The sequence below is a fragment of the Arachis hypogaea genome, chromosome 19 (assembly GCF_003086295.3).
Source record: "Arachis hypogaea cultivar Tifrunner chromosome 19, arahy.Tifrunner.gnm2.J5K5, whole genome shotgun sequence".
NCBI classification, from domain to species: Eukaryota; Viridiplantae; Streptophyta; class Magnoliopsida; order Fabales; family Fabaceae; genus Arachis; species Arachis hypogaea.
Window position 1 is genome coordinate 120,994,377 of NC_092054.1, and position 144,179 is coordinate 121,138,555.

The 144,179-nt window shown below is 35.6% G+C and overlaps 2 protein-coding genes and 3 non-coding genes across 45 annotated transcripts; 1 reads left to right on the forward strand and 4 right to left on the reverse strand.

Annotated features, from left to right (window-relative positions):
- Positions 1 to 1,499: 1,499 nt before the first annotated feature.
- LOC112775651 (AUGMIN subunit 1-like) lies at positions 1,500 to 6,771 on the reverse strand. Of its 35 annotated transcripts, none has more exons than XM_072226733.1 (10): positions 6,164 to 6,771; positions 5,600 to 5,723; positions 5,466 to 5,515; positions 5,168 to 5,361; positions 4,959 to 5,021; positions 4,799 to 4,871; positions 3,672 to 4,582; positions 3,422 to 3,521; positions 3,207 to 3,257; positions 1,500 to 2,118 (listed from the first exon to the last, which is right to left on the reverse strand). In XM_072226733.1, the coding sequence occupies exons 1-2, from the start codon at positions 6,411 to 6,413 to the stop codon at positions 5,683 to 5,685; spliced, it is 291 nt and encodes a 96-aa protein (XP_072082834.1). In that variant the 5' UTR covers positions 6,414 to 6,771; the 3' UTR covers positions 1,500 to 2,118; positions 3,207 to 3,257; positions 3,422 to 3,521; positions 3,672 to 4,582; positions 4,799 to 4,871; positions 4,959 to 5,021; positions 5,168 to 5,361; positions 5,466 to 5,515; positions 5,600 to 5,682. The 35 variants fall into 35 exon arrangements, with proteins under 35 accessions (XP_072082834.1, XP_072082829.1, XP_072082831.1 ...); XM_072226728.1 differs by having other exon boundaries at positions 3,202 to 3,257; XM_072226730.1 differs by having other exon boundaries at positions 3,202 to 3,276.
- A 25,875-nt stretch (positions 6,772 to 32,646) lies between these two features.
- On the reverse strand, positions 32,647 to 32,749 carry LOC112782123 (small nucleolar RNA R71). Its single transcript, XR_003192861.1, has one exon. It is a non-coding gene; the product is annotated as a small nucleolar RNA R71 (small nucleolar RNA).
- A 24,774-nt stretch (positions 32,750 to 57,523) lies between these two features.
- On the forward strand, positions 57,524 to 85,083 carry LOC112780104 (protein SIEVE ELEMENT OCCLUSION B). Of its 6 annotated transcripts, none has more exons than XR_011877750.1 (9): positions 57,524 to 57,925; positions 58,030 to 58,116; positions 61,101 to 61,519; positions 61,620 to 61,696; positions 62,084 to 62,226; positions 62,347 to 62,811; positions 67,144 to 67,308; positions 78,434 to 78,509; positions 84,755 to 84,806. XR_011877750.1 is itself a non-coding variant. In XM_072227904.1 (8 exons), exons 1-8 carry the CDS (start codon positions 57,626 to 57,628, stop codon positions 84,949 to 84,951), a joined length of 1,764 nt encoding a protein of 587 aa, XP_072084005.1. In that variant the 5' UTR covers positions 57,524 to 57,625; the 3' UTR covers positions 84,952 to 85,083. The 6 variants fall into 6 exon arrangements, 4 of the variants coding, with proteins under 4 accessions (XP_072084005.1, XP_072084004.1, XP_072084006.1 ...); XR_011877749.1 differs by lacking the exons at positions 78,434 to 78,509; positions 84,755 to 84,806 and adding exons at positions 67,429 to 67,482; positions 67,573 to 68,671; XM_072227904.1 differs by lacking the exon at positions 67,144 to 67,308 and having other exon boundaries at positions 84,755 to 85,083.
- Positions 85,084 to 86,670: 1,587 nt separating this feature from the next.
- LOC112778667 (uncharacterized) lies at positions 86,671 to 88,403 on the reverse strand. Of its 2 annotated transcripts, none has more exons than XR_011877844.1 (5): positions 88,216 to 88,403; positions 87,770 to 87,899; positions 87,621 to 87,669; positions 87,327 to 87,509; positions 86,671 to 87,099 (listed from the first exon to the last, which is right to left on the reverse strand). It is a non-coding gene; the product is annotated as an uncharacterized protein (transcript). The 2 variants fall into 2 exon arrangements; XR_011877843.1 differs by lacking the exon at positions 88,216 to 88,403 and adding an exon at positions 87,980 to 88,133.
- An 11,340-nt stretch (positions 88,404 to 99,743) lies between these two features.
- On the reverse strand, positions 99,744 to 99,851 carry LOC112780543 (small nucleolar RNA R71). The gene has a single exon (XR_003191372.1). It is a non-coding gene; the product is annotated as a small nucleolar RNA R71 (small nucleolar RNA).
- Between the last annotated feature and the right edge of the window lie 44,328 nt (positions 99,852 to 144,179).

Here is a 144,179-nt window from a genome sequence, read left to right on the forward strand (position 1 = left end):
GATTATTAATAAAAAATATATATTAATTATTTAGAAGAATATAAAATAAGATTTATAATTTTTAAAAATTAATAAATACATACACTATGTAAAAAATTTTAATTTTTGAAACAAAATAAAATTATTTTGAAAAAAATATATACACACTTTTTTTTACTCTTAAAGTGTTTAACATTTTGAAAAAAGAATTTGTTATAAAATATACTTATATTTTGTGACAAATAATTAACTTGTTACAAACAATATTGAATTTTGTGACAAATTAATTTTTTGTTACAAAACAATTGGAGTTTCTGAAACAAAAAAAAATGTTACAAAATATTTTAAATTTTTGCAACTTGTTTTTTTTTTGTTATAAAATATTACAATATTTTGTAACAAAACACTATATCGTTACAAAAACTAACATAATTTGTAACAAAATAAAACAGATTGTTACAAAATATTATCATGTTTTGTAACAACTTGTAATGTTGTTACAAAACATTATTCTTTTGTAACAATCAAAATTTTTTATTACAAAATACTATTTTTTTGTAATAATTTTAAATTTGATACAAATTTTTTGTTACAAATGTTCTATTTTCTTGTAGTGTAACCCTATATTACGTTATTTTTTAAAAGCCTAAAATGCGATCAAGTACATTTTGAACGAGATTTGGATTCTCTAAATTTTAGATTTCACTTGAGAGGGTAAAGTGTGATGATCTCTTACCATTTATTTTATAGGTGGGTGGTGCACGAATTGTAAATCACACTTTTTACAACTCGTACCACTAACCAGCAAGTGCACTGGGTCGTCCAAGTAATACCTTACATGAGTAAGGGTCGATCCCACGGAGATTGTTGGCTTGAAGCAATCTATGGTTACCTTGTAACTCTTAGTCAGGAAAACAATAAAATAATTCACTTATCAAATTTGACTGCAAGGAATAAAAGGGCAGAACACAAATTATACTTGTATGCAATGATGGAGAATATGTTGGAGTTTTGGAGATGCTTTGTCTTCTGAAATTCTGCTTTCCTCTGTTTTCTAATTCACGCACGCACGTCCTCCTATGGCAAGCTGTGTGTTGGTGGATCACCGTTGTCAATGGCTACCATCCATCCTTCCAGTGAAAATGGTCCAGATGCGCTGTCACCGCACGGCTAATCATCTGCAGGTTCTCAATCGTACCGGAATAGGATTTACTATCCTTTTGCGTCTGTCACTACGCCCAGCACTCGCGAGTTTGAAGCTCGTCACAGTCATTCAATCCCTGAATCCTACTCGGAATACCACAGACAAGGTTTAGACTTTCCGGATTCTCTTGAATGCTACCATCAATCTAGCTTATACCACGAAGATTCCAATTAAGAGATCTAAGAGATATTCATTCATTCTATGGTGGAACGTAAGTGGTTGTCAGGCACGCGTTCGTGGAGGAATGATGATGATTGTCACGTTCATCACATTCATATTGAAGTGCGAATGGATATCTTAGATAGGAACACGCATGTTTGAATGGAAAACAGAAATACTTGCATTAATTCATCGGGACACAGCAGAGCTCCTCACCCCCAACAATGGAGTTTAGAGACTCATGCCGTCAAAAGGTACAAAGTTCAGATCTAAAATGTCATGAGATCCAAAATAAATCTCTAAAAGTTGTTTAAATACTAAACTAGTAACTTAGGTTTACAGAAAATGAGTAAACTATGATAGATGGTGCAGAAATCCACTTCTGGGGCCCACTTGGTGTGTGCTGGGGCTGAGACTTAAGCTATTCACGTGCATAGGGCTGTTTTGGGCGTTCAACGCCAGCTTTGGATCCTTTTCTGGCGTTGAACTCCAACTTGTAACTTGTTTCTGGCGCTGGACGCCAGACTGTAGCATAGAACTGGCGTTAAACGCCAGTTTACGTCATCTATCCTTGAGCAAAGTATGGACTATTATATATTGATGGAAAGCCCTAGATGTCTACTTTCCAACGCAATTAGAAGCGCGCAATTTGGAGTCCTGTAGCTCCAGAAAATCCATTCCGAGTGCAGAGAGGTCAGAATCCAACAGTATCAGCAGTCATTTTTCAGCCTGAATCAGATTTTCGCTCAGCTCCCTCAATTTCAGCCAGAAAATACCTGAAATCACAGAAAAATACACAAACTCATAGTAAAGTCCAGAAATATGAATTTTTCCTAGAAACTAATGAAGATAAACTAAAAACTAACTAAAACATACTAAAAACTATATGAAATTAACCCCAAAAAGCGTATAAAATATCCGCTCATCAGTGGGAATACATACACTACAAGAAAAATTACTTTTAGCGGCCATTTATTTTTCTTTTAGCGACAATAAAAATAACCGCCAATACATTTACCGGCAATTAGACATTAGGCGTTTTATGCTTTGTCGCTAAAAGGTTTTAGCCTCAATTATAACATTTGCCGGTAAAGACCTTTTTAATGGCTGCAAAAAGTATATAACTATTAGTGGCCACTTTTTTGGCAATTTATATGGCCACTAAAAGTAATTCTAAAATTGCAATGTTATTCATTTTTAGCAGCCATTACTATTGCCGCCAAAACTCATTTTACCTGTAATTTATATGGCCATTAAAAATAATTCTAAAATTATAATGTTATTTATTTTTAGTTGCCATTACTTTTGCCGCTAAAATTTTAAGACTTTTTTTTAGTTATATTATCCTCATTTTTTTAGAAACAACGAAATTCCTATTTTTTTTTAGAATTTCAATTATTTGTGCCAATAATTATTATTATTATTATGCATAATATAAATATACTGAAATTAATTACAAAATGAGACATTTCATTAAACTTAAAATATTGATACACAAATTTCTCTTAAAAAAAATAATAAATTATGTTACAAATTTAAATAACAAAAAATGTTACAAGCCTATAATTATGTTACATCAAGTTAGGGTATAATAGTAGCAAGGGAGAAAATAAAGGAATGAACATAAGTTATATATAAGTAATAAGTTGAAGTCATTGTCTGCAGTAACAATTCAAAACAAACAAAATAAATAAATGAATAAAAAGAGAAATCAAGAAGCCATCATTGGCAATAACAATTAAAATTAACAAAACTTAAGTCAATAAATTAGCCTATGCTCGTACATGAAGCCACTTAAAGTGTTAATTATCTATGTGTAATGAATCAAAAAAATTTAGTTAATTAAAATGAAAACAAACCATACGAATGTTCTTCAAATTTTTTCTTCCATCTCTCTTCATAGTTCATACACCTCCTGAAATATATCTTTAAATCTGTAACACTATCAAACTGTAAATAAGTTTAAATATCAACAAAATAGAGAGTAAGTCAATAAGTCTAAATTACTAAGAAATTTGGCATACAACAGTGACAGTTGACACTATAAATTAAATCAGAAATATGAGAATAATCACCTACTATCATATTTCTTGAAAATTGTATTCTTAGTACTCAAGTAAAGTGGCCACCTCTTTGAAAATGCCAGGGACATTGATGATTCAGCAAACGCTCAAATAGACTATAAAATTATCAAAAGCAAGCATGTTTACACACAACAATAAAAACAAAAAAAGGGTTTATACATTTAACTAAAACATAATGGTATATGCTTGTAGAAACTATAAAATGAATCAAATCTCATCAACATTATACATAGCAAGTGTTATACCTAGGACTTTGAAATTGAAAACATCTAGCTCCATTGGACTCTCACTATCTTCAAGGACTATATAGACATAGATATAATTTGATAAAAAAAAAAGTCAATGATGCTTAAAATGTCAAATACATGTCCAATCACAAAATAGCATGGAAATAGAAAAATTGATTGCATTATGCAAAAAGGCACACAAGAAATATTATCATATAATTGGGGGATTAATTAGGATACCATTTGTACAAGAGTCCCGATACTTCTATAATTAACTTTGAGATTTGATCACAATTTGGAATTAATTTTAAAAGCTAATAACTTTTGCTGATAAGACACGTTATTTTCAAGTCTTCTTTGCGTGAGTTTGGTCCCCATTTCTCTTTTCATGCTTTTTTATTTTCAACATCAAATTTAAGTCCTCCCCCCAAATTTAAAAAAAAAAAACTCAGTTTCTTGCAACTTGCTAAGTTACTTTTTAATCACACAAAACCCGAATATACCAACAAGACTCAAACTATTTCCAGAAATAATTAGCTCAAATAAAATTAAGCTAGCATGCAATATTATCCTATAGTGCTACCCTATGCTAATTAAATATATACTCATCACAATATTTACCTAAATTCTATTCCACAACTTGGCCATATATATAGACACAGCACACACATTCAACTTGAAGAAATTAGGAGTACAGATAATTAACTAATTATTATAAAGTAATAATAATGTAACTCTTATATGTAGTTGATTACAGACAAGCTGCAACAAAGTAACATTGACCATTTGATCCCAAATACTTTTGCTCGAAAATCAACACATTGAATTAAAACTAAAGCAACAATTATTTGCCAATAACAATAAATTAAAACTTTCCTTGAGATAGTTATTCATTATTGATGAACATAATTGCAGTGCATCCCATTTATCTGCAGCATAAGCAAAAACCAATTTAACTTTATTTGGGATCCCCTCGTTTGCTTCCACGTAATCATCTTATCAACATAATAGTTGAAGCAGTGAGCTAAACCAGCTTATGCTATGAGACCTCATTTTCCACTCACAGTAAGCCACAAAATACTTGCCAAGTTCCAGTAAAGCAGAATGCTTAAAGAGAATAAAATCATTCGACTAGTTAAACTTACAAGAATTAAGAAGTCATTAGTCAGCCTATTCTCACGATCAATGTCCTTATCCTGATTGTTTCCATGATTTTTACTGCAAAATTGTTTATAAGCCATAAGAATCACAATTGGATCCAACATGCCCCCTCGTCCCAAAAAAATTAAAAGTAGGAATTTAAACCTTCTCCCAATAACAAATCCTGCAACAATGCCCTTCCATCCTCCAGTTTCTTCAAAGCTGCACCTGAAAAGAAAGAACTCTTAATGTTAAAACCACCTCTAATCCACAATCTCAGTGAGCAAACCATGCAATATTAATCATGACAGAGTAATTTACAATGTCAGTGATTTCTAATTAAGCAAGAGAAAGAACAAAACATATATAATTACCACTTCCCATCCAAGCATTGTGAATGGCGTCCCTATTCTTCTGGCAGCCAAATGTTGTGAGTACACCTATCATGACCAAAAGCTTTCCCTCAGAGTAAATCCCATTGGTCTCAAGCAGTTGCTTCAAAACAAAACCCTCATTCCTAATAGCAGCAAGTTCCATCTCAAGGGAATAGAGCTTCTTGTGTTGTTTCCTAAACAATCACACGATGAAACAAGTACTGAACAAGTTCCAAGCACGAAATGATCATCATTAACAAATATCCAAACAAGAATTAAGAGATCAAGTTGAGTGAACCTGCAGATTATGATCTTCAAGGTATCTTCTACTGATATCACAAATTGTCCCTATAACAGTTAACAGAACGAAACCCTAAGCATGATTAGACTAAAATGAATAAAAATCAGATAGTTAGGAACTTAAAGAATTACCTGGCCAGTGATCCTGTCGAGCTGTTTGATTGCAACTCTGGTAAAGATACCAAATACCAACTTCAGCTTCCCAGCTCCATTAATTACAGTATCAGTGGCCCGATACTGATCACCAAAAGCATGCCTACCAATACAAATGGCCCGATTTAAATTCCATTATCTAAAAGCAATTTAAAAGTGCATTACTATTGCATCTTAGAAGGTTCAACACACATTCATGTTCAAAAACATGGATATGTCCCTAAAATAATGTGTCCTTGATGTAAAATTAGCATAAGTAACTTGATCAAAGTATTGTCCTTCAAACAATCATCATCATCGTCATCTCAGATCACAAACCAAGAAAGAAATAATAATTAAGATTAGAAAAACAGAATTCATCAAATCTGGACTTACGAATTCCAGTAATCAATCCCTAATAGAAAAAAGATAAAAGTAAAAATTAAAAAGAAAATTGGTAACGCGAAAATTGAGGCCCCAGTCAACAATTTAATATATAACTTCCATGATGCAGGAGTCTCAGTAACTTGAATTAACTTGAATCACAGTTAATTAGAATCGTACCTTGGGATCGGTACTCAGAGGCCTTCTGGCGGAAATCGCGAGCGACGAGACGCGCAGCTTCATCTTTGGCTTTGGAGACGATTAAGAGGCCGTGCAAATGCGAGACGTTGCGAGGCGTGTACTCAAACTCTGGGACGGGTTTGCCGGTGGCTTCGAATGTCTTCGCCAACCACTCACTCACTTTCTCGATCCGAGAAGACGCATCGGAGCCGCTCTTCGGTTCTGGCTCCGCAGGATTCTGATCGGCCATTCGTAATTTGAGCCGGGAAAGACAGAGTGCGAAATGAGAGGTGAGTTTGGGATTTGTATTGACGTCACAGCTTTTTGCTGAAGATCGGCGGTGCTAGAGAAAGGCGTAGATGTTAGAGGTTTGGGCGTTGCTACCAGATCTAGAGATGAGTTAGTGGAGGAGGCACCTTTGCTCGACGGCGGTGGCGATGGCGGCAGCGACGGCCACGATGAGATTAGGGTTTTGGCGATGAAACCATTCTTCACCTTCAACATAAGCTAGATCCCTTTCTCTCTAAATATCTGAATCAACATTTTTTAGGGTGAACTATCAACACGGCTCCTGTCCATTTCTCAAAATGACAAGGCGACCCCTCACCATAAAAACGTTCCACTTCGGTCCTGTCCTTTACTTCTGTGACCCACGCGGTTTTTCCGTCAACTCTAAACGGAAAATGCTGACGTGTCAGGTTCAAAAATGGACAGAGGCCTAATTGTCTCTAAATTTAAATTGGTTAGGGATTTATTTGTCCCTATTCTTTAAATAATATTTTTTTAAAATTTTTTATTCATTATATTAATATTCTTTTTTTAATAAATTATTGAAGATATGGTATAATAAGTACAAACTAATTAATAAATTATTTAAATTTAAAAATATCATTTATTATGAATAATTCTTAAATATAATTTTTAAATATATATAAATAATAAATATTAATATTCAGTTAATACAGTAATAATAATATACTATTAGTATTATGATCTAAATAATTTTCACAAAAACATAAAAATTAATGAACACATTATTTGATATATAGTAAAATTTTTTTGAGTAATAACAAATTTAATTTTTTTATCTCTTTAAACTAAATTAATAATTTTATTTGATATCTTGGCACCTAAATACACTATGAGTAGGCTACTAATAGTCTAATACTAAATGAAATAAAACATAATATATATTATGGAGACCATTTATAAACTCAACAAACTCAAAACATCAATAATATTATTAATCTATGAATAATATTTTGAGTAAAATATATGTAACATTTAATTAAATTTGAATATACATAAAATTTTAGTTAATCCACATTATTCTTATATTGATAAATCTTCATGGATCTGTACCTTATGAAAATATATATTATTGATAGATTAATAATATTATTGATGTTTTGAGTTTGTTGAGTTTATAAATGGTCTTTATAGTGTGTGTGTGTGTGTGTGTATATATATATATATATATATTATGTTTTATTTTATTTAGTATTAGTAGCCTACTCATGGTGTATTTTAGTGCAAAGATATCAAATAGAATTATTAATTTAGTTTAGAGAGAGAAAAACTAAAAAAAAGTATTATATATCAAATAATGTGTTTATTATTTTTTATTTTATTGTAAAAATTATCTAGATTATAATACTAATATTATATCATAGGATTATTAATGCATTAACCATATTTTAATATTTATTATTTATATATCTAAAAATTATATTTGAAAATTATTTATTTAGTTTCACAATAAATAATATTTTTAAATTTGAATAATTTATTAATTAATTTGTACTTATTATACCATATATTCAATAATTTATTAAAAAAAGAATATTAATATAATGAATAAGATTTTTTTAAAAAATATCATTTAAAGAATAGCGACAAATAAACCCCTAACCAATTTAAATTTAGAGACAATTAGGTCCCTGTCCATTTTTAAACATGACACATCAGTATTTTCCGTTAAGAGCTGACGAAAAAACACCCACAGGGACCGCATTGGGTCACGGAAATAAAGGACAGGGACCAAAGTGGGTCGTTTTTATGGTGAGGGGTCGCGTTGTCATTCTGAGAAATGGACAGGGGTCGGGTTGGTAGTTCACTCACATTTTTTACGCCAAAGTTCTAAGAAGCACAAGCAATAACTCATTAAAAAAATATTTTAATGATAATAATACTGGCCATAACTCTATGGCCACTAAAAATTTTTTACAAACAAAATTTTTTTTTGTATTTATTAGTGGCAATAAAAATAACTATCATTATAATATATAGTAATAAAGGCGAATATATAATTGTCGCAAAAACATAACTTAAATTAAAGAATTAGTGACCATTGTATTATTGCCGTTAAAAGTTTGTCGCTAAAACATATTTTTTTTGTAGTGATAAAAGAAAATATGAAAGAAAAAATATACCTTATCAAATAAATATCCAACATTTAAAGGATCCAAATTCTCCAAAATGATGATAACACGAGAGTGAAGTATACGAGATAAAATAATAAGGTCATAATAAAGCTATAGATTAAACTTGACAACAAAACTAAAGGAATTTTCATATATATAATTTCTTTTCATATTAAAAAATTTCTTAAAATAATTATTAAGAAAGAACTTTATTTTTCCCAATAAATTTTAGAATATTAAATTATTTTTAGAATTATCAATAACGTAATAAAAAATTAGTTTAGATTAGTTTTAAAAAATACTTATTTTTATTTTTTTAAAAAATATATTTTTAAGAAGCTCTATTTCATAGTTTTGAAAAATATATTCACTTATCAAAAATACTTAATTTTATTTGGATAAAAAATTTAATTATTTTAAATTTATTTAATAGTTATAGTTTTATAAAAATTAAAAGCAATAGATATAAATTTAATGACTATAAATGCATTCACACATGAATTTAATGGCTATAATAAATACATTATTTGTATATTATTTATTAACTAAATAGACATTTCTGACCATGAAAAATTTGAACGCTGATCACAAAACTGACCATGAAAAATTGAAATAAAAGTTATATACATACAAGATAAATTTTGTTCGACAAAAATAACTTATTTACAAATTTTTATTGATAATTCCGTAAAAAACCCTCCCTTATCCTAAATTGATTCATCCCTTTTCTCTCCCCTTTCTCTCCCCTATTGCAGCTGCCACTGCAAATTTTACTCCCACGTTAGTGTGCACGTCCCAATTAGAAAGGGGATGAATCGATTTAGGATAGAAAAAAGGTATTTACGGAATTATCAATAAAAGTTTAATGACTAGTTATTTTTGTCGAACAAAACTAATCTTATATGGATATAACTTTAGTTTTAATTTTTAATGGTCAATTTTGTCAACGTTCAAATCTTTCATGGTTAGAAATGACTATTTACTCTTATTGTTAGGTATATTTAATCTTAATAATTAAAATCAATCAAAAAATTATAAATGCATTTTCATGTAAAAAACTCATTCTCATTAAATACATCATATATATATATATATATATATATATATATATATATATATATATAACATGTAACTTATATGTAAATTTCAGTTTAGCCCCCTTAAAATTTTCTTTTAATCTTATTTTATTGTGTAAATATTTTTTTGTAAAATCCGGTCAAATCGTAATTAATTAGATAATAAATTAAATAGGAGCGAATATGGTTAGAAAATTTAGCAATCAAAATTTGATAATTTAAATGTAATATTTGGATTTAGTGAATTTTTCGGAGTCAGAAAAGATAATTTTCTACGTAAAAACGCGTACTGAAATTTTAACCAGCAGTACCGGCTGAGATCTGTTTGGTACTGCAGCTGAAAAAAGTGATTATAAGTAAATAAGGTTAAGAAGTTAGGATTTATAATTAGGGATGGTAGAAATATTTAAAATGCGAGTTAAAGCGCTAATCTTAAAGGTTTTGGCCCAAAGTTGGGCCAACGGACTAAACCAAGTGAATTGGGCCCAAGTGGATCCAAGCCCAGCATATATAAGCCTTAACATAAAGCCATTCAGCCACCACAACCCTCTTTTAGTGTGGTTGTTGCTGAAATGAAAAGAGAAAGATGAAAAAAGAGAAACCCTAACTCTCTTTGATCTTCAAATCATCATAACTTTCTCTCTAGAGCTCCGACTGACGAGTCGTTTGCAGCCACGCGTCACTCTTCTCCTCCTTTTTGATTCTATCTAAGTTTTGTGATGAGTATCTAACTCTCCTCTGCCCTGTTTTGATTTTCCTCTTATATTTCAAATTTGGTTTGGATTTTGAGGAAATCTTGTGATTTTGGTTGTTTATGAGTGCTCTAGTATGAGCCATTGGTGATATTCATCACAAAGGGTTAAGTTAAGGAACCCTCTAACCCTTATGATTTATCATTTTTATGAACCCTAGGTTGATGTATGTATGTGAAATTGATTATGTTAGTGTATTTGGTGATTTTGGTGCATAATTGGGAGGTTGGTGTTGCTTGTGGAGCCTTGGTGAGGCTTGAAGCTAAAGGTTGGTGGAGAATCTCGAGAAGAAGCTCAATTATTTTGGCTACAAGAGGTACGGTTTAAGTTTCATTTAAGTACCGTGTGGTGTGATGAGAATTCCTAGGTTAGATGCCCCTAGGATTAAGTTTGGATTGTATAAATGGTTGGTGCTAATATGCATAGTTGATATGTAATGTGAATTAATGATTGAGTTGAGAATTGTGTGGATTTTTATGTTTGATGTGTTGAGAATTTGATGAATTGGATAATGAATATTGGTTTGTGGAATATGCGATTAAATTGTGAATTTGGGCCGGAGACCGTGGATTTTGGGCCGGAGGCCAGAAAGAGCTAAGGAAGGTAAGTTGATGTGTGTATTGTGTGATGATATAAGAGATTGGATGGATTTTAGATATTGAATGTTTGAATAATTGGTTTGATTATTGAATAATAAGGTTTGAGAAATTTGATAGTTTTGGGTGAAATTGTGTAGATGAGGTAGGTTTGGTTTTAGTTGAGTGTAATTATGTGAATGTGGTTGGGTCGTGGTTATTTGGATGAGTGGAAATGAATTTGGCTTGTGAACACTGGAAAAATTGGTGATTTCTAGTTTTGGGTAAAAACTAATTTTTGACCAACTTTAGCAGTTTGTAACTCGGTCCACGGAGTTTGGAATTCTTCAAAATTGAATTTTTATGGAAGTTTATTCAACGATCTTCCCAACGATTCAGAAATGGTTGAAAAAGGAATTTCGTAGAAGTTATGTGTGTTGGAAGTTTGGAGTTTGAAAATGTAATTCTGCAGCTCTTTAACTTAGTAAAAATTTTAGAAAATTGTGCTTCCATGTGCACGCGTCAGTCTCGATTTTTAATCACCTACGCGTGCACCTGGCCAACACGTACGCGTCGCTTCACAGATGCGAATGCCTGGTAGAAAATCCAGAGAGTTGTGCGGTATTGTGCTGGTTTTGTGCGAGACGTACAAAACGCACCCACGCGTACGCATGGCTGACGTGCACGCGTCACTCTGCTTTTCTGGCTCCCATGCGTGCACATGGGCGACGCTCACGCATCACTCTACTTTTCAGCCATCCACACGTGCGCGTGGTCGATGCGCACGCGTGACCCTGTTTCTAGCAAAGGTTGGTTTTTGAGTCTTTAAAGCCAAATTTCAGACTTTTAACCCTCCATTCTCATCCTCGAACTCTTAAATCTTTATAATATGACTAGTGATGAAAAGAAGCTAGGATATATGGTAACTTGTGGATGAAGTAAAGTGAGAATCAATGATGAATGATGAGTAATGCTGATTGTATGAGTTACTGAGGGTGATGATGAAAGTGCGGCATATGCCGTGAGCCAAAGGGCTGTATTTAATAATAATTATTGGCTAGTTATGGGTTATGTTATGAGCGAGATGGTAATGATAAATATTGATTTATGGCTGGATATGAAAATATGTCTTTGAATGATTATTTTATCTTGAGATCTCTTTCTCAAAAGTGCAACCTCAGAGAGACGAACGAAGGTGAGGATCCCCTTCCCTGTTCCTCCTGGTGTTGTAAAATCACCCCCAGTGAGATGGTGGGTGGTTAGGATCCCCTCCTTGGTTCCTCCTAGGCATATGAGAATGTACCTCTTGGGTAGATGCAAGGGCTGTGGTTGCGCCCCACTTGCTCCAGGTTGGTTAGTACAGAGGCTCCTCGGGTAGACGCAAGGGTTATGGTTTCGCTCCACTTGCTCCAGGATGTTGTGATATATACCTGCCTGGGTAGATGCAGTGGCATTGATCCACTTGCTCTGGGATGTGGTGAGACATACCTGCCTGGGTAGATGCAGTGGAGTGATTCCACTTGCTCCGGATTTGGTTTTGAGACTCCTGGGATAGATGCATTGGTTGGCCCCCACTTGCTCCCAGTCGAGTATGATTTGAGATTGAAACTATCTGAGTCTTAAATTTTCTTGGTTAGATGCAGTGGGTCAGCTCTAGTTGCTTGATAAACCACTATTTTATAATTTATATTGTGTTTAATTGAGTGGCTTTATCAAGTCTTTACCCACTTATTCATATGATTAGCATGATATTACAATCCCTTTCTAATATTGTTTTATGATTGAAAACTTGCTTCCTAAATATCTTTAATTAGTATATTTTAATTCTCCTTTATACCATTCGATGCCGTGATCCATGTGTTAAGTATTTTCAGAGATTACAGGGCAGGAATGGCTCAGAGGATGGAGAGAAAGTATGCAAAAGTGGAAGGAATACAAGAAATTGAAGGAATTGCTAAAGCTGTCAGCCTGACCTATTCGCATTCAATCGATCATAACTTGAGCTACAGAAGTCCAAATGAGGCGGTTCTAGTTGCGTTGGAAAGCTAACGTCCGGGGCTTTGCAACGATATATAATTTCTCATAGTTGCCTCGAAGCCAGGTGACGCGCATGCGTGGATCACGCGGACGCGTGACCTGGCAAAAAACTCAATCCGCGCGAACGCGTGGACGACGCTTCCGCGTGACTTTGCAGCGACCTGTACGTACCAAAAATCGCTGGAGATGATTTATGGGCTGTTTTTGACCCAGTTTTTGGCCGAAAAAATACAGAATAAAGGCTATAAATTGGGAGAATTGATCCATTCATTCATAGAATAGAATACAACACTCATAATTCATAATTTTAGGTTTTAGATGTAGTTTTAGAGAGAGAGATGTTCTCTCTCCTCTCTCTTAGGTTTTAGAATTATGATTTCTTTTGCTTTATGGTTATTACTCCACTCCAGGTTCAATATTTACTTTAATTTATATTTCTCTTCTACTTTTAGATACTCTAATGCTTTTATTTGTTAATTACTTATGTTGCCAAATTGGCTTATGAATTCTTCATGTTAAGATTTGAATATTCTATTTAATATATTTTGAGGTATTTCAGATTTATGATTGTCTCACTCTATTTATAATGCTTCCAATTTAATTTATGATTTATTTTTCCTTTTGGCTTTGGTTAAGTAATTGGTAACACTTGAGTTGTTAAACTCAGCAGTAGATTGAGATTAGGGGATTGCTGATTGATTTGGATCGCTCCAAAGCTAGTCTTTCCACAGGAGTTGACTAGGAATTGAGGATCAAATTAATTAGTCCACTTGACTTTCCTTTATTTAGTAAGGGTTAACTAAGTGGGAGCAATAACAATTCTCATCACACCTGATAAGGATAACTAGGATAGGATTTTCAATTCTTATACCTTGCCAAGAGATTTTCTAATTATTAATTTATTTTTCTTGCCATTTAAATTACTTGTTCTTTATTTCAAAAACCAAAAACAAAAATACACTTTTTCTCATAACAATAATAAATCATACTTCCCTGCAATTCCTTGAGAGACGACCCGAGGTTTAAATACTTCGGTTTATAAATTTTATTGGGTTTGCTTAAATGACAACCAAACTTTTGTACGAAAGGATTCTCTGTTGGTTTAGAAACTATATTTACAACGCAATAATATTTGTGAATTTCTTTACTAGCAGAAATCCGATCGCCAAAAATGGCGCCATTGCCGGGGAATTGCAAACGTGTGCCTTATTATTGGTTATTGTAAATATTTTATTTTGCTTGTTTATTTGTTTTTATTTATTTTTGTTTTTAATTTATATTAGTTACTATGAGTTCTCACCTCCGTCCCTTTGAGTTTGGTTCTAATGTTGTTGAAAGGAATGGAAGCTAGAACAGGAACATGCATCAAGGTCGAAACAATCAAAGATGGAAGGAGCCACGAGGATCTGATCAACCCTTTCGGCAACAACACCTTCCAAGATACCATGGACAACGACCATCCTACAATGCATGCCAAGACAATAGTTATGGTGGACCCTTTCGTGACAAACCATCTCCACCAAATTACTATGGTCAAGAGCCATTCCGAGGTGCATACCAAGATGATAGATATGGTGGACCCCCTTGTAGTTACCAATAAGCCCCACCATATGCTTATGAACCACCTCCCCAACATACCTTTGAACCACCATACTCACAAGCCAACCACAACCATTCACCTCCACATGACCCTAACCCTTACCACCCCAATTGCAATCCAATTACCCCCAAGAACCACCACTTCCATATGCACCATGTCCATATCCATCGACCCAAGAATCACAGGCTCGCCTCAAGGAAACAGTAGATCAATTTCATGCAACCTTCATCAACTAGAGCAAGCAATAAATCGATTACCTTCCAGACGTTCGGACACTCAAGGAACTCCCATGGCTTCATGTGGAGAATCTAATGAAGAACGTAGTATGAAGGAGACACTAGAAACTCCGGTGGACAGTAAGGAGCATGACTTTGTATTGGAACAATTGGAGGAAGCCGTAATCATTAAAGAGGAAGAAGTGGTCAAAGACTTAGGAAATGCGGAACGTCCATGGGAAAGCCCAGTCATAGAACCCCCTTCTAAGGAGTTTGAATTTGATGTTGAGGAGGGTGTACAACCTCCAAGGAATATCATGGTTGAAGACTTTGAAGGGGATGATCAAGAGATGGATTCAATCATTGATGAATTCTTATCTACATTTGAATCCTCCCTCATTGGACTTGACATGGAGATTAAAGAAGAAGAAGCACAACCTCCCATGCCCTTGGTGAACAATGACGAAGAGATCAAATTAGAAGAAAGCTACCAAGATGAAGAGGTTGATATTGAAGAAGCTTGCAAAGAGGTGCAAGTTGTTAACGAAGAGCTCAAGGGAATGGAGCTAGAAATCACCTTGCCAAGGTTGTTGGAGACCTCTCCCCCAAAGCCATCACCATCCATCCCTTCATTCAAATGGGTAAATCTCTCATCTCTAAGCTTAATTAGCTCACTTGAATATGCTTTGCTTGAGACGGATGGGCAACTTAGAGCTCTTTGTGGCTATAAGAGTGAGAGGGAGATGTTTAGTGGTAAGAATTGTCATGCAAGGTTCAATGTGGTTGCATACTCCAAATTGAAGTATAAGGGTTAGTATAATTCTCAATTGAATGGGTCTAGAAAACTGTTTGGATGCCCTTGTGAGAATTCCGACTGTTCACCACCCAAGTGGAAAAATGATGATCAACAAGAAGACGGGTGCAAAAGCAAGGTTTGGGACCCCGGAATTCAGTCTAGCAATCAACACTCTTGGGGCCTTGTCACTTGCTTTGACTTGCTTGAAGGCTTTATGCGTCTAATTTGGGACCCCGGAGGTTACTGAAAGTACAAACACTGGTGGAGATTCCTGGATGAGTTCAAGCATAAGCCACCATGACAGGGAGCTAACCAAATGTCCAACTTAAGGACTTTAACTAAAAGTGCTAGGTGGTAGACAACCCACCATGGTATAATCATTCTTTTTTTTATTCTTAATCTTATTTTATTTTATTTTTACTAGTTTTTATTCATAATTTCTGCATATTCACCTGCATTCTGCATTTGCATCTGCATACTGCATAAAAAAAAACAAGAGAGAAGCACGCGACGCGACAGCGTCGCTGATGCGTCCACGTCATAGGTGCGTTCTGAAGAAAAGAGAATTGAACAGAGAGTCATGCGAAAGTGTGGCTGGAGGCGTGCCTTAGGCACAAATATGCCCACGCGACCGCGTCGCTGACGCGTTCGCGTCGTTTGCGAAATAGCCTCCCCATGTGTCCGCGTCAACCACACGAACACGTGGCCCTGTGAAATCGACGTAAAGAGGTGTATGGCAGAGAGTTATGATGGAGCTGCGCTGGAATAATGCTAGAAGCACAAGCCCTATCACGCGATCGCGTCAACCTCGCGAACGCGTCACCTATATTTTTGGCAAAATGCATTTAAAACAGAGAATTGCGCGAACGCGAGGCTGCACTCGCGCCAACAGCACAAATCACGTCACGGGATCGTGTGACCCACGCGTCTGCGTCCCCTGATAATTATCACACACCATGCGATCGCGTGACCCACACGTCCGCGTCATATGCAGCACACAGCTTCTTCAGATCAGCCAAATATCATATCTTTTCTTTCCCAAATCCTAATTTTTCTTATCCTTTCTTATTTCTTTCTTCTCCCTTCTTCCTTCTTTATTCTTTCTCACTTTTTACTTTCTCCCTTCCTTATTTTTCACATCCATGATCAAGGATGGCCACCAAGAAGGGTAAAGAGAAAGCTACTCCTAAACCACCAGCAAGGAAAGGAACAAAAAAGACACTAACAACAGAGCCATCTTCAACAGCAGTAAAGCCCTCAACAAAACGAATCAAGAGGATCATCGAGGTCGATGAAAAAGAAAAAGCTTTTCCAGCGAAGGACACTGCGCAGTTCCCTAACCGCTACTGTGAGCAGATGTTCCCCATCCTAGCAAAGAGGAATTATAACAATGAGTACCTTCTTATCCTCCCGAACAATATTGCTAAATTTGTTGAGCCCCGCATTGAGCAAAGACAATGGGAATTCCTACGGAGACAGCCACGGCAGGTTAACCTTTCATGGGTAGTTGAATTCTACTCTAACTTTCACATGCCAACCATGCAGTCTGTCTATGTCCGTCAGAAGCAAGTTCCCATAACAGAAGAGGCCATTCAACGAGCTTTAGATCTTCCCCCTGCTCTAGAAGGATTGGACGCATTCCAAGAAGCCTCATTCAAGTGCCAGACATACCAATTTGACTGGGACACCGTTCTCAGAGTTATAGCACAACCTGGCAGCTTATGGATCTACGGATACCATTGATCCCAACCTAAGGGCATACTGGCTTCAGCACTCACCTTGGAGGCTCGATTATGGGCACAGATCATGTCCCATTATGTCTTTTCGAGCACTCATGAGTCCTCCTTCACTGCAGACATGGCTGTTCTACTCTGGTGTATCCTTACAGACCAGCACCTCAATTTACCAACACACATTCAGCATGCTATGGGACACGTATAGATTACGGGCAACTTACCTTTCCCCGCCTTGGTTTCAGATCTAGTCTCAGCAGCTGGAGTCTCCTACAGAGCTGGAGACACCAAGGCCATGATTCCACGAGATGATCAATATGTCCCTAACGGGAAGTATATCAGACCTCCAGCAGCCACTATCAATCGGCGCACAGAACCAGCAGAAGACATTCCTTCTTCTTCCACACCACAAGCACATTCAACAAACCAACTGCTCCATCAGATACATGAGCGGCTAGACCGGCTTGACCAAAAAGGAAAGCAAAGAGAGCGTCGTAACAAGCGCAGATTTACAAACCTCAAGGAGCTGATTGTTGGTAACCACCCACCTAAAGAAGACCCAGACACCCTGGACTCCACTTCATTTACCAGCACAGGGAGCTATAACGGTCCCGATGGTGGAGATGCTGCTACCAGCCCCCCTTTGTTCCTGACAGATGGCACCGAGGACGGTGCATAGCTTTAAGTGTGGGGACGTCGGTCAGTACCTGACTTCCGGAGGTAATTTCTTTTCCTTAAACACCAATAAAATAGGATATTTAGCTAATTTTTCTTTTGTTTAGGATAGGATAAATTGCATAGTAATAGATTAATTGCATGCATGTTCTATTTGGTTAGAAATAATAAGTTTCTTTTTAAGACCCTATTTTTGGAAAATTTCACTAATTTAAACCAAAATTTTTGTGTTAAAAATTGTTAGAAGTTGTAATTGGAACATAGTTAAAGGCTAAGAACACACAATATGTGAGATTTGAGCCTAATTATATGGTTACATTATTTAACCATAAATTTTATTCTTGTGTGTTTACTTCTCTATGATTGTACTCTTTATTTTGTTCCATCCTATATGTCCAATGTTTAATGTGTTATATGCATGCATATGATTGAGGCCATTACTTGTTTAGCTCACTTACCCCAAATAAGCCTACCCTTTCAATTACCTTTGTTAGCCACTTTGAGCCTTTTAAATCTCATTTGTTCTATATTTTACCACATTACTAGCCTTAAGCGGAAAAACAATTAAATATCCCAATTGAATCTTTGGTTAGCTTAAGATAGAAATTGTGTGCCAATTGAGTATGAAAAAATTGTGGGAACATGGGTTAATAAGGGAATATGCCATGATAAAATAATGGGAATTTGGGTACCTACTCATGTGAAACTAGAAAAATTGAAAATCCATGTGCATTGATAATGTTATGTTTACTTTTACTTTTACTTTTAAAAAAAATATGTTCAAGTAATTAAGTAATTAAATAAGGGGACAAAAATTACCCCAATGCTAAGTTAAGTTAATAAAAAAGATCAATGCATATGTGATACAAGTTAAGAGAAAAGTTGATGCATGAGTATGTAATACAAAAGTGGGAAAATTTTGGGTATCTAGGCATGATTTTAGAAGTACATAGAGTGTGTATATAGGTAAGAGCTTAGGTTAATTAAAGATTCAATTTATAGCTCACTTAGCCATATATATACCCTCACCTTTACCTTGGCCCCATTACAACCTTGAAAAGACCTCATGATATTTGCATTGGTGCATTAAATATTTGTTGATTGGTTAGGTGAAGAACAAGGTTTAGAAAGCATGATTAGAGAAGAATAGAGTGATTACCCTATACACTAGAGAGACTAGAGTGCATATACACCATCAGTGAGGGTTCAATGCTTAATTCTGTGTTCCCTGCTTTTATGAGCTGTCTTCTTACAAGTTTACTTGTCTTTACTGTATAGTTTGAATTAGTGAAGTTTGATTTATTTTTGTCTTGAAGAACTTTTTTATTTTAACCAAGTAGATAGAATCATATAGTTGCATTCATATACATAGGTTGCATTGCATTGCATGAGTCTTACATTTCCCTACTCATTTGTTTTAACTCCTTAAGCTAAGCATGAGGACATGCTAATGTTTAAGTGTGGGGAGGTTGATAAACCGCTATGTTATGATTTATATTGTGTTTAATTGAGTGGTTTTATCAAGACTTTACCCACTTATTCATATGATTAGCATGATATTACAATCCCTTCCTAATATTGTTTTATGATTGAAAACTTGCTTCCTAAAGATCTTTAATTAGTATATTTTAATTCTCCTTTATATCATTCGATGCCATGATCTGTGTGTTAAGTGTTTTCAGAGATTATAGGGCAGGAATGGCTCAGAGGATGGAGAGAAAGCATGCAAAAGTAGAAGGAATACAAGAAATTGAAGGAATTGCTAAAGTTGTCAGCCTGACCTCTTCGCATTCAATCGATCATAACTTGAGCTACAGAGCTCCAAATGAGACGGCTCTAGTTGCGTTGGAAAGCTAACGTCCGGGGCTTCACAACAATATATAATTTGCCATAGCTGTCTCGAAGCCAGGCAACGCGCACGCGTGGATCACGTGGACGCGTGACCTGGCAAAAAACTCAATCCGCGCGAACGCGTGGATGACGGTTCCACGTGACTTTGCAGTGACCTGTACGTACCAGAAATCGCTCGGGTCAATTTCTGGGTTGTTTTTGACCCAGTTTTCGGCCCAGAAAACACATATTAGAGACTATAAAGTGGGGAAATTGATCCATTCATTCATAGAATAGAATACAATACTCATAATTCATAATTTTAGGTTTTAGATGTAGTTTTAGATAGAGAGCGGTTCTCTCTCCTATCTCTTAGGTTTTAGAATTAGGATTTCTTTTGCTTTATGGTTATTACTCCACTCCAGGTTCAATATTTACTTTAATTTATATTTTTCTTCTACTTTTAGATACTCTAATGCATTTACTTGTTAATTACTTATGTTGCCAAATTGGCTTATGAATTCTTCATGTTAAGATTTGAATATTCTATTTAATATATTTTGAGGTATTTCAAATTTATGATTGTTTCACTCTATTTATAATGCTTTCAATTTAATTTATGATTTATTTTCCCTTTTGGCTTTGGTTAAGTAATTGGTAACACTTGAGTTGTCAAACTCAACAGTAGATTGAGATTAGGGGATTGCTGATTGATTTGGATCGCTCCAAAGCTAGTCTTTCCACAGGAGTTGACTAGGACTTGAGGATCAAATTAATTAGTCCACTTGACTTTCCTTTATTTAGTAAGGGTTAACTAAGTGGGAGCAATAACAATTCTCATCACACCCGATAAGGATAACTGGGATAGGATTTCCAATTCTTATACCCTGCCAAGAGATTTTCTAATTATTAATTATTTTTCTTGCCATTTAAATTACTTGTTCTTTATTTTAAAAACCCAAAACAAAAATATGCTTTTTCTCATAACCAATACTAAATCATACTTTCCTGCAATTCCTTGAGAGACGACCCGAGGTTTAAATACTTCGGTTTATAAATTTTATTGGGTTTGCTTAAGTGACAACCAAACTTTTGTACGAAAGGATTCTCTGTTGGTTTAGAAACTATACTTACAATGCGATAATATTTGTGAATTTCTTTACTAGCAGAAATCCAATCGCCATTGCTCCAGGTTGAGATTCGAGATTCTGTTGACCCTATGTCGTAAGTGTTGGCCGGACATTGTGAAAGTTCCGGATGAGCTTGCCACCGTGAATAAACACCAGTGTGGGTGTTGTGTGATTATGATTATGATTGTGAATAACCCAAGTCGGGGATTCACGATAGAGGGACAGTCCAGTGGTTAGCTACCTGGACTTGTCGGGTTGGCTTTATAACCGATAGATGAGAGTCATCAGTCATAAGGTAGGCATACATCATTTGCATATGTTTGAATTGTTTAGGTTTGCCTATTTGTTTGGATTGCTATATCATATATGCAATGTTACATGACTATATGCTATCTATTCTAGTTGTACCTTAATTGTGTATTACTTGTCTGTATTGATTGTGTTTGTACAACTGAGAGGTCCCTCATGCTGGTGTCGGTGGATGCTGATGGCTGTTCTTATTGAAATGGAATAATGATATGATTAATTTAAAATGATGGTTATTGAATGAGATAAATTGAGTTCCCTGGGTAGATGCAGTGAAGTGATTTCACTTGCTCCAGGTTGATAATGAGATCATATGAGTTCCCTGGGTAGACACAGTGAAGTGATTTCACTTGCTCCAGGTGAGAGTATGAAGTGTTGATATAGAATTGCTGAGACAAAAATAACTGGTGATGGTTTGGCTTATGATTCTGATCCTGTTTTATCGGAGAGTCAAAAAGTTGGGAAGCATGAGGAATATGAATTAGATTTAGCATTCCTTTATGACAGTTGCCTGCTTATGATTTAGTGAGAACATAGGGTGAAAATTTGGTGAAAGGAAGTTTAGGATGCTTAGTGAGTTTTTATTGCAATGCATTGTATTTATTTGGCACTTTTACCGTATTGGAAACCCATGGGTTGGGGGTTCTCATTCTGTATATATCTCTTCCTTTTCAGATACAGGTCCAGGTTCTCAGAAGTGAGCTGTGGTTCATCTGAGAGATGGCGAAGATCTTCATATTCTCTACTTTATATTTTGCTTAGAATTCTCTCCACCTTTATTTTGAAAAGCTTACATTATGTATTGAACTCTTTTAAACTTGCCTATAGAGGCTCTTATGTTTCTTTTGGGAGAGATTAGGAGATATTGTTGCCAACTACTATTATACTGTAACCTAGCCGGCCTAAACTTCGCGGGACGCGACTAGTGGCTATTTACTTATGTTATGTATATATCTATATACTGTCCTTATTTTGTTCTCCTTTATGGCTTATTCCTTATATCGCTTTCAACTTCACGCTTTATCTTTATGTTATCGATACATGAGCTATATGACTTCGCGATTTTAGTTTTACTCTTTTCAGGCTTCTCGACTAATACTCCTTTCAATTATACTTATAATTATGTAATAAAAATCCAACTTGAGGGTTGTACCACCGTAATATCATGGACTTATGACTCGAGAATAAGGATTTGAATATTAGGGTGTTACATTATGGTATCAGAGCAGTTCGTCCTTGTGAGCCTGAGGGATGGAACTGCTTATGCTTCAATGCATTCTCTGAGTCTGTGTTTGTGCTAGTTAGGGTATCTAACTGATACGTTTAGCATGAAGTTCATGAGTGTACCTTTGGTAATTTGAAGCACTTGACTTGAGATATTGATACTAATCACCTTGATATCGCTTGTTTTGTGTGAACAGGAACCAAATGGCGCCTCGTAGAGGCGGTCGAGGTCGTGGGGGAGATCGTACTAGTGCTCAGGGACCAGGAATCAACCTAAATGAACTTTATGGTGGCATTGGAGAACATGGCTGCTACTATGCAGGCCACTGCAAAGGCTCTTGGGCAACAGATAAACAATAATGGCAATGGCAGAAATGGAGCTCAGGGCCCAATGACACTGGCAACCTTCTTAAAGGTTAATCCACCAAAGTTCAAGGGAACCACTAACCCGACTGAAGCTAATACTTGGTTTCAGGCTATGGAGTGAGCACTACAAGTGCAATTGGTACCTGAAGAGTAGTGTGTTGAATTTGTTACCTATCTGCTCACTGGGGAAGCATCGCATTGGTGGCAAGGAGCCCGACGTCTCCTGTAATAGAGTGATGACCCTATCACTTGGGATGCCTTCCAGGTGGAATTCTATAAGAAGTACTTTCTGAATTCTGCCAGGACAGCCAAGGAATTGGAGTTACTACAACTGAAGCAGGGTGCTATATTCGTATCGGAGTATACAGACAAATTTGAGGAGCTATTCAGGTTTTTCCGCATGTGTTAGGGAGCTCCGGGAGACTTCGAGGAATGGAAGTGCATTAAGTATGAAGGAGGGATCCGGAGCGATATCTTAAGTTCAGTGGGACCAATGGAGATTAGAACTTTCTCAGAGTTGGTGAATAAGAGCAGGGTTGCTAAAGAGTGTGTGAAGAAGGCGGCTGCAGAGAGAGGAAGTCATAGGGGACCTTTTCAACTGAACCGAGGAAGGGACTTTGCTCTAAGGGGTCAAAATTTTAAGAGAGCAGGTTATAGTCCACAGCCTTAACAAGCCCAAGACAACTCTCGAAGGAACAACAACAACAATCATCAAGGGAGGAGGTATGGAAAGCAACCTCAGAATGACATGACTTGTAGGCGGTGTGGAAGCTATCATCAGTGAACTCTGTGTCGAGCTGGATTGGGACTTTGCTATAGCTGTGGAGGAGCTGGACACATGTCTTGGAACCGTCCTGAGAAGGCCACTCGGAATGCTACTAAGGCCCAATAGTCGGGTTGTGTGTTCACCATGACGACGGAGGATACCGCTAGATCCGACGGTTCGGGAAAAGGTAAGTGAAAGATTGGTAACAATGTGTTAAAAGTACGATTAAGTTGGTATTTAATTTTGACTATCATAGATAGAAATCTAGTGAATGTCGGTCATGCTAAGTTGTGGCTTAGTACTTGAGGAAATAAGTGATAGGATTAGCACTAGATGAGAAATCAGAGTAGCACAGCGAAAGCAGTAACACAGGATAGTTACGTATGGGAGGTGTAAAGTTGACTAGAATGTCTTAAGCTTGAAATACTTGAAGGGTCTAGTTGGTTAATGCGAGTAATGATTCTCAGGTACTTGAATTGAATGTGGCTGTGAACTTTGACTAATTCCAGAGTGGATACGGAAATGATTGTCCGTGTGTAATTATAGGGGCGAGCACGGGTAGCGGGTACCCGATTACCCATCCGAATCCGAACCGAACCAATTAAATTGGTTTTGGAATCAACGGTTAATTGGGTTCAACCCGAACTAAACCGATGGTCTTTGTCAGCGATTGGTTCGGGTATCGGTTCTGGGGGTGCGAAACCCGAACCAACCCGCGAACCCGATCATATATTAATTAAATAAAAAAATAAAAAATATATATGACTTTTCCATTAGACAATAACTATTCACTATTAATATGTTTGGATTTTAATGAGTTTAGTTTTTAATGTATTTGGTGTTTAACATGTTTGGATTATTTCTATTGATGTTACATGTTTATTGTACTTCTTGAATTTTTAAGATAAAAATTTGATTTTTTTTTATGAATTTCAAAGTCATCGGGTACCCAATTACCCGAACCGAACCAATCTGTTCTTAATCAATTTGGTTTAGTTCGGGTACATGTACAAAAAAATACAAATTCGAACCAAACAGAACCAATTATATTTTGATCGGTTCGGTTCTAATTTTACCATAAACCCGAACCAAACCGACCCGTGCTCACCCCTATGTAATTAGAATTAGGCGATAAGTGAGTACCAATCGTCATGTTTGAGAGATAAGTATTACGATATGATCATGATGACCTTGGATTTAGATTGAAATGTATAATGATTGGATTCAAAGACGAATTTGGTAAACATTAACTTGAAATGCTGATGTTGTAATTGTAACACCCAAACTATCAAAGCTCACGCTTTCGGCTGCGCTACTCTGATAGCTCGGACATTACGACGACTCTTATACTATTTAATACTAAAATATGAGCCTGTTTAAAATTTTAAACCGCAATACCGATCCAAGGATACTTTCGCTCGATAATGTACATCCATATATATACATATACATATATAATATTATAAGCATTAATCAATACAATTCCTATCCCTCTTACAGAATATATTGAGATAAAGGCGATGGTATAACAAATAATAATCTAAAGCAATACAGAGGATTTCAACAACAACTAAATAAACTCTTCATGACTTCTGCGCCCATATCGTGAAAGGGGAAAAATGTAGGGGGGTGAGAACATCATCCTCGAAAGGGTTCTCAGTAGAGGGTTTTTAGAAATTACTGTAATAGGATACGTGAAGGTAAACCGTACCAGTGATTAATAACCGTCTCATGCCTCTTTTCAAAAACAACGGTTTACAATAAAAGAGAAATCGGATATCTTTTCTGAAAGAAGAACCGTTCAATTCTCAAAAACTCAAAAGCCTTTCAAAAGGTTTATCTATGCTGAACCAAAATAGCCTTTCATATTTTATTCCAAACCAGAAACACAAAACCGAAATCAACCATCGGTTCACTTCATTCCAACCACGACCCTAGGCCCAAACAATCCAACTATCAACCAATCACCACGATCCAACAGAGTCCCAGTTGCAAACACAGATAGGAAGTTCAAGCACAAACAAACAGTTACAGCAAGTAGAACAAATAGCAGTTAATTACAAGTAGTCACAAAGGCAAACCAAGTACAATATGCACACCCAAACAATGTCCCATAGATGCATATGATGCATGCCTGTCCTACTGGCTGATAATATCATCTGTCGGTTATAAAGCCAACCTGACAAGTCCTGGTAGCTAACCATTGGACTGTCCCTCTGTCGTGCATCTCCAACTCGAGTTATACTCAACATAATCGTGATCATAATCATGATCCATATTCAACACCCACACTGGTGTATATTCACGGGGGCGAGCTCATCTGGGGCTTTCACAGTGCCCGGCCACCCTTACGACATAGGGTCAACAGAGTATCAAGTCTCAACCCAGAGCACGTGGTGGCTAGCCACTGCTACTACCCAGAGAAACTCGTATCTCAGATAGTGGAAATGCAAAATCACAATTATCAATATCTCAGCATATATGCATTCATTCTCAGCCATGGATCAACATCCATCTCAGCCATCCGGCTCACGGTTCAATCCAGAACCAGCCAATATTCATAATCATACACAGCCATTTCGGCCCATAATAAAACAGCACTTCCACCATTCAACATCATTAAATTCATAAAATCGGCATTTAAGCCATAAATCACTTTTCTCAATTCATTTCACTTTGAAATCAAGTTTCAACTCTTTTCAGCCTTGGCTTTAAAGATCTCATTTCTCAAATCATCTCAGGCTCATAAGCCACTTTTACTCAAGGTAAATTCCCCTTTGAAAACAATACCACTCTCGGCATCCTCTTTCCAAAACTTCCATAACCATGACAAGTTAAAGATTTATTTTGAAACATTCAAAATCATCCATCCAACAATGGGATTTTATAACAAAAGTTTCTTGGTAGAGTCTCAAGTCTTTAGGGGAGAATAACATAACTCATTTCACCGAATCCACTTAAAATCATTAAAACCTTGGCTTCCTGATTTGAGTAATAAAATAGGATCTAGGTCAAATCGAGTCACGTAATCATTTACTTCTTTCAAAGCCGTTTCCTTTACTTAGGCAAAACCAACTTCAACCCCCATGATAAATTCTAAAGCATTTCAACTGTTCAAAATTGTTTTAGTCCTGCAAGAATTCAGAATTCAAAGAGTACTTAAAACCTTTCCCAAAACATTTCAAAATGAAACTTGTCAACAGGCATTCAGGTTCTTTCAAAGTCATTGAAACTCCTCTAATTAAGGCCCTCAAGTCAAATTCAAAGGCATTGCCCTTGTCACATTTAAAACAGGTTTAAAACATAAATTTCATCTAAATAACTTTCTCCTGAAAGAGATACAATGCCTTTCTTAAGAAGCAAGACTAAATCACAATTTCCTCTTTAATAATTCATTTCAAAAGCATGAATCATCCTTTTCTTGATAAATCAAATAAATAGTAGAAGTCTTTAATTCATCATTTTTCCAGACAATATTTCAATAAAGACTCAGATTTTATAGAAATTTTGGCAACACCTCCCCTAAAACTTGGACTTTGCCACCCGGTCCGGGTCCCAACAAAACCATTCCACAATCCTTTTCAACAGCCCAAAATCCAAAATCAATTCAAAGGCAAGCCAAAATCCAACAGTCAATCTCAATACCATATTTCAAGAAAACCATTTCAAAAATCAAGTCATTATCAGCCAAATAAACTCATTTCGAAAGTTTCAAGAAAACGGTTCAGTAACAACCATTTATCAAAAACCAAATCATTTAACGCAAGCCAGACTGAATTCAAGAGTGTATTCTATTTTTCACCTTCTTAAGAAAATCCACTCAACTCAAATCAATTTCCAACGGATTAAACTCGATCTCAAAGCTTTAAAAGAATCAACTTCAAAAGCATTTCGTTTCACAAAGCCACACAACAATCCAATCAAACAAATATTCATAATCATTCGAGACAATCAATAATACATAAGGCTGCTACAACCACCAAATACACATTGCCTCACATCAGTATCCATATGTAATAATTCCATACATAAAATATAGTTTTCGGAAAGCACCCCTACCTCAAAACACAAATTCCATAATCCAAACGCCTCATAAGTTCTTTTCGCCTCAACTCGAAATCAAAGGTAGATTCAAAGCACAGCCCCACACATTTTCGCAGCAGCATAAACAGCTCTAAATTACAACAAGCAACCTCAGTTACTAAACTCTAGGAACATTAATACTGTAAAGGCTTTAATACAAGTACGGGACACTAACGTAAGGCTTTCGAAACATAATTTCTTACCGGAATAACAACACGACGTAGCTGCGATTTCGAACCGGCCCCGGCAACAGCTCCAGCGGCGGCCAGAAGCTCCGGTGGATCAACTATTAAAACCGTGCAACATTAAAACCTTCTCGAAATCCAAAAAGGCAGAAACCTCAAATAAAACCCTTGCCGGCAACTTTTCCGGCGACGGCAGAAATAGCCAAAAGCTCCGGCGGTGGTTCCGGTGGCCTCAAAACTTCGGTGACAGTATTAGAAGTGCCAGCCAAGCACCGCGAAGCAGCAGGCCAGTAGAGGCGGAGGTAGGTGGCAGTGAAAGGCAGTGGCAAAGGTGGGCTTCTCATCCATCGCGTTCTGGCCCTCCGGCGATGAGGTGTACGGTGCCGGCGTGCAAGGCGATGGCAACGACTCCCCACTCACGGCAACGGCGGTGACAGCGGCGGCTTCACCCTCCCGCGTGCGTCTTCCTCTCTCCCAGTGGCACTCAATCCGAGCCTTTCTCTCCGACGCGATGTGGCGACGACTGGCGCAGCTCGTGGCTCCTGATGAGCGGATAATTTATACGCCTTTTGGCATTGTTTTTAGTATGTTTTTAGTATAATTTAGTTAGTTTTTAGTATATTTTTATTAGTTTTTAAATAAAAATCACATTTTTGGACTTTACTATGAGTTTGTGTGTTTTTCTGTGATTTCAGATAATTTCTGGCTGAAATTGAGGGACTTGAGCAAAAATCAGATTCAGAGGCTGTAGAAGGACTGCAAATGCTGTTGGATTCTGACCTCCCTGCACTCGAAATGAATTTTCTGGATGTACAAAATTCCAAATGGCGCGCTCTTAATTGCGTTGGAAAGTAGACATCCAGGGCTTTCCAGCAATATATAATAGTTCATACTTTGTCCGAGTTTAGATGACACAAACTGGCGTTCAACGCCAGCTCTGTGCCCTTTTCTGGAGTTAAACGCCGGAAACAGGTTGCAAAGCAGAGTTAAATGCCAGAAACACGTTACAAACTGGAGTTTAACTCCAAGGAAGACCTCTACACGTGAAAGCTTCAATGCTCAGCCCAAGCATACACCAAGTGGGCCTGGAAGTGGATTTCTGCATCATTTACTTATTTTTGTAACCCTAGTAACTAGTTTAGTTTAAATAGTACTTTTTACTATTGTATTTACATCTTTAGTTTTATCTTTGGATCACGTTTTGGAGGCTGGCCATTTGGCCATGCCTAGACCTTGTTCTTATGTATTTTCAATGGTGGAGTTTCTACACCCCATAGATTAAGGTGTGGAGCTCTGCTGTTCCTCGAGAATTAATGCAAAGTACTATTGCTTTTCTATTCAATTCAAGCTTATTCCCATTCTAAGATATTCATTCGCATCCAAGAACATGATGAATGTGATGATTATGTGACGCTCATCACTATTCTCACCTATGAACGCGTGCCTGACAACCACTTCCGTTCTACATGAAGATGAGATAGAATGAATATCTCTTAGATATCTAATATAAGGGACCGAGTCCGAGATATTAGAGTCTTCGTGGTATAAGTTAGAACCCATGGATGGCCATTCCCAAGATCCGGAAAGTCTAAACCTTGTCTGTGGTATTCCGAGTAGGATCTGGGAAGGGATGGCTGTGACGAGCTTCAAACTCGCGAGTGCTGGGCGTAGTGACAGACGCAAAAGGATAGTAAATCCTATTCCAGTATGATCGAGAACCAACAGCTGATTAGCCATGCAGTGACAGCGCATTGGACCATTTTCACTGAGAGGACGGGATGTAGCCATTGACAACGGTGATGCCCAACATACAGCTTGCCATGGAAAGGAGTATGAAGGATTGGATGAAAGCAGTAGGAAATCAGAGATTCAGAAGGAACTAAGCATCTCCATACGCTTATCTGAAATTCCCACCAATGAATTGCATAAGTATCTCTATCTTTATTTTACGTTTTATTTATATTTTAATTATTAAAACTCTATAACCATTTGAATCTTCCTGACTGAGATTTACAAGGGGACTATAGCTTGCTTCAAGCCGACAATCTCCGTGGGATCGACCCTTACTCACGTAAGGTTTATTACTTGGACGACCCAGTGCACTTGCTGGTTAGTTGTGCGAAGTTGTGACAAAGAATTAAGATTATGAATGTGCGTATTAAGTTTTTAGCGCCGTTACCAAGGAATGAACGATCACGATTTTGCATACCAAGTTTTTAGCGCCATTGCCGGGGATTGTTCGAGTTTGAACAACTGACAGTTCATCTTGTTGCTCAGATTAGGTAATTTTATTTTATTTTTAAAGCCTTTTATTTTCGAAAAATTTTCAAAAAAAAAATATTTCCATTTAGTTTTCAAAAATTTAAAAAAAAAAAATTTTCAAAAAAATAAATTATTCTATGTTCTTCAGAATTTTTAAGAAGGAATGCTAGAGTTTCAAGATAACATGTTGAAGCCTGGCTTGCTGTAAAGCCATGTCTAATTCTTTTTGGACCGAGGCTTCCAATTATCAGCACAGAAGCATCTTGAATGAAGTATCAGCTGTTATATGTCTGATTTATATGCTGAAGCTTGGCTGGCCATTGGCCATGTCTAGTGTTTTAGACCGGAGCTTTCATTGAAAGCTTGGCTGGCTAGTGAGCCATGTCTAATTCCTGGACCGAAGCTTCAGACTAACATTGCATGATTCCTGGAATTCTCATTAAAAATTTTGAAATCTTTATTTTTCTTTTTCCAAATAATTTTCGAAAAATCCAAAAAAAAAATTTAATAAAATCATAAAATCAAAAATATTTTTGTGTTTCTTGTTTGAGTCTTGAGTCAAATTTTAAGTTTGGTGTCAATTTCATGTTTTTAAAATTTGTGCATTTTTCAAAAACTCATGCATATGTTCTTCATGATCTTCAAGTTGTTCTTGATGAATTACTTTGTTTGATCTTTGCATTTTTATGTTTTGTGTCTTTTCTTGTTTTCCAAATGCATTTTTAATTTGCTAGTATCTAATTATTGAAAATTTCTAAGTTTGGTGTCTTGCATATTTTTCTTTTCTTAAAAATTTTCAAAAATAAGTTCTTAGTGTTCATCTTGACATTCAAAGTGTTCTTGATGTTCATCTTGACATTCAAAGTGTTCTTGCATATTTTCCTTGTTTTGATTCATAATTTTTATGTCTTGCGTCTTTTTTGTGTTTTTCTCTTTCTTCATTAAAAATTATAAAATCAAAAAAATATATTTCCCTTTTTCACTCATAAATTTTCGAAAATTTGAGTTGACTTTTTCAAAACTTTTTAAAATTTAGTTGTTTCTTATGAGTCAAATCAAATTTTCAAATTAAAAATTCTATCTTTTTCAAATCTTTTTCAAAAATCAAATCTTTTTCATTTTTTTTCTTTCATATTTTCGAAAATTTCAAATTTTGATTTTCAAAATCTTTTTCTTAATTTCATAATCTCAAAATCTTTACAAACAATTAATGTGATTGATTCAAAAATTTTAAAGTTTGTTACTTGCCTATTAAGAAAGGTTCAATCTTTAAACTCTAGAATCATATCTTTTGAGTTTCTTGTTAGTCAAGTAATCAAATTTAATTTCAAAAATCAAATATTTTTAATTTCCAATTCAAATCTTTTTCAAAATGATTTTCAATCATATCTTTTTCAATTTCAATTACATCTTTTTCAAAATCAATTTCAAAAACTTCTTTTCTAACTTCTTATCTTTTTCAAATTGATTTTCAAATCTTTTTCAATTAATCTTATCTTTTTGTTTGATTCTTATCTTTTTCAAAACTACCTAACTAATTCTCTCGCTAATTTTCGAAAATCACCTTCCTCTATTTCAAAACTCCTTCTTAATTAACTAATTGATTTAAATTTTCATTTAATTTATTTTTCTTTTTTTTTAAATTTTTGAATTTTAACTCTAATTTTATATTAAAAATAAAAATATTTTTATTTTATTTTATTTAATTTTCGAGTTCTTCTCTCTCTCATCTCTTTCTAATTATTTTATTTATTTACTAACACTTCTCTTCTTCTTAAAAATTCGAACCCTCCCCCTCTTTCTGTGTTCGAATTTTTATCTTTTCTTTCTTCCATCATTCTCTTCTTATACTAAAATAAGGAATCTCTATACTGTGACATAGAGAATTCCATATTTTCTTTTGTGTTCTCTTCTTTTTCATATGAGCAGGAACAAGGATAAAAACATTCTTGTTGAAGCTGATCTTGAACCTAAAAAGACTCTGAAGAGGAAGCTAAGGGAAGCTAAAGCACAACTCTCTGGAGAAAATCTAACAGAAATTTTCGAAAAAGAAGATATGGCCGAAAATAATAACAATGCAAGAAAGATGTTTGGTGACTTTACTACACCAAATTCCAATTTATATGGAAGAAGCATCTCAATTCCTTCCATTGGAGCAAACAATTTTAAGCTTAAGCCTCAATTAGTTTCTCTGATGCAACAGAATTGCAAGTTTCATGGTCTTCCATCCGAAGATCCTTTTCAGTTCTTAACTAAATTCTTGCAAATCTGTGATACTTTTAAGACCAATGGGGTTGATCCCGAGGTCTACAGGCTTATGCTTTTCCCATTTGATGTAAGAGACAGAGCTAGAATATGGTTGGACTCTCAACCTAAAGATAGCCTGAACTCTTGGGATAAGATGGTCACGGCTTTCTTAGCCAAGTTCTTTCCTCCTCAAAAGCTTAGCAAGCTTAGAGTGGATGTTCAAACCTTCAAACAGAAAGAAGGTGAATCCCTCTATGAAGCTTGGGAGAGATACAAGGAACTGACCAAAAGGTGTCTTATGACATGCTTTCAGAATGGACCATCCTGGATATATTCTATGATGGTTTGTCTGAATTATCAAAGATGTCATTGGACTATTCTGCAGGTGGATCCATTCACCTAAAGAAAACGCCTGCAGAAGCTCCAGAACTCATTGACATGGTTGCAAATAACCAGTTCATGTACACTTCTGAAAGGAATCCTGTGAGTAATGGGACACCTCAGAGGAAGGGAGTTCTTGAAATTGATACTCTGAATGCCATATTGGCTCAGAAGAAAATATTGACTCAGCAAGTCAATATGATTTCTCAGAGTCTGAATGAATTGCAAGCTGCATCCAACAGTACTAAAGAAGCATCTTCTGAAGAAGAAGCTTATAATCCTGAGAACCCTGTAATAGCAGAGGTAAATTACATGGGTGAACCCTATGGAAACACCTATAATCCCTCATGGAGAAATCACCCAAATTTCTCATGGAAGGATCAACAAAAGCCTCAATAAGGCTTTAATAATGGTGGAAGAAACAGGTTTAGCAATAGCAAGCCTTTTCCATCATCCACTCAGGAACAGACAGAGAATTCTGAGCAGAATCCATCTAGCTTAGCAAACATAGTCTCTGATCTATCTAAGGCCACTCTGAGTTTCATGAATGAAACATGGTCATCCATTCGAAATTTGGAGGCACAAGTGGGCCAGCTGAGTAAAAGGGTCACTGAAACTCCTCCCAGTACTCTCCCAAGCAATACAGAAGAAAATCCAAAAAGAGAGTGCAAGGCCATTACCTTACTTGGTGTGGCCGAACCCAAAGAAGAGGAGGAGGACATGAATCCTAGTGAGGAAGACCTCCTGGGACGTCCAGTGACCAATAAGGAGTTCCCCTTTGAGGAACCAAAGGAATCTGAGGCTCATACAGAGACCATAGAGATTCCATTCAACTTACTTCTGCCCTTCATGAGCTCTGATGAGTATTCTTCCTCTGAAGAGAATGAAGACATTACTGAAGATCAAGTTGCTAAGTACCTTGGTGCAATCATGAAGCTGAATGCCAAATTATTTGGTAATGAGACTTGGGAAGATGAACCTCCCTTGCTCACCAATGAACTGAATGCATTGGATAGGCAGAAATTACCTCAAAAGAAACAGGATCCTGGTAAATTCTTAATTCCCTGTACCATAGGCACCATGTCCTTTGAGAAGGCTCTGTGTGACCTGGGGTCAGGCATAAACTTAATGTCACTCTCTTTAATGGAGAAACTGGAATCTTTAAGGTACAAGCTGCCAGAATCTCATTAGAGATGGCAGACAACTCAAGAAAAGAGGCTTATGGACAAGTAGAGGACGTGTTAGTAAAGGTTGAAGGCCTTTACATCCCTGCTGATTTCATAATCATAGACACTGGGAAGGATAAGGATAAATCTATCATCCTTGGAAGACCCTTCCTAGCCATAGCAAAAGCTGTGATTGATGTGGACAGAGGAGAGTTGGTCCTTCAACTGAATGAGGACAACCTTATGTTTAAAACTCCAGGATCTCCTTCTGTAACCATGGAGAGGAAGCATGAAAAGCTTCTCTCACTGCAGAGTCAACCAAAGCCCCCACAGTCAAACTTTAAGTTTGGTGTTGGGAGGCCACAACCAAACTCTAAGTTTGGTGTTGAACCCCCACATTCAAACTCTAAGTTTGGTGTTGGGAGGTCCCAACAATGCTCTGATTATCTGTGAGGCTCCATGAGAGCTCACTGTCAAGCTAGTGACAATAAAGAAGCGCTTGTTGGGAGGCAACCCAATGTTATTTAATTATATCTATTTTATTTTTATTATTATTTCGTGTTTTATCAGGTTGATGATCATGTGAAGTCACAAAAACTACTGAAAAATCAAAAACAGAATGAAAAATAGCATTAAAAATAGCACACCCTAGAGGAAGAGCAGTCTGGCATTTAAACGCCAAAAACAAGCATATGTCTGGCGTTTAACGCCAGAAACAAGCACCAAGCTGGCGTTAAACGCCAAAAACTGGCTACATTTGGACGTTTAACGCCAGAAACAGGCACCATTCTGGCGTTAAATGCCAGTATTGCATACAAGGGGTGTTTTGCACGCCTAATTGGAGCAGGGATGCTAAGTCCTTGGCCCCTCTGGATCTGTGGACCCCACAGGATCCCCACCTACCCCACCTCTTCTTCTCTCTCTCCCACCTTTTCATAACACTCTTCTCCAAATACCCTTCACCAATCACCTCCATTTCTCCTCCAAAACCATCATACAACCCACCTGCACCCACCCACTCAAATTCAAACCATCACTCCTTCCTTTTCACACATCATAACCACCTAAAACCCCCCTTGGCTGAACCATTCACACACCTCCATCTCCTCCATTTCTTCTTCTTCTACTACTTCCTTTCTTCTTTTGCTCAGGGACGAGCAAACCCTTTAAGTTTGGAGTGGTAAAAGCATTGCTTTTTGTTTTTCCATAACCATCAATGGCACCTAAGGCCAGAGAAACCTCAAGAAAGAGGAAAGGGAAGGCAATTGCTTCCACCTCTGAGTCATGGGAGATGGAGAGATTCATCTCAAAAGTCCATCAAGACCACTTCTGTGAAGTTGTGGCCAAGAAGACATCCTCATTGAAGAGGAGCCCATCACTAAGAAAAAGATGGAGCAAACAAGAAATCATGGACCTCAACAAGAGCATGAGGAAATTCCTCACCATGAAATCCCTGAGATGCCTCATGGGATGCACTTTCCTCCACAGAACTATTGGGAGCAAATCAACACCTCCCTAGGAGAATTAAGTTCCAACATGGGACAACTAAGGATGGAGCACCAAGAACACTCCATCATCCTCCATGAGATTAGAGAAGATCAAAGAGCTATGAGGGAAGAGACATAGAGGAGCTCAAGAGCACCATTGGTTCTTCAAGAAGAGGGAGACACCACCCTCACTAAGGTGGACCCGTTCCTTAATCTCCTTGTTCTTATTTTCCTATTTTTCGTTTACTATGCTTTATGTTTATGTTTGTGTCTTATTACATGATCATTAGTATTTAAGTGTCTATGTCTTAAAGCTATGAATGTCCTATGAATCCATCACCTTTCTTAAATGAAAAACGTTTTAATCACAAAAGAACAAGAAGTACATGATTTCAAATTCATCCTTGAAACTAGTTTAATTATTTTGATGTGGTGACAATACTTTTGTTTTCTGAATGAATGCTTGAACAGTGCATATGTCTTTTGAATTTGTTGTTTATGAATGTTAAATATGTTGGCGCTTGAAAGAATGATGAAAAGGAGAAATGTTATTGATAATCTGAAAAATCATAAAAATGATTCTTGAAGCAAGAAAAAGCAGTGAATACAAAAGCTTGCAAAAAAAAAGAGAAAAGAAAAATGGCAAAAAAAAAGAGAAAAAAAAAAAGAAAAAGCAAGCAGAAAAAGCCAAAAGCTCTTTAAACCAAAAGGCAAGAGCAAAAAGCCAATAGCCCTTAAAACCAAAAGGCAAGGGTAAAATAAAAAGGATCCAAGGCTTTGAGCATCAGTGGATAGGAGCGCCTAAAGGAATAAAATCCTGGCCTAAGCGACTAAACCAAGCTGTCCCTAACCATGTACTTGTGGCGTGAAGGTGTCAAGTGAAAACTTGAGACTGAGCGGTTAAAGTCGAGGTCCAAAGCAAAAAGAAGAGTGTGCTTAAGAACCCTGGACACCTCTAATTGGGGACTCTAGCAAAGCTGAGTCACAATCTGAAAAGGTTCACCCAGTTATGTGTCTGTGGCATTTATGTATCCGGTGGTAATATTGGAAAACAAAGTGCTTAGGGCCACGACCAAGACTCATAAAGTAGTTGTGTTCAAGAATCAACATACTGAACTAGGAGAATCAATAACACTATCTGAATTCTGAGTTCGTATAGATGCCAATCATTCTGAACTTCAAGGGATAAAGTGAGATGCCAAAACTGTTCAGAAGCAAAAAGCTACTAGTCCCGCTCATCTAATTGGAGCTAAATTTCATTGATATTTTAGAGTTTATAGTATATTCTCTTCTTTTTATCCTATTTGATTTTCAGTTTCTTGGGGACAAGCAACAATGTAAGTTTGGTGTTGTGATGAGCGGATAATTTATACACTTTTTGGCATTGTTTTTAGTATGTTTTTAGTATAATTTAGTTAGTTTTTAGTATATTTTTATTAGTTTTTAAATAAAAATTACATTTCTGGACTTTACTATGAGTTTGTGTGTTTTTCTGTGATTTTAGGTAATTTCTGGCTGAAATTGAGGGACTTGAGCAAAAATCATATTCAGAGGCTGAAGAAGGACTGCAGATGCTGTTGGATTCTGACCTCCCTGCACTCGAAATGGATTTTCTGCAGCTACATAACTCCAAATGGCGCGCTCTCAATTGCGTTGGAAAGTAGACATTCAGGGCTTTCCAGCAATATATAATAGTTCATACTTTGTCTGAGTTTAGATGACGCAAATTGGCGTTCAACACCAGCTCTCTGCTCTTTTCTGGAGTTAAAAGCCAGAAACAGGTTGCAAAGCAGAGTTAAACGCCAGAAACACGTTACAAACTGGTGTTTAACTCCAAGGAAGACCTCTACACGTGAAAGCTTCAATGCTCAACCCAAGCACACACCAAGTGGGCCCGGAAGTGGATTTCTGCATCATTTACTTATTTCTGTAACCCTAGTAATTAGTTTAGTTTAAAAAGGACTTTTTACTATTGTATTTACATCTTTAGTTTTATCTTTGGACTATGTTTTAGAGGCTGGCCATTCGGCCATGCCTAGACCTTGTTCTTATGTATTTTCAACGGTGGAGTTTCTACACCCCATAGATTAAGGTGTGGAGCTCTACTGTTCCTCGAGAATTATTGCAAAGTACTATTGTTTTTCTATTCAATTCAAGCTTATTCCCATTCTAAGATATTCATTCGCACCCAAGAACAAGATGAATGTGATGATTATGTGACGTTCATCACCATTCTCACCTATGAACGCGTGCCTGACAACCACTTCCGTTCTACATGAAGATGAGATAGAATGAGTATCTCTTAGATATCTAATACAGGGGACCGAGTCCGAGATATTAGAGTCTTCGTGGTATAAGTTAGAACCCATGGATGGCCATTCCCGAGATCTGGAAAGACTAAACCTTGTCTGTGGTATTCCGAGTAGGATCTGGGAAGGGATGGCTGTGACAAGCTTCAAACTCCCGAGTGCTGGGCATAGTGACAGACGCAAAAGGATAGTAAATCCTATTCCAGCATGATCGAGAACCAACAGCTGATTATCCATGCAGTGACAGCGCATTGGACCATTTTCACTGAGAGGACGGGATGTAGCCATTGACAATGGTGATGCCCAACATACAGCTTGCCATGGAAAGGAGTATGAAGGATTGGATGAAAGCAGTAGGAAAGCAGAGATTCAAAAGGAACTAAGCATCTCCATACGCTTATCTGAAATTTCCACCAATGAATTACATAAGTATCTCTATCTTTATTTTACGTTTTATTTATCTTTTAATTATTAAAACTCTATAACCATTTGAATCCGCCTGACTGAGATTTACAAGGTGACCATAGCTTGCTTCAAGCCAACAATCTCCGTGGGATCGACCCTTACTCACGTAAGGTTTATTACTTGGACGACCCAGTGCACTAGCTGGTTAGTTGTGCGAAGTTGTGACACAGAATTAAGATTATGAACGTGCGTATTAAGTTTTTAGTGCCGTTACCAAGGAATGAACGATCACGATTTTGCATACCAGCTCCACAGCAACTCCCTCTCTCTCCCAACGTCGCTCACTCATAGCAGACCAGGGAAGCAGAAACGGAGCTCCATCGTGCTTCTCGTTCGAAGCTGGCAAGGACGATGGCGCGGTGACCCCGACGGCAACTGGGCGTAACTCGCAGCTCCGTGGGTGAAGACGACGTGGTGAGTTCCTCTTCTCTTCTCCTCTGCGCGACACGACTCTAACTGCAAACTCCAAGGCGGCACGACGGCGGTGGTAAAGCCCGACGCACCGGCGACGCTCCTCCCTCCCCTCTTCCTTCCTTCCTTCTCCGTGCATCCCTCACCCCACTTCCCTTTCTGTCTTGTTCTTTCCCTCTTCAGGTGGCTGGGTGTGTGTTTAGAGTAGAGAGGGGCAGCAACTGCGGCTGCTAGGGTTTGAGGGAGCTAGGGTTTCATTTTTGAAACTTAGGGTTAGGGGTACTTTTGTAATTTCAAATAAAAGTAGGGGTAACATAGTAATTAGGAACAAATTTTAATCCAACAAAATTAATGTATAGAAATACTATTTGCTCCTCAATTTTACAAATTATTTTCAATAAAATGTTCCAACCAAATAATTAGAAGTAATATATTTAATTTCTTCATTTTCCAAAATAGCAGTACTAATATTTAAAAATATCAATCATTCAATCCAAATCATATAAAATTCTTATTATTTCATAACTAACAACTTTATAATTCAAATATAGAAAATAATCCAATAATTGTAAAATTGGATAATAATCATAACTCATCTCAAATTCAATAAATCAAAACTTGCCTTAATTATCTTTAATAAAATAATTTCTGAAATTAAGGTTATAAATAACTATATGATCTGAGACTTGATCATAATAAGACTTTTCAAAGGTTCTGGGTCTTACATTCTACCCACCTTACAAAATTTTTCGTCCTCGAAAATTGATACAAAACGAAAGAAATTTCATAACAGTTCACCCTTGAACACGTTTAAGGAAGAAGCAAAAATATCTCAACATATAAACATATATACGGTTTTTTAAATACTTGGATGGTCATATGCATAAAGATACAATGGTAGGAGTGTGATTGCAAAGCAAACGTTACAAGTTAGGCTCAACGCAAAAGGTGACATGGTTCAAACATGTGATAGTAAAGCAAGGCATCGAAGGCTATAAAACAGGATGGGGTTAGGACGACGTGCGCAACATCCGCGCACTAATCTCATATCGACCTCAAAGCTTCAACTTTCCGACTCCATCAAGCACTTTTCAATCCCCATATTCGATCATAAGCCTAACAACCGCAAACCCGTTCGCAAGGGACAAAACAACCATAACTCATAACGTTGCACACTTACCGCTTCACCTTCCATATACACATATCACGTCTTAAAGAGCTAACGCGTCGCGTTACTATGTCTACAAGTCGCACGTGATATCAAAACAATTCTCGAGTCTACTCAGAAGGATACAAGATTTAGAAAGGAGAGACAATTGTCAGATAATACTCATAGATTTGAGAGAATGTATCCAATCCCAGACAAGCAAGGATGATCAAGCAAATGAAGTTTGCTAGAAGCCATCCAATTGACAATTTCAAAAATAACCCTTGGATCAAAGAAATTCAATAGGACCAGTAAGTAGAAAATCAGTGCATTAGTTTGAACAAATTTCAAGCTGAGTCGAAGAAGTATGAGGTTTGCAGAAGAGAAGATTTCAAACCCAAGACAAAGCTCACAGAACTCAAGAGCACGATTAGAAATACTCCCGAATACATTGTTCATAAAAGAATCGAAAACATGCGGAAAAATCGTTTCACAGTCTAAAAGAAAGTCAAGTAATAAACATTCTTCAAGAGAGTAACAGAAGCATAAACGTGGCTTTGCTGTAATACAACTTCATGTTAAAACAGATCATGTAGAATCTTAAAAACAAACTGTACACTGGTTTGGCCAAGAGCCCAAAATATTTCCTCAACTATGTTAGAAAGATAATTAGGTGCGCAACCTAACCAAAAGCAACCATAAAAACTCAGAAGAAAATCAAATGCTTGTTCAAAAATTCTCAAGGTTCATATTCAAACAAGCGTGTATAAAAATTATAGCAAGGATGAAAGAGTAAGTTAAACTCTATTTAGAAAAGAAAATCCGAGGCAAAAAAAAAAGAATCTGTTGGTAATTTGGTAAAGGAAATAAGTGATGCGTTACCAACGAACCAGTTTCCACTAAACAAGGAAGCTTTTCAAAACCTCATTTAAAATAGCACATGCCAACTTTAAATTAACTTCATCAAAATTGAACAATGGTTTCAATCTCAATCAAGCAACAGAAAAATAAATTCAATTTAGAACTTCTTCAAGGAGAATTCAAAACTTCAAAAAGTTCGAAAAAAGAATTTAAAGTATACTTGAAATCACCATCTCAGAAAGATATTCAAGAAAATTAGGATGTACTTAAAAAGGAGTCAAGTCATACAAGAAAGAACTTTAAACCAAGATAGTTCAAACAAGATCCACTAGGCATGAGACATCAAACAAACTTTCAATTGATCCAAAAGAATACAAAGTCATAGGAAGAGACAATTCAATCATTAGTAATTTCTCAAGGATAAATCTTTGACTAAAAACTCTTGTAGAGATAATGAGAGAATAAACGATGCACTAATTTGAAACGAATCAAACTGACTCACATAAGAATGACATCCATGAGAGAGGAAAAACCAAGATCAATGGTAATGTTCACAAGATGTAGAAGATTATTTAAAAACATAGTCAAGTGTGACATTCATGGAGATGGAAGGCTTAAGAGAAAATCTAGTCTGCTCATAAGAAGAAGGCTATGAGTCCAACATTTTCAAAGGAATAACAATGGCATAAACAATGTGGTATGCTAAATCAAACTCAAATCAAGATAAATTAAGTGAAGTTTATCAAACGAAACCCAATCGGAATAAAAGCGAAAAAATCCTTCCTTTTTAGAATTTTGAAAAATACCCAAATACATAGTCAAATGAAGATGTGCATTGGAACTATAGTAAAATTACTAGAAGATCAAATTGTAATTTAAAGTAAATGCAGTCCCGCAAACCAGTAAAAGTACAGGCGAAGTATTAGAAATAAATAGTTGGTAAACTGTATAAGAAATCTTCAAAGTTCCACATATAGATAAGTGTATATCTAGTCAACAGCAATATTTATAAAAATCTCAAAATTGGCCGTGATCACTGTCAAATAAGAGAAAAACTGAATCAACAAGTTCTCCAAGAATGGACTCGGAATCCGGAGTTAAAATGCACAACGCAATAGGACAAGTTTAAAGCTATAGCAAGGAATACATGAATCAAGAAGAACTCAAACAGAGAAAGATAGATGCAACAAGGATTTTTAACAAGCATATGCACTTAAGATCAAACAAGAATGCATATGAATAGAGAAATAGAGTGGAAACATCAAATTACTTTTCAAGAGGAGTAGCAAATAAGAACTTCAAGTTAGGATATGAAAGAACAGGTCGACTCGAATAGAATTTCAAGACACACAACTGAATAGCCTCGAGAAATAGTTTCCAACGTTCCCAAAACCCGCGATTCGCTTTACTCAAAACTCGCATATCATTTATGACAACCCATTAGTGCTCTCATATACACAATTCACTAGTATTAAGCCGGCCAAACTTAATACCAAGAATTATGCAATGCAAGACTAACAGCGTTAATCAATAGATCGTTATGTGCATAAAGCTTTAATTCTAATCATTCGACAAGACCTAATACATGACAAACGCTCAGAGTATGCAACTGAAGCATAGTCGGTCCATTCCTCAGGCTCTACAGGAAAGACCACTCTGATACCATAATGTAACACCCTAACTATCAAAGCTCACGCTTCCGACTGTGCTACTCTGATAGCTCGGACATTACGACGACTCTTATACTATTTAATACTAAAATATGAGCCTGTTTAAAATTTTAAACCGCAATACCGATCCAAGGATACTTTCGCTCGATAATGTACATCCATATATATACATATACATATATAATATTACAAGCATTAATCAATACAATTCCTATCCCTCTTACAGAATATATTGAGATAAAGGCGAGGGTATAACAAATAATAATCTAAAGCAATACAGAGGATTTCAACAACAACTAAATAAACTCTTCGTGACTTCTGCGCCCATATCCTGAAAGGGGAAAAATGTAGGGGGGTGAGAACATCATCCTCGAAAGGGTTCTCAGTAGAGGGTTTTTAGGAATTACTGTAATAGGATACGTGAAGGTAAACCGTACCATTGATTAATAACCGTCTCATTACTCTTTTCAAAAACAACGGTTTACAATAAAAGAGAAATCAGATATCTTTTCTAAAAGAAGAACCGTTCAATTCTCAAAAACTCAAAAGCCTTTCAAAAGGTTTATCTATGCTGAACCAAAATAGCCTTTCATATTTTATTCCAAACCAGAAACATAAAACCGAAATCAACCATTGGTTCACTTCATTCCAACCACGGCCCTAGGCCCAAACAATCCAACCATCAACCAATCACCACGATCCAACAGAGTCCCAGTTGCAAACACAGATAGGAAGTTCAAGCACAAACAAACAGTTACAGCAAGTAGAACAAATAGCAGTTAATTACAAGTAGTCACAAAGGCAAACCAAGTACAATATGCACACCCAAACAATGTCCCATAGATGCATATGATGCATGCCTGTCCTAGTGGCTGATAATATCATCTGTCGGTTATAAAGCCAACCTGACAAGTCTTGGTAGCTAACCATTGGACTGTCCCTCTGTCATGCATCTCCAACTCGAGTTATACTCAACATAATCGTGATCATAATCATGATCCATATTCAACACCCTCACTGGTGTATATTCACAGGGGCGAGCTCATCTGGGGCTTTCACAGTGCCCGGCCACCCTTACGACATAGGGTCAACAGAGTATCAAGTCTCAACCCGGAGCACGTGGTGGCTAGCCACTACTACTACCCAGGGAAACTCGTATCTCAGATAGTGGAAGTGTAAAATCACAATTATCAATATCTCAGCATATATGCATTCATTCTCAGCCATGGATCAACATCCATCTCAGCCATCCGGCTCACGGTTCAATCCAGAACCAGCCAATATTCATAATCATACACAGCCATTTCGGCCCATAATAAAATAGCACTTCCACCATTCAACATCATTAAATTCATAAAATCGGTATTTAAGCCATAAATCACTTTTCTCAATTCATTTCACTTTGAAATCAAGTTTCAACTCTTTTCAGCCTTGGCTTTAAAGATCTCATTTCTCAAATCATCTCAGGCTCATAAGCCACTTTTACTCAAGGTAAATTCCCCTTTGAAAACAATGCCACTCTCGGCATCCTCTTTCCAAAACTTCCATAACCATGGCAAGTTAAAGATTTATTTTGAAACATTCAAAATTATCCATCCAACAATGGGATTTTATAACAAAAGTTCCTTGGCAGAGTCCCAAGTCTTTAGGGGAGAATAACATAACTCATTTCGCCAAATCCACTTAAAATCATTAAAACCTTGGCTTCCTGATTTAAGTAATAAAATAGGATCTAGGTCAAACCGAGTCACGTAATCATTTACTTCTTTCAAAGCCGTTTCCTTTACTTAGGCAAAACCAACTTCAACCCCCATGATAAATTCTAAAGCATTTCAACTATTCAAAATTGTTTTAGTCTTGTAAGAATTCAAAATTCAAAGAGTACTTAAAACCTTTCCCAAAACATTTCAAAATGAAACTTGTCAATAGGCATTCAGGTTCTTTCAAAGTCATTCAAACTCCTCTAATTGAGGCGCTCAAGTCAAATTCAAAGGCATTGCCCTTGTCACATTTAAAACAGGTTTAAAACATAAATTTCATCTAAATAACTTTCTCCTGAAAGAGATACAATGCCTTTCTTAAGAAGCAAGACTAAATCACAATTTCCTCTTTAATAATTCATTTCAAAAGCATGAATCATCCTTTTCTTGATAAATCAAATAAATAGTAGAAGTCTTTAATTCATCATTTTTCCAGACAATATTTCAATAAAGACTCGGATTTTATAGAAATTTCGACAACACCTCCCCTAAAACTTGGACTTTGCCACCCAGTTCGGGTCCCAACAAAACCATTCCACAATCCTTTTCAACAGTCCAAAATCCAAAATCATTTCAAAGGCAAGCCAAAATCCAACAGTCAATCTCAATACCATATTTCAAGAAAACCATTTCAAAAATCAAGTCATTATCAGCCGAATAAACTCATTTCTAAAGTTTCAAGGAAACGGTTCAGTAACAACCATTTATCAAAAACCAGATCATTTAAAGCAAGCCAGACTGAATTCAAGAGTGTATTCTATTTTTCACCTTCTTAAGAAAATCCATTCAACTCAAATCAATTTCCAACGGATTAAACTCGATCTCAAAGGTTTAAAAGAATCAACTTCAAAAGCATTTCGTTTCACAAAGCCACACAACAATCCAATCAAACAAATATTCATAATCATTCGAGACAATCAATAATACATAAGGCTGCTACTACCACCAAATACACATTGCCTCACATCAGTATCCATATGTAATAATTTCATACATAAAATATAGTTTTCGGAAAGCACCCCTACCTCAAAACGCAAATTCCATAATCCAAACGCCTCATAAGTTCTTTTCGCCTCAACTCGAAATCAAAGGAAGATTCAAAGCACAGCCCCACACATTTTCGCAGCAGCATAAATAGCTCTAAATTACAACAAGCAACCTCAGTTACTAAACTCTAGGAACATTAATACTGTAAAGGCTTTAATACAGGTACGGGACACTAACGTAAGGCTTTCGAAACATAATTTCTTACCGGAATAACAACACGAAGCAGCTGCGATTTCGAACCGGCCCCGGCAACAGCTCCGGCGGCGGCCGAAAGCTCTGGTGGATCAACTATAAAAACTGCGCAACATTAAAACCTTCTCGAAATCCAAAAAGGCAGAAACCTCAAATAAAATCCTTGCTGGCAACTTTTCCAGCGATGGTAGAAGTAGCCAGAAGCTCCGGCGGTGGTTTCGGTGGCCTCAGAACTCTGGCGACAGTATTAGAAGTGCCAGCCAAGCACTGTAGAGCAACAGGTCAGTAGACGCGGAGGTAACCGGTAGTGAAAGGCAGTGGCGAAGGTGGGCTTCTCCTCCATCGCGTTCTGGCCCTCCGGCGATGAGGTGTATGGCGCCGACGTGCAGGGCGATGGCAACGACCCCCCACTCACGGCAACGGCGGTGATAGCGGCGGCTTCACCCTCCCGTGCGTGTCTTCCTCTCTCCCAGCGGCGCTCAATCTGAGCCTTCCTCTCCGACGCGATGCGGCGGCGACCGGCGCAGCTCGTGGCTCCACAGCGACTCCCTCTCTCTCCCAACATCGCTCACTCATGGCAGACCAGGGAAGAAGAAACGGAGCTCCATCGTGCTTCTCGTTCGGAGCTGGCAAGGACGACGGCGCGGTGACCCCGACGGCAACTGGGCGCAACTCGCAGCTCTGTGGGTGACGGCGACATGATGAGTTCCTCTTCTCCTCTCCTCTGCGTGACACGACTCTGACTGCGGACTCCAAGGCGGCGCGACGGCGGTGGTGAAGCCCGACGCACCGGCGACACTCCTCCCTCCCCTCTTCCTTCCTTCCTTCTCCGTGTATCCCTCACCCCACTTCCCATTCTTTCTCGTTCTTTCCCTGTTCAGGTGGCTGGGTGTGTGTTTAGAGTAGAGAGGGGTAGCAGCTGCGGCTGCTTGGGTTTGAGGGAGCTAGGGTTTCATTTTTGAAACTTAGGGTTAGGGGTACTTTTGTAATTTCAAATAAAAGTAAGGGTAACATAGTAATTAGGAACAAATTTTAATCCAACAAAATTAATGTATAGAAATATTATTTGCTCCTCAATTTTACAAATTATTTTCAATAAAATGTTCCAACCAAATAATTAGAAGTAATATATTTAATTTCTTCATTTTCCAAAATAGCAGTACTAATATTTAAAAATATCAATCATTCAATCCAAATCATATAAAATTCTTATTATTTCATAACTAACAACTTTATAATTCAAATATAGAAAATAATCCAATAATTGAAAAATTGGATAATAATCATAACTCATCTCAAATTCAATAAATCAAAACTTGCCTTAATTATCTTTAATAAAATAATTTCTGAAATTAAGGCTATAAATAACTATATGATCTGAGACTTGATCATAATAAGACTTTTCAAAGGTTCTGGGTCTTACATTCTACCCACCTTACAAAATTTTTCGTCCTCGAAAATTGATACAAAACGAAAGAAATTTCATAACAGTTCACCCTTGAACACATTTAAGGAAGAAGCAAAAATATCTCAACATATAAACATATATACGGTTTTTTAAATACTTGGATGGTCATATGCATAAAGATACAATGGTAGGAGTGTGATTGCAAAGCAAACGTTACAAGTTAGGCTCAACGCAAAAGGTGACATGGTTCAAACATGTGATAGTAAAGCAAGGCATCGAAGGCTATAAAACAGGATGGGGTTAAGACGACGTGCGCAACATCCGCGCACTAATCTCATATCAACCTCAAAGCTTCAACTTTCCAACTCCATCAAGCACTTTTCAATCCCCATATTCGATCATAAGCCTAACAACCGCAAACCCGTTCGCAAGGGACAAAACAACCATAACTCATAACGTTGCACACTTACCGCTTCACATTCCATATACACATATCACGTCTTAAAGAGCTAACGCGTCGCGTTACTATGTCTACAAGTCGCACGTGATATCAAAACAATTCTCGAGTCTACTCAGAAGGATACAAGATTTAGAAAGGAGAGACAATTGTCAGATAATACTCATAGATTTGAGAGAATGTATCCAATCCCAGACAAGCAAGGATGATCAAGCAAATGAAGTTTGCTAGAATCCATCCAATTGACAATTTCAAAAATAACCCTTGGATCAAAGAAATTCAATAGGACCAGTAAGTAGAAAATCAGTGCATTAGTTTGAACAAATTTCAAGCTGAGTCAAAGAAGTATGAGGTTTGCAGAAGAGAAGATTTCAAACCCAAGACAAAGCTCACAGAACTCAAGAGCACGATTAGAAATACTCCCGAATACATTATTCATAAAAGAATCGAAAATTTGCGGAAAAATCATTTCACATTCTAAAAGAAAGTCAAGTAATAAACATTCTTCAAGAGAGTAACAGATTATGATTATGATTGTGAATAACCCGAGTCGGGGATGCACGACAGAGGGACAGTCCAATGGTTAGCTACCAGGACTTGTCGGGTTGGCTTTATAACCGACAGATGAGACTCATCAGCCATAGGGCAAGCATACATCATTTGCATATGTATGAATTGTTTGGGTTTGCCTATTTGTTTGGAGTGCTATATCATATATGCTATGTTACCTGACTATATGCTATCTATTCTACTTATACCTTAATTGTGTATTACTTGTCTGCATTGATTGTGTTTGTACAACTGAGAGGTCCCTTATGTTGGTGTCGGTGGATGCTGAGGGCTATTCTTGTTGAAATGGAATAATGATATGATTAATTTAAAATGATGGTTATTGAATAAGATAAATTGAGTTCCCTGGGTAGATGCAGTGAAGTGATTTCACTTGCTCCAGGTTGATAATGAGATCATATGAGTTCCCTGGGTAGACGCAGTGAAGTGATTTCACTTGCTCCAGGTGAGAGTATGAAGTGTTGATATAGAATTGCTAAGACAAAAATAACTGGTGATGTTTTGGCTTATGATTCTGATCCTGTTTTGTGAGAGAGTCAGAAAGTTGAGAAGCATGAGGAATATGAATTAGATTTAGCATTCCCTTATGACAGTTGCTTGTTTATGGATTAGCAAGAACATAGGGTGAATATTTGGTGAAAGGAAGTTTAGGATGCTTAGTGAGATTTTATTGCAATGCATTTTATTTATTTTGCACTTTTCCCGTACTGGAAATCCATGGGTCGGGAGTTCTCATTCCGTATATATCTCTTGCTTTTCAGATACAGGTCCAGGTGCTCAGAAGTGAGCTGTGGTTCATCTGAGAGATGGCGAAGATTTTCATATTCTCTACTTTATATTTTGCTTAGAATTCTCTCCACCTTTATTTTGAAAAGCTCACATTATGTATTGAACTCTTTTAAACTTGCCTATAGAGGCTCTTATGTTTCTTTTGGGAGAGATTAAAAGATACTGTTGCCAACTACTATTATACTATAACCTAGCCGGCCTAAACTTTGCGGGTCGCGACTAATGGCTATTTACTTATGTTATATATATATAAACTGTCCTTCTCTTGTTCTCCTTTATGGCTTATTCCTTATATTGCTTTCGACTTCACGCTTTATGTTTTAGTTTTCGATACGTGAGCGATACGACTTCGCGATTTTATTTTTACTCTTTTCAAGCTTTTCAACTAATACTCCTTTCAATTATACTTATAATTATCTAATAAAAATTCACCTTGAGAGTCGTACCACCATAATATCATTGACTTATGACTCGAATATAAGAATTTGAATATTAGGGTGTTACATTTTTAACCCCTCTAATATTTTATCTAACTTTATCCCTATATATATATATATATATGAAATAACTCATAAGTTAATGAACTAATGAACTAAATTACCCAAAATTAAACTCAACTCGGTTGATAAATTCAAATTCAACTCAAGTATAATTTTTAAAATTTACAAGCCAAATTTATAAAAGAGTCAAATTAAATAGTCCACGAATTGGCTTCATTCATTCTAGACATAGCTTCCATATATATAAAACAGAAATATTTGATAAGTAAAGAAAATTAGCCAAAAATAATCATAATTTGTCTTATTTAGTATTCATTAATTATTACTGTAATAATTAGTGAATGTTAAATAAAATAAATTTTGACTTTTTTTTTATCTCTCTAACATTACTAAATTTCGACAATAAATTTATTGCAGGTAAAAGACATACGTCAAGTAAAATATTAACGTAATAATTTTTATGATAATTTGTTCTCTTCAAAAATACTTTTAATATTTTTTTACTATTATTTAACGTTAACATGTAAATAATAAATACTTGCTTTATCAATTAATGGCCTCAAAAGATATTCTATTAGAATAGTATTTTTTATATGGTAGGTAAAGGATTAATGAATATATAGTGACAACTTGTCCACATGTCCTGTAACTTTTTACTTATTTAATTGTGACTTTTAGTGTATGATCCGTTTATTTATTCAGTCAACTAATAAAAGTATTTTTTACAAATCTTAAAATAATGAAAAATTTTAATATCCCAAACGAAAAAAAAAAAAAAAAAAAAACACTAGTACATACTCTACTTATATGCTATAGAAGGATGGTTAGGAACAGTTTAACATTTAAAGAATCACCAAAACATTTATCTTCCTCTCCCCCCTCTCTTTTTTTTTTTTTTTCTTTTACCTTCCATTTCTTTTCCTTGGCGTTTTTTTCCTCCCTTCTTTCTTCTTTTTCATGAAAAATTAAAAGTATATTATCGAAGGAGAATTGCAAGCCAAAAATTAAATCTGAGATTGGAAGAAATTAAAAGCAATGAGTCCAGATCAACATGTATGTTGGAGGTAGAATAAAAAAGGCACATAAGACGGTTTTGGATTTGAGGCTTAGTTGGGATTTGAAAGAAAAATAAAACTTGTTCACATAGCAGCAATTTTTTATTAGTTTGATAAATATAAACTAATATGTTTAGTATTTAAATTATTAAGATGTTATACAACAAAAATATATTATTATGGAGGGAAAGTAGTACGATGCATGGGTGATGTCAATGTATTGCGTCACATAACATGTCCAGAATGCAAGCAATACGTAACCTTAATCTGCAAATTAAATAATAAACAAAAGGTTAAATGTATCGGATCATGGATCTCTTTATGTTCTGTAGCCTCAAGTAGCAGTTAATCAAATAATAATATGATGATGAAATGCTTTTCCCAAGCTAGTTGAATAAGAAAAAGAAAAGGTTGAATGCATGCAAAATAAGCTACAAGAATCTGTGATCCACTTCTGTCGCCATTAGACGCGCCATCAATTACTTCTGTATTCTTTCATTTTTCTGCATATGCAATTAAAACAAATATAATACAACCACTTCATTTCAAGTCTATATCTAGAGAGAGGAACGCTGGAATTTATTATTTTAAGAGGAATGCTAGGGTCAATAACTTTTGTGATTTATAGTCATCAAATAGTCATCAATGATGGTTTTAATGATGTGATATTGATGTGAGATTTCATCCAATGACTCACTTTTCTTTGCTGGTTACATGCTGGCCAGAATTTAACAAAATTGTTGGCTCTCTAGACTTTTTTTTATTTTTAGTTATTAGTTAGTTATTAATATTTAAAAGTAGGTAAATTTTATCTAATTTTTTTTAAAATAAAAGTTAAATTATCTATTGTAATATGTATAATAATTATTATATAAAATTGATTAGTTTATTAGGATTAATTTTAACTCTTAACTTAATTTAAATTTTGATAATCTAACTAATTAATTATGGAATAATTTTTTTGAAAATTATAAAAATCACTAGATAGTTAGATTGAATGTTAATATTCATCATTTTGATTAATATTCATAAAATTATGCATTTAACTTTTTCTTTTCTCATTACATAGTTGGGTTTAATATTTGATGTTGATTGATATGTGGAAAAACTTATTATGATAATATTTATTTAAAAAATATATATTATCAAATAAAAAATATATATTTAAATAGAATATTTAAAACTGCTACACTTTATTCTATTAACTAAAAAAAAAACTTACCAATTAAAACTGCTACATGTTTGTTGACTATTAAATATTTTTATTTCTATTTTTTTTAAATTTATCCTATTTCTTATTTATTTTTTTATGATTACATAATAAACTAAATAGTTTTATCCAATCATAAGGAGTAACTTATCATTTATTTTAGAGAAAATTGAATAAAAGTTAGACTAAAATATATTATTAGATTATTATACTAAAAAAATTAAGTTAACAATTAAAAATAATAATAAAAAATAATAAATTCTAATGAGCTTATAATATTTTTTACACACAATATATATATATATATATATATATATATATATATATATATATATATATATATATATATATATCTTAGTTGTTACTAGTATATATTATCCACTTAAAAAAAATACTAGAGGGTAAGAGAATTCATTATATATTTTTTGTTAACAATTTATCATTAATATTTAAAAATATAAACTAAAAATATGTCAATAAATTACTATACTAAAAAAATTAGGTTAATAATTAAAAATACTAACAAAATATAATAAATTCTGCCTACCTTTTATTTATTGTGATAAGAAGCTGAGTTGGATGCCCATTAATATATGGGCGGCTCAGTTTCTCAATGAAGAAATTATTTTGTTCTTCAATAAATGAGTTGTGGAAAAAAGGTGTTCCATCCTCTGAAGACACACAACAGCAATAATAAAACAAAAGCAAATGCAATTCTCTCTCTCTTTACTTTTAATACTTCTTTCTATCTTTATATATATACACATTACAACATATAATATTATTATATATATATAAATCATTATTGAGCTAATTATATTAATGCTAGAGTCTTTTATTTATACATCTTTATTTTATATTTAATATATCTTTTATTTATTTTACAACACATTATCAGCACGAAACTCTAACGAAATTTTAGGAAGACTCCAGGTAACAAATTTTTATTATGTTGAAGCTCTCTCATCTTGAATTTAATACTCTTGATATATCTGGAAATAATTATTTATCATGGATACTAGATGTTAAAATCCATCTTGATTTAATGGATCTTGAAAATACCATTAAGGCTGAAAATAATGCATCCCAAAAGGATAAAGGCAAAGCCATGATTTTTCTTCGTCGTCATGTTGACGTATGATTGAAAAATGAATATCCCACATTAAAAGATCCTGCAGATCTGTGGAAAGGTCTTGAAGAAAGATACAATCATCAAAAGACGGTGATACTTCCTCAAGCCCGATATGTTGGAGAAAATTTTCTCAACCTTCCATGCCTCGAACGTGCTCCTGCAGCAGCAGTATCGAGAAAAAGGGTTTAAAAAATATTCTGAGTTAATTTCTTGCCTTCTTGTTGCTGAACGCAACAATGAGTTACTCTTGAAAAATCATGAAGCGCGCCCAGCTGGCGCCACCCCATTTCCTGAAGTAAATGCGGCAATTAACCCCAGAAGAGGTAAATGGCAAGATTTTGATAACAAGAAAAATTATGGAAGGAAAAGAAATGATGTTCACAAGAAAGGATCTCACCAGAAGTGGGATAAAGAAAGAAATATTGGGCAAAGTAAATCAATTGAGGATAAAGGCTTGCGTTGTGGTGGAAAGGGCCATTGTCACGTACCTGTCGTACCCCAAGGCACCTAGTTGATATTTATTAAGCATCCTTGAAAAAGGATGACAAAGAAAAGGAAACAATGTTTGTTACAAATGATGAAAATTCCACCACTCATTATGATGTATCTAATTTCTTTAAGGATTCTGAAGAAAATATTGACTATTTGATCAATGATGGAATAGTTTGATATATGTATGTGTTTGTTAAGTATTTATGTGAATAATTTTACTGTGCATGTACTTCTACTCATCTTATTATTATTATCATTTGTTTTTGAAGAAAAATGGCAAGGACATATTCTGAAGATATTTGCCTTGCGGATAGTGCGAGTTCACACACTATTCTTAAAAGTAATATATATTTTACCCATCTTGTGCCAAAAGATGAATATGTTAATATTATTATTGGCTCGGACAATGTGATAGAAGGCTCTGGAAGAGCTATAATTTTGTTTCCTGGAGGAACAAAATTTATAATAAATAATGCACTATTATCTACCAAGTCCCTGAGGAACTTGTTGAGTTTCAAAGATATTCGCCGAAATGGATATCATATTGAAACGATGAATGAGGAAAATCATGAGTATTTATGTATCACAACTCATGATTCAAATAAGAAAGTTATATTAGAAAAATTACCCTCACTTTCATCTGGGTTGTATTATACCAAGATTAGTGCAATTGAATCACATGCCACTGTAAACCAGAAGTTTACTAGCCCAAATGAATTCATAACTTGGCATGATAGATTGGGTCATCCGGGAACAACCATGATGAGGAGAATTATTAAAAATTCTCATGGACATTCACTAAAGAACCAGAAGATTCTTAAAACTAGTGAATTTTGTTGTGCTACATGTTCTCAAGGGAAGTTAATTTTAAGGCCATCATCAGTAAAGATTGGATTTGAGTCCCCTGAATTCCTAGAAAGAATTCAAGGTGATATATGTGGACCTTTTCATCCACCATGTGGATCTTTTAGATATTTTGTGGTCCTGATAGACGCATCTTCGAGATGGTCACATGTGTGCTTATTATCTTCTTGTAACCTGGTGTTTGCGAGATTACTGGCTCAAATTATTCGATTAAAAGCACAATTTCCAGAAAATCCAATCAAAGCAATTCACTTTGATAATGCTGGTGAATTTACTTCCCAAGCTTTTGATGCTTATTGTATGGCTAATGGAATAAGTGTTGAACATCAAGTAGCTTATGTTCACACACAAAATGGGTTAGCAGAATCACTTATTAAGCGCCTCCAATTAATTGCTAGACCCTTGCTTATATGAGAACAAATCTCCCAACCTCGGTTTGGGGGCATGCAGTTTTACATGTCGTAGCACTTATTCATTTGAGGCCAACGAGTTACCATCAGTTCTCTCCTATGCAATTAGCTTTTGGCCAACAGCCAAATGTTTCCCATTTAAGAATATTTGGCTGTGCGATATATGTTCTCATTGCACCACCTAATCGCACCAAAATGGGACCCCAAAGAAAATTGGGGATATATGTTGGATATGATTCTCCCTCTATAGTGAGGTATCTTGAGATACAAACGGGAGATGTATTTAAAGCCCGGTTTGCGGATTGTCATTTTGATGAATCAAAATTTCTAACATTAGGGGGAGAGAATAAGCTTCCTGAAAAGGAACTTAATTGGAATGCATCATCGTTGATGCATTTAGATCCTCGGTCAGGGCAATATGAACTAGAAGTTCAAAAGATTATACATTTGCAAGAATAGCAAATGAATTGCCTGATGCATTTTCTGATACAAAGAGGATAACCAAATCTTATATACCAGCGGAAAATGCTCCAATTCGAATTGATGTCCCAGTAAGACAAGTAGCCACTGAAGTAAATTCACGCCAGAAGCGTGGCAGGGCAGAAAATGCCCCAATTCGAATTGATGTCCCAGTAGGACAAATAACCACGGAAGCAAATACACGCCAGAAGCGTGGCAGGCCTGTTGGTTCCAAAGATAAAAATCCTCGAAAAAGAAAAGAGGTAAATACGATTCCTGTTGAAAAAGACATAGTAGAGACACCTGCAGTTGTCCAAAATTCTGATATAACGCCAGAAGACGTTTAGGTACCTGAAAATTGTGAAAATGACGAGATCTCGATAAATTATGTCTTTACAAGAGAGAAATAGGACCGAAATAAGACAATTGTTAATGAAATATTTGCATATAATGTGGCATTAAATATCATGCATGAAAGTAAGGATCTTGAGCCAAGATCAGTCGAAGAATGTCGATAAAGGAATGATTGGCCAAAATGAAAAGAAGCCATGAAGGCTGAATTAGACTCACTTGCAAAACGTGAAGTCTTTGGACCTGTAGTCCGTACACCTGAAGATGTAAAACCTGTTGGATACCGATGGGTATTTGTGAGAAAACGAAATAAGAAAAATGAAGTTGTGCGCTATAAAGCCCGACTTGTGGCACAAAGTTTTTCACAAAGGCCCGGTATAGATTATGAAGAAACGTATTCCTCTGTAGTGGATGCGATAACATTGCGTTATTTGGTCAGTTTATCTGCATATTATAAATTGCATATGCATTTAATGGATGTGGTAACAGCCTATTTATACGGCTCATTAGATCGGGATATCTATATGAAAGTCCCTGAAGGACTAAAGATATCTAAACCATCCAGTGAATATTCGCAAGGGTTATACTCAGTCAGATTGCAAAGATCTTTATATGGTCTGAAACAATCTGGACGAATGTGGTATAATCGTCTTACTGAGTATCTAGCCAAAAACGGATTCAAGAATGATGATATCTGTCCATGTGTTTTCATAAAGAAAACTGCATCAGGATTCATTATTATTGCTGTGTACGTTGATGAGTTAAATATCATTGGAACTCCTGAAGAGATTTCAACAATGATAAAAACTCTAAAAGAAGAGTTTGAGATAAAAGATCTTGGAAAGACTAAATTTTGTCTCTGCCTGCAGATCGAGCATACAAAAAATGGGATCTTTATTCATCAAACAACATACACAGAAAAGATCTTGAAGAGATTTTATATGGATAAGTCACATCCCTTGAGTACCCCAATGATCGTAAGATCTTTGAATGTGGAAAAGGATCAATTCCATCCTAAAGAAGAAAATGAAGATATCCTTGGTCCTGAAGTACCATATCTTAGTGCCATTGGAGCGCTAATGTATCTTGCTAATAATACACGACCTGATATATCATTCGCGGTGAATTTACTAGCGAGGTATAGTTCCTCTCCAACCAGAAGACATTGGAGTGGAATCAAGCAAATCTTTCGATATCTTCATGGAACAGTTGATATGGGATTGTTTTATCCCTATGGATCCAAGTCACAACTAGTTGGCTATGCAGATGCCGGATACTTGTCTGATCCACATAAAGGGAGATCTCAAACAGGATACCTGTTCACATATGGTGGTACAGCTATATCTTGGAGGTCCACGAAACAGACGATTGCTGCAACATCCTCTAATCATGCTGAAATACTGGCGATTCATGAAGCTAGTCGCGAGTGTTTTTGGCTGAGGAGTCTGATTCAATATATTCTATCATCATATGGACTGATTGATCATAAGATAGCTCCAACTGTCCTGTTTGAAGACAATACAGCATGCATTGCTCAACTTAAGGGTGGATACATCAAAGGTGATAGAACAAAACATATTTCTCCCAAATTCTTCTTCACTCAAGGGACAATTGATGTCCAACAAATCCGCTCAAGTGACAATATGGCAGATTTATTTACAAAGTCACTCCCAAAATCCTCCTTTGAAAGATTAGTACATGAGATTGGAATGCGCTGATTTCGAGACATTAAATGATGTCAGCAAAAGGGGGAGACTGTACTCTTTTTTCCTTGGTCAGGTTTTTTTCCCATTGGGTTTTTCTTGACAAGGTTTTTAATGAGGCAGTCTCCATCACAAAGGATATTGTACTCTTTTTCCTTCACTAAGGTTTTTCCCACAGGGTTTTCCTTTAGTAAGGTTTTAATGGGGCAATAATTCTAAATGGGCATCCAAGGGAAAGTATTGTAATAAGAAGCTGAGTTGGATGCCCAATAATAAAACAAAAGCAAATGCAATTCTCTCTCTCTTTAATTTTAATACTTCTTTCTATCTTTATATATATACACATTACAACATATAATATTATTATATATATATATATAAATCATTATTGAGCTAATTATATTAATATTAAAGTCTTCTATTTATACATCTTTATTTTATATTTAATATATCTTTTATTTATTTTACAACACCTTTAAACTTTTCTCACTTAAAAATAAACAATTGATCATAGATGAGTACATTTCATACCAAAGTACGTAGACTTCAAATTCCAACCTTTTAATTATTAAAACATCAAGTGATAAGATGCTGGCCGACAATCAATTAGCTAGTTAGAGTAATCGATTAATGCTAGGTTTTTTAACTGGATCTGCGAGTGTGAACACGGAACACTTGTTATTAATTATATTAAGACCGTACAAATTAAAGAAAATTAAAAGAGTGTGTAAAAGTGTGACCCCTTGAGAATTATAAATAGGGATAAGGTATGCAGCTAGGAGAGGCACACCAAAACCGCACAAGTAGAAGAGTTGGTTTTTTTCTGGTTCTTTAATTAATCTGAGAGCGCTAAGTAACTCTTGTTTTCTTTTGAGTTTTTTGATAATGTCAAACACAATCGGAAGCCCTCAATTCCCTGGAATAAAGGAGAAGCCAGGAGAGTCTCATGCAGGAGTTCCACTCGTATCCACTTCCACCCCTCATCCTGCAATTCCACTGCTCCCAGCCAATTGTGCTCCTCCAATAATGCCGCTGAACCCATTCAATGTGCCTAATGATGATTTCATCTCTTGCAACATCAGCCCCTTCCACGACGTTCAAGCAATCAGACATGATGTCGATTCTCTTTTCAATGTTCTGTCTGACATTGTTATTAGCACCTCAACCGACTCTCTTGACTTCCAGGTCCTCATAACTAACTAACTAACTAACTATTATAACATTGTAATGCATTTTAATGTGACTATATTTATATTATTGTTTATTTCTGAATATTATTATTATTTCAGCAAGTGACCATCGATCTTGGGCAACACAAGGTTCCTCAAGTTGCTCTCCAGCCAGCTTACAGCCTTCTCAACGAGATTGCTTGTCAGGTCAACTCATTAATTACCTACTTTTACAATAACTTAGCTCATTTTATGGTGCCAATAAAAATTATTACATATTTAAGGGGATCTCTGGTGGCATGAACTGTGGTGGTTAAAAAGGTTTTTATTAACCTACAAATATTTTGTGACACCTGACACTTTGATCATTGTAAGGAGAAGCATAAAGTATAAAGTATTTGTTCAAAAGCAGTTTTTTGTTCATGTGGGTCATTAATTCATTATTAAATCATGGTCCTGTTTCAATAAATTTTGTTTATTTTTTTAAATTGTATAATTAATTTTTTATTTTATTACTTTATTATTAACTTTTTTTTAGAAGATATTGATAAATAAGAAAAAAAATCCTCTTATCATTTGTTTCCATCGTACTTTACAAACAATAAGTCTTAAGTTAATTTATAAAGATAGATGTAAAAATCAAACCATTTTAGTAGCATTTTTTATAATTAAAATGTAACAATAATGTTAAAAATTTATTTTGTAATTCACTTTTTTTTTTAATTTTAAAAAGTGCAAATTCTGCAACAATTTATGGTTAAATTAAAATTGTAAAATTGATACAGTATTTAAAAGTGCCACGTGTTCCTTTCAGATTGGACATTTATTCTTGACCACCTCAGTCATTGTTTTGTTCTAGCCACTACAGAAGTCATCTATAAAAATGATTGATGATTAAATTTAAGTATCTTTATGTTTATAGTGATCACAGAAGTTATAAAATATTATTAAAATTAAAATTATATTTTTTTTAATTTGGTGATTTTTTTAGTAATATTTTTAAAAAATATTGTTAAATAATAAAAAACGTTATTTTTATTTTAATAATAATTTTTAGAGTAAAGTATCGTTTTTGTCCCAAACGTTTGGGGTAAATCCTATTTATGTTCCTAACGTTTAAATCGTCCTATTTGTATCCATAACGTTTGTAAAAGTGATTCAATATTATCATGCCGTCAATTACTCATCATGAACGCTTTAGTTTGAGTTTTAAAAATCTCTTCTTGAAGTTAGAATACAAATGTCTGTGATAGAATTGATGATCCACTCCGAAAAATAGCTCATCAAAAGTTGAAATTAATTCCTACAACATTTACATAATTTATTTTTTTAGGGACATAATTGAATCTAAATACAAATAGTGGGTATAATATTAAAATCGAACACATTCAAGTGAGATCTAATTGAGAATGAATACATCCAAGTGAGAATAATTGAAAAATATAATCTGATTTGTTAGTATAATTGATAGTAGAATAACATTGAATCACTTTTATAAACGTTAAAAATACAAATAGAACAATTTAAACGTTAGAAACACAAATAGGACTTACCCCAAACGTTCGGACAAAAACAATACTTTACTCTAATTTTTTAAAACATCATAACTATTATAACAATGATGTTATTTGTCCTTTAAAAATTATTCTTTAATCAGCTTTTAAATTTAATTATTTTATTATATTATTTTTTTTAATTTTTATTTAATCATATTTCCTAAATTTTAAGAACCAGTAACACTTTTATTTAATTTAAATTTTGAAAATACAAATACTTAGTACTGATAAATAACTACTTTTCTATATACGTTTTTTAATAAATTAGTCATTCAAGTTACTCCATTCATATTATTTTACTTTTATGTGTGACTTCTAGTGTTTGTCACTGTGTTTTAATTTTTTTTTTATTATTATGTGGTTTATGATTACGATTCTTTATTCTTTTGACAAGATAAATAATAATTCATTTACAACTTTAGTTTTTTTCATTTACTATTTTAATTTTTTTATTTTTTTTCTTCATTTACTATTTTAATTTTTTTACTTTTTATTATTCACAAAAGTTTATTGTCATTTTTAATTCACAAATTCTGCAACTTCAATTTTTTTATTCCATAGTTTCATGAAGAATATGTATCATCATAGGCATTAGTAGAAGTTGATATTCAACGTTATATTAACATTTCAAAACGTTAATGATATGTCTCGTGTGATTTTTTGTTTATGTTTTTTTATTATTTTATATATATTCATAACACATTTAAAGTAATAAAGCAACACATAAAATATATATTTTTTGTCACATCTAAAATTCATTTAAATCTGTGTTTATATTTTTTTTTTACATAAATAATTTTTAACACATCCTAAATAATAAAATAACATATAAAATACTTTTAGTATACATCTGAAATTCATCAAATTTGTGCTTATATTTTCTTAATATAAATATTTTTTTGAACACAAATAATAACAAAAAATTGATTATCTTTTGCTACTTTGGTTTTGAGAACAACTCAATATATATAGCACTTCTTCTACAATAAAATCCAAGAACGAAGTTGTTAAACAAGTTTTTTGAGCCACACATACAAAATTAATAAAATAGAAATCTCCATATACTCAAAAGAAAAGAAAACGGTATTTGTCATAAAGCAAATGTGGTCATCACTATTGTTATGTGGTACTAATATTTAACCATGTTGTTGTACACATTAATGAACACATTTAAAATTACAAAATTGTTGTATACTAAATAATTTTTTAACATATTCAAAACTCATCCAAAAATAATTGTATTTATTATTTTTGTTAATTAAAATAAAAAAATCATATATACCGGTCTTAAAACCAAAAAAAAATGATTTTGATAGAATTATTTTAATTTTAGTTTGGTTAGAGTTTAATTTTGATTTCTTATTTTTATTTTGTTTTGTTTAAATTTAAATTTAAATATTTTAACTTTAAGAAAGTATAATTTTAAATTTTAAATATATAAAAAAAATTAAGACATAACATCTAAAAATAATTATTACAATAAATAATGACTAATTAAAAAATAAATTATAATAAATACTTAGTTGCACCTTCTATAATCATCTTAATATATGTATATAATATTTTTTAAAATATGGTAGCCATCCTGGTTACATTTGGATACGATACTAGAATGACATTCGATAATTATTACAGATGACATGCCACTCGTTCAACACATCAAATGTGCACGAGTCGGTGGTGGGAATTCTTCAGAAACTGAGGAGTTACGCATGGGATGCTAAAACAGTGATAGCACTCTCTGCTTTTGCTTTGAACTATGGAAAGCCATTGCGACTGACAGTGGCAGAGGAAGCGAGCCAGAAGGAGAACGCGCTTGAGCTGCATGTGCTCACGCTTGCAAAAGAGGAGAACAAGCCCGCTCAATCGGGTTCAAATCTTACAAGTAATTTGGTTAAAATTACACTGGAACTCATAAAGAAGATCATCACATTGGAGAAGCTCTTTGCAAACAAATCATACACTATAAAGCATTTTCCAACTCTCTGCAAAGATCATCGTGCTGTTTATGCTTATTGGGCAATTTTCTCCCTTTTTGCTTGTGCTAATCAAACGTATGTCCGAATTTTAACATCGAAGATGCTCTCTCATTATATTTTTTATATTGGTTAAAATCAAATCTATATTACCACAATTGTTGGATTGACTCATCAGGAAAAGGGAGGAGATCCAGTACTTGGTTCTTCTTGAGAAACTCAACGTTATTCTGGAGGAAATCAGAATCCAACAAGGTTACGTTATCTTCACACATACTATATAAATAAATAAAGAGGATTGCTAGAGTCTAGCAAAATTTGTGATGTGTAGTCATCAATTAGTCATTATTAATATTTTAATGGTGTGAGATAACATCTAATGATATAAGATTATTCATTTTTCTTTTAATAGTTAAATATTAACTAGATTTTAATAAAAATATTGACCTTCTAGACTTTCTCATAAATAAATGCCACTAGCACAACTTTTACACTTTACTACTTTATTAGTTAACTCGGGAAAAATTAATTAAGAAATTTAACATTTATTTTTTAAATTATAAAAATAAAAAAATTAAATCATTTCTCGTTATTTAAATCTATACTTACTAACTCTAAGGTTTATCTTCTATTCTATTGCAGGGGCATTGGAAGATCTAATTTGGCGTTTAGAGGCCTTCCAAAATCCTTCACCAGGAATTTGGCAACTTCTCAAAGCTCTAATCTATCCCAACAACGTTGACAAACCTGATAATATAATTGCCAACAATGCTACCAAAGAACTGGTAATTAGTGCGACAGTAATAATAAAATTTCAACACCATGACATGCCGTGTGTTTATATATAGATTTGCAAATTTATGTTTTTCTCGTTTCTAATTGTAATTTGGTTCGCCAATGGACAGCTTAACCTGGATGAACTAATAACAACAGAGAAGTTGTTTTTGTTCATTTCTGGTCTTGACATTGACCTTGAGATAATAACGTCTCTAACATGGATTCACGATTATAAGATAGGTAAGATTGTGTGGGTGCCTGTTGTGGAAGATTGGACCCTTGAAATCAATAAGGAAAGGTTTCAGTATTTGAAGTCTAGGATGCCATCATGGTATGTGGTGGAATATTTATCACTCATAGAAGGTTACGAACCATTGCAACAAGTGTGGAATTACCGAGGTAAACCTATTGTGGTGGTGGCTGATGCTTATGGAAATGTTTTGAACCAAAATGCACTGCGCCCGATCATTCTGTGGGGCATAGAAGTCTTCCCATTCGATTATGCTACCATCTCATATTTTGTTTCTCAACAATGGAAATGGTTTTGGCCCGCAGCATTTAAAATTCATCCTCCTATTCAAACATGGGTCACGGTAAGAACTACTACTTTTCAATCCTTGCTACTTTTATTTGCGTAGAGTATGTACAGATCATTGATACATGAGAACACTACAAATATGCTCAAGTAAAATGACCACGACGACGACAACAATAATAATAATACTACTACTACGATGAAGAATACTAGAGAATTAGCAATATAGTATTAGCTAACACTATAGTAAGTTATCAAACGAGTTTAGCATAAAGTCCACTAAAAATAAATTTTTGTTAGTTTTTAATTTAAGATGTTTTGAATTGAGTTTCCAACATTTTTATATTTAAGGGTTTTAGATATCTTTTTTTATGTTAAATGTTGGCTGTATTGTTATTTGTGCAATATTAGTTTCCTAGATTTTTTTCTGATATTCTTTATATTCACACGAGTAGGGATGTTAAAAATCGAACCAGACCAAATAAAACTGACGGACCAAACTAAAAAAACTGAAAATTGAATAAATTGAAAATCGAAAAAACCGAAAAATTAAATTTTTGCTATTTTTACTTTGGTTCGGTTTGATTTTCAGTTCTAGTGTAGAAAACCTGAACCAAACCGCAACTATAAGTTAAAGATCCAAAATATCCATAAATTAAACCTAACCCTAATAACCCAATACACTAACACCCTCACTCACACTTTCCTTCCCATCTCCTATGCTGCACAATCTTCTCCAATCCTCAACCATCACTCAGACTCAATCCCTCTCTATTCCCCTCCTCATAGAGTCGGTTAGCTTCTCTACCGTTGCCGTCACAGCCTTTCCCTTTCCCTCGTCGCAGTCGTAGCCTCTCCATTTCTCTCCCTTGCTCCCTCGCCATCGTTCACTCAGAGCGCTGCATACGCACAACGTCGTTGCCGTCGCACACAGTGCTGCTGCTACTGCCATCGCGCACAGAGAGCAACTAAGCGAGCCCCTCTTCCTACGCCTTCCATCTCTAACAATCGTAGCACCGTCGTGCTCTAGCCATCTGGGCATTCTTCTCTGGCTTTTTGTTGTTCGTCATTGAAGCCGTGTTGTTTGTCCTCCACTTTGCCTCCGACGTTGAATCCGTAATGTCCCTCTAGCGTAGCCACTCCCTTGTGGCCACTGACGCACCGTCATCTCACCATCATCTCACCATCTTCGATTCTTTTTCCGATATTTGGTTCTTTTTATTTTTTTTTTGATGTTTGCTTATGATTATTCCATTTATTGTTGGTTCTACTTTTTATTTCAGGATTTTGATTTTAATTTTTTTTAAATTTGTTGTTATGATTATTAGTTTTGGGTTGTGATTATTTCTTTCTAATAATTTGATTTTTTACCTTTCATTATCTAGGCTCTGATAAAACTGTACATAAATTATTTAGTCATTTGGTTTTTTTGTTATGATTGTTAGTTTTGGGTTACAATTATTTAGTCATCTGGGTTACAATTATGCACATAATTTCTTTATTGGTGTGGAATTTTGTTTTTATGACTCTGACTAAATTGGACATGTTTTTTCTTTGAATTAATCCAAAAACCAAAAAAACCGAATCAAACCAAACCGATTTTAATTGGTTTGGTTTGATTTGGATGATCTTGACAAAATAACCGAACCAAACTGAACTGCAATTTTAATAAACGAACGAATCGGATGATTTTTTTTAAATAACCAAACCAAACTGCACCGCAAACACTCCTGCACACGAGTCCGAGCTAAGAGAAATACGTCTTAGCTCTTTAAATACAAACACTGAAATATTAAAGGAAATCAATAAATTTGTAGAAAATGGAAAAGTTACAGAAAGCTTAAAAAGAAAATTAAAGACATGGAAAGAATTCTAAATAAAAAAAAACTCTTTGCAGACTCAGAAATTCGCTGAGGATATGAGTGTGCAAGGGTGTTTTCTAAAACTGAATTTCAACCTCTTTTCCTTCTTTTCTTTAACTATTTATAAGACTCTTCAACCAATCTAGATCCAACATATTTCCTATGTGTGTGAATTCTTGAGTAACTGTTTCCGCGCCTTGAATGATGTTATACCTGCCATCGTTTGTCTTTATTTGTCAACTTCCTCACCATTTCAATTATCTCACTTTTCTTTGATGAGCCCTGTCGATCGATCTCGTCTCTCTTGTCGATATGTTCTTTCTAATAAGCTTCATTGTCTTCAAAGATACCAAATGAGTTCCTACCTCGATATTCTAAACTTGTTTTATTTTGACTAACAAATTACCCTCTTAGAATTGACACGTCTATCGAGATTAAACTGGAGCTAAAACGTTCAATCCTATCTTGCAAATTTAAAATCCGTAAACAATTAATTAATTCAAACAAGGCCCACTATAGCACGTTTTCTCATTAATTATCGTTTTCTCTCTCCTTAACATTTACCTTCTCAAGGAAGTCTTCAAATTTTGAAAAAGTTCGAAACCTTCATCTTCAAAAAATCTCATTTCACTTTGCCGTTCTTCTCTAGTAATATTCTTGCATTAACGCCATAGTGATTTCATCTAATCTTCTATGCTCCAACTCCAAAGTTCATCCATTTTCCTTTCTGTAAGTAATTGCTTTCATCTAAAACTCTAGAAACTACATCACCCAAAGACAAAGGGAAACAAATTGCAACTAAAACCTTCGAACAATCCGATTTGTGCATCCTATCTCGAGCTGCATACATTGTTATTGAGGACCCAATCAATACTACAAATGACAAGAAAATCCTCTTCCCCTTCTCTGTTGAGGATGACATGCATTGTTTTGTCAGTACTTTGAAATCCCCTGACCAAGCCAAGAAAGTCTTCCACCATTTTCCTACTGCTAAAGGGGAAGACTTACTTATTAAACAAGATCTTCTTGTATCACCCTTCATCGATAGTAAACAACCTTTCCGGAAGAACGCCAAAATTTCTTTTAAAAATGCCAATTTCCTTATTTGGTACCAAAGGGTTGAATTTGTGAAAGGTGAAGCTTGAAAATTACATGGGATTCATGATCTCCTTTGACTCTCCCATTTTCCACCGATCACGCATCATTAGATGATTGGTGCTGCGCTATATTTTTGGAACAAAACTATAAACAACTTTTATCTTCCATGCGGGATGGTTGGCCCTGCACTCTTCGATGTGGTAGCTATTATTGGGCTTCTGATGGGCAATCCTATAGCTATGTTCGATATGAAGCCCAATCGAACATACAATATCATTAAGAAAAACTCTTATGGGGAGTTTATTAAGCACAATATGGGAAAGGCAGGCACTCTTGTTACTGAAGACGAATGTGTGGCCTTTTTTATTATTGGCTAAATGCTGTTGTTTTCTGTTCGAGGAGTATCTCAATGCAAAAATTGTTCATTCATTAGTTACTTTGCTTCATGAAGGGCACAAATTCAATTTATTCAAATTGCTTTTGGAAAATATTTATGACGAGTTAGTGCAAATGCTCGATAGTCTTCGGAAGAAGACTTCAATCAGCACAGAGGGCCCCTTTTGGTTATTACAACTTTGGCTCAATGCCATCTTAAAAAAATACATGAAACAAGGGTGAATCACAACTTTTGATAAACAAAACATTGAAAGCCTTTGATTGATCACTTTACAACCAGATTTCAAAAATGCACATTCGATCGATGAACTTTTTTGGAAAGAATTTTTGAAATTCCACTCATGCAAAAGTTTTTGAAATGAAGACCTAGTGCTTGCCCCTTTTGCGGATTGAAGATGTGGACCATCATGGTTTCAACGCCATATCCTTTCAGACGATGATAGTCATGGTTCGAACAACAATAACCTGGTCCAACTTTCTTGCCATTGAAATATTCCCAACGGGAATTCCTCAATACTAAAAAGGAACAATTCAATGTAAACCTTCATGCCCTACATTATGTTTCCAGACAAATGAGTTTTTCACAAGCAATTCCAGCTCCCTTTCCAAGGAAATCCGCAGCTCTCTGTCATGTTACCTTCAAATCGAAAGAAGATATTAAGAAATATCTTGATGTCAGCGAGAAAAATCGAAGCCACTATTCTCCTCTATCTTTTGTTTATAGCGACTTTGTTACCAAGTCTTTCATCGAATGGTGGGATAATTATTACTCTCAATATGATTGTTCATTTGACGATATTATGAAGAGGTCGATAAAAACATATCCTGGTACCTCTAAAGAACCCCCACAAAAAGCTCTAAAGAGAAAAGTAGAGATATCGAGATAACAAAAACAAAAGGTACAAAAAACTTCAACTAAGACTATGACAGAAAAAAGGTAAAATTTGGTTAAGTCTTCTGCCTTCCTCTTTTTTATATTTAACAGTCTTCTATTTTAAAGTTCTTGTCTTGAACCTTTTTCTTCTTTATCACAGAAGCAATCTTCCAGTGAAGACTCTTCCGATAAAAGTGCTAAACCCTCACCAAAACAAGATTACTCTCATTCGAGTGATTCCTCTTCTGCTTCAAGTAGTTCTGAATCGAGTAGCACCTAAACAAATACTCGTTCACACCATTCTGAGCCAAGAATAACCACGAAGGTAGATTCCATAATTATTATAGCAATAAAGTTATCGATTAGCTCTTTAATAACTTTCTTCCTTTCTTTGATATGAAAAAGTTTGATATACTTCTTTAACAACCTCCTTCCACTTCACCAGCAAAGGTTATTCTTGATCAAGGGAGGGATCACCTTTCGAGATCATCATCTAGTGGTAATGTAATCTCTCAATATCTATCGACTAATAGGAACACACAATAATCTGACAAACGAGTAACCAAAGAAGTTGTTTCCCCTATTATAGATGTCGATCGTCCAACCATCGAAGACCACACCTCAAAGAAATCGAGCCAAGAAAAATTCCCACAAGTTCAATTTATTAATGATATATCCTCTTCTCCAAAGATCAATGTCGATCTCACTTTTAACTGATCTCCTTCAAAAGAAAATATCCCTTTTGCAAAAAATATTGAAAAAGGGGCACATCTCTTTCATGCTAATCCAGAAAGTCAAAATTTTTTCTTATTCGATCAATCAACTTGGGCAGCCTTTGAAACAAACCCCTGAAACTCAATAAATTCCTCCAACCACTATTTCTAGTCCACCAGAGACTGACTTAGCTGAGCTCCTTGCTGCCATGTCCCATATTTCTCATAACTCCGATTCCGACCATGGAAGGAATATTAGAACACGAGCTTCCAAAAGAACTTACTCCTTATGCTATCAAAAGGTTTTCTACTCTTCTTACCTTCCTGACACATACCATCGATGTGTGGATAAATTGGGATGACTTGAATGCAACTTTTTCGGATATTCTGAGTTCTACTCTCGAGTAACAAGTTCCAATCAACTTTTCAAAAGTGGTGAAGAAATTCGAAAAAATTGCCGATAACCTTTCTATCTCTCATAACAAATTGGTTGAAGTAAAGAAAGCAATGACAGACATTGAAAAAAAATCAACAAAGGTTGACACTTTTCATAAATCAGCATAAAAGACTTATAAAGAATATGAAATCAATGTTGCTCATGCTGCCAGCACTCGAGCTCGATTTGCTCAGCGCATAGAAGAACTCGAAAAAAACTTGCCCAAATATGTGAAGAAGAGGCTTTACTAGAGGGGCCTTACTTGAAAGCTCAAAAAAGGAAGACAGATCTTTTTTGAGATATTTGTGAGATGAAAAATGATTTGGCTGACCTCAGGAGAAAATATGAGAGACTGTGGCTTGAAGAACACGATGAGATCACTGTCTATAGTTCTTATGACGAAGAAAGAGTACGCCTTTGATTTGAATTGGAAGATCTATTAGAGCCTTATCTTTGAAGACTTGGGATGCCAAGTTTTTATTTTGTTGTTTTTCTTTTTGAATACTTCCGAAACTCTTCACTTGTTATTCATTGCTTTCTTATATATATTAAACATTATTCTCCCAACAACATTGATACCGCTTTAAATACTTTCCATTAACTGATTTGACCTCGATGCCGGAATCGATATTTTTAACGTGATATGTATTTCCAAAATATAAGTCAATAACCTGAAAAGGGCCTTCCTAATTTTGGGACCATTTACCATAAAATTTTGATTTTTTCTTTATTAGTAAAATAACCTTAAGGACCAATTCACCAACTTGAAAACACTTTTCTTTTACTTGTCGATTATAATTGTGGGCAACATTCTCCTTTTGATGGATAAGATTTTTGAGTGCTAAAATACGTTCACTATCCAAATCATTTAATTCATCAAACATCGCATTCCAATAATCCTCAATCGGCAACTCATTTTGTCTCATCATCCTTATAGTATTCAAATTAAAATCCAAGGGTAACATCGCATCATGGCCATACACTAATTAATAAAGCGACATGCTCGTCGAGCCTCTTGGTGAGTTTCGATAAGCCCATAGAACTTGACTCAGAGTTTCATGCCAAGAACGAGGTCTCTGACTAATTTGTTTTTTAATCAAATTTATTATAATTTTATTTGCAGCTTCAACCTGGCCATTTGCTTGCGCATAATATGGGGTTGAAGTTTACCATAGTTATACCCCCTTGATGCTACAAAATTCATAATACATTGACTAGTAAACATGGTACCTTTATCAGTACATAAAGTTTGAAAAATTCCAAATCGATGAATTATATACTCTTCCACGGCTTCAACCTACTTTGTGAAATAATCGATAGCCACCATAATTAACTTATGATTTTTGATTATGGAAGATGAATCATTCCAATTAAATCTAAAGCCTAACCTCTAAATGGCCAAGGTTTTATAATCGAATGCAATTCAGAAGCATGAATTTGTTGTATTACACCATGTTTTTGACATTCCTGACATGCTTTAGCATACTCGATGCAATCTTTGATTATTGATGGCCAATACACTTGATCACGTCGAAGCATCCATTTTATTTTTTCACCAGGCTAATGACACCACATATACCTTCATGAACCTCTCCAAAGGCAATCATTCTCTCAGATTGGCTTAAACATCTCATTAGACTCCCTTTGACACATTTTTTATATAATTTGTCCCCTAATACCATAAAATTCATCAACTTTATTTTATCCTTCCTATCAATTCTTATATTAGGATTTTTCAAGTATTTAGCTATTGGTTTTCTCCAATCATCATCATCCCAATCATCAATAGCCAACACTTCCCTCTTTCCAACGGGTACGAAGACTTGTTGGATTTCTATCAACCTTTCTAAAGTCTCAGGAAGTACTTTGTATCGCGATGCAATTTGAGCTAGTTCATTAGCCACTTCATTTTAAATTCTTGGAATATGAACCAAAGACAGCTTTCGTAAGGATGCTAATAATTCCCATGCTGTCGACAAGTATTTATGTAATTTTTCATTATGGCACTTAAATTATTTTGATGGCTGTTGTAAAACTAACTAAGAATCTCCTAGAATTAAGACTTCTAATGCCCCTTTGTTAATTAAAATCTCTAGTCCCAATATCAAAGCTTCATATTCAGCTACGTTATTAGAGCATGGATATTTTAATTCAAACAAAAATTTTGATGGTATCCCCTTTGAGGATATAATCAGAATGCCAACACCAGCAGCATTTTTATGTTTTGATCCATCAAAATACAATCTCCAAGGTTCAATTTCAATGTCGATGATGTTTACCACCTGGTCATTGAGATTATTCGGCTGCTCGACTAGAAAATCTGCTATGACATGATCTTTAGTAGCCTTAGTTGGGACATCTTGTAAATCGAATTCTGTCAATCCAAGCATCCATTTCACCAATCGTCCTCTCAACATTGGATAAGACAACATGTATTTTACCAAATCGGTATGTGCAATCACTCTTACAGTTTTTACAACCATGTAACATTTTAACTTCATACAAGCATGGTAAAGAGAGAGACATAACTTTTTAATTGGAGAATATCTTGTTTCGATATCGGACAAGACTTGACTCAAATAATAAATTACCCTTTCGCATCCTTCTTCATCAGCTTGCACTAACATCTATCCAATGGTGTTTGTCAAAGCTACAACATAGAATTTTAATCGTTCAAAAGGACGAACAGTTGCCATTACTGGGGCTTTTGAAGAAGTCCTTTATTGATTCAAATGCCCTTTGATGTTTATCTATCCACACATATTGGGACTCATCTTTGAGTTTGACTTAGGGTGAAAAAACACAAGTTCAACTAGACAAATTGAAAATAAAATGTCGTAGAAAACTTATCTTCTCGAAGAAAGACTGCACTTCTTTTTTCGACGTTGGTGGAGGCAACTCTAAAATTACTTTAGTTTTATTTTGATCGATAGCAATCCCCTTCTTTTGTACCACAAATCCTAAAAATTTTCTGCAGAAGCTCTAAATGCATACTTTAAAGAATTCATTTTTAAACATTTCTGTCTCATTGTTTTGAATGCTTGACAAAAATAATTGAGATGTTGATCCATCGAATTTGACTTTACTATTACGTCATTAATATACACCTCCATAAATTTTCCTATAAATTTATGGCTCGTTGATATGTTGCCCAGCATTTTTTAAACCAAAAGGCATCACTATCCACTCATAAGTTCTTAAAGCTCCATGGCACCAAAAAGCAGTTTTCGATACATCATGCTTGGATAAGAAGATTTGATTATAACCAGAATAACCACCCATGAAACTTAAATTTTCATTACGTGCTGCTGAATCGATTAACATGTGTACTACAAGCATAAAATATTCATCTTTGGGAGTGGCATTCTTCAAATTTCAAAAATCAATACAAACACGTAATTTCCATTCTTTTTCATTATTGGGACAATATTCGATACCTAATCAACATAACGAGTTGTTCGAATAAATTTTGCCTTAATCAATCTTTCAATCTCTTCTTTAATCTTAAGATTGATCTCAGGAGCAAATCGCCAAGGTGCCTGTTTTACTGATCAAGAGAATGGCTTTAAAGCCAATCGATGTTCTACCAAGGACCGGTCAAGCCCAGGCATCTCATCATAATCCCAAACAAAACTATCTTTATATTCGATCAAGACATTAATCAAATTTCCTCAAAATTCCTCATCAATATTTTTGCAAATATAAGTGGGTTTGACATCACCATTAAACCCCAAATTGATCTCCTCAAAAGGATTTTGAGACTCAAAGCCTCTTTCAACATGATCATCATTAATTGAGATTTTTCCAAAATTCAAAGGTTCCAAATCATAAATCCATTCGAAAGAAAGATCTATTGAATCATGTGAATAAAAATAAGTTTTATTATCAACTGAATCAGCAATCAAGTTATTTACCACACAGAGATCTTGAGATACATCGACATGAGATTGGTCAATAATATTAGACCTAGGAATGGAAATATATGTAGCATCTAAAGTAGAACTATATTCGGTTGTAGGAATCGAATCTGCACTAGGAATTGAAGATGTTGAATTGAAATCCCTATTCAATTCAACTTTATCAGAAAAATCATATCTAGAAAAAGAAATATTTCGTGCAGAATTAAAACTACTTAGATAATTCTCTAAAGAAACTAAATAGTTTGAAACATCTTGTTCTTTGGCCATGACGAGATGGTTTTGAGCTATTATACTTCAAGATCAACTACTCCCACCCTGTAGGAGTATAATTGAGCTTTGGCTGAGGAAGCTTAAAGTTCATCTATTGATAAGAAACAACCTTTGCAGTTGTAGTAGTTGAGCACCCTGTCGACATTGAGGGGTACTAGTTTGTAATTAAATACCTTAAAATCGACATGCATTTGCTTCATATAAAGACTCGAATATGCTTTTATCACTTCAGAATTTCCTTCATCAGTCCAAAGAAGAATACTCTAGTGCACGGTCGAAGGTACAATCCCAACACCATGAATCCAATCTCGACCAAGCAAGAGATTATAACTAGCCTTAGAGGATACCACCACAAAAATAGTGTTACGAGATGATGACCCTACTTGCACTTGAAGAGTTACTAAACCCTTTGCAGGGGTTGACACTCCGCTGTAATCAGTTACTAAAATATTGGTAGGAATCAAATCATCGAAATATTTTTCCACCTTGATCAACATCCGTTCTGACAAAAAACTAATTGCTGCTCCACCATCGACCAAAACCTTGTTAATACAAATACCACTTATGTGGGCAGTAATGTGCAAAGGTCGAAGGTGCGACTTTTTCTTTTCAGTTGGTTTTTTGAAACAACCCAACTCTTCATTTTCACAGATGAAAGTAAAAGCTTCCTTACTTTCCACATCATAATCTTCATCCAGGTTCCCTTCATATTCTCCCAGATATTTTGTAGGGATAATGGAGATGGTACACACCATTCCTCATCTCCCTCATTGAAATACTCCTCGTCAAGATCAGCATCCTTGTCATTAGTTTTAATCGGGGTAACTTCGATAGACTTCCCTTTCTCGTTTTTAGATAAAGTAATCCCTTTAGGATTAGTTTCTCCATCAACAGGAAAAATTATTCATGAATGAACGGAAGGAGTTGCCCCCTTGTCTGTCAAGGTCGATGGCCTTTCTGGCACAATTGGACATGCAATTCGATGGCCTCTCTGGCGCAATTGGACGTGAAATTCTTTCACCTTGATTACCTCTCGCCCTTCCTCGGGAGTATGGATACCAACCTTGATTAGAACCCATATAACCCCTTTGGAATTGGCGTTGTCGATATTGGAACGTCTCACGATCTCAAAACTCTTAAAAATTCTTAATCCATTGGACTCCCAAAGCTTGTGAATGATTAAGTGGAGGAACTAAATTTTCTCGAGAACTTTGAGAACTCTGACCAACTTGTCATCGAGGGGGATGACTCTGAGGAATCTGTTCTTCATTATGAGCTAGCTTCTTTTTCATTCTTTCTTTTTCAAATATTGCTGCAGCCTTAGCATCAAATACAACATTACACTAAGGGCATCGGGACACATCCTGATCCTTTAATTTCGGCTACATTAGAAACTCTAACAGTCCCTCACTAACACCAGGATACACTAATCAAACATTAGCTTCAAAATCTACTAAAGCAGTGTCAAATTCATAAGTGAAGCCAGCCATGTTGATCCCTAAGAAAATAGGCTCAACAAAATTTGCTCCAGCATCGAAAGGATCAGTATCAAGTTTCATATTTTTTTTGCCATCATCGAACTTCAATATTCTCTCCATAATTGCTTCTTAGATCAAGTCCCTGAAACTGATACAATTATTAGTCAAATGGCTAGTTGATTGATGAAACTTATAATAAGGTTTCCCTTTTAAATCTTTTATCGAAAGCAACATCTTGCCTTTTGGCAAAACCAATATCGAAACACATCAAATAATTGCCTTCTAAATCCTCTGGATTTACTTCAACATTTTGTCAATCACCCTCGTCATAATCAACAATTCGAGCAATCCGCTCGACTTGTCTAGCGAGATGTTCAAACTTTGTCTCATGATCAGCCATCATAGGGTGCAAAATAGTAGTCATTTGCTGAGTCAATAAATTAACTAAATCGTAATGACTTTCATTGACATGTTATTGAAACACTACCATCGAACCAGGGCCATTTGATGTTGAACCCGTTTGATAATCACGGGTAAACTCAGGATGCTATAAAGGCAGTTGATTGTTAACCGCTCCTGATGCATTTTCAAATCGAATTGGAGGCCCATAACCACTCATAGGTGGAGTGTAACCTAGAGGAAGGCCAAAAGGAGGCCAACCTGCAGTTACTGGCAGTTGTGTTTGTGTTGGAGCAATTCGTGGGCATAGGTTACGCCCATAATTCCCAACAGGGGGTTGTTAACTATCGCATTTTCTCCCAATGTACTACCTTCCATGTGCGACATTAACTCTGCAGAAGTTTGTGCAACTATAGAAGCATTATCATTATTCACTGATCCACCATTGGTATTAGAAATTTCGTCCGCCATGTGTATAATTCTTCCACTTCTAAGCTGCATAAACTAAACCATTACAAAGAACTTTTGACACACTTTTTTTTCAAAACAGTCCCACTGAACGTGCCAATTTATTTTGCAAATTTTTAATAAATCTGGATTGGTTCGATATCTAATAATCTGGGAGTAAAACCTACTTCTCTCATCAGTACTAATTTTCGAAAGTGTACCAAAGATTCTATTACATGATCAAAATGACGAAGGGAAAATTTGAAATATTAAAGAAAATTACTTGAAAAAGAACAAAACGAAATTGCTAAAATGAAGGAAATAACTTCGAATTTAAAAGAAAGCAATAAAATGCCTTCGATAAAGTCAAAGGGCTTTGAATTCAAATACAAACACTAAAATCTTAAAGAAAAGCAACAAATTTGCAAAAAAATGGAAAAGTTACAGAAAGCTTAAAAAAAATTTAAAGACATGAAAGGAATCCAACAGAAAAGAAAGCTCTTTGAAGACTCAGAAATTCGCCGGAGACATGAGTGTGTGAAAATATTTTTTGAAACTGAATTCCAACCTCTTTTCCTTCCATTCTTCAACTATTTATAAGACTCTTCAACCAATCAAGATCCAACATATTTTTCATGTGCGTGAATTCTTGAGTAACTGTTCTAGCGCCTTGAATGATGTTATAACTGCCATTGTTTGTCTTTTTTTGTCAATTTCTTCATCATTTCGATTATCTCACTTTTCTTTGATGAGCCCTGTCGATCGAACTTGTCTTTCTTGTCGATATGTCCTTTCCGATAAGTTTCATTGCCTTTAAAAATACCAAACGAGTTCCTCCTTTAGATATTCTAAATTTGTTTTATTTTGACTAACACCAATATATTGGGTTTAGGCCTTAACACCACTTACAATTACTATTCCCAACTCCACAAGCCAAAAGATCCGCCTTGCATGAAGTTCTGATTGCATAACATTCCTTCTAGTGGGCTGATCATCTATAGGTGCCCCGATCCGACATGCCTCGGAAGATGGATATCAAATCTGTGACCTTCAAGTGCTGCCAATGGAAATATACATTTTGATGATGATGATAATGATTTTTCATTTGAAAATGGTAAAGGACCAATAATACCCCATCCGCCTTCAAGCCGTATGGTCCTCTGATCGAGTTTACTCGTTGATCGCGTCTTCAACCATAACTTCATTAAGTTTAAAATTCAGCTGGCTTTGCTTTCATTTAGCATTGAATAAAATATATTATATATCTATCATCATCAATTATGCATGCTTTTGAGATTTATAGTTTATGTAAGTCTGTGTTAGCTAGTGACACGCTATGCCTTGTGCCTTGTTGCGTACCACACTATTTGTATTCTCTTGTCTCTGTAATTTGGATTCATTCAAATAAAATAAAGCCATTGGGCTTGTGCACAGTTAGGATTTTTTTCATATATAAAATAAAATAATTAATTATTTTTCCAGAAAATATTTTCCAGTTTTATTTTCAAGGATACGATTTTTTTTTTTGGAATAAGAGAAAGTTTGCCGCACCCCCCGGCAAACTCTATAATTTATATAGAGTTTTCCGTACCTCCCGACGAACTCTATAATTTATATAGAGTTCGCCGCACCCCTCGGCGAACTCTATGATGAGTTCGGAAATAAAAGCAGGCCTATTGGAGAGAAAGATCAAGTAGCCACAATTTCTTTGTTTACCTTCTTTCTCACTATTAACATTGTCGCTACGATGTCAGAAAATATATTGTTATCCATTCATTACGATGGTGAAATAGTGTATGATGAAGAAGGTTCAATTGTCTTTAGATCGGGTCAACCGATAATTACCTATATGACACTGGAAGTCAACAGTTTAACAGGTTTGAAGGATGTGATATTGCATTTCATCGGACAACAAGAATCTAAAAGGGTGAAAAAAATTTACTACAGATATCCGACCGAGTTAGATGGCAATTTGTTTTATAAAAGGTATATATTACTGTTGTGTTGTCTTTGTCTCTGTTACTAGTATATTTATCAGACCATCATTGTGAGCGATGTTTCTATTGTTTTCAATTAGGTACCAGTTGTGCAACGACGAGGACGTATGGCTTATAAGGTCGTGGCACAATCGATGGACCAATTTTTATCTGTTGGAATTATACGTGTTTCTTGTTAACTTTGGTGGCCGAGGATCATCTGCAGATACTGTTGATGATAGTCCGACGAGTGGAGTTGTTAGACGAACTATCAGAAGGAAGATGGTAGATCTAAATATGCCACCTGAGGATAGTCAGGAGGGGTCTAATGTTGAAGTTCGTAACGTTGACTTAATGGATGACGGTCATGAAAGTCATGACGGTTCTCTTATCAGAGATCTGATGATGGAGGTGTATGAAGTCAACCTCGATGATGGAGATGATGCTGACGAAGAACCACCCGAAATCCCTGATGATGGTGACGAGGAAGAGGAGATGAACTACTACGGTGACACACAGATTGCTCTGACACAGCCTGCTATTTCTCGATCATATGACCGGCTGGATCATTTCACGAGGTTGAATCTCGATGCAATGACTTCGGATTGGTCATTTACCCAAGGAGGTTCTGAAGAAGATCCAAGCAACGAGTTTGAGGTTGGACAATAATTTGGGAACAAGGAAGAAGTCATGTTGGCAGTTAAGCAGTACAGCATCAGGAGGGCTGCGGAGTACAAAATAGTAGAGAGTGACCATTAGAGGTACAATGCACGATGTATCCAGTTCGGACCTGGTTGTAATTGGAGCATACTCATATCATATCACCGAAAGCAAGAAAGGTGGGAGGTTAGGAGATACATTGGTCATCATACTTGCATGCAAACTTCGATGGGGAAAGATCATCATAGGTTGGATTCGAAAGTGACTATACAACACATTTTCACGATGGTCAAGGCCGATTCAACAATCAGCATCAGGGTTCTACAAGGAGGTGTGGAGAATTACTTTGGTACTGAACCCACCTATAAAGTTCGCCGGGGGTGCGGTGAACTTCCTCTAATTCCAAAAAAAAAAAAAAGAAATCGTATCATTGAAAATAAAGCTGGAAATTCTTTTCTAGAGAAATAATTAATTATTTTATTTTATATACAAAAAAAATCCTGCACAGTTAAAGTCTTTACTAGCTAGGTCATTCTTTTCTTTTTACAGAAAAAACATTTTCATTTATAAAAATAGACAAACATACTTATAGATAGTATAGAAAAGTAGCAATCCCATATCCACGCACCCACGAACCTAAACGGTGTCACTTCCTCCCTCATACACCCACTAAAATGCGGAACTAACAATGTTCCTCCCTTCCTAGTTATGTCCTTTCTTTAGCTTGGAGTTTACTTGAATTTCTTTTTTAGTTTAATTTTAAAGTTTGAACAACGTAAAGAATTTTGTACGATCATCTAACCATGCACACCAAAAATCAGTACTATATATTTTTATATAAGTATATATATTTTTTAATATGTATTTTTTATTTTAATATATATTTATATGAATGACTGATTACTCATTTAAATGATCTTATAAATAATGTATGAAACTCTTTAACACGTATAAAAGTTAAATTGTCAACTGAAATTTAAAATTCTCTTTTTAGAATTGCAACCCTCGTATTTGGTGCAATATTTTAACTAGAATTCTTGTTGATTTTATAATTTTTCACATTTTTGTGTAGTTACAAACTTGTAATTTTAGAGTTATATTTTGAAAAAGTAGTTCTCTTATGTGGCAATGTTTGGTTTTTTTCCTTGCAGAGATTGAAGCAATTGTTTAGGTATTATTATTTTCATTTCTCCATCGGATTATTTCTCATCACGCTCTTTTACAAAGGTATACCCTTTTTTACTCTTACATACAATTCTCTCTTATTTTTAAAATAATATTTAAAAAAATTAATTAAAATAATTTAAAATTATTTTATTTAATATTTATTAATTATTATTAAATTAATTATATAATTTTAAATATAACAAATATATAATTTTAAATATTCTATATATTATAAATATCATATTAATGATTTTAGTTATCATCAACCTAGCATTATCGTAGTTTTATTTATTCTGTTAAGAGAATAATTAGAATCAAATTAGATCCATTAGTATTATTTGTATTTATATAGCGTATTTGTATATTAATTGTAGAATTCTATGTTTTTATTACTTTAATTCTTCTAGCAGCTATATATACCCCTTGTACATTGTACTTTTCCTCAGACTGAATAATACACAAAACACTTTTTTTTAGATTGTTCTCTTATTTCTAACATGGTATCAAGAGCTTAGCTTATTTTTTTCCAGTAACAATTGGTTTCTAGCTCTTTTATTTTGTCACCTCTGGCAGTATTTTGTCCTCACTTTTCGACTCCTTTCCGATGCATTGGTTCCTCACCGCTGCCACCATCACCTTCTTCTCGTCATAACGTTTCCAACGCCTCCAGAATCACCGCTAGACGCGCTACTTGAAGTTTCCTGTCCGCTTGAAGAAGTTCTCCGATCCTTCCAGACGCCTCCGATCGGCGTCCCAGATCAACGGCTCCGTGTCACGCCACGTGTCAGCAGAGCTCCACGGACCCGTGCTCGACCCACGCGCCTGACCGATCTGCTTCGTAACCCGCGTGCCACCCCACGCCCCATCAGCGCTGACGTGTTCTCCGCCTCTAATCACGCTGCACCACGTGTCCTTTCCTGCTGACGTGTCATCCAACGTGGCAGACAGTGGGACCCTCCTTAAGATTTTTTGGTGAGCTCTTTTCGATTTTGCCATTCGTTTTCTCATTTTCTCCCCTAAATTTGCAATTTCTTCTCTTTTTTGCCTTTGTTTCTGTTATTATGGAGAAACCAGATGTTTTTCAACCTATTCCTGTTGTCCTTAATGGCTCCAACTATGCTCATTGGGTTGAAGCTATGCGAGGATTTCATAAAGGGCGAAAATTATGATGATATGTAACTAGTGATATTGTTTATCCTGCTAAGCCAACTGTGATTGACAAATCCAAAGATGGGACTTCCAAATCCAAGGAGGTTGCTGAGGAGGACTTTGCAGAGAAATTGGAATATTGGAATTGTAAAAATTACTAGATTATCACTTAGTTCTGCAACACTTCTACTCCTGGCATTCATTTACAGTTTGGGCGTTTTGAAACTGCTAAAGAGGTATGGGATCATTTGGCAAAGCTTTACACTATTTCTGATCTCTCTCATCAGTACCAACTACTAAAGGAGCTTCATAGCCTTAAGAAAGAACGTGACCAAACAGTTTTTGATTTTCTTGCTCAAATAAAAATTATTTGGGATCAATTGACCTCTTGTGAGCCTGTTCTTAAAGATCCGACCGATGCTAAGGCATATGAGGATTATTAGAACCAAACACGTCTCATCCAATTTCTTATGTCACTTACTGATGACTATGAGTTGGTCAGGGCTTCTCTTCTTCATCATAATTCCTTGCCTAGTCTTGAAGATGCTCTTTCTCGTCTTAAGTCTAAAGAAAAGTGCTTGAGATTGACTCGTTCTAAGAGTGAAACTGTCTTTGCTGCCACCGACAAAAAGGGCAAAATCTGTCGAAACTGTAACCGTCATGGGCATTCCTTCTTCGACTGTTCCTCTATTGAATGTCATAAGTGCAAACAAAATGGTCACATTGGCCCCAACTGTCCGAAACTATTCTGCCATTATTGTAAGCTCTCGGATCACTTGATTACTGCCTATCCTACTAGACCACCACGTTCAGATCAGAACAAGTATCAAACTCGTCCCAACAACTCTCCACATGTGCCTGCTTCTACTGCTGCTGGTGCTACTGAGTCCACCCCTTTTACCTCTCTGAACACACCTTCTGTCTCTCCATCAGACATTAAATCTCTTCTTAAGCAACTTCTCTCTTTTTCTGGTAAATACCCCTGGTACTCTTTCCACCCTTCTAGGTAATAAATGATATTTTGATTCTGGTTATTTTAATCATATGTCTCCTTTATGTCATCTTTTCTCGCCATTGTCTACCACTACAAATGCACCATCTATCGACACTGCTAATGGTTCCCTCCTGCATGCAACATATCAAGGATTTATTTCACAGTCCAATATTCATCTTCCTGATAAGTATTTTATTCCAAAATTGAATTTTAATTTTATCTCTGTCGGTCAACTTGTTAAACTCGATTTTGATGTCACTTTCTCTATTTCTGGTTGTCGTGTGCAGGATCGTCGGAAGAGAAAGATCATCAGGACTGGTTGTAAGGTCAGACATTTGTTTGAGCTCGAAAATCTTCATGTTCCCTTTACATAAAATCTCTGTGCTATTTCCTCTCCACCTACTCTTCACATGTGGCACCGTCGTCTTGCCCACGGCTTCTTAGGAATATTGCGTCCTCTTATGTCTACGGGTGTTTTAGGTCAAGTTTAAAATGAGTCGTTTGATTGCATTTCTTGTCAAATTGTAAAACAACCTACCTTATCCTTTTATAATAATTTCTCTATTGCTTGCTCTCCTTTTGATCTTATTCATTCTGATGTTTGGGGTCCCGCTCCCACCGTTTCTATGGGAGGGGCTCGATACTTTATAGTCATTATTGATGATTATTCACGGTTTACTTGGATTTATTTGATGACTGATCATCATGAGCTGTCTCAGATTTATATTAACTTTGCCACTATGATTCAGACTCAGTTTTCAAAGGTCATTAAAATCTTCAGACGGAATAATGCTATGGAGTATCGTGACTCCAAACATTTAAATTTTCTCGCTGAACAGGGTCCTTTGTCTGAGTTTTCTTGTCCTGAAACTTCTCAACAAAATGGCAGAGTTGAGCGTAAACAACGTCATATTCTTGACTCTGTTCGTGCGATACTTATTTCCTCTTCCTGTCCTGAGCGTGCTTGGGGTGAATTTGTTCTCACTGATGTTCATGTTATCAATAGACTCCCTTCTTCTATTCTTGGTAACAATACTCACTTTGAGCGTCTTTATCAAACTTCTCCTGATTACACTTCTCTCCGTATTTTTTGTTATGTCTGTTTTGTCCTTCTTCAGCCTCATGAACACAATAAGCTGGAACCTCGGGCTCGCATATGTTGTTTTCTTGGTTATGGTTCTAAACATAAGGGTTATTGTTTTTGGGATCCTATCTCTCGACGCATTCGTATATCTCGTCATGTTGTCTTTTGGGAGCATTACATGTTCTCTAGTTTTTCCTCTTTTGAGTCCATTCCTTCTACTCTGTCACCGTTTTTTACTAAACCCCAATGTTGATCTCTTTTCTAGTGATGATACTACAGGGTCTACCTCCAGTGCAACCCTCGAGGCCCCTTCTCTTCCATCTTCTCCATCTCTCGATGATTCCAGACTGGACGATGCTTCTGTTCCTGCTGTCATGCCTCCTTCCTTCACTTGTTCTTCTAGGGTAAGAAATCCACCTCCTCATCTTTTTTATTATCACTGTTTTTCTACTATTCTTCATCATCATGAACCTCGGTCATTCCAAGAAGCCTCTACCAATCCAAATTGGCAGCAAGCATTGTAGGAAGAAATTAAAGCACTTGAAAAAGCACACATTTCGGATTTGGTTGATCCTCCTTCTGATCAAGAAGTTGTGGGTAGTAGATGGGTATACAAGATCAAGACTCGCTCTGATGGTTCTATTGATTGTTATAAGGCATGATTGGTTACTCAAAGTTGTACACAAGAGTATGGTATTGATTATGAAGAGACTTTTGCTCTTGTTGCTCATCTCACGTCTGTTCGAGCTCTCCTTGCCATTGCTACGATTAAAAAATGGTCTCTGAGTTAGATAGATGTGAAGAATGCATTTCTTAACGGGAATTTGAAAAAGAAAGTCTATATGAAACCACCTCCGGGATATCCTTGTCCTTCTAGTAAGGTCTGTTTCCTTCGCAAGGAACTTTATGGATCGAAGCAAGCTCCTCGTGAATGGTTTGATAAGTTCAGTACTACCATACGTAATCTTGGTTTCACTTGCAACCCTCATGAGAATACTCTCTTCATTTGTAAAAGCGAACATGGAGTTGTTCTTCTACTTTTGTATGTTGATGATATGATCATTACTGGAGATGATGTTGATGGTATCTCTGATCTCAAGGCGTCCCTTTACTTTACTTTTGAGATGAAAGATCTTGGTTCTCTCAGCTATTTTCTTGGTCTAGAAGTCATATCCATCGATGATCTATCTCTCTCAAGCTAAATATGCTTCAGATCTTCTTGCTCAAGCCAGACTTACAGATAGTGGCACTGAGTCTACTCCTCTTGAGCCTAATGTTCGATTTACTCCTATGGATGGCACTGTTTTGGATAATCCTACTCTTTATCAACAATTAGTTGGAGGACTCGTCTACTTAACTATCACCCGACCAGACATCGCTTATCCGATTCATGTTCTTATCTAGTTATTGTCAGCTCCTCGTACTACTCACTATGCGGCAGTTCTTTGAATTTGCTATATCAAAGGCACCCTATTCCATGGCCTTTATTTTTCTCCCTATTCATCTTTATCCCTTCAGGCGTACTCAGATGTTGATTGGGCTGGTGATCCCACTAATCGTCATTTCACTACTGGTTATTATTTGTTTCTTGGAGACTCTCTCATTTTCTGGCGAGCTAAGAAGCAAACATTCACTACTCGATCAAGCACAGAAGCTGAATACTGTGCTCCCGTTGACACCACTACTGAAATTATCTCAATTTGTTGGCTTCTTGAAGACTTGGGTGCTCCTCAGTCATCCCCAACTAATATTTTTTGTGACAACCGCAATGCTATTCAGATTGCCCATAATGATGTGTTTCATGAACACACTAAACACATTGAGATCGATTGTCACTTTGTTCGGCAACATATTCTTATTGATGCTGTTTGTCTCATCGTTGTTGGAATACTGGATCATACTACTGATATCTTCATGAAGGCTCATCATTCGACTCATTTTTGGACTCTGTTATCCAAACTTAAAATAGTATCCTTAACTCCCACTTGAGTTTGAGGGGGGATGTTAAGAGAATAATTAGAATCAAATTGGATCAATTAGTATCATTTGTATTTATATAATGTATCTGTACATTAATTATAGGATTTTATGCTTTTATTATTTTGATTCTTCTAGCAGTTATATATACCTAAAATCGAATAATACACAAAATACTTTCTTTAGATTACTCTCTTATTTCTAACATATTCGAAATTCCGCACGGGACGACGGACCAATTAGTTATCTTAGCTTCTGTTGCCTAAGTGCATTGGTAACATTAGAAGAACTCAACGAGTTAGTGATAATAATTTTGGCTAAAAATTGAATGTAAGATATTAGAGTTTTGTACCTACTATGGTGAGTAGATAATCACTTCATTCAAATGATTCAAGGCCTGATGCATATATGTAATGCTCAATAATGTAAATACTTTTTCAAAAAAAAAATATCATATGTATCTTAAAAGGTTAAATACGATTTTGGTTCTTAAGGTATAGGCCTAAATTTTTTTTTAAATTTTTTTTATACAAAATCATTTCTAAGATTTAAAACCAAGTTTTAAAATTGTCATTTTTACATAAATCTTAAAATTTTGGACCGAATTATCCATAACAAAAAAATTATAAAATAAAATAAAATAAAAGAGAGTGTTTCTACTCCTGCAAAAGAGGAATGGAAGAAGAAGAAGGAGAAGAAGAAAAGAAGAAGAAACCGTACACGATCCACCTTTGCTTCCGCTTCCGCTTCCGCCGCCAAAAATTTAGAACCAAGTTAAACTTTAGGGACGATTTTAAAACAAAGTTAAATCTTAAGAAAAATTTTGTATGCAAAAAAAGGTTAAGGATGAAAAAATTTTCGCCCTATACAAAAACTGAAATCATACTTAACCCATCTTAAAATCAATTACTAAAATTAATTATTAAGTATTTATTTATAAATTTATATATTATTATTTAATTTATTTTAATATAATTTTTTAATATATATTTTATATTAATGATTAATTTTACTAATTAATTTTTAGTGTATATTTCATATATAATTGTATTTTATATATATTCGTATACTTATGTTATCGGTCTTTTTTAACCTTTTTAGACAGAATCCCTACACCTTTCTTCCATTGCCCTGCGGTCCTCTACATTGCTGCAGCATCGTCACTCATTCTGCTTTGTGTTATCACTCATCACTCACTTCCCTGGTCTTCTGTTTTGCTGGTTGCAGTCGCCATCGCCATATCTGTCGCCTTCACAGGAACAGGTGGCTTCACTATCCCTGGTGTATATTCACGATGAGGATTAGGAGATCAGTAAATTTTGTGATTTGTAACTATCAATTAGTTATTATTAGTGTTTTTAATGGTGTGAGATTTTATCCAATAGTGTGAGATTACTTACTTTTCTTTTGCTGGTTAAGTGATGGTTAAATTTTAATAAAAGTGCCGATCCCCTAAATTTTCTCGTATATTCACTTCTACCGATTCTTTTATTTTACTAATGTGATATTTTTTCCAAAACTTATTATAAATGTTTTTATTTTGAAACTATTATCTAAATACTATTTTTTAGTTAGGATGACATTTAATATGCTATTTTATATTATAATTAATTATAATAATGTAAAAGAAACATTTAAATAATTAATTTTAAAAGAGTGATATTTTGATAGTAAATTTTAAAAAGGCGATACATTAATAGAAAAAGTTTACTTCTCCTCTTTTTAAAAGGCTTTTAATTAGTTTTTTTGTTATTAATTTTTTAATAACAATATTATATTTAATTTATGAGATAAATGATTGTGATGTAATAGATAAATAATCTAAGAGTTCTGCCTAAATTGGAAATCAAAGTATTGCTATACAAAAAATCTCTTGTATAATTGGTTGAATGCTAAATAAGATAATTTATGGCTGTTTTTGGCTGATTTTCTTTGGTTATCAGACATTTTCGTTCTTTTATTATTATTATTAGGCTAGAGACTCTTGTTTCATGGAGAGCCAAATGTTACAAATAATATGATAATGCTGCACTGCTCAATAGTAAACACACATAATCATACATACATTTATGTATTATACATAACAACATCGCAGTCATATAGCACAACATAACCAATAATATTACAATGCAGAAAAAAGGGTCCGAAATACAATAGAGTTGTTGAGATTCAGCCTTATTTATATATAAATCTCATTAATCATAAATTATGAATGATATTAATGTAATTAGAGTAAATTATCATAATAAGTTTACCAATAATAATATAAAAAATCTATTAGAATTTCTCAACTTAATTAATAAATCATCTTAAGAAGTCGACCATTAATAACGTGTAAAGATAATTAAAGTCACATGTTAATTATATTAATTCAACTGCTCTAATTCATTAATCATTAAGTAGGTTAGAAATATAATTATTTATGTTATTTTATTCTATTAATTTATGTTTAAAATGTGTAGAGTTTGATCTCACAATTAAAAAATTGCTTAATACAGAAAGATTTATAAACAGATTTAGTTTTTATTACAAACGGATTTTTGGTTACCGACAGATTTTATCCTTCTGTAAAAGCTTCGTCAAAAATTATTTACTGACGGATTTTTTTCGTCGAAAAATTACCGACGGATTTTTACCAGTTATCGACAAATTTTTCCTCGGTAAATTCTCCCCTCCATTTCCCTGAAACGGTAAACTTTTCGACGGATTTTTCGTCAGTAATTATAGACGGATTTTCCGTCGTTAATTGGCAACAGATTTTTCGACAGATTTTTCGTCTGTAATTTGAACCTTGGAAAATCATCCCACACTCTGAATACAGACAGAAAATCCGTCCGTAAATCTGTCAGTAAGGTAAAATAGAATTTTTTTAGATTTTTTTATTGCAAAATAAACTTGTTTTCATACAAAATAAATATAAATTTAATGCAAATTTTTATCTAATTTGTATTTGAATATTTATAATATTTCAAAAATAATTAAATTCATTGTACTATCAAACTAAAAGAAAAGTACTATAAACAAGCAAGTCAATATAATTCAAAATATAAACAAAGTGTATTGATACATCAACTATAATAATAAGTAACAAACATACATCAACAAAGTGTATTGAATAAATTAAAAGTTGTTAATGGGTATCCAAAGGGCTCTAAATGATTTTTCTCATACTAGTAAATTGAAAGACCTATGTTGCAAGCAACTCTTATTCAATTTCCTAACTTATTTGAACAATTTTTGCTGCTCTAATAATTAATAGATGAAGTTGGTGAAGGAGGTCTTGTGTTAATTCCACTTATCTTATCTGCAAAATTCACTTCACTTGCTCTTACTGCTGCTTCTTTTTCTTCATCATCACTGCTTTCCTCACAAGAAAACTTTGCCTTTTTGTTCCTTCTCTTATCCTTTTTCAGATATATTTTGTAACCAGTCCATAATGACATTATCTGTTTCGAAAATCACATGTTATGAAATACCATATAATGATTTAATGACAAATTGACCAAAGGTCGATAAGCAATGTCGCCGCCTCTAATTATCAGTATCATCTCACCTCGTGAACAAGACACATAAAAAAGGGTGGCAGCTGTCTACTATTTCTACATTTCTGACATCGTAGTAGTCATGGTAATATAAATTGTGATCATTATTCTAAGATAAAGAACAGAATTACCTGAGAGGGGTTGAAAGTTGTGGTGGGGACAACCAACAAAATTTTGAGATAAAGAACAGAATTTTCACACACCATGTTCTTGCTTGACCCAACCAACATAATGTCCCGAATCAGCACTTCTACCCTTGTGGGTCAATACGGCAACCAAATCATATATTCCAGTCATATGCGTTACTTTTTCACCTATGGACACAGATAATGAGTGTCAGAAGCAGCAAGAGGATTGATAATAGGGAAAAAGAAACAAAAAGGAAACGAAGAAGATAGCAGAAAGAGGAATTTGGTCAATTTTACCCTCTTCCATTGGAGCTACAGATGGCTCGCCTCCTCCATTTGAAGATCCCTGAATTAATGAAAAAAATTAAGGGTATGGCTTATAGCTAGTTATGCACAATAAGGTATGTGTGTCATATGGTATGGAATGGGAGTCTAAGTTTCCTTACCTCTGCATCTGCCATTTTTTCATTGTTATCTTTTTGAACTGAGCTTTTCTCACTGCCTTTCAGACCAAGATTTTTTCCTTCCTCATCTCTTAGGAGCTAAAGTAAAATGCCCAGAGTGAGAACATAGACCCTATCATTAACAAACTCAGATTAGTGATCAACAAAATAAAAATTGATATCTTTAAATTAATAATATGCAAAATAGTGAACCATATCAAGATTAGCTGCTGGCTGAGCAAATAGTAATTAGCAATGAAGAAATGAAGCTCAACCAAGAGATGCACTATCGTATACCAAGGGAAAATACAACTACACCCTAATACAATGGAGGCTACATCATGCTACATTAAAATGTACTCATTCTGAGATCACATTCATGTGGTGTAGACTAAAGTAAACAAAAAGCCAAAATCTAAAAAATATCATATCCAAAACTGAATGCCAACCTTGGCAAGGCATTGATGCGTGATTCTTTCAAGTAGATAGCACTATGGCCCAAAGCAGGGGAAGCTTTCTCCAATTCTGATTTTAATCCCTACATAAGTCAGCTGGGTTAACAAATAGAGGAATCATTCATCATAAAGAAAAATTGTATAGAATCCACTACATTCAAATAGTTTAAAATTTTTAATCCCTACATAAGTCAGCTGGGTTAACAAATAGAGGAATCATTCATCATAAAGAAAAATTGTATAGAATCCACTACATTCAAATAGTTTAAAATTTGAACATACGAATTATGTTGTTCTAACTATAACATTTCTAATTCTAATCAGTTGACACCCAGGGACAGACATTAGGGGGGGGGGGGGAAGTGGAGGCCTCGGCCCCCCAGCTTTTTTAAAAAAAGATTAATAGTAATAAGTTATTAAGTATGATTTAATTTTTTAAAAAATTATTTAGTATTTAGTTTAATATAAATAAAAGTCTAATCTAACTTAAATATTAATGATTTCTAATATCTAAAAAGTAAGTAACAATATTAAAAAAATCTGAAAAGATAGTATTACTAATATTTTTAAATTAAATAACATTTTTCAAATCTCATAAAATGAATTTTTTCCTTCTTGTAAGCGTCCTTCTTGATTCATTTGGTATTAATTCTCTATGTTTCAACTACTACAACTGAGAGATCTTTTTCAGCTATGAATATTGTGAAGAATATAACTCAGAAACAAAATGAAAGATGAATTTCTTGCTAATTGTCTTTTAATTATGTTAAAAAGAAAATTGCTAAAAAATTTGACACAAATTCTATTATCGATAAATTTTATGATACGAAAAATCGACCACTTCGTTAATAAAAAGTACATACATATTTTTTGTATTTTAAAATATATTCTCGGTATATTTTTGTAATACATTTTATATTATATAATTTTTGCATAATTTTTTAATATTATATATGTTATTGGCCCCCATGATAATATTTCTGGATCTATCCTTGTTGACACCACGGTCATTGTTTGGGTTATTCTTGACCAAGAAATATTTTTACTAGAAATCTCTTGGTGCAAGTTTACTGTTAATTTTGGCATGAATGTCTACATTTGAAGTTACTTGTTTTGCTTAATAAGCAAAAATCAAAGGATTCTCCAAGGCAGCAACAACTCTCTCTTTATCATTTAACTACTTATTCACTGCAACAACAGAAAATTAGTAAAATCCAAAACTTGTGTTATGATTAGGATTGAGCATAGTTTTTAACAGAGAAAACATGGAACATAAAGTATTCATATTAAAATTCAAGGTGGAGTAGTAACCCCAGAATCCTCATGCTAAACGCTGAAAAACAAAGGGAAATGGTAGCTTCACCTAATATTTCATCAGCATGAGATCCTGGAGACACTTTGATATCTACCTGCAAAAAGAAAATTCAGAGAGTCATATGCTACATGCAATTAACAAAATAATCAAGAGTATAAATGTTACATTCTTAATGCACAGAAATGAACTTTTATAACTTTAAAATGATAAAAAAACTTATTAGTTATATTAATTCCTACTATTGCTGCAGAGAAAATTATGAGCATCTGTTAATACTTATTAGTTCGCAATTGCTTGAATCAGTACAAAAAAATTTATAGTACATGGAAATGCTATTTTGACATAACAATAATAATGTTACTCCAACACGGTCCACAAGTATTTTTCATTGTCCAACACAAAACATATATTTGATGAGAGTATATAATAATATTCAATTCTTGGATATATATATATATATATATATATATATATATATATATATATATATATATATATATATATAGCTTAAAAGTCAAAACTTCAAGTTCCGGTCTCCTATTCATGATGTCTACTATTACTAAATACTAAACTCACTATAAGTTTCACTCAAGATGGTAAATATAAATTGGGAAAAAAAGTTACTTAACTCATACTTGTAAATAAATGAACTTGCAGTGTCATTATCATGAATCTATTTCAATAGTATGGTTGAGATTCCATTTGATTTATTGTTGTATTGAAACAAAATATTCCAATTAATTTTCGGCCATAAGTTATGACTCCTTCTCCTTCCCAAACCTGTTTCATGAATTTAAGGGAAAATCAGACTAGTCTAGAAACAATAACATATTGTTTTGTATTTTGTGTTTGATTCCAAAAGTAAGAAATAGGAAGAGTCAGTTATAAATTGTAAGGTGTAAGCTGTAACCATTGCAATAACAGGGCTAGAGCTTAGGAAGTCACAGAGCTCATTGAAGAATTCTTTTGAAGAAACCAACACTTTGATCTCAAATTACCTAAGCAGCAATAAGCAAAGTTTCACAGTACATGACCAAGAACTCTCTTAATACTGTTATACACTTACAAATGATTTCCCTAATATCCAATAATATCAAAATAAAATTAGAAAACTATCCACCACATTCAACTTATACATGAGTTATTCTTACATTCAATTCCAAAATCTCGTCCTCCTGTCTTATTGCTTGGATGATAATTATCACTAGTCATTCTCAATTCTTTGTCAGAGAAATGTTTAATATTATCAAGTGGATAACCTGAGAAACAACACAAGTATATAAACTGCATAAGGCATTAAACATAGCGATAAATGGGTAACATTGTCTATATAAAAGAATTAATAACTATTGCCTTAGAATTTTTTAACAAACCGTAGCAATATTTTTATCAAATATAAACCAATCAGTAAAATAATCAAAAGATCTCTATTGTTAATAGTAATTTGAACCCATTGGCAATAGTTAAGCTGTGAATCAAGCACCACCATTTCCAGCATTTGAACCCATCACCTAGTAGATAATGCACCAAACCAAAGCAAGATGAAACGAAAAAACAAATCAGTAGAAAGTAGAAACCTTATGACTTCTAATGACTTCTACCAATCAGCTACAGAAGTCAGAAAGAATTGGTAGCAGATATCATCATGTATTTTGTTAGTAAATGAACAAAAACATAACAGAAAGGAATCTAAAGTCAAAAAGCAGAAGGCCATAAACTATAGAACAATAAAGGAGCACAAAAGCAACCTGATATCTTTGGCAATCACTGTATTACCATCTACAGCTCCAAGATGTCGCAGAACTACCTCCTCAAGACGACCATCTCTATATGCATGCTGTAATTGAGACATAAAATGCAATTAGGCTGCTTCTAATTTTTAAAAGATGCTTTTTACTCACCAACCAAGCATCAATTTTAACATGGTTGTAAAAGCAGTACCTTTTTAACTATTTTTAGTTTAAAAATTTGCATTCATGTACCAATTTCATGTAATAATGTCTCAAATCTAACTAATAAGAAACCAACCTAAAAATTCTATTTTAAACATTTCTCAGCTATTCAGAATCAAAACCTAATCTAATCCTATTTTAACAACCTAAAAATTCACTAATCAGAAAATAAATCTAACTAAACTAATTACTAAAATCAAACTAACTAAACAAAATTAATTGAACTCAACAGAAATTTAAAGAATTTTAAAACCAAAACCTGGTCTCTACGGTACGAACAGGGGGAAAGAGAGAGGTGGAACCGCAGCTGGCGGAGGAACTGATTTTGGTTGCCACAGAGCTAGGGCTTGTGCGAAGATAGTTGCGACATTGACTGGAGGAGATGATGGCTGTAGCACTGAGAAGATATGCGAGCTTGAGGGGAGGTGGTGGTGGAGCTTGAGCTTGCTTTGTTTTGTGAACGAGAAAGAACGATAGGGACAGGGGCTGTGTTCTACTGGTTCAGTGTTTAAAAAAGAGGAGAAGAAGGAGAAGGTAGCTGCGGCGGTTAGGGTGGCCGATGGTGGCGCTGTGGGTGAGGAAATGAGAAGAAGAAGCTCGTCGACGGAGAGGGGAATGCTAGGTTTAGCTCGTTTGATTTGGTGCTGTGAATGAATGGAGCTCGGGCACAAACGATCATAAACGCATAATATCAACATTTCCGACGGAAAATTTTAAATTATAGACAGATTTTCTGTCTGTAATAATTTAATAAAATACAGCGTTTTTGTCCATTTAATTATAGATGGATTTTCCATCGGTAACCATTTCCCACGAAAAAAAATTAATTTTTCCGACAGAATTATCCACGGATTATCTTTTCCATCTGTAATTTATGCTAATTCATTTTTTTTCCAAAAAAAAATCTCTCACAAATTTTGTCTGTATTTCCATGGGAGAAAATCCGTCGAAAATATCCGTCTGTAATAACTAGTTTTCTAGTAGTGTCTAAAGAAAAAAAAATATGCAAAAAAATCCAAAAGAGACTCTTTCTTAAAGGAATGTGTTAACGATATAATCATTCATGTTATCTTCTCTTATCAACTTAAACTTTTGGGAGAAATAATATCATAACAAAATAGAATTGAACGCAAGACTTTCCTGAATTTTATCCATAAGGCAAAAACAGGAATTCTACTTCATAATAATTAGAGACATTTCATCAAGTACTTAAAGTGCACAAATAAAACTTAATTAACATTGGAATATTTAAGAACAAAATCCTAACTTTACTTAAATTGAACAAAAAATAAAAAATATTTAACTAAACATAAATGCAAGATAATTAATAGGTAATCATTCATAATATTCAAATAAAGATTTCAATCAACAAGCTAAGCATTCATAAACCTAAACAAAGTATTATAAAAATAAAGTACAAACCACCTAGAACTTGAAGGATATGAACTTTGTGTCTTAAATCATGCAGAAAATTTAAATAACTAATAATAAAGTTTAATTTTAGAGACTAAACTTAAAGAAGAAAACTAAAATCCTACAGAGAATGGAAAACTTCTATCTTTAAAATTACTCTAAAACCTAAAACTAACCTAATGGAAACTTAACTCCTCATCCCTTTAAATTTCTCTTTTCTTCTTCAGAAGCCACATCAGTGGAGGGGGTAGTGGGGCTTGGGACACATGCTTCATTAATATGGAATGTGGCAAAATTCATCTCCCGTACACAATAGTATCTCATGTATGCGAGCTATCGCTAGTGCGGAAAACCATGTCCATATGAACTTTTGTGTGTGCAAGAAATTGTGTGTGACATTAACGAGGCCATCCACTTTGTGTGACATATGGATGAGGTTTTGGTTGGTTTTAAAAGACTAGGAATTGGTAGGTTTTGAAAATAGAGGTTTGAGGATTTTGTGTAAATTTAATTTTTAGCCAAATTTTGGCGAGTCATAACTTGGCTTCCGGATCCCAAATTGTTTTAAAATTATTTCATATGAAAATTGGGTCCGTGAAGTTTACGCCGTTCGAAGAACGGGTGAAAAATATTTTAAAACGAATAAGTTATGAGCGTCAAAAGTTTGGAGTGCAAAATTGAATATTCTGTAGCATTAACACTTTTGCTGTTCTGCACAGCTTGTGTACGCGACTACTACATGCGACATGACCAACCTCTTCGGGTTGGGCATTTTGCATACGTGAGCAGGGTGCTTGCGTACGCGAACAGTGATTTTTGAGGGGTTGTGTACGCGACCACCTGCACGCGACGCGACCAACCTTTTTGGGTTGGGTAGCTCGCGTACGCGAGGAAACAAAAATGCACGCCCATGCGTACGCGTGGCCCACGCGTGACCCCTATTTTCAGCAAAGTGGATTTTGTGTTTTAAAACCTAATTTCAAACCTCTAAACCTCTATTTTTACTCTTTTAGCCCCTAAAACTTAGTTGTATTTTGAGTGGTGAGAAAAAGATAGGGAGGAGTGGTAACTTGGAGATGAAGAAAGTTTAAAAAATGAGTGAATGAATGAATGAATGTAAAAGAAAATAAAAGAAGAATTATTACTGAAATCTGATTGATGATTAAATGATTATGATTAATTGAGGAAGCTTGAAAATATGGCGAGTATGCCGGAGATGCATATATGATTAATGAATGAATGTGGTAAATGAATCATGATGAAAAATGTTGGATGAGTATGCTTGTGTTTCTCTCTTTGGTTGTAAGGATGACAAGGCATTCTCTAATGATGACATGGCATACATACCCTCTAATTGTGACAGGGCACAGATACCCTCTAATGGTGACAGGGTACAAATTTTCTCTAATGGTATTAAAGCGCAATAGAGAGACTGTGTCCGGGTTAGCTACCAGATATGTCGGGTTGGCTTTATAACTGACAGATGAGACACATCAGCCAATAGGACAGGCATGCATCATATGCATCTATATGTTTGTTTGGTATGTTTTGTTTGGAATGCCTAATTGATTGCATCACTACTTGTTACCTGTTTATCTGCTGTATCTGCTTTCTATTTGTGATTTCCTTGCGTGAAATAATTGTGTTTGTAATATCAAATTCCGGTGTCGGTTGGGAGGTTCGGAGGAGTTGGAAAGGGGAGTTTTAGATAGAGTAAAGACCCTTAGCTAGTTGCCTATTTCATTTTCATGGTTTAGTTATGTTAACAAGATTTTAATTATATGTCGAAAGTTCTAGGAGTACCTTCGGCTTTCTCAGAACATTACATGTTAGATATATGGGCACTGTTACCATGCTGAGAATCTCTGGTTCTCACTCCATGCGGATTTTGTGGTTTTCAGATGCAGGACGTGAGACTCCTCGCTGAGGCATGCTGGAAGCTTTTGAGTTAGCGAAGATTCTTATCTCTTGGGACTTTATTTTGGTTATATGTAATTATATAGATACTTATTATCTCCACTGTTTATATATATATATATATATATATATATATATATATATATATATATATATATATATATATATATATATATATATATATATATGACAACCCAAAAAAAACCTAAAATACAGAGTTACAGAACCTATTTCTCTAAAATAACCTCTAAGAGGAATTAATACAGTATATATATATATATATATATATATATATATATATATATATATATATATATATATGCTCGGACCGGTTACTTTCGCGAGCCGAGTCTTGAGCTTTGTTATCTGTATTTTGGCACTCTTTTGTATGTATGTGTGTGAGTATATATATATATATATATATATATATATATATATATATATATATATATATATATATATATATATATATATATCCGTGTTAGCTATCTTCTACTTTGATTCGCTTACTTTATCGTTTTGTAAGTATTGCGCTTTTCAATTTAACGATTTGCTTTACCCTTTTCTTCAAAGACTCATAGTTAAAGATCTTTTTCACTATTATTATATATATGATTTTATTTTTAGAGGTCGTAATATCTTATCAATTCTGTTTTATGACTTAAGCATAAGATTCAGTGTGGTAAGGTGTTACACCATGTACATATTTATTTTAAACTTTAGATTTCTCCTTTAGTAATCAATTTTTTTCAATGATAGAGAGAAACGAAACCAGGAAAAGCTTACTATTAACATCATTAATTGATGATTTTTTTATATGAGAAACCAAAAAATTTTTACTGATTGGAATAAAAGTGCGGGTGATTATCATTGTTGCAATTGATTAATTGTAAAAGGAGAAATTTTAGGAATCACCTAAAACTCATTCGAATTAAATCCAAAATTTTCTGAAAGGAGTGGCAAATGCAGCATGTCGTGGCTATCGCGTGATGAGCGGATAATTTATACGTTTTTTGGCATTGTTTTTAGTATGTTTTTAGTGTGTTTTAGTTAATTTTTATTATATTTTTATTAGTTTTTAAATAAAAATCACATTTCTGGACTTTACTATGAGTTTGTGTATTTTTCTGTGATTTCAGGTAATTTCTGGCTAAAATTGAGAGACTTGAGCAAAAATCTGATTCAGAGGCTGAAGAAGGACGGCAGATGCTGTTGGATTCTGACCTCCCTGCACTCGAAATAGATTTTTTGGAGCTACAAAAACCCAATTGGTGCATTCTCAATTGCGTTAGAAAGTAGACATCCAGGGCTTTCCAGCAACATATAATAGTCTATACTTTGCACGAGTTTTGACGATGCAAACTGGCATTCAAACACCAACTCCCTGCCCTATTCTAGAGTTAAACGCGAGAAACAGGTTGCAAATCAGAGTTAAACGCCAGAAACAGGCTACAACCTGGCGTTTAACTCCAAAAAGAGTCTCTACACATGAAAGCTCAATGCACAGCCCAAGCACACACCACGTGGGCCCCGGAAGTGAATTTCTGCATCATTTACTTATCTCTGTAAACCCTAGTAACTAGTTTAGTATAAATAGGACTTTTTACTATTGTATGGAGATCTTTGATCAGTTTTATGCTATCTTAGACATTTAGAGGCTGGCCATTCTGCCATGCCTGGACCACTATCACTTATGTATTTTCAACAGTGAAGTTTCTACACCCCATAGATTAAGGTGTGGAGCTCTGCTGTTCCTCATGAATTAATGCAAAGTATTATTGTTTTTCCATTCAATTCAAGCTTATTCCTATTCTAAGATATTCGCTTGCACTTCAACATGATGAATGTGATGATCCGTGACACTCATCACTATTCTCAACCTATGAACGCGTGCCTGACAACCACTCCCGTTCTACCTTAGCTTGAGCGTTTATCTCTTAGCCTCCTTTCCAAAAGATCGGAGTCTTCGTGGTATAAGCTAGAATTATTGGCGGCCATTCTTGAGATCTGAAAAGTCTAAACCTTGTCTGTGGTATTCCGAGTAGGATCTGGGATGGGATGGCTGTGACGAGCTTCAAACTCGCGAGTGTTGGGCGTAGTGACAGACGCAAAAGGATCACTGGATCCTATTCCAACATGATCGAGAACCGACAGATGATTAGCCGTGCGGTGACAGCGCATTTTGGACCATTTTCACTAAGAGGACGGGAAGTAGCCATTGACAACGGTGATGCCCAACATACAGCTTGCCATGGAAAGGAGTAAAAAGGATTGAATGAAGACAATAGGAAAGCAGAGAATCAGAAGGAACAAAGCATCTCCACACGCTTGTCTGAAATTCCTACCAATGAATTATATAAGTATCTCTATCCTATTTTATATTTTATTTATATTTTAATTATCAAATATCCATAACCATTTGAATCCGCCTGACTGAGATTTACAAGATGATCATAGCTTGCTTCAAGCTGACAATCTCCGTGGGATCGACCCTTACTCACGTAAAGTTTATTACTTGGACGACCCAGTGCACTTGCTGGTTAGTTGTGCGAAGTTGTGAAGAAGAATTGAGATTATAATTGTGCGTACCAAGTTTTTGGCGCCATTGAGATCACAATTTCGTGCACCAAATTTTTGGCGCCGTTGCCGGAGATTTTTCTAGTTTGGACAACTGACGGTTCACCTTGTTGCTCAGATTAGGTAATTTTATTTTAATGTTAAGCTTTTTGTTTTTATTATTTTTATTTCCGAAAAAAAATGTTTTCAAAAAAAAATTATTTTGTTCTTCAAAATTTTTAAGAATGAATTCTAGAGTTTCATGAGATATGTTGAATCCTGGCTGGCTGTTAAGCCATGTCTAATCTTTTGGACCGAGGTTTCACTTATCCTTAGAAGAGCTTCTCAGTCTTTCTCATCAATTTAGCTGTTCTAAGCAATGATCTGCTAAAGCTTGGCTGGCCATTGGCCATGTCTAGTGTTTTGGACCGAAGCTTTCACTGAAAGCTTGGCTGGCTAGTAAGCCATGTCTAATTCCTGGACCGGAGTTTTAGAATAACATTGCATGATTCCTGGCATTCTTATTAAAAATTTCGAAATCCTTATTTTTCTTTTTCAAATTAATTTTCGAAAAATGCCAAAAAAAATTTAATAAAATCATAAAGACAAAAATTTTTTTTTATGTTTCTTGTTTGAGTTTAGTGTCAAATTGTAAGTTTAGTGTTATTTGCATCTTTTTAATTTTTCCTAAAAATTTTTGAAAAATACATGCATGTGTCTTCATGATCTTCAAGTTGTTCTTGATAATCTTCTTTGTTTGATCTTTGCATTTTCTTGTTTTGTGTCTTTTCTTGTTTTTCATATGCATTTTCAATTTGTTAGTGTCTGAACATTGAAAATTTCTGAGTTTGGTGTCTTGCATGTGTGTCTTTTCTTAAAAATTTTCAAAAATAAGTTCTTGATATTCATCTTGACATTCAAAATGTTCTTGGTGTTCATCTTGACATTCAAAGTGTTCTTGCATGCATTGTGTGTTTTGATCCATAATTTTCATGTTTTGAGTCTTTTTATTATTTTTCTCTTTCTTCATTAAAAATTCAAAAATAAAAAAATATCTTTCCCTTATTCTTTTCATGAATTTTGAAAATTTGGTTTGACTTAGTAAAAAATTTTTAAAATTTAGTTGTTTCTTATGAGTCAAGTCAAATTTTCAATTTAAAAATCCTATCTTTTCAAAACTTTTTTCAAAAAAAAAAATCAAATCTTTTTCATTTTTCTTTTATGATTTTCGAAAATTTTAAAAATAATTTTTTAAAAATCTTTTTCTTAATTTCATTTCATAATTTCAAAATCTTTACTAACAATTAATGTGATTGATTCAAAAAAATTTTAAAGTTTATTACTTGCCTATTAAGAAAGGTTCAATCTTTAAATTTTAGAATCATATCTTTTAGTTTCTTGTTAGTCAAGTAATTAACTTCAATTTTCAAAATCAAATCTTTTTAATTTTTTTTTCAAATCCTTTTTAAAATAAATTTCAATCATATCTTCTTCAAAATCAATTTCAAAATCTTTTCTAACTTCTTATCTTTTCAAAATTGATTTTCAAATCTTTTTCAATTAATCTCATCTCTTTGTTTGATTCTTATCTTTTTCAAAACTACCTAACTAATTTTCTCTCTCTAAATTTCGAAAACTCCTCACCCTTTTTTTTCAAAATTCTTTTTAATTAACTAATTATTTCAAATTTTAATTTTAATTTTATTTCTCTTTTTAATTTTTGAATTTTAACTTATAGTTGAAATAAAAACAAAAATATTTTCCTTTTATTTTAAATTAAATTCGAATTTTCTCCCCCTCTCACATCTCCTTCTATTTATTTATCTACTAACACTTCTCTCCCACCCAAAATTCGAAACCCATCTTCTTCTCCTGAACCTGAAAGGACTCTGAAGAGGAAGCTGAGGGAAGCTAAAGCACAACTCTCTGAAGAAGACCTGACAGAAATTTTCGAAAAACAAGGAGACATGGCCGAACCTAATAAAAATGGTGGAGATGCAAGGAAGATGCTTGGTGACTATATTGCACCCTCTTCTAACTTCTATGGAAGAAGCATCTCACTCCCTACAATTGGAGCAAACAATTTTGAGCTTAAGCCTCAATTAGTTTCTCTGATGCAGCAGAACTGCAAGTTTCATGGACTTCTAATGGAAGATCCTCATCAGTTTTTAGCTGAATTCTTGCAAGTCTGTGACATTGTCAAGACCAATGGAGTTGATCCCGAGGTCTACAGGCTTCTGCTTTTCCTTTTTGCTATAAGAGACAGAGCTAGAACATGGTTGGATTCACAACCTAAGGATAGCCTGAACTCTTGGGATAAGCTGGTCAGTACTTTTCTGGCCAAATTCTTTCCACTTCAAAAGGTGAACAAGCTTAGAATGGAAATCCAAACCTTCAGACAGAAGGAAGGTGAATCCCTCTATGAAGCTTGGGAAAGATATAAGCAACTGATCAAAAGGTGTCCTACTGACATGCTTCCAGAATGGAACATCATATGTATATTCTATGATGGTCTGTCTGAGTTGTCAAAAATGTCTTTGGACCATTCTGCAGGAGGATCTCTTCATTTGAAAACCCCTGCAGAAGCTCAGGAACTCATTGAAATAGTTGCAAATAACCAGTTCATGTACACCTCTAAGAGGAATCCTATGAACAATGGGACGCCTCAGAAGAAGTGAGTTCTTGAAATTGATACTCTGAATGCCATATTGGCTCAGAACAAAATATTGACTCAACAAGTCAATATGATTTCTCAGAGTCTGAATGGATTGCAAACTGCAACCAACAGTACTAAGGAAGCATCTTCTGAAGAAGAAGCTTATGATCCTGAGAACCCTGCAATGGCAGAGGTGAATTACATGGGAGAACCCTATGGAAACACCTATAATCCTTCATAGAGAAATCATCCAAATTTCTCATGGAAGGATCAACAGAAGCCTAATCAAGGCTTTAATAATAATAATGGTGGAATAAATAGGTTTAGCAATAGCAAGCCTTTTCCATCATCTTCTCAACAACAGACAGAGAACTCTGAACAGAGCCATTCTGGCCTGGCAGCCACAGTCTCTGATCTATCCAAGACCACACTAAGTTTCATGAATGAAACAAGGTCATCCATTAGAAATTTAGAGGCACATGTAGGTCAGCTGAGTAAGAAGATTATTGACACTCCTCCAAGTACTCTCCCAAGCAATACCCCAAAGAAAATCCCAAGAGAGAGTGCAAGGCCATAACTATGATTTTCAGTTGCTTGGGGACAAGCAACAATTTAAGTTTGGTATTGTGATGAGCGGATAATTTATACGCTTTTTGGCATTGTTTTTAGTATGTTTTTAGTATGGTTTAGTTAATTTTTATAATATTTTTAATAGTTTTTAAATAAAAATCACATTTCTGGACTTTACTATGAGTTTGTGTATTTTTCGGTGATTTTAGGTAATTTTTGGCTGAAATTGAGGGACTTGAGCAAAAATCTGATTCAGAGGCTGAAGAAGGACTGCAGATGCTATTGGATTCTGACCTCCCTACACTCCAAATGGATTTTCTGGAGCTACAGAAACCCAATTGGTGCGCTCTTAATTGCGTTGGAAAGTAGACATCCAGGGATTTTCAGTAATATATAATATTCCATACTTTGCACGAGTTTTGATGATGCAAACTGGCGTTCAAACGCCAACTCCCTGCCTTATTCTGGAGTTAAACGCCAGAAACAGGCTACAACCTGGCGTTTAACTCCAAAAAGAGTCTCTATACATGAAAGCTCAATGCTCAGCCCAAGCACACACCAAGTGGGCCCCGGAAGTGGATTTCTGCATCATTTACTTATCTCTGTAAACCCTAGTAACTAGTTTAGTATAAATAGGACTTTTTACTATTGTATGGAGATCTTTGATCAGTTTTATGCTATCTTAGACGTTTGGAGGCTGGCCATTCGGCCATGCCTGGACCACTATCACTTATGTATTTTCAACGGTGGAGTTTCTACACCCCATAGATTAAGGTGTGGAGCTCTGCTGTTCCTCATGAATTAATGCAAAGTATTATTGTTTTTCCATTCAATTCAAGCTTATTCCTATTCTAAGATATTCGCTTACACTTCAACATGATGAATGTGATGATCCGTGACACTCATCACTATTCTCAACCTATGAACGCGCGCCTGATAACCACTCCCGTTCTACCTTAGCTTGAGCATTTATCTCTTAGCCTCCTTTCCAAAAGATCGGAGTCTTCGTGGTATAAGCTAGAATTATTGGCGGCCATTCTTGAGATCCGGAAAGTCTAAACCTTGTCTGTGGTATTCCGAGTAGGATCTGGGATGGGATGGCTGTGACGAGCTTCAAACTCGTGAGTGTTGGGCGTAGTGACAGACGCAAAAGGATCACTGGATCCTATTCCAACATGATCGAGAACCGACAGATGATTAGCCGTACGGTGACAGTGCATTTTGGACCATTTTCACTGAGAGGACGGGAAGTAGCCATTGACAACGGTGATGCCCAACATACAGCTTGCCATGGAAAGGAGTAAGAAGGATTGAATGAAGACAATAGGAAAGCAGAGAATCAGAAGGAACAAAGCATCTCCATACGCTTGTCTGAAATTCCTACCAATGAATTACATAAGTATCTCTATCCTATTTTATATTTTATTTATATTTTAATTATCAAATATCCATAACCATTTGAATCCGCCTGACTGAGATTTACAAGATGACCATAGCTTGCTTCAAACCTACAATCTCCGTGGGATCGACCCTTACTCACGTAAGGTTTATTACTTGGACGACCCAGTGCACTTGCTGGTTAATTGTGCGAAGTTGTGAAGAAGAATTGAGATTATAATTGTGCGTACCAAGTTTTTGGCACCATTGAGATCACAATTTCGTGCACCACTGCGCCGTTTGAAGTGGCTCAAAATTAATAGGGATGGGTATTGACCTTTCTTATGGGAGTAGAGGTGTTCATGGTTTGGTTAATCTAAAAACCAAATCAGTTTTTTGGTTAACCAAAAATATAGTCTTAGTTAATTAATCAAATTGGTTGTACATGATAAAATCGATTATTAACCGGTTAATAAAATTTGAAACTGATTTTTAAAATAATAACTGGTTTTTATATAGAAAAATCGGTTTTTATACCAAAAATCGATTTTTACACTAAAAAACCGGTTTTTATACCAAAATTGGTTTTTACACCTAAAAACTGGTTTTTACACAAAAATTAATTTTTTTTACATACAAAAACCCAAATTTTAAACCTTTTTTTTAAATTGAATTTTTTTAATCTAAAAATTATTATTTTTTCTTTCTAAATAATACGAGTAACATTTATAAATAATGAAATCCCTTCCATTGCTTCATTCCTTTTTCTTTCTTATCTCTTTTCAGCATTTTCTATAAATAATTTTTTCTAATGTAAATAATTTTCTTTCTAAATGGTATGAGTAACTTTTTCTTATCTCCTTCTCCCCATGTCTCTCATTTTCTCTCCCCCTCTTCTCTTCCTTCTCTCTCTCTCTCTCTCTCCCCTTCCCCTCTTTCTCCCCCTCTCCTTTCTTTCTCTCTATCTTTCTCTCCCTCTCTCTCCCTTTCCCTCTTTCTCTCTCCCCTCCTATGCCTCCCTCCTTTCCTCTCCCCTCCTCTCTTTCTCTCTCTCTCTCTCTATCTCTCTCTCTCATTCTCTCTTTATGTCTCTCTCTCTCTCCTCTCTTTCTCTCTTTCTCCTTGCCCTCTTTCTCTCTCTTCTTCTCTTTCTCCTCTCCTTCTTCTCTCTTCTCATCTTTCTCCTTTTTCTTTTCTCTCTCTCTTTTTCCTCTCTCGCTTTGGAGAGAAGAGGAAAAAAGAGAGAGAATGAAAATAGAGAGTAAGAGAAGGCTGAGAGAGAAAGAGAAAAGAAAGAATAGGGAAAGAAAGAGGAGAAGGAGAGAGAATGAAGAGAGGAAGAGGAGGAGAGAGAGAAATAAGGAAAGAAAATAGAGAGAAGCGAGAGAGAGAATGAGAGAAAAGGAAAAAAAGAGAGAGAGAAAAAGAGGGGAGGGGGAGAGAGAGGAGGGAAAGGGGAGAGAGCGAGAGAGGAGGGAGAGAGGAGAAAGAGAGAGAAGGGAAAAGAGAGGAGAAAAGAGATAGATATGGGAGAGAGAGAAGGAGAGGAGAGAGAGAGAGAGGAAGAGGAAAAGATAGATGAGGGGAGAGAGGGGAAGGGGAGAGATGAGTAGAGAGAGGAAGAGAGAGAAGGGAGGGGGAGAAAGAGGACAAGGAGAGAGAGAAGAAGAGAGAGGGGAGAGAAGGAGAGAAAGACAAAGAGAGAGAAGGAGAGAGAGAAAGTAGAAAGGAGAGAGAGAGCATGGGGAGAGAGAGAAAGAAGCATAGAGAGACAAGGGAGAGAAAAAGAAAGGGGAGGTGGAGAAAGAGGAGAAGGGGAGGAGAGAGAGAAAACAGGGAGGGGAGAGAGAGAGAGAGAGAGAGAGAGAGAGAGAGAGAGAAAGGGAGATAGAGAGGAGAGAAGGGAGGAGGAGAGAGAGAAGGGGGAGAAAGAGGAAAATGAGAGAGAGAAGGGGAGAGGAGATAGAGAGGGAAGAGAGAGAGAGGAGAAGGGAAGGAAGGGGGAGAGAGAGAGGAGAGGGGAAAGAAGGGGGGAGAAGAAGAGAGAGGAGGGGAGAGAAAGAGAGAAAGGAGAGAGAAGGGGAAGAGAGATTAGAGAGAGATGAGAGAGAGAAAGAGGGTAAAGAGAGAGAGAGAGAGGATGGGGCGAGAGAGAAGGAGAGAGACAAAGTGGAGGAGGAGAAAGAGAAAAATGAGAGAGAGAGGAGGGAGAGAAGGAAAGAAAAGGAGAGAGAGATAGGAGGAGAGAAAGAGGAGAGAGAGAAGAAGAGAAAGAAGGGAGGGAGAGAGAAAGAGAGAGGAAGGGGGAGAGATTTTAATTTGGTTTCGGTTTTGGTTAATTGGTTAAAAACCATTTTTTTAATTTGATTTTATTTAACCAATTCTAAAAAATATGGATATAATTTTTAAAATTATTTTATTAAATTAGTTAATTAAAAAGTGGTTATGATTTTTTAACTGATTAATCACATTTTAGCTTTTTTTATGAACATCCCTAGATGGGAGATATCGAAGCACGTAAGTACTAGGTAGGCAGGAGCCAAAATTTGAGGAGTTATCAATTTTGTATTTTTTTAAAATGTAAGAGTTAAAATTTTAGGTATGTTGGTAGTGATGGCCATGGGTAGGTGGTGAGAAATAACCCAAAGAAAAAAATTGCAACAAGCGATCATGTCTGGCCACAGATGACACTAATGTTCAAGAAGTAGATTTAAGATTCTTTTGTGAAATCAAGACACAAGGTTGTGACAAATTTTCTTGTTCTAGGTTAGGTTCTTGACGTTGCCATTTCCATGTAGTTTAGATACTTGTAAAGGGACTTTGATGACCAATCCAAAAGAGTCTTTGAGGTGAAATAATAATAATAATAATAATAATAATAATAATAATAATAATAATAATAATAATGTATATGTGGGTGTGAAAACCATACCAAAAGGTACTAATGGCACCCCTATTTATATTGTTTGCTTGTTAGAGGAGGTGAGAATTTAGTTAAGCATTTTTCATGTTTTTAGGAAGGTTTAGATAGATAAGATATGATCCAAATAAAAAAAAATATGATTCCATTTCCATATTATTCATAAAAAGCCATTGTTCAAGGTATCCAAAATCGTGTTTGGTTTGAACTTTTTTAACCTAATCCAATAGTAATCAAACTTAATTTGAGAATTATTGACGCAATAATATATAGGACTCTTAGATCCTTTAAATATTTGAGTCATTATTTAACCTGAGAATGTTTTAGCAAAGAATATATAATATTTTTAAACTCATTAAATTTTAATCAAAGTTTTGTCTGAAAATATTTAAGAAAATAATATCTTAGAGTACTATTTTATAATGAAAATCTCCACAATGGATGAGAATTGTACGTAGGCAAATCTTAAAAAAAAAATCCATGTTATCAAATCCATGTATATTATTGTTATGTATTATCATTTGAAACTTATCTCTTTTAAATTCTTTAATTCAAATTTTTTAATACCTTAAAATTAAATTTTAGAAATATAACATGAGCATTTTTTATACTAGAATTTATATATCCTAGTACTCAAAACAAGTTCAAAAGCATATTAACATTTCTTAGTTATTCATGATCTAAAATATTTAAACATGATTCAACCTACTTTTACATAGGATTTTAGCTGTTTCAATTGTTATCATGAGTGATTTATCATAGGTATTTCTTTTGAGAACTATATTTGGATGCATATTGAATATCGATGTTATTTTTACTGTTACTCACCTTTATAATATACATACTTTTGTAGACATTTTCAACTTTGAATAGATATAGCATTTCAACTTTCTTTGAGCTTATTCTAGCTTCTAATATTGTTTTACATGTTAATTATCCTTTTCACCCTTGCAAGTAATGATGGTAGTAAAACTCCAAAATATTTTTTTTATCAACCTCACTTGAGATAAGTGTCTATCGATTGACTTTTTAATTTATTGTTTTAAAAAATAAGTCATATTTTAAATATTTATTTTTCATTATGAAATTTTAAAATTAATAATATCTAACATTCTTTTAATAATTATTAAAGATTTTATCAAATAAAACAAAGACAATTATATGAAATTCGTGCTTTGCTTCCTTTTATACAGAGAGCGGTTTATAAGTTAGCATTTTTCTTATTACAAGCGCTTCTCGGATAAACAGCTTCCAGTCAAAATACCAAAAAAATTAATAATAAGTGTTACCATAGCAAATAATAGCATCTAAATAAATAGTTTGAAAAGAGAAATATTTTGGTAATAAATTTTAGAAACGGTAACATTTAGATTAAAAAGCTAACATATTAGAATATTTTATGAACACAAATCATTTGGATTGAGCAACGAATATGAGTGGAGAAAAGATCAAGGGTAAGATTTCGAGGGCGAAACACGATGCGAGAAACGACCATGCTGGTGGAAGTGATAAGGGGGAGATTCGGGGCGGTTTGCTTTTAGTGACAAGGAGCGAGGGTTCAGGGTTGAGAAGAAGGAGGATCATAGGTGTAACAAGATTTACTTTTGTGATAAGGTTGTTGGTTCTACTGCTTTAAAGGAAATGGATGTAGCTAATTCTTTTTATGAGGATTGCATGGCTCGAGTGGAAGGAAAGTAAGGAGACCCTAAACCTTTGAATGTAACCTTTTACGCCAGAGGCTAGAGAGCCTTTGTATTAGCCTTACAAGGATGATATATTGGTTAAGGTCCTAGATAAACATTTTAATTTTAGATCAATGTCTCACAGAATCAAGAATACTTGGAGACTCAAGGATAGTTATGAGATTTTGGATGTTGGACATGGATATTTTTTGGTAAAGTTTGATTAGTGAGAAGAAATAGATAACATTTTAATGGGTGGTCCATGGATGATCAATGGACAATATATTACAGCAAAACCTTGGTGTTCAATGTTCAGATCTGGGAGGCTTTCTTTGGTTCGACGATGGTTTGTATCCAAATTACGGGAGTTCCAATTTGGTATTATCATGATAAGACTATGAGTAGAATTGCAGCCGCAACAGGTAAGCCCATAAAAGATGACCTTGCAACACGATTAACAGAGAAGGGGAGGTATGCAAAAACTTGTGTCCAGGTTTATTTAGGACTTTCAGTAGTTGATAAACCACTATTTTATGGTTTATATTGTGCTAAATTGAGTGGTTTTTCATCCATTATTCTCACGCTTATTCATAGAAATCGCATGTTTTATGTTTTCCTTCCTAATCTTGTGCTATGATTGAAAACATGTTTCTTTGGCCTTATATTTACTAATTATTAATCCTCTCTTATTATCATTCGATGCCGTGATATGTATATTAAGTGATTTCAGAGATTACAGGGCAAGAATGGCTTAGAGGATGAAAAGAAAGCATGCAAAAGTGGAAGGAATACAAGAAACTGAAGGAATTGCAAAGTTGTCCGGCCTGACCTCTTTGCATTCAATCGATCATAACTCGAGCTACAGAGGTCCAAATGATGCAATTTCAGTTGTGTTGAAAAGCTAACATCCAGGGCTTCAAAATGATATATAATTTGCTATAGTATCCATACAGCAAAACGACATGCACACATGAATCACGCGGACGCGTCGTTCTGCAGAAAAACCAGCATGGCAAATTTCATCCCCAGCGAATTTGGGCCGTGTTTTGACCCAGTTTTCGACCCAGAAAACACATATTAGAGGCTATAAAGTGGGAAAATGCATTCATTTATGAATACGATATTCATAATTCACAAATTTAGGTTTTAGATGTAGTTTTAGAGAGAGAGATGCTCTCTCATCTCTCTTAAGATTTAGGATTAGGAATAGGAGTTAGGATTTCTATTATGATTAGGTTACTTCTCTTCATTACAGGTTCAATGTTCCTTTAATTTATTTTCTACTTTTTTTTATTCTATTACTTTAATTGTTATTTATCTTTTCAATTTGGCTTATGAACTTTCCATGTTAGAATTGATTTTCTTATTTAATACATATTGATGTATTTTAGATCTAAAGATTGCTTTCTTCAAAGTTATGTTATTAATGCTTTCAATTTAATTTAGATTTCTTCTTCTTTTGGCTTTGGTTAAGTAATTGGTGACACTTGAGTTATCAAACTCAGCAGTTGATCGGAAATTGGAATTGCTGATTAATTTGGATCCCTCTAAAGCTAGTCTTTCCATAGGAGTTGACTAGGACTTGAGGAATCAGGTTAATTAGTCCACTTGAATTTCCTTTATTTAGTAAGGGTTAACTAAGTGGGAGCAAAATCCAATTCTCATCATATTTGATAAGGATAACTGGGATGGGATTTCCAGTTCTTATACCTTGCCGAGAGATTTTTTAATTATTAATTTATTATTTTTCTTGCCATTTAAATTACTTCTTCCCTATTTTTAAAACCCAAAAATACACATTTTTTCATAACCAATAATAAATCATACCTCCCTGCAATTCCTTGAGAAGACGACCTAAGGTTTCAATACTTCGGTTATAAATTTTATTGGGTTTTGTTACTTGTGACAACCAAACTTTTGTACGAAGGGATTCTCTGTTGATTTAGAAACTATACTTACAACGCGATTATTTCTATAAAATTCTTTACCGGCAGAAATCCGATCGTCAGTAGTCTGTGCATTGTTGTGAATGGGATTGACTATGCAGTGGAGTATGAAAGCTTGCAGTTGGTATGTGAGACTTGTAATTGTTATCGGCATGTCACGATAGACTGCAAGAAGATGGTGGTGGACTCTTTTTTGGTTGATCTTAACAGAACCAAAAAAAATAACTTAGGAAAAGAATCACTAGCAACGAAGGAGGTGATGAATCCTACATTTTTGAATTTGGAAAGAATCAAATTGTAATTAATGAACGTTTGAATTTGGAGAAGAATGAGGAGATAAATTCGCATCCAATTAATATGGAATCTCAAAAAGATCTGCATGCAGATGATGAAAAAGGTTGGGTGAAAGGGCAACGTAAAGCAAAAACTAATGTGGACCAAAGCAACTTAAAAAAAAGGCCCAATAGTAACGCCTTTCAAGAAAAGTACTAATGTAAGACCCAGAACTTTTGAAAAGTCTTATTATGATCAAGTCTCAAATCATATAGTTATTTACAGCCTTAATTTCAGAAATTATTTTAGTAATGATAATTAAGGCAAGTTTTGATTTATTGGATTTGAGATAAGTTATGATTATTATCCAATTTTACAATTATTGGATTATTTTCTATATTCAGAGTATAAAGTGGATAGTTATGAAATAATAAGGATTTTATATGATTTGGATTAGATAAGTAATATTTTAAATATTATTATTGTTATTTTGGAAAATGAAGAAATTAAGTATATTATTTCTAATTTTTAGATTTGGGCATTTTATTGAAAATAATTTGTGAAGTTGATGAGCAAATAGTATTTTCTATATATAATTAGTGTTGGATTTAATTTGGGTTTCAATCATCATATTATTCTCAATTTTATGTGAAATTACCAATTTACCCCTAACACTAATTTTCAAAATAAGGAAACCCTAACCCAGTAACCCGTTACCATGACCCGGTTCCCTTATCTCCATACACAGCAGCAGCAGCAGATCCTCCCCCTTTCCCCAACAGAACGCAACACTCATGGGTTCCCCTTTTCTCCAAAAACAAAGAAACAGAAAACAAAGAAAGGTGAGATCGGAGGGGAACGCAGAGGGAAGCAGGGGAGGAAGAGAGGCACGGGCCAGCGCCGGCGGGCCTCGCTGTCACCCATGGAGCCGTGAGCTGCGCTCAGTCGCCGTCAGGGTCACCGCGTCGTCGCCCTTGCCAGCTCCGAACGAGAAGCACGATGGAGCTCCGTTTCTGCTTCCCTAGTCCGCCGTGAGTGAACGACACTGGGAGAGAGGGGCGCGCGCGAGGGAGCTCGACCGCGAGGAGAAGGGCGTCGCGCCTGCCACAAGCTCGTCCTCGCCGATCTGCTGCCGCCGTCACTGTAACCGCGCCATCGCCATTCCCGGAAGCCTGTGTCACCGTCGAGCCCAGACGAGAGGAGAGATCGGTCCTGAACCCCGATGAGCTGGGGAGAACTAGCGCCGCCGCTATGTCGTCGTCGTGGACACCACCGCCTCCGTCGGAACGGCCGTCGCCACTGCCACCATCCGAGCTTGTCGTTGCTGGTGATGGCAAGCTGAACCACAGTCAGAAGAGGGTTCAGACCGCCGCAGGTGTCGCTGCCGAAGAAGGGAGCTGCGCCTCTGTATGTGGGTTTCAGTTACCAACGCCGGAGTCCGGTCACCGCTGTCGCTTGAGGTGGCTGCCGGGCTGCCGCCGAACCGGTTCAAGAGACCGCCACTGTTCGGTTCAACCGTTTCTTCTTCGTTTCGGTAAGTAAGTATGTTTCGGAAAGCTTCACGTTAGTATTTCATTGCGTTTGGTTAATGAATATGAATCTTGATAACGTGGGATCGAGTCCTGATTATTGTATGTTGCGATTAGTGTTGCTATGGTTATTGTGAACATGGCTGGGAGCTGAGGTTTTGGTTGCCGTCAGTTCGGGTTGAGGCGGAAATGGACTTGATGAAGCGTTTGGATTATGGAATTGCGTTTTGAGGTAGGGGCGCTTTCCGAAAACTATAGTTTATTATTGGAATTATTACATATGGGTACTGATGTGAGATATTGTGTATTTGGTGATTGGATCTGCCTTATGTATCAACTGATTGACTCAAATGACTATGGATGTTGGCTTGGCTGAATTGTTGTGTGGCTTGTGAAATGTAATGTTTGAAGTTAATTCTTTAAGTATTTGAAATGAGTTTAATCCGTTGAGGATTGGTTTTAATTGAGTCAATTAATTTGATGATGTGAAAGATAGAATGCTCTTGAAATTCAGCCTGGGTTGCTTTAATTGCTCTGGTTTTGATAAATGATTTATTGCTGAACCGATTCTTTAAAGCTTTATAAATGAGTTAAATCGGTTGATATTGAGTTGATTTTTGAAATGGTTTCCTTGAGGTATGCCATTGAGGCGACTGTTGGATTTAGCTTGCTTTTGAATTGATTTCTGGTTTTGAGCTGTTGAAAAGGAATGAGAAACGGTTTAGTTGGGACCCGAACCGGGTGGCAAAAGTCCAAGTTTTAGGGGAGGTGCTGTCGAAATTTCTATAAAATCCGAGTCTTTATTGAAATGTTGTCTGGAAAATGATGAGTTAAAGACTTCTAATATTTTATTTGAATTATCGAGAAAAGGATGATTCATGCTTTCGAAATGAATTAATAAAGAGGAAATTGTGATTTAGTCTTGCTTCTTAAGAAAGGCATTGTATCTCTTTCAGGAGAAGGTTATTTAGATGAAACTTTGTGTTTTAAAGCTGTTTGGGTGTAAAAAGGGTTTATGCCTTTGAATTTGACTTGGGGGTTTCAATTAAAGAAGTTTCAATGACTTTGAAAGAACCTGAATTTCTATTGACAAGTTTCATTTTGAAATGTTTTGAGAAAGGTTTTAAGTACTCTTTAAATTCTGAATTCTTGCAAGACTAAAACAATTTTGAACAGTTGAAACGTTCTAGAATTTATCATGGGGTTGAAGTTGGTTTTGCCTAAGTAAAGGAAACGGCTTTGAAAGAAGTAAATGATTACATGACTCGGTTTGGCTTAGATCCTATTTGCTTACTCAAATCAGAAAGCCAATGTTTTAGTGATTTTAAATGAATTTGGTGAAATGAGTTATGTTATTCTCCCCTAAAGACTTGGGACTCTGCCGAGAAACTTTTGTTATGAAATCCCATTGTTGTATGGGTGATTTTGAATACTTTGAAATAAATCCTTAACTTGCCATGGTTTTGGAAGTTTTGGAAAGAGAATGCCGAGAGTGGCTTTGTTTTAAAAAGGGAACTCACTTTGAGTAAATTTGGCTTATGAGCCTGAGATGATTTGAGAAACGAGATTTCTAAAGCCAAGGCTGAAAAGAGTTGAAACTTGATTTCAAAGTGAAGCGATTTGAGAAAAAGTGATTTATGGCTTAAATGCCGGTTTTATGAATTTGATAATGTTGGATGGTGGAAGTGCTGTTATGTTATGGGCCGGAATGGCTGTGTATGATTATGAATATTGGCTGGTTCTGGATTGAACCGCGAGCCGGAATGGCTGTGTATGATATTGATTTATGGCTGATTGCCGAATGAGTTATGGGCCGTATGGCTGACTATGAATTATGAATTTAAGCCGGATGGCTAAGATGGATGTTGATCCATGGCTAGGACTGAATGAATATATGCTTGAGATACTTGAGTAGTAGCAAGGGTTGTGGTTCGTCCCACTTGCTCCAGGTTAGAGACTGTGACGCCTGGGTAGTAGCGGTAGTAGTGGTGATTCCACTCGCTCCAGGTTGAGCTTTTAAACACCCGCCTGGGTAGTAGCCGCAGTAGTGGTTATTCCACTGGCTCTGGGTTGAGCGGGTAGTAGCAATGGGGTTGTAGCTCAAACCTACTTGCTCCGCGATGGGTGTTTCTGTCCATGGTTAGCTACCGGGACGTGTCGGGTTGGCTATATAACCGACAGATGATATCATCAGCCACTAGGGACAGGCATGCATCATATGCATTTATGTGACATTGTTTGGGTGTTCATATTATACTTGGTTTGCCTATGTGATTAATTGCTAACTGTTCTACTTGTAATAACTGTTTGTTTGTGCTTGCATCTTCCTATTTGTGTTTGCTATTGGGACTCTGTTGAACTGTGGTGATTGGTTGTTGTTGGATTGTTTGGGCCTAGGGCCGTGGTTGGGAATGAGATGAACTGATGGTTGATTTCGGTTTGGTGTTTCTGGTTTGGAATAAAATATGAAATGCTGTTTTGGTTCAGCATAGATAAACTGTTTTGAAAGGCTTTTGAGTTTTTGAGAATTGAACGGTTCTTCCTTCAGAAAAGATTTTTAGACTTTACTTTTACTGTAAACCGTTGTTTTTGAAAGAGGCATAAGACGGTTATTAATCACTGGTACAGTTTATCCTCACATATCCTATTACAGTAATTCCTAAAAACCCTCTACTGAGAACCCTTTCGAGGATGATGTTCTCACCCCCCTACATTTTTCCCCTTTCAGGATATGGGCGCAGAAGTTACGAAGAGCTTATTTAATTGTTGTTGTGATGCTCTGCATTGTTTTAGTTATGGTTTATTGTACCCTCGCCTTTATCTTAATATATTCTGTAAGAGGGATAGGGATTGTATTGGGTAATGCTTGTAATATTATTTATATATGTGTATATATATACGGATGTACGCTTTATGAGTTTTTGTAAGTTGTATGGTATTTATGGATGTACGTTATCGAACGAAAGAATTCTTGGGAGCGGTATTGCGGTTTAAAGTTTTAAACGGGCTCATATTTTAGTATTAAATAGTATAAGTGTCGTCGTAATGTCCGAGCTATCAGAGTCGCGCAGCCGGAAGTGTGAGCTTTGGTAGTTAGGGTGTTACAACTAAGGTGCAATTACATGTTGGGGCTTCATCAATAGTTTGTGAACCCAAAGTTTATAGTAGAGAAAATATTGTTACTTCAACGATCCAATCCTCCAAATAGCATAACATTCGAACTCTTTAGGACAAGGCCAACTTCACTGCAAGGCTCGCTAACCATTGCTGATCTTATCACTACTTCTAACGAATAGCGACAATCTGCAGTTGTTCAAGAGAAGACTTAGAATGATTACACGCAATTTGTGGTAGGCGGGAATCAATAGCTCGAGGGAGGTTCCTTTCACCTTTATCTTGTGGTTATTATGGATAGTGAAAATCTCTGTTTTTTGGCTTAGACTGTGAAGAGAGTTTCAAACAAAATGGCTTGCGTTCACTGTCATGACATGATTATAAAATTTCATCATTCTTTCTTTATTTCAATTGAATCCATGTTCCCTTTGCTAATATAAAGGAATTTTAGGAAAATCTTGGTTATTATGACCTAGTGGTGGTGAAGACTTGTGGTGATAAAGAAGGGATTTGGCTACTATTTTGTTATCTTAATCTCAACTGTCAGATTATTGATATGTTTGAGCGGTGTCTTATTGTAAAAAGTAACATGGGTGGTAGCAATCTCAAGTTTACAAGTGTAGTCTAGTATAAGATTATTTGATTTCTCTTGGCTCCTTGCATCAATGTCCATGGGTCTTGCTTAGGGATTTCAATGAAATTAGGCATTCTACTAAAGTTAATGATGGTAACTTTTTTTTAGTTTCATTCTAATCCTTTTGTTGAGACCATTAACAATTGTGGCTTCATGGATATGTCTTGTACAGGAAGAGGTTTTACTTGATACCAGCGTGTTCAGGGGTTTAGAAATATTGCTAAGAAGCTTGATTGAGTTCTTACCAATACTTCTTGTCCTGGAAGCTTATTTGAAAATTCTATGTTTGCTACATTCAAATCATTGTCCTATCTTTTTGTGCTATTTTGGTTCGCCTCAACCTAAAGGTGTTTAGCCTTTCAGATTTCAGGCAACTTGAATTGCACACCCTTCTTTTCATGATATTATGCAACAAGATTTGGAAGAAATATTCTTCTAGTGTCACTAACTTTTTAGTTGAGGTCATGAAATGTTCTTTGGACTTTAATTCTAACATATTTGGAAGAAAGAGAGTTCTGGAATAGAAAATTAATAGTATTTTTACAAGTGCTTAAAAGACATGGACATTCTTGCTCTCAGGAATAAGGAGAAGGGGTGTATTATTGAGGAGTATAACTCAGTTCTACAGCAAGAAGAGCTTTTGTTGCTTCAAAAATCAAGAGAGCAGTGGGTAAAATTTGGAGATAAGAATAATAAATTTTTTTATATGCAAACTTAGTAAGGAGGAAATTTAACAAAATCCATGGCCTATTATTTGGTGATGGTTCTTGGGTAACTAAACTTGAGACTTTCATATGGAAAGCTATATATTTTTCCCCAACTCTCTTTTGGATTATGGAGGATGTAGTGCCAGATGTTTTGGGAGAATTCTCTCTGCCTATCTTGAGTCATGAAGCTTGCTCTAACTTTACAACTACTATTTCTTTAGATGAAGTGAAAGTCACTCTTTTTAGGGCTCTTGTCCTGGATCTCTTTTAAGCTATTTTTTTAAGCAATATTGTCACATTGTGGGTAAGAATGTGTGGTATGTGGTCGATGGTGCATTTCTAGGGTAGTCCATCAATCTCGTTCTCATGAAAATGCTCGTTGTGCTAATCCCTATGGTCCAATCTCTTACATCCTTGAAATATTTTTGTCCTATAATCTTTTGTAATTTGTTATACAAGGTTATCACCATGGTGTTGTTTAATCGTCTTCAACTGTTCTTAACTGAGGTTACTGGGTTATTTCAAGGTGGTTTTATTTTAGGAAGAGGCACAACTAATACTATTATTATTACCTAGGAAGCTTTATATTTTATGAAATGGACAAAATATGAGAAAAGGACCCTTGCTTTTAAAATCAATCTTGAAAAGTTGTTTGATAGGGCGGATTAGAGGTTCCTAAAGCATTCTTTGGTTAGTTTTGGCTTTCCCTCTTCTATTATTTCCTTAATTATGTCTTGTAGCCAAGCTTCTTCTCTGTCAATTCTTTGGAATGGCAACAAGTTAAAGGGTTTTGCCCCTCGTAGAGGTCTTTATCAAGGAGATCCTATGTCTTCTATGTCTCTGTATCACCAAGCAGGTTTTTAATGATCTATGGAAGCTAGTTGCTGTGTCTAGAAGGGGTCTACATATCTCCTACCTAATGTTCGTAGATAATATCCTATTATTTTGTAAAACTTCCTAATCTTAGGTTCGATTGGTTATGGATGTGCTTCACAAATTTTGTCTTACATTTGGAATGAAAGTGAATGTGGAGAAGTCTAAAGTCCTTTGCTTGCATAATGTGTCAAATAAAATAAGAGAATGTTCACATGCGTCTAAACAAAATTAACTCAAGGAAATAATTGTTTGGCTAGTTGGACAAGGAAATGTGGGGACTTTATGTTATCAAGTCTGTAGTGTCTTCTATTCCTATATATCACATGCAGGTGTCTTCCTTTCCTGATTATGTGTGCAAAAGGATCAACTCGATGATGGATCAATTTTTGTGGAAAGACAATATTAACGGTAGGGGTCTTAGTTTGGTTAACTGGGAGACGGTTGTAACTCCTAAGAAATCTCCAAGTCCAAACAAAAATAACGAGCCTTCTACTTCACAGGGTCCAGAACCATCATTTAAAGCCCCTGACATACCCTCTCAACCTTCTGATACTGACCTTGCTGAACTGGTTGCCATTTTAACTCGGATTGTTCAAGAAGACAAAGTACCAATTTCAACTCCACCTCCTACAGGCCCTTCTACATCCAGCCTTCCTTTAGAACTCAATCGACACACCCACAAATAATTGAACACTCTTCTTAGGCTCTTATCACATCCACCAACTGAATGGACCAGCCAACAAAACCTGAACTCACTCATTTTTTATATTTTGAGCTCTTCCATTGAATTTCAGGTTCCTCCCTAATTCTTTACTATAGTCAAGAAAGTTATAAAATTTTTCAACAACTGCATCGTTGTCCAAGACAAGTTACAAGAAGCTAAGAAAAAAGTGGCCACATTCAAGAATAAGTCAGAAGAAGTTAGCAAAATTCTTCGACCAATGAAGGCATCCTACAAAGAATTCGATCTGTGAATTACTCAAGCCTTCACTGCTCAAGCCCATTATAACAAACAAGGGGAAGAACTTGAGGCAGAACTAGCCCAAATTAATAAAAAATTGGCCAAATTCGAAAAAGGAAAGCTGACTTAGCTATACCCTTGGCTTCAGTTCAGGACAAGCAACAAACACTTTTCAAGGAACTTTGCATTGTAGAAGCTAAACAAGAAGAATGTGAGAAGCAGCTTGACAAAGATCAAAATAAAGAATATGAGCATATCGAAGCACTCGCTACTTTGGACAGTAAAAGAGTCCAACTTTACTCTGACTTAGCAGAACTCTTAGCACCTTCAACTCCACCTACTTAGGGCATTCTTATATTTAATAACACTTTTTATGCTCTTACTTATTTGTTTATATTATTTAATCTTGATTCAACATACATCGATATTGCTTTAGATATTTTTCATTTATCGAATTAATCACGTTTCTCGAATCGATATCTTTAATTTGATACGTATTTCCAGAATACAACTCAATTACTTGAAAAGATCCTTCCCAAGTATGGGACCACTTGCCAAGGAATCTTGACTTCTTTTCCATTGGTAATACAACTTTTAAAATCCATTACCCTATACTGAAACATTTCTCTTTTATTCGATGATTATAGTTTCAAGCAACACTTTCTTTTTGTCGAATCATAATTTCGAGTGCCACAATACGCTCTGAGTCTAAATCATTCAGCTCATCATACATTACATTCCAATAATCATCAACTGGCAATTCATCTTGCCTCAAAATTCTCAACGTGTTGAGATTAATCTCTAATGGTAAAATTGCGTCATGACCAAACACTAATTTATAAGGAGAACTACCTGTTGACCCTCTTGGTGAATTTCGATAGGCCCACAGTACTTGATTTAAAGTTTCATGCCAAGTTCGAAGTCTACTAACAATTTGTTTCTTGATCAAATTGATTAATATTTTATTTGCTGCCTCGACTTGCCCATTGGCATGCGAATAATATAGAGTCGAATTAACCATATTAATGTTTCTGGAGGTTGCAAAACTCTTAATTCGCTGACCAGTGACCATAGTCCCTTGTCCAGTACTCAAAGTTTGAGGAATTCCAAATCGATGGATTATATGTTCCTCGATAAAATCTATCACTTCATTCTGCCCAGCTTCTATTAAGGGAACAACTTCGACCCACTTTGTGAAATAATCAATTGCTACCAAAATAAATTTATGATTTTTTGACGAAGGAGGGTGTATCAAACCAATTAAATCTAAAACCCATCCTTGAAAAGGCCATGGTTTAATAATCGAATGTAATTCATATGCTGGTATCTGTTGTACCACTCCATGACATTGGCATTCTTGGGATGCTTTCGCATAATCGATGCAATCCTTAATCATAGAAGGCCAATAGACATGATTTCGACGTAACACCTATTTCATTTTCATCTCAGCCTGATGGACCCCACATATACTTCTATGAACTTCCCCTAAAGCGATATCCTTATCAGCTTGACCTAACATCTCGAAAGGCTTCCATCAATTCCTTTCTTATATAACTCGTCAGCCATCAATACAAAGTTCATCGCTTTCAACTTTATTTTCCTATCAACTCAAACATTGGGATCTTTTAAGTATTCGGCAATAGGTTTTCTCCAATCGTCATCTTCCCACTCATCCAAACACAAAGCTTCTCTCTCATGGACTGGTACTAAGATCTGACAAATCTTTACCAGTTTTCTTAGTGTTTTTGGGAATATCTTATATCTCGAAGCGATTTGAGACAACTCATTCACAATTTCATTTTGAATTCTCGGAATATGAACTAATGCGATTTTCCGAAAAAAGTTAACAATTCCCATGCTGTTGCCAAATACTTTTGTAACTTTTCATTATTACATTTGAATTCCTTTGACAACTGCTTCAAAACTAACTGAGAATCCCCAAGGATTTGAACTTTTAAAGCCCTTTTTCCAATCAAGATTTCCAGGCCTAATATTAAAGCCTCATACTCGGCCACATTATTTGAATAATGGTATTTTAATTCAAACAAAATTTTCGATGGAACCCTGTCTAGTGAGATAATTAAAATCCCTACTCCAGCACCATCTTTATGTTTCGAACCATCGAAATACAACTTCGTGTAATCGACGTGAACATCAATTATGTTTGTCCCCTAGTCATTAAAATTTTTTGAATGATCTATTAGAAAATCTGCAATGACCTGACCTTTCACAGTCTTTGCTGGGATATATTGCAGATCAAATTCTGTTAAAGCCAACATCCATTTTCCTAATCGTCCTCTCAACATTGGATAATTTAACATATTTAACTAGATCAGTTTGTGCAATTACTTTCACAAGTTTGGCGACCATATAGCATTTTAACTTTGTGCAAGCATAATAAAGATACAAACACAATTTTTTGATATGTGAATACCTTGTCTCTATATCAGTTAATACATGACTAAAGTAATAAATAGCTCGTTCATGTCCATTTTTATCATCTTGAGCCAACATACACCTAATCGTATTCATAGATGCCGAAATATATAATTTTAAAGGCTCACGAGGACGGACATTTGCCATTACTGGAGCTTTAGACAAATAAGCTTTAAGTGATTCAAAAGCTTCTTGATGTTCTTCTGTCCATTCAAACTGAGATTCATTTTTAAGTTTCTCCAAAGGTGCAAATACTCGAGTTCGACCCGAAAGATTCGATATGAATCTTCTAAGATAATTAATTTTCCCAAGAAAATATTGCACTTTCTTCTTTGACTTAGGAAGGGATAATGCCAAGATTGCATCAGCCTTACCCTTATTGATAGCGATCCCTTTTTTATGGACAACAAATCCTAAGAAATTCCCGGCTGATACACTGATGCACACTTTAAATGATTCATTTTTAATCCCTTTTTTCCGTATAGTAATAAATGCTTTTCTCAAATGATCGATATGTTCAGTTACAGAGTTCGAATTAACCATAACATCATCGATATATACTTCCATAAAGTTTCCAATATACTCATGAAAAATAGTATTCATGGCACGTTGATATGTTGCACCAGCTTTTTTTAAACCAAATGGCATAACAACTTATTCATATGTACCTAATATCCCAGGACATCGAAAAACAGTTTTGGACACATCATCTTCTGTAATGAAGATCTGGTTATACCCTGAATAACCGTCCATAAAGATTAAAATCTCATTTCCTATAGCAGAATCGATTAACATATCTGCTATTGGCATAAAATATTCATCTTTCAGAGTGCATTATTCAAATCTCGAAATCAATACTCTTAATTTCTTATTATTCTTCATCATAGGGATGATGTTCAAAACCCATTCAACATACCGTGCACTGCGAATAAATTTCGCCTTAATCAAGTGTTCAATCTCTTCTTTAATCTTTTGATTAATCTCAGGAGCAAATCGTCGAGGCATTTGCTTTATAGGTCGAGCATTCGGTTTCAACGCTAGTCGATGTTCCATGAGAGAACGATCAAGATCAGGCATCTCATGATAATTCCAAGCAAAACAATCTCTAAATTCATGCAAAAGGTGATATAATTCAGTTCGAAATGGGACTGGAAGGTCCTTACATATGTAAGCAATTCAAACATCATCAACAGATCCCAGATTAATCTCTTCTAAAGGATCTTGCGACTCGAAACCTTTCACATTTTCACCGTCTTGTACCGAATATTTCTTAAAATCCAACGGTTCTAAATCATAGATACAATCAAAAGATAGATCGACAGATCCATTAGGATTGAAACAAACTTGATCATTTGCTAAATTAACAACAGTTTTGTTTTCAATACAATGTATTTCTGCTATACCAGCAGCAGTTTGATTGACAACATTATTAACATTATGGGAACAGAAAGAACTTAAACTATGACTAAATTCGACCGAAGGGGTCGAACCTACACTATAAGAAGAAGATGAAACTAATTTCCTACATGACTCGACTTCATCAGAAGAATCACTTTTATTTTCTATTAAAAGAAAGTTACTTAAATATTTATTTAAAGTTATCAGATAATCCGAGACATCTTGTTCACTTGCCATAAAAAAACATCCTCAAATCACTATTTATGTAGAACAATCTTACCCAGATGGAGACGCATCAAGATGTGGACGGCAGAACTTCACATTCGAACCTTCTGAGGTCAGATAACAGCCTTCACAATTGAAAGAATTCAAGACCCTGTCAACATTCAAAGGTTTTAGTTTTGGACTATACACCCTGAAATCGACATACAACTGTTCGACATATAGATTCAAATCAGCCTTGACTACTTCAGGTTTTCTATCATCTGTCCAAAGAATGACACTTTGATGCATAGTGGATGGTACAGCCTCAACACCTTGGATCCAAACTCGCCCCAGTAAGGCATTATAACTTGCCTTCGAAGCCACCACTTCGAAGACTATATTTCGCTCAAAAGATCCAACCTTTACCCCAAGAGTAACTAACTCCTTAGCAGGGGTTGAAACACCACTATAATCTGTCACAGTAATGTTAGTAGAAATTTGATCATCAGGGTGCTTTCCCACATTCACTAACATCCTCTCCGGTAGAAGGCTAATAGCTGCTCCTCCATCGATCAGAATTTTATTCATTTTTATCCCAATCATGGTTGCTGTAACGTGAAGTGGGTGCAAATGAGATTTTTGCTTCTTGGAAGGCCTCTGAAAATAACTGGGTTCATCTTCATATCGAATGAACGAAAAGGCTTCCTCATCATCTATATCATAATCCTCCACCGGATTAGCCTCATATTTCCCCAGATACTCACTTGGGATAATCGAAATGGTACTGACCATTTCATCTTTCCGTTCTTCGAAGTAATCTTCATCTAAACCAGCAACCTTATCTTTGTCACCATCTGAAGCAATAACGACTGCTTTTCCTTTATTCAACTTCACAGGGGAGGGAACTCCCTTTGGAAATGTCTCTCCATCAGTCGGAAAAACTATTGAGAGTGTGATGAACGGATTTTTTCTAGTAAAGAATTCACAATAAATTCTCGTTGCTAGTATAGTTTCTAAACTAACAATAATCCTTTCATACAAAAATTTGGTTGTCACTTAAGCAAAACCAATAAAAATAAACCGAAGTATTTAAACCTCGGATCGTCTCTCAAGGAATTGCAGGAAGGTGTTCTTGTTATTAGTTATGAGTTTTCTGAGAAATTTAAGAGTTGAAGAATAGAAAAATAAATAATTATAAATTAAAGCAATAAAAATTAGCAAGAGATTTTATGTAATTAAAATAAAAAGCCTTGACTAGGAGAAGATTAGTCAGAAGTTCTATCCTTGTTGGATTTCCCATGATTAATAGTAATAGGTTGTTGTTTCTACTCAGTTAACCCTTACCGAATAAAGGAAAGTCAAGTAGTTGAGCCAACTTCTATTCACAAGTCCTAATCCTCTCCCTTGGAAAGGATTAGCGTTAGTGACTAGAGAACCAACCAACAATTTCCAATTACAAATTAACTCTTGAGTCTTCCAACTCAAGGGTCTCCAAATATTAATCAACTCCAAAGCCAAGTTGGAAGCCTACTCCATTGACATGGATGGCAATTTCACATACATTTAAAGGGAGTAGAAAGAAGACATGACAATTGGACTCAATTGAAAATAATCAAAAAATAATGAAATTAAATAGAAAAGTATCTTTGCATAAATTAATTCCAAAATCGAAGGTATCCATATAAATCTAAACAAAGTAAATGGGGAATAAAAAGAGTAAAGGAATAGGAAATAAACTAGAATGATAAAGACTTCAACGGAGGTAGTAATTCTTCTTAATATCCAACTCAAAAGCATAAAACTAGGAATCCTAAAACCTAGAGAGAGCAGAGAGCCTCTCTCTCTAGAAAACTACATTTAAAACCTAAATTGTGAATAATGAGAAGTGAATTCAATGTGTGTTGAGTCTTTGTTTGTCTGCTGGCTTTAGTCTGCATTTCTGGGCCAAAAACTGGGTCCAAACTCAACGCAAAATCACCCCCAGCATTTTTTGCGATTTCTGCACGTGGCGCATGTTACGCGTACGCGTCAGTCACGCGTACATGTTGGTTGCCATTTTCACGTGTCACGCGTACGTGTCAGGTACGCGCACGTGTCACTGTAAAAATCTCCAGATCACGCGCACGTATGAGCCATGCGTGCGTGTCGATGCTCGCTGGTTGTCTCCTTAATTTCTTGTGTTCCTTCCATTTTTGCAAGCTTCCTCTCCATCCTCTAAGCCTTTCCTACCTTATAAAGCCTGAAAACGCTGAACGCACAGATCGCAGCATTGAATGGTATAAAGGGGAGTTAAAAATATACAATTTAAAGGTCTAGGAAGCAAGTTTTCAACCATAGAACAAAATTAGAAAGGAATTGTAAAACCATGCAAATTATATGAATAAGTGTGCAAAGACTTGATAAAAACCACTCAATTGAGCCCAAGATAAACCATAAAATAGTGGTTTATCAACCTCCCCACAATTAAACATTAGCAGGTCCTCATGCTAAGCTCAAGGAGACAGAAAGAATGAATGGGGAAAAGTAAGACTCATGTAATGCAACCTATATATGAATGCAACTATATGCTAAGATGTTACTGCCTACTTGGTTAAAAGTAAATAAGCTCTTCAAGGCAAAAATAAATCAGATTCTACTAGGGTTAGTTCACTCTACTCTTCTCTAGTCATGCTTTCTGAACTTTGTTCTTCATCTAACCAATCAACAAAAATTTAGTATACCAATGCAAACATCATGAGGTCTTTTCAAGGTTGTAATGGGGTTAAGGTAAGGGTGAGGATATATGTATGGCCAAGTGAGCTAAAATATGAATCTTTGACTAACCTAAGCTTGCACCTAACACACACACACACTCTATGTAATTCTAAAATCATGTCTAGCTACCCAAAATTTCCCTTTTGTATATTTCACATACTCATGTATCAACTTTTCTTTAATTTCACCACATATGCATCGATCTTTTATTAAACTTAGCATTACGGTAATTTTGTCCCCTTATTTATTTATTTATATTGTAATATTTATTTATATTTTCTTTTATTTTCTTTTTTTGAATCACAAAAGCAAACATAACATATCAATGCATATGTGTTTTTAATTTTTCTTGTCTCACATGATTATGCACCCAAATTCTCAATACTTTTATCAGTAAAACATAGCACAATTTCATCAACCCAAGTTCCCACAGTTCCCCACACTTAATTAATACATAATCTCTATCTTAAGCTAACCAAAGATTCAATTGGGGTAATTAATTATTTTTCCGCTTAAGGCTAGTGATGTGGTAAAATATAGAACAAATGGGGATTAAAAGGCTCAAAGTGGCAAACAAAGGTAATTGAAAGAGCAGGCTATTTGGGATAAGTGAGCTAATAACAAATGATGGCTTCAATCATATGCAAGCATATAAATACACTAAACAATGGACATATAGAATGAAACAAAGCAAAGATTGCAATCATAGAGAAGAAAATACACCAGAATAAAATATTATAGTTAAATAATGTAACCATGTAATTAAGCTCAAAGTCTCAGAGGTTGTGTGTTCTCAGCTATAATTCATGTTCTAAATTACATTCCTCAAACAAGTTTAACACAAATTCTTCAATTTAAATTAGTGAAATACTATAAAATAGGGTCTTGAAAAGAAACTTATTACTTTAACCAAGTAGTGGTAAAATATGCACAAAATCAAACATGCAAATGTAACAACTAACAAGAAAAATAAAACATTGGTGTTGAGACGAAATAGCTAACCCACGGAAGTCGGTATCGACCTCCCCACACTTAAAGATTGCACCGTCCTCGGTGCATCCTGAGATGTGCAAGTGGACTGGTTGCTCCAACTGATACTTTTCTCAAAAAATTGTGCAGATGAACTTGTCTGTTGCCCCATTGAGAAGCTTTCTCTTTTCCTTCTCGGTGGCCAGCCTGAAAGAAGAGGAAAAAGAAGAAAAGTAATCCAGAAATAAAGATAAGAAAACAAATAAAGTATGGGTGGGTTAATGCCAAATAATGAGGGTCTCAATTACATGGTAGCTACAACATGCAAGTGAGAGGACAGTAGAAGCAAATGGCATATCATTAGTGCAAAAATTGCAACAACGGGGAAGAGGGTGTGGGTAATGCAAGATAGTATAAGTGCATGTCAATGCAAAAGGAATACAAGTATCATAAAAGATTAGCATTGACTTATAATCAATAATACCCAATAATTTAAAACAAGTCACGAAGTACCAGAATAATACCAGGAAAGATACAACAGTTGAATAAGGACATTTAACACCAATGGAGAAAATAATAAATGTAGAAAATAAAATAAAAATATGAACAAAATTAAAATGCAAGGAAGAAAAATATGCAAATGCAATAGAAAAAATAGAATGAAAGAGAATAAGGATGAGAAGTTAAAGAAATGAAGAAGAAGAAAGAAAGAAAGGAGGAAGAAAGAAGAAGGGAATGAAAAACAGGACGCGATGCGCGCGCGTGCCTCACGCATACGCGTGAAAACAGAGACAGCCATGCGATGCGTAAGCATCGCCCACGCGTGCGCGTGGATGGCAAAAAAATGCATTCTGACACGTGCGCGTCAGTCACGCGCACGCGTGCTTACTCGCGCAACTCCAGCACCATGGCCACACAACTCTCTGTTCAATTTGCTTTTTACGCTGATTTTCATCCCCACGCGTATGCGTCTACGCGTGGGTTGAACTTTCTGCAGGGGACGCATACGCGTGAGATACGCGTACGCGTGGAGTGGCTTGTGCGCCATGCACCCCTCCCGCGCGTCTCCATCGCAACTCTCTGTTCGTTTTATTTTTGTTGTGTAGTCGCACACGACGCGTGTGCGTCGATCCTTCTTTTTTTTTATGCAGAATTTAGGTGATGATGCAGAAATTATGAATGAACACTGATAAAAATAAAATAAAATAAACTAAGAATAAAAAGGGACGATTATACCAAGGTAGGTTGTCTCCCACCTAGCACTTTTAGTTATTATCCTTAAGTTGGACATTTAGTAAGCTCGTTGTCATGGTGGCTTGTGCTTGAACTCGTCTTGAAACTTCCACCAACGCTTGGACTTCCAATAAGCTCTATCAATTCCAAGTAAATTCCCCAAGCCTTGATGAAGTTCCTCACAAGCTTTGAGCTCCCAAAATTGATCCTCTTTTATGCCGGGATCCCAAATCCTATTTCTACACCTGTCTTGAAGTGGATCATCATTGTTCCATCCGGGTGGTAAGCAAGATGAATTCTCATGTAAGCACCCAAACATCCTCCTAGACCCATTCACTTTGGTTCTACACTAACCATTGTTATTAAACTTTGAGCGTGCAACCATCATGAACCTAGAGTGACGCTTACCACTAACCATCTCCCTTTTACTCTTAAAAGCACAAAGAGCTCTGAGTTGTCCATCCGTCTCAAGCAAACCAAATTCAAGTGGGATGAGAAAGCTAAGGGATATGAATTTTACCCACTTGAATGTTGTATTAGATGGTAATGGCTTTGGGGGAGAGGTCTCCAACAGCTTTGGCAAGGTGATTTCAAGCTCTATTCCCTTGTGCTCTTCTTTGATAACTTCCACCTCTTTGTAAGCTTCTTCAATTTCAACCTCTTCCTCTTGGTAGCTCTTTGCCAATCCACTCTCTTCTTCATTGCTTACCAAGGGCATGGGAGGTTGTGCCTCTTCTTCTTTAATCTCCATCTCTTGATCAACCTCTTCAAAGTCTTCAACCATGATATGCCTTGGAGGTTGTACACCCTCCTCAACATCAAATTCAAACGTCTTGGAAGGAGGCTCTATGACTTGACTTTCCCATGGAGTTTCCGCATCTCCTAAGTCTTCAACCACTTCCTCTTCTTTGATAATTTCAGCCTTCTCCACTTGCTCTAATACAAAGTCAAACTCCTCCTTGATGTTACTTAATGTAGAGTTGTCTTCAATGATGGAACTTTCCTCTTGTTCAACCTTCACTAATTCTTCAACTATTCTTTCATCTTCAAGGGTCTCTCCTACCTCTACCTTTTGGGCCCCCTCTTGCTTCTCTTGAAGTATGTGTGCATAAAACCGATCCATTACATCCCTAAGACCATCCCTTCTCTCTTGTTTCAGGTCAGTAGCATAATTGGGATCGTGTTGCTCTTGGATTGAGGGATGTGGGTGTTCTTCCATGGAGGGTGGTGATGGGATGGAGAGATCATTATGTGGTTGAAAAGGAAGTGCACCAGAGCTTGAGGGTTGAATGTTGGGGATAAATGATGAATCCATGCGGGATATAAGACCTTGGATAGTAGAGGTGAGACTAGTGAGAGTAGAGGTAAGTGTGGTTTGAAGCTCTCTTTGCCCTTGGCGAATAACATTAAGGGTGTTGTCATCCAGTGGAGGTTGGGGTGGATAGGAGGGTTCATTATTTTGGAGAAAGGGTTCATAATGGGAAGGTGGTTCTTCTTGGTAAGGATATGGAGATGGTGAATATTGAGGTGGTGGTTCTGGGTATGATTCATATGGTGGTGGGTGTGGTGAATAAGGGTTGGAGTCATATGGAGGTGAATGGTTGAAAGGGGCTTGTGAGTATGGTGGTTCAAAGCTATGTTGAGGAGGGGGTTCATAGGCATATGGTGGGGCTTGTTGGTAACTACAAGGGGGTCCACCATATCCATTGTCTTGATAAGCATCACGGACTGGTTGTTGATAATACCTTGGAGGTGGTTGTTGCCAAGAGACTTGATCAAATCCTTGTGACTCCTCCCATCTTTGATTGCCCCATCCGTGATCCAAGCTCTTATTGTAATCTCCTCTTCCTACAACATGGTTGTAACCAAACTCATAGCCAAAGGGATAAGAATTCATAGTAGCAAGAGAAATAAAAACTAATAAAGATTAATGAAAATAAACTCCTAAAACTAGAAACACTAACAAATAAATGAAAAAGCAAAATTATTCACAATATTCACCATAACCAATAATAAGGCACACGTTTGTAATTCTCCGGCAATGGCGCCATTTTGATGAATGGATTTTTACTAGTAAAGAATTCACAATAAATTCTCGTTGCTAGTATAGTTTCTAAACTAACAATAATCCTTTCATACAAAAATTTGGTTGTGACTTAAGCAAACCCAATAAAAATAAACCGAAGTATTTAAACCTCGGGTCGTCTCTCAAGGAATTGCAGGGAGGTGTTCTTGTTATTGGTTATGAGTTTTCTGAGAAATTTTAGAGTTGGAGAATAGAAAAATAAATAATTATAAATTAAAGCAATGAAAATTAACAAGAGGTTTTATGTAATTAAAATAAAAAGCCTTGGCTAGGAGAAGATTAGTCAGAAGTTCTATCCTTGTTGGATTTTCCAAGATTAATAGTAATAGGTTGTTGTTTCTACTCAGGTAACTCTTACCGAATAAAGGAAAGTCAAGTAGTTGAGCCAACTTCTATTCACAAGTCCTAATCCTCTCCTTTGGGAAGGATTACCATTAATGACTAGAGAGTCAGCCAATAATTCCCAATTATAAATTAACTCGAGTCTTCCAACTCAAGGGTCTCCAAATATTAATCAACTCCAAAGCCAAGTTGAAAGCCTACTCCATTGACATGGATGCCAATTTCGCATACATATAAATGGAGTAGAAAGAAGACATGATAATTGGACTCAATTGAAAATAATCAAGAAATAATGAAATTAAATAGAAAAGTATCTTTGCATTAATTAATTCCAAAATCGAAGGTATCCATATAACTCTAAACAAAGTAAATGGCGAATAAAAAGAGTAAAGGAATAGGAAACAAACTAGAATGATAAAGACTTCAACGGAGGTAGTAACTCTTCTCAATATCCAACTCAAAAGCATAAAACTAGGAATCCTAAAACCTAGAGAGAGCAGAGAGCCTTTCTCTCTAGAAAACTACATCTAAAACCTAAATTGTGAATAATGAGAAGTGAATTCAATGTGTGTTGAGTCTTTGCTTGTCCCCTGGCTTTAGTCTGTGTTTCTGGGCCGAAAATTGGGTCTAAACTCAGCCCAAAATTGTCCCCAGCGTTTTCTGCGATTTCTGCACGTGACGCATGTCACGCGTACGTGTCAGTCATGCGTACGCGTCGATTTCCTTCTTTGTTGTCACGTGTATGCGTCAGGTACGCGCATGCGTCGCTGTGCAAACCCCAATTCATGCGTATGCGTCAGATACGTGCATGCGTCGCTGTAAAAATCTCCAGATCACGCGCACGCGTGAGCCATGCGTGCTCGTCGATGCTCGCTGGTGATGGCAAGTCATCTTAGCCTAGTTTCACTAGTCTTTTTCTTTTGTTTTCAATTGATTTTATGCACTTTCTTGAGCCATAAGTAAGCCAATTGGGTAGAATTTCATGTTTCCTTTGATTCAATCAACCATGGATAAATTAATGCAATTTCATGAGATTTTGTGCTATAATTGTCGTATATTATGAAGGAATAACAATCTCATGATTTTGAGCATAGCTTTGATGTGCTTGGTTGATTGATGATAGGTGAAAAGAGCTTTGAAGAAGGTTGAAGAAAGAAGAAATGGCAAGGAGCAAGAGAGAACAAAAAGCTTGAGCAAAAGCTTGCCTCAAACTTTAGCTCAAACTTTTGGAAGAGTTGAATTCACCTTGGATGGAGCAAAAGCTTGCGCCAACGTTTGACCTCAAGCTTTTAGGCAAACGTTGGCGCCACAACAAACACACCCTGGAGGGAGCAAAAGCTTGCGCCAACGTTTGACCTCAAGCTTTTAGGCAAACGTTGGCACTACAACAGCCTGAAGGGGTATACTTCCAACAAGAATAACTTGAGTTGTAGATGTCCAATTAAGGTGATTCTAATTGGGTTAGAAAGCTGACATTCAGAGCTTTCCAACCATATATAATAGTCTATAGTTGGCATAAAATTGGCAACATTGACAAGAGGACAAAGTAGCACCCCAAGAGGCATACAAGAGGGATCCACGTTTGGCTCAAAGTTTGACCTCAAACTTTGGCTCAAACGTGGATGACAGCAAAAGGAGGCAAGCTGATATGAAAAGCTTGAGTCAAAGTTTGACCTCAAACTTTGACTCAAGCTTTAATGGTTCATGGCCCGGTTCACAAGTGGGTTTCTCTCCAACTCCAAGAGCAATCAACAGAGGCTTTTGTCAACCCAATTCCATCAAGAGCAAAGGCCCAATTCAAGACTTGAAGATCATTTGAAGAGAGTGTATAAATAGCTTAGAATTTAAGTTTTTGGGGAGCTTTTCCTTTTTAGTTTTGCTGAGTGATTTTGGGAGAGCTTTTGGTTAAGAGTTATTTTGAGATCCTGAGTCTTGGGGAAGGAGAATTGAATTCTCTTCCTCTTAGTTTTCTTATTTTCAATTTCATTTACTCTTTGTTTAAATATTGGGTGTTGGAGAATTGAAGGAATTCTGTTTCAATCTCACCCTGAGATCTCTCTGTTTTATTTACTGCACTTTTTGAGAAATCAATTTTTGCATTCCTTTCTTCTACTGCTTGATCTTTACTTTTCTTGCAATTGAATTCTGAATTTGGATCTAGGAAGGCATTGAGATCTAGACTTGGTTATCTAGTCTCTTGGGTCCTGAGATCTGGAGTTTTCATTTTAATTTCTCTGTTGAATGCGTCTCCAAGTTCATTTACATTTCCAGTTGAGATCCGTTTCATTATTGCAATTTACTTTTCCTTGTCTATTTTCTGCAAATCTAATTCCCAATTCCTGTTATAATTCAAGCCATTTACATTTTTTGCACTTTAAGATTCTGCAATTTACATTTCTTGCGTTCTAAGTTTCTGCCATTTAATTTCTTGTTCTTTAAGATTCAGCACTTTTATTTTCTGTTCTCTTTACTTTACTACAATTATCCCTCTCCCTTTAATTTTCATGCAATTTAGTTTCAGTCAATTACAATTCACTCAACCAAATCTTGATTCGCTTGACTAAATCAACCACTAAACTAAAATTGCTCAATCCTTCAATCCCTGTAGGATCGACCTCACTCACGTGAGTTATTATTAATTGATGCGACCCTGTACACTTGCCGGTTAGATTTGGGTGTTTTGGAAATTCGTTTTTCCACAAATTTTCCCATCAAGTTTTTGGCGCCGTTGCCGGGGATTGAAATAGATTGACAATGATTAAGTGAAGTGGAGATCTAGATCAAGCACTTTTTCTTTTCTGTTTCTTTAACTTTTGACTAACACGCTAACTGTTTGAATTTTTGCCTGAGCTAACTGAAATTTCACTTTAGCAATAGAGTGAAGTTTTCTTGGTATTTTCTGGCTTTGTGTGATCCTCATGCCTGTGCTTATTGAATATACGAGAGAAGCAATTTTCTTCCATTTATCTTTCAAGTTTATCAACTGTTTGACACATTGTGTCAACTAATTCTCCAATCATATTCTGGCATGAATATACTCTATCTTCATCTGGACCGTTTGCGCTTGTGCAGATCATGGAGGGGAACTCAACGAATTCCAGTAAGCGGGGGAGTAATATCCCCACCTTAGATGATAATGCAACCCATACTTTGAAGCAACCACTAGTCACCATGAACGACGTTGCTCAATGGTTTGAAGCTTTCCCACAAGGAAACATCATCGGATGGGAAGAATTAATGAGTGAACTCCTAGCCAAGTTGAAACCACCTCAGGGAATTGTTAAACCAGAGGTAGAAGTGCAACCATTCACACAAGAGAAGGAAATTGAAGGTGTCCGTGCAGTCATGAACCAAAACAAGCAGATGCATCAGCAGACTCTACAACACCTAGATATGATGGTCATAAAAATCAATGAGCAGCAAACTGCTGTAGTACATGCATACAACCTAACTCAAAACTCACACATTTGGAATCAACCTGAACAAGGTGTTGGAGCAATTGACCATGAGCAACAAAGTTATGAACAATCACACTCTCCAAATAGTTCCTCTGGCATGTTTCAATACAGGTCTCAGAATGATGTGTACACCCCACCCTGGAGAACTCATTCCAACTGGAGGAGGGTCGAACACCAAAATCAAAGACCCAGGGACTTCAACTACGACAACCCCAATTTTCCAAACCTACAAAAACATCACCATACCAACAACAATCACTACATATCACCACACAGCCCACCCTTCCAACCCCCAACACCCCACAACCAACCAATCTCACAAGACTCTCAGAGGATCACCAATTTGGAGATCTTAATAGAGAGAATGATGAAACACCAAGAGGTGACAATGAAGAACCAGGAAGCCTCAATCAGAAGAATTGAGAAGCAAATGCAACAACTGGCTAAGAACCTCGCAGAAATGGGTGAGAAGAGGGTAACTACTTTCCCCAAAGCCACTAAAGATGACCCAAAAGACAACGAAAAAGCTGCCGGATGGGAGAAATGGAAAGCAATTTTGAAGGAAAGCGAGAGGGCTAAAGGAAAAGAATCACTCATCCAGGATGAGCATCACAGAGCAAAGCCTCACTTAGGAGGACAATGGGACAAGGAGAAGGAAGTCCAGAATCTGAGCTGAGCAAGCATAGAGAATGTCAAGCTAATGACAATAAAGAAGCGCTTGTTGGGAGGCAACCCAACTCGAGGTAGTTTTCTTTTCATAGCTATTTTAATAAAAAGGTTAATTAACTTCATCCATATTGCAAGAAGCTAAGTTTGGTGTTACACACCAAAACAATATAAGGGAGAATGAAGGATTCTAAGTTTGGTGTTCCACCAAAATCCCATCATAAAACGCATTCTCACTTTCTGCATAATGCTAGCTTCAAGCGTTTAGACGAACTTGTTAACTATTCTGCTGTTTCCTAGTTTTCAGTTCTATTGCTTTTGAAAAAGAAAAAGAGTTTCACACATGGTTAATCTGATGCATGAGAACCATTGGCAAGGTACTAAGTTTGGTGTTCCCACACCAAAGTAAGTTCAAAAGCCCACAAATAATTCATGCATGCTAACCATTTTTTAAGTGCTTGGAGACACAACAACTTTCAATATCACTGTAGAGACATCACACAAGCTTCTGGAGAAATTAAGCATCATCAATCAAAGAGAAAGGAATGTGAAGACCAGCAATAATGATGATGAGGAGTAAAGCAAGCAAACTTCAAAAGGTTGTATTGTTAAGTGATTAGTTGCATCACTGCTATGATTGAAAGTGATATTATACCCCTATCTGTCCTTCTGTCTAGTATAGTTTTTCTGCAATTCAATAATCAAGATGCTTGATCATTTACAACCCTGTACTCTCCAAACATGTTTGCACTCAATATTTCAAAAATGCATCACATGAAAGTTCTTTGAAAAGAAGGATTGAGGAATTAAACAATTTTGAGGCAAGCAAAAGATTAGGAGAAGTGGTGGTTCTGGTTGTGTGATTATGCATTGAGGTTGCATGCTTATGAAAACTTGCATGGGAGCTCATAGGCAGAACATAGAATTCAAAGAAGTATTGTGGAGATTTTCGAACATTTATTGATCCAAGAAGCAGCAAACAAAAGAAAATAAAGAAGATATAAAAATAAAGAGAACATGGCCCAAGGTTCTGAGCATCAATTACTAGGCAGAAAAGAAAGAAGAAACAAAAACTCAAAGAGTTGTTATCATAGTAAATGCTTGTGGTCGAATTGTGTCAAAGAAAGAGGCTTGAGCAAGTAAATCCCTAGGGGTGCTTTAACACCTAATACCTTAAAACCAACTGGTTTAGGAGTATTGATTGAAAGCTTATCTAAAGAGCCGCTTTGGGACATGACACTTAGAGTCAAGGCCAAAGCACAGAAACTACAAGCTGCTTCAAGGTGATTACACATAAAGAGATCTTCATGATATTATTTGGATGAAAGTTCTAAGACCTAAGACTCCCAAGATGTAGGGACTAGTGAGCACTGAAACCCTTGCATGAGCATATAATTTAGAGTTCACCCCACTGTCACTTAATCACTTCACTCACAGGACAGTACATGTAATTCTTCAAATCCATTCTAATTGAAAGAACCTTTGAGCATAATTCTTTTCTTGCTTGGGGACAAGCAAGCTGTAAGTTTGGTGTTGTGATGACAAGTCATCTTAGCCTAGTTTCACAAGTCTTTTTCTTTTGTTTTCAATTAATTTTATGCACTTTCTTGAGCCATAGGTAAGCCAATTGGGTAGAATTTCATGTTTCCTTTGATTCAATCAACCATGGATAAATTAATGCAATTTCATGAGATTTTGTGCTATAATTATCGTATATTACGAAGGAATAACAATCTCATGATTTTGAGCATAGCTTTGATGTGCTTGGTTGATTGATGATAGGTGAAAAGAGCTTTGAAGAAGGTTGAAGAAAGAAGAAATGGCAAGGAGCAAGAGAGAACAAAAAGCTTGAGCAAAAGCTTGCCTCAAACTTTAGCTCAAACTTTTGGAAGAGTTGAATTCACCCTAGATGGAGAAAAAGCTTGCGCCAACGTTTGACCTCAAGCTTTTAGGCAAACGTTGGCACCACAACAGCCTGAAGGGGTATACTTTCAACAAGAATAACTTGAGTTGTAGATGTCCAATTGAGGTGATTCCAATTGGGTTAGAAAGCTGACATTCAGAGCTTTCCAACCATATATAATAGTCTATAGTTGGCATAAAATTGGCAACGTTGACAAGAGGACAAAGTAGCACCCCAAGAGGCATACAAGAGGGATCCACGTTTGGCTCAAAGTTTGACCTCAAACTTTGGCTCAAACGTGGATGACAGCAAAAGGAGGCAAGCTGATATGAAAAGCTTGAGTCAAAGTTTGACCTCAAACTTTGACTCAAGCTTTAATGGTTCATGGCCCGGTTCACAAGTGGGTTTCTCTCCAACTCCAAGAGCAATCAACAGAGGCTTTTGTCAACCCAATTTCATCAAGAGCAAAGGCCCAATTCAAGGCTTGAAGATCATTTGAAGAGAGTGTATAAATAGCTTAGAGTTTAAGTTTTTGGGGAGCTTTTCCTTTTTAGTTTTGCTGAGTGATTTTGGGAGAGCTTTTGGTTAAGAGTTATTTTGAGATTCTGAGTCTTGGGGAAGGAGAATTGAATTCTCTTCCTCTTAGTTTTCTTATTTTCAATTTCATTTACTCTTTGTTTAAATATTGGGTGTTGGAGAATTGAAGGAATTCTGTTTCAATCTCACCCTGAGATCTCTCTGTTTTATTTACTGCACTTTTTGAGAAATCAATTTTTGCATTCCTTTCTTCTACTGCTTGATCTTTACTTTTCTTGCAATTGAATTCTGAATTTGGATCTAGGAAAGCATTGAGATCTAGACTTGGTTATCTAGTCTCTTGGGTCCTGAGATCTGGAGTTTTCATTTTAATTTCTCTGTTGAATGCGTCTCCAAGTTCATTTACATTTCCAGTTGAGATCCGTTTCATTTTAATTCCTTTTCTACTTTTTTGTTTATTGCAATTTACTTTTCCTTGTCTAATTTCTGCAAATCTAATTCCCAATTCCTGTTATAATTCAAGCCATTTATATTTCTTGCACTTTAAGATTCTGCAATTTACATTTCTTGCGTTCTAAGTTTCTGCCATTTAATTTCTTATTCTTTAAGATTCAGCACTTTTATTTTCTGTTCTCTTTACTTTACTGCAATTATCCCTCTCCCTTTATTTTTCATGCAATTTAGTTTCAGTCAATTACAATTCACTCAACCAAATCTTGATTCGCTTGACTAAATCAACCACTAAACTAAAATTGCTCAATCCTTCAATCCCTGTGGGATCGACCTCACTCACGTGAGTTATTATTACTTGATGCGACCCGGTACACTTGCCGGTTAGATTTGGGTGTTTTGGAAATTTGTTTTTCCACAAATTTTCCCATCAGCTGGTTGTCTTCTTAATTTCTTGTGTTCCTTCCATTTTTGCAAGCTTCCTCTCCATCCTCTAAGCCATTCCTGCCCTATAAAGCCTGAAAACAATAAACGCACAGATCACGGCATCGAATGGTATAAAGGGGAGTTAAAAATATACAATTTAAAGGTCTAGGAAGCAAGTTTTCAACCATAGAACAAAATTAGGAAGAAATTGTAAAACCATGCAAATTATACGAATAAGTGTGCAATGACTTGATAAAAACCACTCAATTGAGCCCAAGATAAACCATAAAATAGTGGTTTATCAGAGTGCACAGAAGGTGTTGTCCCCTTGACTTTGTCAACTGGAAACACCTTTGATGGTTGTCGTCTGCTTCTTCCTCTGCCCCTTTGATACTCTTTGGATCGGTCGCGAAAGAAAGGATATCGACCTCGAAAAGAAGGATAATCAATGCACGGTAAAGAAGGATGTCGTTAACACATGGTCATGACTACATGTGAAAAGTCCATCAATGGAAATATAGCAAGTGCATGTTATGGCAATTAAATGCAAGATGTTTATTGGCATGCTGGCAAAGGCATGAGTAGCATAGATCAATCATTAATTACTTAAATGAATTATCACTCTTTCAAACTAACAATCTGTTTGTGTTGACAATTATATTTTAATCAATAAAATATAAAAGGGTTTTGTGAAAAAAACAGACATTAGAGTAGTAGAATAATTTAAAATAGTGTTCAATGCCATATGGGATTTTTCACAAACACATAGCATGCATGGTGAATATGTTATTGAAAGTATTAATTTGAACATGCAAGCAACCCTTTAAGAAGTAATATTAATTGTCAAACAATTCACAATAATTCACAAGCAAAATATAGAAAATAATCACCCAAATAAATTTCTAACACCAATTAAAGGAAAAAAAGAAAAGAAAAGAAAGAAAAAGAAAATATAGATAATGAAAGTTAAAAGGAAAAGAAGAAGAAAACATAAATAAAATAATAATAATAGAAAAGTAAAGAGTAAAGAAAGGAAGAAAAGAACCTTGATAATGGATGTGAAAAATAAGGGATGGTGGAAGTAAAAAGTGAGAAAGAATAAAGAAGGAAGAAGGAAGAAATAAGAAATAAGAAGGGAAAGAAAAGATTTGGATTTGGGGAAGAAAAGATATGATATTTGGCTGATCTGGATAAGCTGTGCGCCACATGTAACGCGGACGCGTGGGTGACGCGGTCGCGTGGTGTGCGATATTTTTCAGGTGGCACGGACACGTGGGTCATGCGATCGCGTGGCCTGATTTGTGCTATTGGCGCTAGTGCAGCCTCGCGTATGCACAACTCTCTGTTTTAAATGCATTTTGCCAAAAATCTGGGGTGACGCGTTCGCGTGGGTGACGCGTACGCGTGAATGGCCATACTTTGAAAAACGACGCGGACGCGTGGGGCACGCGTTCGCGTGGTAGGGCTTGTGCTTCTAGCACGATTCCAGCCCAGTGATAAACCCCGATTTTGTGGTTTATCTTGTGCTTAAATTGGGGAATTTTATCAACTTTTCTCAGATTTATTCAATGAAATAGCATGGTTTTGCAATTCTCCTTTGAATTGTGCTTAAATGTGAAAACATGCTTTTTAGGCCCTAAAATTGGTAATTTTAATTCACTTTAATTCCATTCGATGCCTTGATGTATTCATTGAGTGATTTCAGGTTCATAGGGCAAGTATTGGATGGAAGAAGTGAGGAGAAAAGCATGCAAAGTGGGAGAACTCATGAAGAAATGAAGGAACCGGAAAGCTATCAAGCCCAACCTCTTCGCACTCAATCGACCATAACTTGAGCTACAGAAGTCCAAATGAGGCAGTTTGAGTTGCATTGGAAAGCTAACATTCAGGGCTTCGAAATGATATAAATTTTCCATATATTACTTCGCGCTCAGGGGTGCGCGCCATGTACGCGTGCGCGCTGATGCTGTCCGTGGCCCACTAAAGTGAAATCGCCCCCAGCGATTTCTGAAGCACTTTGGGCCCAACCCAATTCATTTCTGAAGCTATTTCATGCAGAATTCAAGCTTGGGTAAAAGGGGGAGCAATTATTTTAGCCAATATGAGCCTTTAGTTAGATTTCTAGAGAGAGAAGCTTCCTCTTCTTTTTAGAATTAGGTTAGGTTAATCTCTCTTAGATTTAGGTTCAATTACATATTTTCATCTTGTTTCTTTTCTGAATTCTTGCTTCTACTCTTTCATTCTCTTGATTTGTAATGTTAATTTTCCTTTTTGCTCTCTTTTATGTTCATGCACTCATGATGTATTTGGTTTACATTTAATGTAAATTTGATATTGATGTTCTTTTAATTGTTGATTTGAGTTGTGATTATTGATTTCTTGCAATTTGTAGTTGGTAGATTTATCATTCTTGCATATTTACCATGCTTTCCTTTAGTACCCACCAAGTGTTTGACAAAATGCTTGGTTGGATCTTAGAGTAGATTTTGAGCATTCTTGGCTATGAGAGAGTAATTAGGCAATCTTGAGTCATGAAAACCCAACTCATGTTGGTGATCTAGAGTTGTTAGCTAATATTATTTCCATTGACGCTAATCTTTTGCTAATTTAATTAGTAAGTTGATTAGGACTTTTGGATTGAGATTAGCTAGTCTTATTAGACTTTCTCTCATGGAAGATAATATGATACCTTCTTCCAATATTGGAGATGACGTAATGAGATAAATTCTTGTTTATATTTGTGACATGATTAATTAGTCTTGTTTGACTTTCTCCCTATGTGAAGATGACATGATACCTTCTTCCATTTGTTGGAGTTGACTAAATAAGATGAATTAATCAATGTATGACTAGGATAGAAAACCTATGATCTCAATCCTTGCCATGAATGTCTCTCTTTATTACTTGCTTTCTTTAGTTATTTGCTTTATTTACTTTCCTTGTCATTTACTTTCTTGTCCCTATACAAAATCAAAACCCCCTTGTCTCCTCATAGCCAATAATCATACACTTCATTGCAATTCCTTGTGAGACGACCCGGAGTCTAAATACTCCGGTTAATTCTTATTTGGGGATTGTTCTTTGTGACAACCAAAAATTTACTTTGATGCAAGAGTTGTTTGTTGGTTTGGAGCTATGCTTACAACGAAATTCTTCTTTCTATAAGAGAAATTCCTTACCGACAACGATTCTGATTGTCAAATTAATGGCGCCGTTGCCGGGGATTTGCAATGGTGTTGTGTTATTGGTTATTGTATATATGTGAATATTGTGAATAGCTTGATTTTTGGATTGCTTGTTAATTTTTGTTTGTTTTAGGACTTTGTTTCATTATTTCTTGTTAGCTTTTATTTCTTATTTTCACTTTTCACTATGAATTCTCACTTTGGCTATGAGTGTGATTACAACTATGTTGTAGGAAATGGGAACTTCAATGAAGATGTGCATCAAGGATAGGATAACCAAAGGTGGGAGGAGCCATATGCATATGATCAATCCTCTTGGCAACAACCTCCACCAATGCACTATGAAGAAGAGCCATTCTATGATGCATACTAATCCAATGCTTATGGTGAATCTCCTTGTGACTTCCAAGAACCACCACCATACACCTATGAGCCATATCCTCAACATAGCCATCAACCATACTCACAAGCCACCTTTCACCAACCATCTTCATATGACCCTAATCCATATCCATCCTACCAGCAACCATATGAACCACATATAGGGCCACCACCATTCCAACATCAACATTTTCAAGAACCATCCCCTCCATATTACTACCAAGATGAATACTACTTACCACCATAACTCTACCAAGAAGAACCACCTTCCAACTATAATACCTTTCCCCCAAACAATGAACCCTCTCTTCCACCATCACCTCTCGATAAAGCCTCTATGCTAGAATTAAGGGATCTTGAATCTCATATCTTAAGGCAACACGAGAAGGATGAAAAGAAATTTGAGGAGTTAAGAGCAAAAATGGCTATCATGGTAGAAGCCATTGGCAACATAGTCTCATCCCGCCTAAGCCTGTGCGATCAAGGCACTTCCATTGTGGAATGTGAAGAAGCAACCAAGGAGCTTAGTGAGGGAGTGAACTTGAAGCTCCAAGGTGAAGAAGACGAGTTAAAGCAAGTAATGCAACAAGAGGAGGAGGTAGAGATTATTGAAGAAGAGGAAGAAGTGGTTGAAGACTTAGGAGATGCGAAACCTCCTTGGGAACATAGAGTTGAAGAAAACCCATCCAAGAAGATTGAAATTGATGCTAGGGAGGAAAGTGCACACCTTCCAAGGCATATTCCATATGAAGCCTTGAATGAGATAGAGCAAGAATTGAGTTCCCTTGGTGATGGAGATCAAGCATCAAGTCTTAGTGGTGAAGAATCCTTTGAGCATGAAGAACTTTCTCCCAAAGAGATGGAAAGCAATGTGGAGGTAAATCTCTCTTGTCCTCCCATTTGTGATTTGAGTAAGGAAAAATGTTTAGATAAAATTATTGAACAAAGGATTGAGATTAAGAGATCTTGTGAGGAGGTGGAAGTCCTTAGAAAGAGAAGGATGGGAATTGAATACGCTTTGTCAAGACCCTTGGAATCACCTTTTCCTAGGTTACCATCTACTCCTACATTTTAGTGGGTAAAATTCATTTCTATTACCTTTATTATCCCACTCGAATATGGCTTGCTTGAAACGGATGGTCAACTTAGGATGCTTTATGGGATGAAGCATAAAAGAAAGATGTTTCGTGGTTGGTGTTGTAAGTCTAGGCTCATTATGGTTGAAGCTTCAAGGAGTAAAGGTTGGACTAGTGCTCAATTGGGTGGGTCTAGGAGAATAGCTTGGTGCTTCCATGAGAATTCATCTCTCTTGCCACCCGGAGGAAATCACCATGATCAACTCAAGGACGGGTGTGAAAACAAAGTGTGGGATCCCGGATCACACAAGGAAGATCAACTTTGGGAGCCTATGGTTTGTGAGGAACTCCATCAAAGCTTTGAGTTATTAACTTTGAATGATGAAGCACAATGGAAGTCCAAGCATTGGTGGATGTTCAAGGATGGATTCAAGCACAAGCCACCTTGATGAAGAGCTCCCCATAAGTCTAACTTAAGGACAATAAACAAAAGTGCTAGGTGGGAGACACCCCACCATGGTAAACTCTTTCTTTTTCTCTTTTGTATATATTGGTAATTTAGGTTTAATTTCATGTTTTGTTTAGTTAGTTGAGTTTGTTTGGTAGTTTAGTGTGTTAAATAAGGTTTTATGATGTTTTGGTAGCTGTTTGGAGGTTTGGAATACTTGGTTTGGTGCAAAAAACATAGAAAATTTTTTTTTGAAAAACAGAGCACCACCCACGCGCACGCGCACTCCACGCGTACGCGTGAATCAAGAAATTTCGGCCATCCACGCGGACGCGCCATGTACGCGTACGCGTGGATTGAAATTTTCTACTTCCCATACATTCACCCAAGAGTTGTGCCTGAAGTGTGCCAACTTGGTGCCCCAGGGCACGCGAACGCGTACCTTGCGCGTCCGCGTCGACTCTCTGCTTTGCCATGCACGCATACGTGCACTGCACACATACGCATCGCTTCTATTTCATCAATCCACGCTTACGCGCACATGACGCGCACTTGTGGATTGCCCTGTTTCACTCACCTTCTTTTCTTCTCCTCTTTCCATTTCTTTCCTTCTTCTGTTCTCTTTCCACCCTTCAATCATCATCCAACACTACCAAACATCATATAACACCATTTTCTTTTAGTTAGTTGGTTAGTTTAATTTTTTATTTCCATTATAAGTGTTGGATTACTGATCTTGTTTACCATTTACTGCTGCTTATTAATAGGATGTTAGTTTAACATCATTGTTGTTAATTGTACTTGTTGGATTCCTTTGTTGAGGTTGCAATTTATTACTTGGTTTGGAATTTTTCATGTTTAACACTTTTGAATACCAAGTACTTGTTACATTGCCTTCATGCATCTTACCTCTTTGAATTGCATGTTTTGGCCACCATGCATTCATCATCTATTGTTAGGCAATTGTACATTATCAATGCATTTTTTTAGGATGCTTGTTTTGAGTGACCATCACTTATTTTATGCATTGAGATTGTGGAATTGTGAAATTGGATCGAAAGCTTACCTAGTGACATATTTTTGATCTTTGTAAAGCTTTGTAGGCCATGCTTGCTATGTGATTGATTTCCACTTCTATCTTCTTTGTCCTAAGTTTCATAGCATCCATATGTTCCACCTCTATGTCACTTAGGTGTTGCAACAACTTCAATACGTGTCATTGATTGTTGTGTAAGTTTCATATATCATTTTGTTCACTAATTTTACCTACACATCAATCAATGTCCATGCATTATCCAATTTCACAATTGCTTGATTAATTGCTTGAATGCTGTTATGATTCTTCACTACTTGTTTGGTTGCCCTTACCCTACAAGTCTTTTGAAGTATTTCAAGCACACTAGAATGAGTGAAGTGTATGCTTTCTTTTGTGTAAATGTGACATAGATTTTTATACTAGCATGTGTGTGTGTTCTAAATCGCGCGCAATTTTAGAACCCACACACCTATTTTTCATCAATGTCACACTAATTCGCTCGTTCAATTCTAGTGACTCACCTCATTCCAACAATTCACGCTTCCTAGCTTTTGTTTGTTTTCATCTTACGGTGTTTATTTTGTTTTTCATGATTGATGCACCATAAGCAAAAATGGAAGCGGGAGAAAGAACACGCAGCAACCGGTTGACCTACCAGCTGAAGGTAGCAACTCGGAAAGTCGCCGTACCCCCTTGCTCATCTTTGAGTGCACCGAGGACGGTGCAAACTTTTAAGTGTGGGAAGGTCGTCCGACCGCTCGGCGTTTTTGGGTGACAAGTTTCTAATCCCAACACTTTTGCATTTCATTTTAGGATTTTTGGTTGCATTGCATATGTATATATTAAGCTTAGTCAAAATCATGATATTTTCCAAGGATTTTATCTATAGGGCACCCAATTGATTGAAAAAAAAATTTTTTTTTTAGAACTTGCTTGAATTATATACTTTGTGGATCATGTTTTGAGCTAAGAACACAAGCATGTGAGATTTGAGCCTAATTGTGTGGTTACATCATATATAACCACTTATTTTCATTCTTGTGTGCATTATTCTCTTCCTATGATTGTAATCTTTGATTTGTTTGATTCTTTATGTCCATTATTCTGTGTATACATGCATTTACATGATTGAGGCCATTGTTCAAATAGCTCACTTACCCAAATAGCCTACCTTTTATCTTCCATTGTTAGTCAATTTTGAGCCTATGCTTAACCCATTTGTTCTTAATTGTAGCACATTACAAGCCTAAGTGAAAAAAACAATAAATATCCCTTAATTTGGATCTTTGATTAGCTTAGGCTAGTGAGAGTGTTTATCATTTGATTTTGGGAGAGTTGGAAAGATTGGGTAGAGATAAAAGTGTGTTTACATTTTTGTTGAAGAATCTTGGGAATTGGGAACATACTCATATATTAATCATGTGTAAACTATATGCATTGATGTTCTTGTATATATATTTTAGTTTGAAAAGAAAAAAAAATTTATGAAAAAAAAATAATAATAATAATAAAAAAGAAGAAAGATAAAGAATTCCAATAAAAAGGGGACAAAATACCCCAAAAGCAAGGTTCAATAAAAGTCAATGCATATGGGTGGTGATCAAAAAGAGAATGCATGAGTGTGCGAAAAAGTGAAGAATGGGTAGTTAGGTTTGTTTAGAATTGTATAGGTTGTCATAGGTTAGGTGGGAAGTTTAAGTTAATCAAAGATTCGAATTTCAAGCTCACTTGACCATATGCACCCTACCTTGACCCTAGCCCCATTACAACCTATGGGAAGTCCTCATGATATTTGTATGCATGCATAAAGTAATTGTTGATTGTTAGATGAAAAACAAATCTTGAAAAGCATGATTAGGGGAGAATTGAGTGAATCAACCCCATATACTTGAGTGACTAGAGCGAATACACATCCGGTGAGGGTTCGATCGCTCAATTACATGTTTCCACCTATGATCATCTTTTCTTGCAAGTTTATAAAATCTTTTTAATAATTCAATTCAATTGTGGGTTGATTTGACTGCTATGGCTTTAACCCTTGTACTTAAATATGTTTTCTTAGAAATTAATTTATTTTAACTAAGTGGATGCATTCATGTAGATAGATTGCATATAGATAGGTTGCATTTAGTTAGTTTGCATTGAATAAATGTTAATACCCTTTGCTTCTTTCTTAATTTTAGCATGAGGACATGCTTAGTTTAAGTGTGGAGAGATTTGATAAACCCTGATTTTGTGGTTTATCTTGTGCTTAAATTGGGGGATTTTATCAACTTTTCTCACATTTATTCAATGAAATAGCATGGTTTTGCAATTCTCCCTTGAATTGTGCTTAAATGTGAAAACATACTTTTTAGGCCCTAAAATTGGTAATTTTAATTCACTTTAATTCCATTCAATGCCTTGATGTATTTGTTGAGTGATTTCAGGTTCACAGGGCAAGTATTGGATGGAAGAAGTGAGGAGAAAAGCATGCAAAGTGGGAGAACTCATGAAGAAATGAAGGAACCGGAAAGTTGTCAAGCCTGACCTCTTCACACTCAATCGACCATAACTTGAGCTACAAAAGTCC

Excerpts from the sequence above, each read along its gene's own strand:
- LOC112775651 (XM_072226741.1), bottom strand. The coding sequence starts at position 6,413 with ATGGCCGATCAGAATCCTGCGGAGCCAGAACCGAAGAGCGGCTCCGAT. Across the intron at positions 5,724-6,163 it reads CTCTGAGTACCGATCCCAAG|GCATGCTTTTGGTGATCAGT; the intron begins GTACGATTCTAA and ends TTGTATTGGTAG.
- LOC112780104 (XM_072227903.1), top strand. The coding sequence starts at position 57,626 with ATGTCAAACACAATCGGAAGCCCTCAATTCCCTGGAATAAAGGAGAAG. Across the intron at positions 61,697-62,083 it reads GGAAATCAGAATCCAACAAG|GGGCATTGGAAGATCTAATT; the intron begins GTTACGTTATCT and ends ATTCTATTGCAG. Across the intron at positions 78,510-79,119 it reads CATCACGCTCTTTTACAAAG|AATCACCGCTAGACGCGCTA; the intron begins GTATACCCTTTT and ends CAACGCCTCCAG.